This window comes from Carassius carassius, chromosome 8 (genome assembly GCF_963082965.1).
Source record: "Carassius carassius chromosome 8, fCarCar2.1, whole genome shotgun sequence".
NCBI classification, from domain to species: Eukaryota; Metazoa; Chordata; class Actinopteri; order Cypriniformes; family Cyprinidae; genus Carassius; species Carassius carassius.
The window spans coordinates 14,678,771-14,786,158 of NC_081762.1; the positions used below are offsets into that span (position 1 = coordinate 14,678,771).

General features: G+C 37.7%; 1 protein-coding gene across 7 annotated transcripts; it reads left to right on the forward strand.

The window, feature by feature from the left end:
- The first annotated feature begins 204 nt into the window (after window positions 1-204).
- Window positions 205-104,715, forward strand: LOC132145391 (triple functional domain protein). Of its 7 annotated transcripts, none has more exons than XM_059556393.1 (59): window positions 212-481; window positions 23,844-23,897; window positions 47,166-47,240; window positions 50,377-50,491; window positions 51,954-52,146; window positions 58,211-58,753; window positions 59,590-59,712; window positions 61,024-61,215; window positions 62,575-62,706; window positions 62,955-63,185; window positions 67,406-67,528; window positions 68,833-69,024; window positions 69,708-69,877; window positions 74,248-74,422; window positions 75,021-75,216; window positions 76,853-77,019; window positions 77,113-77,232; window positions 78,655-78,846; window positions 79,032-79,181; window positions 80,687-80,801; window positions 82,588-82,703; window positions 83,143-83,265; window positions 83,356-83,550; window positions 84,748-84,863; window positions 84,973-85,039; window positions 85,185-85,294; window positions 85,444-85,513; window positions 85,604-85,693; window positions 85,799-85,891; window positions 85,975-86,086; window positions 86,165-86,355; window positions 86,441-86,542; window positions 87,431-87,460; window positions 87,581-87,732; window positions 87,889-87,988; window positions 88,921-89,164; window positions 89,249-89,544; window positions 89,651-89,821; window positions 92,632-92,727; window positions 92,853-93,001; window positions 93,088-93,154; window positions 93,245-93,348; window positions 93,438-93,507; window positions 93,597-93,686; window positions 93,882-93,974; window positions 94,070-94,120; window positions 94,795-94,872; window positions 94,964-95,155; window positions 95,262-95,442; window positions 95,898-96,667; window positions 98,837-99,084; window positions 99,216-99,357; window positions 99,464-99,491; window positions 99,572-99,734; window positions 100,029-100,150; window positions 100,227-100,305; window positions 100,387-100,587; window positions 100,679-100,817; window positions 102,192-104,715. In XM_059556393.1, the coding sequence occupies exons 1-59, from the start codon at window positions 412-414 to the stop codon at window positions 102,735-102,737; spliced, it is 9,315 nt and encodes a 3,104-aa protein (XP_059412376.1). In that variant the 5' UTR covers window positions 212-411; the 3' UTR covers window positions 102,738-104,715. The 7 variants fall into 7 exon arrangements, with proteins under 7 accessions (XP_059412381.1, XP_059412376.1, XP_059412377.1 ...); XM_059556394.1 differs by having other exon boundaries at window positions 95,916-96,667; XM_059556396.1 differs by having other exon boundaries at window positions 95,934-96,667.
- Window positions 104,716-107,388: the final 2,673 nt, after the last annotated feature.

Genomic DNA, 107,388 nt, shown 5'->3' on the forward strand with positions numbered 1-107,388 from the left:
AAAGAGGCTCTGAAGTGTCAAGGGAAATTGGATGTTTCAAAATCCAATCATATTCTACCTAGAAAATCATTATGGGGCCCATGAGGACCCAGTTAAGGTCACTGGAAAGGGAAAAGGCTGAAAAGAGGCATTTTCGGAAGCAATTCTCCCGCCCCCTGCCGTCTTTCCTGACTCTAGTCTCCGCTAGGCTCGGGAGAGCCGCCGGCCGGCGCTATTCATTTCTCTTGTTCAAGATGGAGGAGGTTTTGTGATGTTCCCAGCCCTCAGAAGTGATCCCTTTTCCGTCCGTGTCAGATCAATCCTCAGACACAGGGGCGGACCTATTTTCTAAATCCTTTTGCCTGTGGGGGAAATAAAGAACAACATTAGGATTTGGATATTAGTTTTTTTTTCGTGTTTTTCGCCACAGCCATGAGCTCGGGGGAAGGGGCCGAGGAGGCGACGAAGGACGCGGCCGATATAGCGACGTTCTTCAAATCTGGTAAGCGACGCTCGCGAGGCTCCGCGCGGCTGCTGTGGGACATTGTTTGGTGCACTGGCTCCTGTAGGGTGGGTGGGGAAGCTGGATCGCCCTGGACATTTGCAGTCGGTTTTGTACTATATAATGCATTAAGTGCAAAAATCACTACTATGCTGGTCTGACAACTTGCATTAGGTTGAAAATATGGTTTATAACAGCCTCGGTGGAGAAATCTCACTTGGTTGTCGTTAGCTCGTGCGAGCCATTGGTGCTCGTTGGTTAAAGGTTTCAGATAGATATTTACAGAAATTACTCTCATTTCTTATAGATTTTATCAGCTTAGTCAGTAAGGGATAATAGAGATCATTATGCTAAGTAACTATATTTGGGTCGTGCAACTTATTGATAAAGAGCTTGTAGCTAGAAATAAGGTTAGCTGGAGTGTTGTGCAGGCCACCCTATGCAGAAAAAATTATACTCACAGATAAACCGTTTTTATTCACAAATCCTCTTATGAATATAGTCTTTTATCTTCTTTAGTATTATTTTCAATATCTTGATTTAGAGGCAGACATTAAAATGAAGTAAATTCAGAGTGCCAGTCCCATTTATGCCACTTTTAAATGAACTGTTACCCATCGAATATGAATGAAATGCTGCTATTTTCAAACACATAGCCTTGTGTTAAACAGACAGTAAATATTATGTGAAATATCAGACGGATCTGAGAATCAAAGGTAGTCAGCAATGTAAACAATGACCTGGCGTGGCTTTCTCGAACTCCCTGCTAGCTAGCTAGCACGGTGTGATGGATTTATGTGCTGAAAGACTGTTTCATACCACATCGCTTAACGTTATTAGGCTGTTATTCACCTAAAAGATATCCGCAGATACGATTGTCGTTATTTCGGTTAGATTTAGCTACGAAACAGGGTTGCTCTGTAGCCTGATTGACTCGTGTAGCATTTGGTTGCTAAGTTAGCAAAGCTATTCCAGAAAGATTGATGACATAATCACCTTGTCTTGAAGTAGCATATGGAATATTTTATTCATTTTAATCAAAGAGATTGCTATTAGATTGCTTTTATGTCTTTGAAGATGTAATGAGGTACATACAGGAAAATAATCGAGAGCTGTCTGATAATGAATCTGTATACAGGATGGTATAATAAATATATAAAGATACATATCTTACTGTTTTTCTGATAGCAAGATCTACAAGCCCTGGTTAATCATTCACAAAACACATTTAAATGCTTCTGCAGACTGCATTAAGGAAATATTTAGTACAAGACTAGGTCACAAAGTCCTACCCTGAAGAAAACAACATCTTAAACCAGCCTAAGCTGGATTGTTGGTGTTCCAGCCTGGTCAGGCTGGTTTCACATGGATTCTGGGACTATCAGTTTGTCATTCTGGGGACCATCTTGTTGACCAGCTGAACACCAGCTTGGCCAGACTGGGAGACCACCTTAAATAGCAAATCAGGTTATAACAGCTTGCTTTTGTTGGGTAAACTTTCCTAAAGTAGACAAACATTGTTTTGTAAAGTATTTCTCTAAGTTGTGTTAGTTACATCAAATTTGCCATAAATTGCAGTACCCTCTTGAGATGCAAGCAAAGTGGTTTTTTTTTGGTTTAGGTGGTGAAACCACAGTTGGAAGTACTACCTCTTTCTGTTTTCACACCAGAAATCTCTGGTTGTTCCAGAACCCTCAAGAGTTCAAACATCTTGTTTCTTTTTAGCATAGCTGTTAAGTTACTGTTTAATATTATTACTCATTTTACAGAACTTTATGTTTGTGTTATTTGTCCCGTCTGCCTGTATGAGTAAGTTCTGTCTTATTCAGTTTTTGCACATATTGATGTACCGTCATGTTTGAACACGCAGCAGCTCACAGACCACGTCTCTTCTCTGTAACCCCACCTCCTCACCCCTGTACTCACTGAACACCTTGACCCCGTGTTTATCATCCGTCTACATGCCATAGAAATGAATCTTCTTGTCTGCTGTCTAATACATTAAGGATGATATACACTACTTTTCAAATGTTTGGGTGGGTTTGATATTTGTTTTTGTTTAGTTTTTTGGAAAGAATTTCATAATTGTGTTCAGCAATGGCACATTAAGTTGATCAGATGGGACAGTTTCCAAAAAAATATTATACGGCACAAGAAATGTTTCTTGAGCACAAAATCATAATGATTGATTTCTGTAGGATCATGTGACACAGACTGAAGTAATGGCTGCTGAAACGTCGTCTTTCCGCGAGTCTGGGCAAATCTTCACAATTTTTGCTAAGTTCTTTCGTTTACAGCTGTAGTTATTTCTAACAATTTGAAATTGTTCTGCCATTCTTTTGATTGGCTTCATCAGTAACTTTTTGCTGTTAATGTCTTGCTCTTGGGAGTTTATGTGTAGGGACTAATCTGTGACTTGTTTATTGATTACTTAAAGAACAATCTAGACTAGTTTATTTAAGTCATGAAGAAATATTTTTTGCACCACCAAATGGAAATGGGGAAAAAAAAGACTTTTTCCAAACACTTTCCAGCTGCCATTGGCCAGAACAGATCGCCCCACCCCCAAACATGTGCCATTGGTTGAGCCACACCCTAAATAATTGTGTTCACAGCGCGTATTGTTGCACATGAATTTGCTTTAAATCTCATTCTAATGTTTATGAGTATTCTAAATGAGAATGAGACAATGGATCTTTCGTTAGTCAGCTATATAATCTGTGTTGTTTTTAGGGCTGGTCCGAATACCATTTTACTGAGCTTCGAAGCTTCGGTAGTAATCAACACAGAATATTTCGAAGCTTCGGAGGGAGGGGCTGAACATATTTTTCTCTCTAATAAAGGCAGGAATCTCTGTGTCTGTCTGTCTGCCTGTTTGCATTTATATTATGTTGAGAACCGTTCATCCAGTCGACTTCACATGTGGCTGGTGTGTTACTGCAGACCCAAGGGAGTGCAGTGTCGCATTTTGGTGCAATATGGACATGCGACACGTTCAGAATTAATAAACTTTTAATAAACTACAGAACAGTGCGAGCCAGAAATGACGCGCCTCACGTGGACAGTGCTTATATGCTCCGAGAACGGACACTGCACTAGTTATACAAAACACACATCTGTTAAGAACAATACTTATACAAATTTTTATTAGGCTGGGCTACTGTACTGTAAAAAAAAAAAAAAAGTATATATATATATATATTTTTATGGCTGCTGTATTCGCTAGTTTTTTCCAAGCAAATTAAGTGCACGTTTTTATCATGTGTAAAATTACTGATTAACATGGAGGATAAAAGCAGCTCGATTTATACACCAACAATATACTACAGGCGTACTACTTTTTTGGATTTTTCAGCCTTGACGGGCTGTTCGCATATCTGGCACAATGCCTTTGTCTTGTCCTCACTCAATTTAAAGTGCTCCCACACAGCTGAGGTCTTCAGCATGTTTGTCTTCTCTTCCAGATGAACTGAATCATGACGTTCATGTTCCTAATGAATCCGCTTTTCCACTATCGGGTCGAACGGTTCTCTTTGCTTAACCGTCCCATTCCGTGCCGATCCGGTCCAGTCAGCATGGATACGGTTTCATTTTCCACTGTGGTGCTTATAACGAAGCACTTTGGAATGCAATACAAATGCGTCAGTCTTTGCCTTGGTGGTGTAATATAAACGGCGATATGGACGATGATCACAAATGAGTTTTTCAGACTAATTTTGTAAAAATCTGATATTTAATGTTACTTCGTTCAGTAATGGAAAAAAAAACTCTTGACGTGAAAAATGAAATAAACAGATGGCAACGACTGGTATAATATCAATAAGCGCAAATGTTTCCTCCACAGACCAAACTGTCTCAGAATTTATTTTATTATATATTGAACATAGCGTAGCGGTTTACTTGGCTGTTTGATCAAATAGCGCGCTTCTGCTTAGCCAGCTATGGAGAAACTGGTAGCCAGGCAACAGAGTGGTGACGTCAAGCACTCTAACAGCACGCTGGCCGAGAACAGTTGTTTGTAATCGTGCTGCACCGTACCATGCTCACGTGGAAATACAACTATAACCGTACCTGACAGTCCTTAGAACCGTTCGTCCTGATAGTAAAAGAAAACGGCTATATTCAAGCGTGAATGAAGACCATTTCGCGGGGGATGCCAGGTGTTCAATAAAAAGAAGAGGGAAAAAAAAGAAGAAAAGATTTTTAGATTCTGAAAATCGAATGCCAACCCACCCAACGAATATTGGAATAATCAAATATTCTGGTCCAGCCCTAGTTTTTTTTTAGAGAGAAACCTTGCAGCTCAATAATGCTTTAATGCAGCTTTCAAAGCTACACAGATTTCACACACACTTTGTGAATGAAACCCAGTGATTTATATAGTGGTATCAACATATTAAACTAGGACTGAAGAAGGTTTTTTAACTTAATCACTATAAATGTCCTTGGATATATCAGAATTTTTTTTGAATTTATTTTTGAGTACTTACTCTTATTATTACAAGTCTATTATTAGTTGTATGTTCATTCTCGTTCCTGTATAACTCTTTTTGATCTTTGCATTGTGTGCTAAATTGTTCTTCTGTTGATTTTGATGGTGCCTTTGTCCTTGGCTAATAGGCCCCCTGGTAGTTTTTGGAGGCCTGGCAGTGGCTCCGTTTTTCTCTGTGTAGCGTTAGATGAATTTTTCTGCCACTCAGACGTCATGTGGTTAGCATTGAAGAGTTACATTTTCTGTCGTTGACTGTTACCACCCCAGCTGGGTTGTCCCTGCATTCAGCCCATTCACCCCAGGCTCTTTCTCTCTTTCTCCTTTTCTCCTTCTATGTCTCTGTTGTGTCACGGCCTCTTGATTTATCCGGCTTCTCTATCTTTCCTTCTCCCTGTCATTTTTCTCTCTGGTTCGGCTCTTCTCTCTGTCTCCATGTGTGGTAAGGAAAGGTCTTATTGACCTAGATACACTGGGTTAGGAATGGTGCTCTTGCTGCCCCCTCTGTCTCCTGGCACAGCACAAGAAGATCCTACTTATTCAACTGCAGAGAGAGACATGCCAAGACAGCTTCCGACAGTAAATCACAGAGGCCAATGCGGGATCATCCTGAGAGAAAATGAGGGACATAGTTAGAGGAAGAGGGCAGATGAGAATCAGAAGAGACAGAATAAGGCCTGAAATGAGGTTGAGAGGTAAAACATCTCTCATAGAGAAACTGTGTGTGCAGGAACATGTGTTATTGATTACAGAGTATTGGAAATAAATCTGTTTGATGGAAGCTTGTCAGTATAATGAGAACCAAGGCTCGAAACTGCGACCATTTTGGTTGCATATGTTCCCATAATTTAATCTGTGTGACCTCAAAATATACTTGGGAGTATTTGTGAGAGTGCATATAATTGTTGTAGTGCGACCTGTTTTAATTTCTCTAAAATGTTCACAGTTATGTTTTTTTATGATGCTGCATCAGTTGTTCATTTATGTTCTAATTCTAGAGTTCATTTAATGAAGAAGCTCATCAAATAAGCATAAACTCTGAAATTATAGCCAGAGGTAGCTGGTGGTACACAGCTCTATCCATGTCCATTTATACTTTAAAAGTATTTTACGTCTGAGTCTTGATCACTCTGTTATGTTTTATTTTGCTTTTATGATCTGCTTATTGTATATTATCCCTGACTTGATAATTTTAACTTAAAAATACACCTCTGCTTCAACCTATTAGCCACATGCGCAATGCGACTTGGTTATATGAGGTGATATTAAGCTCTTGATTGCATCTCTTTGGCCATTGACAAAGCTACAACAGTATCATTCCTGGTAATCATCAGGAATCATTCACAAAAGGAAAGCATTGTTGTTTGAATACAATAGCGCAGAAGTCCAACTTCCCTTTTTGAAAACAACTGTGGTAAAGAAATGTTTGTGTAAGGGTCCCTTAAAATGCACACCTGATTCCTATTTCTGTTAAAAAAGCCCCCTGACACGTGGCCCAGTTCTTTCATTACAATACGTATGGGCATTGCCTGAACCATCAAAGACATCAAATGTTTGGAGGGCGATGCCATCCATCCTCAAATAGATTTTTACAGAACATGCATTCATATCCAATCCTTGTTTTGCAAACTGCCTCTAATTCTTTTAATCCAGGGCAGCCTAAATGTTAATTGTCGTAGGTTTGTTGTAAATTTTGGTGTTTCTTCAAAACTTGGAGGACTTGAGAAGGCACAGCTGCATCACTTTGAGTCCTGTGTAAGACTGCTATGAGCTTTTGCTTTCATCACGTTGGCCTAGTTCCTCAGTCAGCCATCGGCTCCAGCACAAGATACTGAGGATTCAGGGGTCAGTTGTTCTCTCATCCCATCTCTGCCCATGCTCTGTTTTCAGTTTTCAGAGCCTCTCTCATTTTCTTCTTGGGGATGCACCGATATGAAAATTTTGGCCAATACCGATAAGTCTTTATCGGTTATTTTTTTCTCTTTATTGGGTACTATCTTCTTTATGGGTATTATTTTCAGGCCAAAAATTTTAAATGGCCAAAAATGACCCAAAGTTTGGATAATTCAATTTTTTTTATTATTATTATTGAAAGAATTGTTTTATGCTCACTAAAGTAATAATATAATAGTAATATAAGTAATTTATTTTAAAAATGAATTTTACTCATGTAATGGCAAAGCTGAGTTTTCAGCATCCATCACGCTAGTCTTCAATATCACGTGATCCTTAAAAAAAATCATTATAAATGGCTGATTTGTTCCTAAAAAACAGTTCCTGAAAAATCTTTTCAAAGACTGTTTTAAGGACCTTTTTCAACCATAAAGAACCTTTTCTGCATTTGAAAGGTTCCATGGATGTTCAAGGTCCCTCATAGAACTATTGATGCCAATAAAGAACCTTTATTTTTAAGAGTGTATACATGTTGAGAAGCTGTGAGTATGTAAAAAAAATAGATAAATAAATAAAAATAAAACATGAAGATAGACCTTTCTTCATTCAGCTAAACATGGTAATAAATTGTAATCTAAAAAAGGAAAGTTTGTTGGGACTGACTGCGTGTTGACCTGCATAATAATGTTAGTGAGTTTTCCTTTTTTTTCGGCGCTGTACTCCTGGGGCTTGTTTTAAAATGATGCTATAATGAGCTCTAATATAACAGCAGATACTTGATCTCAAAGCTCAACTCTCATTTGGGGGACGTTTGCGAGTGCTTGATTGGAGGCATGAATGAATCATGTGGAAGGCCTTCCTAAAATCCATAGACTTGAGTATGTGCTCATCATTTAAACATGAGGTGGGTTCCTGTCTTTGAGAGCATGAAGTCTAATGCCATTAAATGCAGTGCGCTTTCCTATGTTCAGTTACACTCATGTTTAAACTAGGGAAGTGCAAAGCTACGCATTGTCATAAATGGCTTGTCTCAATTATTAAAGGGGTCATATGATGCTTTTGTAGGATCATTATTTTGTGTATTTGGTGTAACAGAATAGGTTGACATGCTTGAATGTTAAAAAAAACACATTATTTTTAAAATACTGTACATTATTGTAGGTCCTCTATGCCCCGCCTCTCTCAAATGCGTTGTTTTCTACAAAGTCCCTCCTTCTAACAAGCACAGTCTGCTCTGATTGGCCAGCTGACCCAGTGCATTGTGATTGACCGAACTCCACAATCACTCATCAGAAATGTAACACCCCTTTACATAATCGTGAGCTGCTTCTTTCAAAATAAATTTAAAGACAGTTAGTAATGTCCTTAGTTTTACCAAAAGTTCAAGCCCGAAAGGGGAACAGAGTGGAGTGACAGACACAGTGATGAGCTCGTATGTGTTTGCAGTAGGCTTGTTGCGATAGTCGGTGTTACCGGTGATACACGGTGTTTAACCCACCTACCGGTCATAGCACTTGACCACCGGCACCGTCCCCATCGTGTTGAAGTTTTAGCCTATAGCGATAAAGCACTTAATTCAGTTAGTGACTACGTGCCTTCGTAATTTAGCGTAAGCGGAACGAGCGCCGCAGTAAAGCAGCAGGTGTCCGATTTCATTTATAATTTGAGGAGAGTGAGGCGAGCTAACTGGCAAAGGATGGCAGAAGATCTGGTTTCAAAGCGAACTGTTGCAATTTAAAATGAAGGTTTTTCGTTTATTGTTTCTCATTTAGCCTATTTATAATTTTTTTTGTACGGTGTATGCAGTTAATAGGCCTAGCTCTTTTTTTAACAGCTTCACGTGAGTTTAATTTTTATATTAGTTTTTTTTTGCACTTAAGTGTCCAGTCATTATTCGGGTAGGCTACCTTATTTAACGAAGTTTTTGATGTTCGTTCGTTTCATATTCGATGGTTGTGCGGTGTTTTTTTTTTTTTTTTTTTTTGCTGAAAAAGGCAGGCACTTTATTTAACGAATATTTATAATTATTTAACGAGTCTTGTTTGATACTTTCACGATGTGTGCAGTGGTTCGTTTTGTTAATAAATGCACTTTAAAGGTGTTTCATAAGTGCTTTCGTTTAGTTTTTGCATGGTGTGTTAAGTTATTATTCATTTTGCAATAAAGATGTGTGTAATACAAGCGAGTGTCTTATTGTTTTGTGTATTTTTTATTAAGAATAAAATAAATTAACCCATGATTAATTCAAACAAATGCTACTGAATTGCCGCTAATTAAAGTGAAAGTAAATTGAGACGTGTGCACGTCTGCACGACCGCATTTTCAGCCTCCCGAAATCCCCGACACGCAACCCCGGTGACACCGGGATTTTAAATTTTACACGTCGATTAACCGGTGGAAAAAATCCGTCACCGCAACATCCCTAGCTGCAGTACACAAGCCACGGACGGTTAAGACAGCTGACTACACTGTGATATTGACCCTGTGTCTTTCCCTCTCTCACACATACAAGCGTGCGCACACACACACATACATATACACACACACACGAGACGTGCAAAACTCTGCATTTGAACAGTCAATAGCAAATACTTAAACTAGTGTTGTCGAAAGACCCGGTACTTCGATACCAAGTCGGTACTAAAAAAAAATAAAATGTCATGGTACCAGGTTTCTTTAAGTACCGGTGGTACTGAGTACCCGGTCAACCCGGTTCTTGACGCATACAGGGTTATGATTTCCACGAAGCAGAAAACGCAGACGGAATCTCAAAATCCAGACATGAAAATGAAACTTACATTTTAATATGGACAGTGACGGAATTTGTCAAAGTTTGCATAAATTAATCAAATCAAATCTCCATATGGACCAGTATCTGTAAATGTTAAGCCGCAAAAGTTGGTTGAAATATGAATCCTGAATGTTCTGCGCGTCTCAGTGTGAATGAATGAATGGCAGAGACGTGCGGGTTTGGTTACTACATAGACTGAAGCGCGTGACGCTTGCAATAATGAGTACATAAATACATAAACAGCATCACCAGAACTGTTCTGAGTCACTTCACAAGCATTTTACCGTTTCATCTAAGTAAAACCAGTGTCAATTTAAAGGTATTCACGGCAACCGGTCAAAGTAAAACTTCATTTTTAAATAAAAGCACTGTGCTAGAAATATTACTATTATTTAGTAGAATGTGTGTGATACTGCTACTACTATTGAAATTTTTTATTAAAAGGTTATTTTTTTAAAGAAATAAAATCACACAATATTTCTTCCATGTTTTAATTTTAATAGCAAATCCCCTTTATTTACTAAAAATAAAATGTGTTTAAATTTCATTAATTAAATTACATTTGGGGGAAAATTGTTTACTTTTTTGCATTGGTTTTATTTTTAATTAGCATATTTTTGAAATTGGTACCGAGAACCGTGGATTTTCACTGGTATCGGTACCAAATACTGACATTTTGGTACCATGGCAACACTGACTTAAACTTATAACAAAACACTTCCAGTAGTTGATTCAGAAGTGCCAGATTGTCATAGTAAAGTCAGGATTACCTCCTCTCCTAGGTTCATGAAACGGTCGTGTTTCTGTTCTTTTGTAAGTAATCTTAAATATTTCTAAATGCACTTCAGAAGACCAAATAAAGTGCTTTTGCTTTTGCCTAGATACACACAGCATCTTCATGACATGGCTGCTTCAACACTAACTTTCGTTACTGAAACCACAGCTTCTTTCTTAAACATTTGGGTGACATAATGCAAATATTTCCACATAGTGACATAGACATGTGGGGTGTGTTTGAATGAACCATTTTAGACTTTGGATTTGAGACTTTAGTCTTTGTAGCTTCACAGATCTTCTTTATGCATCAAGAGCTTGTAAAACACTCCAAAGAAAAAGGAAGAATAGAAATCACATCGGATGACCCCTTTAATAGGCGCACTGGCCAGTATAAGTATGTGCATTTTTTATTTCTGGGTTGTTCATAACACCTTTGAAGTATTTGTATTATCGTAGGTACTTATCTGTTTCTGATCTGGGTTTTTGTGAAGTCTTCTGAGCCAATCTTTATAGGGGTTTGTTTTTCGGATGTCATGAAGCATCACCTTCTTCATCACTGTTAAGGTCAAGGAATAGGTATGAAACGAGGATGAAAAATAAGAATGAGAGAGAAGGGAAGAAATGGAGACTGTCAAAATAGATCAGGGAATGAGAGCAGGGGAATGGGGAGATCTCTCTCTCTCTGTGTCCTGGTTTTGTTTGATTGATTCCTATGTGTTTTTGGTCTTTAAACAGCTCGGCCTTTGCCTTTTATTTGTTGTCTCTTTTTTTCTTCTCACATAAGCATACCTCACCACATCAGCTAACAATTGTCCAACAATTTTCAATCGGTTTCGTTTTAGCTTGTTAATTTTCATATAAAAATTAGGCATGCAGATTCTTCAAACAAAGTTGTTAACATCATTAATTTAATCATAATTAATAAATCACAATTACAATTTCATAGGATTAATCGACAATTATGATTTTTGTCATAATCGTGCAGCCCTTATATACACACACAAACACACACACACACACATTTTCTTTCTATCTTAGTTGCTTAAAACTGATGTGATCTATTCTTTCTCAAGATTAAAGTATTTCTTGTCAGGTTAATGTACAGAAACAACTACAAGTAAGTCATTGGTTGATTTCCTGAGAAGTGTAAACACTCCTTTCAACATGAAAGCTCTTTTTGTTTGAGCAGATTTGCACTGCAACATTGGCTAAACCAATGGGTGTGTGTTTGGGGTGGGACTATCTGTAAGGCTGAACAGTGAAAAACGGGTGGAGAAACCTGTTTGGTAATTAGTTTATCAATATTTTTGCAGTCCCATTTGGTTCCGGTAGTGGTACAGAAAAGTCATACTGCAGCTTTAAGCAGTTTAACTCTTCGTGGCCTTCGTAATTTCACTAGCACACAATTAAGGTGAACGTCAGCATGCGTCATGCCGTCTGTCTCCTAGCAGAGCATATTTACTGCAGCTCTCCAGACTTCTGGGTGCTGCTCCATGGAGACCTCCAGAATTAGGCCTGTGACGAGCATCTTTGCATCTTTGTTGATTGATTATTTTGTGAATGAATTTTATTTTTTTGATAGTCCAGACATAACATTTCACATCTATTTCATGGTCAACATAGTTAAATACAGTACATAATATTTCAACCAAACAGTTGAATGTGTGATTTTGTTTGCCATATTAACCTGACTGAACTAAAGCAGCCTGTTTATAAAACTCTGAGTTGAACTCTAGTGACAGGTCAAATTCCTTCTTGTTTGTTTATTAACTTGCTTTTTGAATCCATCTTGGTTAGTTAGTTGTTGTTATTGTTAAATAAAATTAAGTTTTTAAGTTGATATGTTAAGCATTACAAAAAGCAAAAACGCAATTTGAATCAGTCAAATTTTCACACACACAAAAAAAAATCAATACCTTTTTTCCGCAATATCGCCCAGTCCTTTGGAGCACCAACATAGGCTTAGCTGCCTAACCTTCAAAATATCAGACATCAACACATGAAAGAGCCTCAGATTTGGTGGTTGAGCTTAATCTAATTGCGCCATGAGGGAATACGTCTTTTGGTGTGTGATGGGGATCAGAACGCTCTCTCTTGTGTTGGCATTGGTTCTGAACGGCTTCAAGGACAGTTCAGAGTAGTAAAAGCTCTGAAACAGAGTCATGCTTAGGACTTCTGCCGCAGCTTTGTAATTTGTTTGTTGCGGCGACCCGATTAGGCCTGGATGAGCCAAATAGCAAGCCTGTGGCAATTAGAGGCCCCTTTACCTCAAACACATGATTCATGTATGAGTCTGATCGATGACTACCCGCCTGCTGTTCTACAAAAACAGGGTCCGATCACAATCACTGGGCTTGTGTGGTAAGAAAGTGGCAGGGCTGTAGACACGTGGGCTTGAATCACAGCAGCCCTCTGCTTTTGTTCTTGTTTTGGCTTTGAGTAGAGGGGCTTTTGGGTCTGGCTAAAGTTGTAGACATGTAACAAACACGCATCTGACCTTGTGTGTGCGTATCTTTGTACTGTGAGCCTCTTTACGTCACTAGCTCATTTCCTGCCTGGTCACACCAAAAGGAAAGAAGGGACTTCACAACAACCCTGTTGTGTTTATTATTTTTTTGCCGGCATATGTTTTGCAGTCATTTGCAATTCAAGTCTTAAAATCACTCTCAGCAACATGCAATGGCTCTTTTGTCTTCTGTGAGATACTGAAAAGTTTGTGGTTGCTTCCTGCGAGCAAACTGCTCTTTCCTGGGGATTTGGAATGAAAGCGGAAAAGTTATTTTTCTCCCCAGGAGTGGATTTGAACCAGGCCTTTTCCACTGTGCGCTTAGCTTGTTTTTCCTTATTTGGACTGGAATAGTATGCTTGATCTTGTAATCGGTTGCTTTCAACAGTTTGGTTTTGAGCACTGGGCTGTGCATGTTTGTATGATTTTTTTTGGCAAGTTTTTGTGTTTTTCGAATGTGAGTGGATTAATGAAACGAACGTTTCATCTTTACCACCTCATGATAAATCACCCATTCATCTAGTCGGCTTTATGTTAAATGTCTGGGGTGTAAACAGTCTTGACTGACATTTTTGAGAAGCGTTTTTGATTTATTGGAGGCTATGTTGTGGGGTCTGAGTACATGTGTTAGCGCCGTGCAAGTTAAGTGTCCTAGCAGTGAGTAACCGTGTCAGGCATGCGTTTGGCATTGCAAGTATGTCCTACGTGTTTATATTTGGTCTCCAGTCTCTATTCAACCTGACTTTGATGTTCCACCCTACAGAAGGAAAACATAGCAGATGGAATGTGTAGAAAATTGAGTTATGATTTCTACCAGCTTTTGCTAACAAAAGCACCAGAAAGTACTTTAATTGACTAGTGTTTTCTGTAAAGTCTTTTTTTGCACCTACACTGAAGACTGAAATAATGGCCGCTGAAAATTTAGCTTTGTCTTCACAGGAATAAATTACATCTTAAAATATATTCAAATAGAAAACCGTTATTTCAAGTTATTAATATTTTACAGATTATTATTTTACTGCTTTTTTTTATTGGTTGTCCTCGAGCCCTCTTGATGAGGGAAGCGTGAATCCTTTTAAGGGAAAAAAACCTAACAATTCCTAACACAGTGTCTACACCGGATGTGAGCGGCAAGGCGCAACAAAATACTATAGAAACAATGATCTATAATAGAGATTCATTATATATAGATCAGTCAATAGAACTCATTATAATCAGTGATGCTGTCTGGATGCAGTGCGGCATGACACCACAAATCCTTAACAGTAAACTACTGTCAATTTTATTTATGATGTGCTGACACAAATTTCAAATGATTTTCAATGGTCCCATTGTCGCGTCCACTGTAGACAGTCTTTAGCTGATGTCTGATTGATAGAAGATGGCATCATCTATCAGCCCAAACCTAACTGTTCATAGAGCGCGGGAGTATTGAACGGAGTTATTTTTGCCACTTGAATAGGTGTTGAAAGGTTAAATACACACACTTTTATCAAAATGCTTTTCTTTGTACGTTTCCTCATAAGCACAGTAATTTAGGTCTTAAGTGAAGGCAAACAGCTGAGAAAGAAAACACGAGTGTAACAGTATATTGGATCCAGGCAGCTCTTGAAGTGACAGCAGTCTAATATTCCTACTGTCTGTCATCCATGTTTATCAAACAACAAAAGAGAGAAAATCTCCCACTGCTCCTGACTTAATCACTTTTGTAATTTTAATAAATTTAAATATTTAATTTATACAGTGAAGAAAATTCTAGGTTTTTATACATTTTATTACCGTATTTTTCGGACTATAAGTCGCACTGGACTATAAGTCGTATTTATTTAGAACCAAGAGAAAACATTACCATCTGCCTCTCGTGGCTGTAGACGGGAATGTTTTCTCTTGATTCGTTTCTCTCGGTTCATGTCAAATTAATTTTGATAAATAAGTCACACCTGACTGTAAGTCACAGGACCAGCCAAACTATGAAAAGAAGTGCGACTTATAGTACTGAAAATACAGTAATTCATACAATTTATGTAGCATGTCTTATTTGTTTGTTCTACTGTATTTTTTCCCATCCTATTGTAATTAGAGGTCGACCGATATATCGGTCGGCCGATATTTGTCATTTTTTGTATATATCGGTATCCGTGTTTAGTAGCGCCGATTTAAAGTCAGGTACGTCGGTGGGCAGCCCTGTGTTATTGTTGCAGTGGAAATATTTGCAAAATGCCAAATATCGGCCAATATACCGGCCTAGGCGATTATATATCAGTTGACCACTTATCACTTATCACTTCATTGTCTCACAGCACCACTCTCTGTGACATCAGATTCAGATGGGATGTTGTGGTGGTGTGTGTCAGATGGAAAGAGGATCTGAGAGGGAGAGAGAGGGGGTGTACTGCGCCTCAGATCCTGTGTCTAATTAAAGAGACCCTTTTCTGTCAGCAAGTCTCATGCTTTTCCCTCCCCCACCTGGCAGCCAGCCACACCACACCTACAGCACAGACCAACTCTTCGACTCTTCCAGGAAGAGCATTGTTAACATACCTGTTGAGAAATGTAGTGGGAAGTCATATGTCCTCTGTCTAACGTTGCATGTAATTGCAGCCAGCGTTAAATTATGGTATGTTGTTCTTGTCACGCGACATGGCCTGACTGCAGTCGTGTGATTGATTTCCTCTCTTTGAGTGTGGTGTTGAATTTGAACCACAAAGAAATTTATTTTTCAGATATCTAACGGCAGTATCAAATATTAAAATGATGCAGGTATTGGGGGTATGGGGTCTTACAAGGGTAAATGAACTGGTTGTTTCAATAAATTTATGCATTTAGCAGATGCTTTTATCCAAAGCGACTTACAGTGCATTCAGGCTATAAATTTTTACCTATCATGTGTTGAGGAATCGAACCCCATACCCTGCGCTTGATAGCGCAATACTCTAATTGATAGCCTCCAATTGAGCTACAGGAACACTAAGTTTCGTATAGTATTTTCTTTACTTTTTAATTCAAAATCTATGTCTAAAAGTATTTTATTAAAAGTAATATTTGATGTATTTGAGGTCTGAGATGTGGGAACGGTGAAGAAAGAGAGGGCAAACATTTTGCATTTTAAGTCAGCATTGCCATCTTATCAGCCAATATAATCTTAAAAATAACTTGCATAGCACTTCATCTTTTAAAACATTAGAGTTTGACCAAATATATTCAATCAATCAAGATTTTAAAAAGTTTTTGTTTTTGTGAAAAAGTTTTTTACAAGGTAATAAACTATTAAAAAGTATTTTTTTAAAAACAAAATTTTAAAGTAACTATAAATTAGCATGTAAAGCAAATGTCTTTAGAAGAAATTCTGTGTGGAGCATGCCCCCAATCTGCACAATGTTCTCACCTTTTTTTTTACCCCTTACCTGTTTGCATCTCTTAAAGGGGTCATGTGATGCCGCTAAAAGAACATTATTTTGTGTATTTGGTGTAATAAAGTGTTTATGTGGTTCAAGGTTCAAAAAACACATTATTTTTGTTTCTCCTCTATGCCACGCATTCTGAAATGCATTGATTTTTACAAAGCTCAACGGTCTGAAAAGTGAGGTGTGCTCTGATAGGCCAGCTATCCAGTGCATTGTGATTGGCCAAATACCTCAAGCGTGTGACGGAAATGTTACACCCCTGTCCGGCTGGAGCAACGAGACATAAACATTAAAACCCATTATAAATGTGATATAAACATAATTTCTAGTCGTATCCTCTTTTGGAAGGCCAAACAAAGTAGTTTTGCTTTCTTAATGAAACAGCATCACACACCGCGGCCTTGTGTGAGTGGAGGCCGGCTTGAGTGAGCAGAGGCAGGTGGGTTTGAGAATGTCGTGGCCGGGCATATTCTATGATGGCACATCCGGCGGGTTTGCGGCAACCGCATGTGATGATCCCGGGCTGGACTTCGCTTTGTCCACAGTGAAAGCTGATCCAGTGATCCACAGTGCAAAGTTGATTTATTTCCTCGGCGACCAGCACTGATCAGCTCCAGGCATGACAAAGCAGATATTGTCCTCTTTTGGAAAGCCAAACAAATTAGTTTCGCTTTCACAACCAAACACACAGCGTCTATACGACATTGCGGCAGCGGCAACAACAATACTGCAACAAAATTAAAAGTAATGCCTTATTTCTTTGCGTGAACTTCTGGGCATCGTTATGCAAATCTTCCCACATAGTGACGTAGAGATGTGGGTGTGTGTTAGAATGAGACATTATGGGGGGTGTGGTTGACTCTTAACTTTTATAAAGAATATCTCTTTTCAACTTCACAGATCTTCTTTATGCACCAAGAGCTCGTAACACTCCAAAGAGTGTCTATCCGCTGCCGAGCTCTCGCTGGATCTGGATTTCCCGTTTTGCTGATCGGTGCCAGCCCGAGTCATTTTCTGTTCGTTGCCAGTTCAGTCTAAGGCTGTGCGATTAATAGAAATCGTCATAAAATCATGATTTGAGCGTGCTCGAGCATGAGCGTTTCTGCGGCCCTGACCTCCCGTAGTATGCTATCCTATCCAATCAGAATGCAATGCACCTAGCGCGAGAACAGAACAGACTGAGCATATGCCTACTCCAGGTTCACACACTGTCTGTGATGTGCCTTTTTTTCCGAGCCCATGTTAACGGATCAGAGCGTTCACACTGCACGCGGTAAAAGGCTAGAAATAGAAACGTGCGAAAATAATTAATATCTAGCACATGAGCATAGAGAGAGTTGAGTGCACAGGATGCAGTTTAAGTGAGAGAAGACACATTTTAAGTGCGCACACTCTCTCCGGAAGAGAGCAGCGTGTATCTGAGCAAGCACGCTTGGTTTTGTGACGGAGCAAAGGAAATCTGCATGCGAACAGAGAGATTTGTGCTCGTGCATTATTTTCGCTGCTGCTTCTGCACCGCTTACACATACTGTATACGCACTGCCAACGGAGTACATGTGAACCTGTATATTGTATAACAAATCTATTTCAACACCTGAGGCACGGCTACGATTAATGAGCTCTATGACCAATGTATGGCAAAAATGAAAAAAAAAAAGTCCCTGGACATGGGATTTATATATTTTTACCATAAGTCTAAAAATTGTGTTTACCTTTACTATAGTGATAATTTTGACTTATGTCTGTTCTAGAGATTTTACAACTTTTTGATAAAGCTCTAATTAGTTTTCTTTTGGAAATATGTTTCAAATTCATCTTGAATGCATTTATGACTGTAAAGCATATCTGTGTGTGTCAAAATTATGATTAAAATCGAAATAGCAAAATTTATCAAATAAATCGCGATAGTTTTTTTTTCATATCGCCCAGCCCTAGTTCATTCAATAAATACAGTTAACAATCTAGAGTACTAAGTTATTAACCCAACAATAGCGGGGTCAGTTAATTTTTTTGCAGTGGGCCGCGCAAACATATGTGTTTGGTTGTGTGGGCCGCGAGTTGAAAAAGGTTGGGAAGCACTGATCTATATAATCAAAATAGAGTTTTGTTATCATTTGTAGCAGTGGTAGTTAAGCTAGCAGGCAAATCAGCTAGTTAGCTAATCAGTTAGCTTGTGAACTAACTACAAAACCATTTAATTTGACCAGTTATAGCTTTGGTTTATAGAATATGAAATTGATATTCATTCAGTATTGTTTCTAAAAACATCTTAATTATCATATTGTGAATGATTTATCAATAATAAATTCATTTATTTTTTATTTATTTACTTTTTTGAGTTGGTAATGTTCTATTACAATGCCATTGATCTTCTGAATGCAGTAAATGGCTGGTCTTGCTAAGAAAACTGGCATGAAGAAAGTACAATCTTTACAAACTTTTTGCACACACTCCTCTTTCATCCTGCCCTCACATGCTCCATATTTTGCCCGTAAGCATGTGACTACATGCAACATGTGCCAGTAACACAGCTTTTTTGCGTTCTTATAGACCAGAAGCTCCCATGATTCTCCTCTGTCAGGCAGTTTATGCCTGATACAGAGGTCAGAAGATCTGCTGGATTAGTCCACTAACTGGTGCCCAGATTTAAAGCTTAACCTCCATGCCAACATGAACACGTTTTAGGGTCACTGGAGCAGGTCAACATGACAGTTTTCATGTTTCCAGAGCTTGGGTGTGGTGTTAATTCGCCAGTAACTGAACTGAAGCACATAGAGTTAAAACTGATGTTAGTCAAATGTTCTTCTTATCTGTTATCTGTTTGTGAAAAAAAAACAAAAAAACATCCCAAGGCACCACAAGCTCTGAAGATCTTAAAAGGCTTTAGTCAGCATTCAAGGCTTCAGACAAAAAAAAAAAATAGTGTAAGGTAGTGTTGTCAAAAATATCGATATTTCGATAAATATCGATACTGAAATATCTGAACGGTACCAATACTAATTTCCCAAAGTATCGATACTAGCCGCGCTTTCACTTTCACTTCTCTCCAAAGGCGCGTTGACAACCACCACACGCGCACCCGCACTCGTCTCATTCTGGTTAGCAAAAGCGAAGTGAATGGAAAGATGGCGAGTGCAGCCCCCGCGCGACCGGCTTTGGTTGATAAGGAACACAGCAGGATTGCGATTAACGCGGATACGCGTTTTGAGTCATTTTCTCCCGATAACCCCGAAAAGAACTTAAATTACACTTTCAGTTTTAATCGTACAGATAAGAGCAATACATCAATCGAATCTGTAAAGGGTCTACTTTTTTTTTGGATACAGACATAATAACAACAAAACTTTGTGCAATTATAAAATAAAGATAACAAACAAGGTGTGCTGTCTGCAGCCTTTGTCTGCGCTGATCTTTATTTACAAACACGTAATTAAAATGACCTATAACTCCGTGAATACTCAACGAAGAGACATGAGAGAGATATCTATAGAAAGCTTGACATGTCTACTTTTAAACTAAACAAGTGCCGCCGAAAACAGATATTCTGTGAGAAAGTAATCCATATGAAAACAACGCGATGTCTGTTTTTCATGTCTCCCCATCTCTGTCTCCCTTCATTACATCTAATGTGACCACGCCCCCTGCGCTGAACGCGCTATTCAGATTCAAACTGAAGCGCGCGGCTTGAATACACCCATAACAGAAGAAAAAGCAGCCAGACTGTTCTTCAAGTTTTTATTTTACTGTTTGCTTCGCAATGAGAGGAATAAGACATAATTCACCCAAAAAAGATGTGATGTGGTTGAGGATTTGAGAAATGGATTTCCTCAGAAAAAAAAAAGAATGAATCACTTTATTCAGCAGAGATCATAAACATGAGTAAGTCTCTTTTTATTTATTTATATACTTGTACTAGTTTTCACATAACGTGTAAACATTTTACTAGTTAGACTTTTTCCAAAGACTTTTTCCAAACTATAATTCCTGACTAAATGTATAATCAAGTGAAACATTATTAAGTTTCAATAACAATATAAATCCTAAAAAACCTAAAAAATATTCTCAGTTCTTTTCAACATTAATAATAATAATAATAATAACAACAATAAATGTTTTTTTTGTAGAAAATAAGATTTCTGAAGGATTGTGTGACTGGAGTAATGATGCAACAATTTGTTTGAAAGTCAGCTTTGATTGTTCCTAATAAACTGTTTAACTGCTCCCCAAAGTGGATATTAAAGTATGTTGTGGGATAATTAAATATATATTCTAAATAAACTACAAACATAAAATTATATAGATTTATTTTGTTCTCACATTCTTTCTTGTAACTCCTTCCTCTCAGTGGCACAGATGACTGAGAGGCTCATTATGCAGCTCATTATGCAGGCCTTTGTCTTCTCAGGTGTAAATCACAATGATATTCATGATATTTGACGTCTACTCGCATATGACTTTTACCAACAAAAAGTGTCTTAGAAAATTTTAATCAATATATTGTTTTCTGTGAGTGAGTAAACGAGATGATTTTCACATCATTTAGACAAGCTCCAGTTCTCAAAGATCCCGGGAACCATTGTTCTTTATGTGTTTTTTTTTGCCTTATTCAAGTGATTTAACATTTTTAGTTTTTCACTAACCACGCATAACATTTTTTTTCTCAAAAATACAATCATGTACATGCATGCATTTCACATATTATTATAGCCCAGTTTGTGCTGATTACAGTGAGATTAGACTTTTAGATATTTATAAAAACTGAAAAAAGCACAAATGTCAGGGCATGACAAAACTTCTCCAGGCCCCAAAAATACCCTTAGACTCCAGCTTTTATGACCGATGAGCAATGCTCAAAACTAAATCAGATCTGAAGAGTCTGTTTGCAAACATACAGGGGGGAAAAAAGAGTGAACATGGAGAGGGTTCATCATCCAGAGAAGATGAGGGTGCAGAAACAGAACTCAAAAATGAGTTTTCAGTATATGAAAAGATGCCTGAAATCAGTGCAGGAGAGGACCCACTCACATGGTGGAGGACACATGAGACAACTTTACCTCACCTTGCCCAGTTTGCTAAGAAGTATCTGTGTATCTCTGCTTCAAGTTCAGCTTCAGAGCATGTATTTAGTACATCAGGGCTCATTTGCAGTGCAAGAAGGGCACGACTTACAGAGGAGCACATTGACATGCTGGTGTTCCTAGCTCAAAACAACTGTAGGATACAGTAATGGGTGTCAATCTCACTCAGCTATGTAGAGAAAATCTGCATAAAACTGCAGCAACAGATTCCATTTAATTATTTTGTTTACTAATTTGATACTTGATGCATAAGATTGCACTGATTTTGTTTTTGCTTGAAGTTTAAGTATCTTTTGTTGACATTGTGATTTGATTTTACTTGGAAATACAAAAGATTGCACTTTTTTTTTTACTTGCACTTTATTGGTTTTTGAATGTAATGCAATCTGAGAGGCTTTTGAACAAGTGCACTACCTCAGGACATTTTTGTTAATGTAAAATATATGTTCTAGACTTTTTATATTTAGCTTTAAATAAAAAAATAACCCCTTAATATTGTGACAGTTTTTTCTCCGTGGTATCGAAAATGGTATCGAATATCGATATTTTTCAAGGAATCGTATCGAAGTTAGAAATTCTAGTATCGTGACAACACTAGTGTAAGGAGCAATTGGCTCCTATCCACCTTTTTCCTGATGTAAAAATGGTTGCCGCCATTTGTAAATTCTAGGGCTCTAGCTTCCGGTCCCATTTATGTCCAGCTTTTTTTAGATGTACAAAACAGTTCATTTTGCTGCTTGATATTGACAATTCATGTGTCTTATCATATTATTTTAATTAAGAATACAATGTTTTGTACTGCAAACAGTTTTACCGTTTACTGCACATTGTTCTTCTTCTTGTTATTTACCTATAGCGGCTAATGAAACGGAAGTCTCACCAATAAGCGTACTTTCGCATTGATCATTACACAGAATCTGTACCAATATCATGGACCATAAACATCACTTGGCAACTGAGTGTAGTTTGGGCTCCTCCTCAAAGCATCCTATAAATGTTGTCTTATGTCTTTCACACATTCAGTGTGTTTTTCTTCAGTACTAAAATAAAATTTTATAGGAGGAGTTCAATCATGTTGACAACAGGTTAAGTAAAAAAAAATTATATGCAATAGCGCATAAATATAGCAAAATGCTTCTCTTTGTAGTTATTTTTCTGGTTATTCTTTTTATTGTTATTCTAAGGTAAATGTATTATTACGTTGCAATGCTTACAAGTTTTACACGTTTTCCGCAATTTGAAACACTGAATGAGCTTTTATTCATTTGACTCAAAGAAATTGAAGCTGTTTTACTCAGTAACTTACAGAGGGAGCTGACTTGTTTCATTGTAATGGCTTTATATATATATATATATATATATATATATATATACACATTTCCCTGAACTAAGTATATTTCTGTGGCTTTTATTATGTTTAAATGAAAACAAAAGGAGTGAGTGGTATTTGATATCCTATTTTGTTTTATTGTAAATATACAGAGAGGAAAATTGCAGTAGCCAAGGCGAGCTGACTGATGTTATCAAGTATGATGCTGTTTGCAGAATTACTGGACTTGCATCTTCGCGGACATCACACTACCGAGTCGAATGCGCAAAGTCTGAACTATCGAGGATGCAAGTCCGAAATTTACATACTTTTACTGAGAAACGCGTGCAGACCTACGTCAGCAGACTATTTGCCTAATCGTCACTGTACTTTAGACCACGGTGGAAACGCAGAAAGCAACGGGGGAATAGTTCCTGGGCAAAAAAGTTCCTGGTACAATTGTTCCAGGTAATTTCGGTGGAAATGCAGCATATGTTTTTGTTTGTTTTTGTTGTTATTTTCAGTAACACTGCACAGCAGAGTCAAGAACTTAGGCGTTGTGTTTGATTCTGATGTATTATTCGACAAGCAGATAAATTGATCACTGCAATTAAATATGGGTAAATATGAGTTTATCTCATTCCTCTATACATTGTTTGCAGTTGGTCTAAAACGCGGCACCTAGACTTTTGACGAGCACTAGGAAGAGAGAGCACATTATTCCTGTTCTCACTTCCTTGCATTGGTTACCAGTTAAATACAGAGTTGATTTTAAGGTTGTGTTGCTTGTTTATAAAGCTCTGAATGCATTAAATGTGCATAAATTGTACAGCACGCTTGTTTTTTTATGTGCTCTATAAATAAATGTAAACTGATTTATAAAAATTAAATCATAATATTGAAACTTATGAGAATCTACGAATCTTCTATTTTGCAGACTCGGTTTAATTTTACTTAATAAAATAATTTATTTTATTTCTTTTTTAATTATTAATAAAAATGTTCTCAAAATAATACACACAAAAAAACATAACTAACAATTATAATGAAGCGGGTATTTTATATACTATTTGTAGTTGGTCTAACTCATCTTTTTTTTGTTTTTTTCTTCATAGATTGTTCGCTTTCAAAATGTGAGCCCAAAGCTGATGTCTCCAATCAAATAACAGGTAAAGAACTTCAATACTGTTGATTTGAGTTTATGTATGCTGTGTTCTTGAGTCTGATTGGCCAGTAAACCTCAAGCTTCATCACAACCTAAACAAACATCTGAATTTGCTATTTACTTTCACCTGTGTTTTTCTGCTTGGCAGGTTTTGGCTTTATTTGTTTTGTCTGTATATTATCATGAAAAGAAAGACGTGTTTGAGAATTCTTGTCTCTGTTTGATGTTTTGACTGGATGTCTCTTTCTGCAAAGGAAGCACAGCAAATAATCATGTCTGCTGGATAAACATCAAACAACAGAAAGTATGTGACGTTGTGTATACACAAACAACAAATGAATTGTTTCATCCACGACTTGAACCCTGACTCTGATCAGCCATTCGTCAATTAGTATACCCTTTTTTTCTTTGTCCATAGCGTGGACATGGCTCGCTTGCCATGATGGGGAGCATATGTTGTGTATGATACACATTCTTAACATCTCTGACATGACTTTGAGTCAGGAAATTACTGCTCCCAGAGCTGCAGAAATGTTGACAGTTCACAGTTGTGGGGTTAAAATGAACCACATGTGCGCAATAGGGAGGAATCTGCCAGTGTTTTCAGAGCAAGACATCCAGCAGTTCTGTCATGAACACTTTTATGGCATGTGCTTGCTGTAAGGAAGGTTTTACTACCCTAAAGTACGCTTCTCCAAATAACCAGTCCATACTACTATAAAACTAATAGTATCCAGTGTTGGGGAAGTGAAACTGTAGCTTACCAAGCTTTTTCAAGTAGCTTAGATGGTCAAGCTACTCATTTGATAAAGTAGTTTTTTTATCTTTTTAAATTATGAAGATCAGATGTAACAAGGGCTCAAATACAGTAAATAGTGAATTGTTTTTGAACTGTTTCTTTTATATTGACTTTTAAAGTGACATCTTGGTAGTGCTGTAACAACAAAGCTGAGAGTCTGATGTGAATTTGCTCTGTATAGTGTAATCTGATGCATAATTCATCCACCATCTGTTGCATTATTTCCTGCAAACGTTTATTTTATTTTTTGTATTCATAATAGTGTATGTTTTTTTGTTTGAATGTGTGTATAGTTTCTCAGCTCAAACATGCAAATAGCTCCTGAAAAACAGCTGTGTTTGTGCCTTTGGCTATGTTTGGAATTGAATACTAGGTTATGTGAAGCAGTATGCAATGGCAAATATGTCAGTATGCTATATTGTTGTCACATGACACTCCATGTTTCATTCTGGAAGTGATATTCCAGTTGTTGTCTCAAAGGTATGGTTATTTGCACTTGCATGCAGAAAGGTGGCATACTGCACTTACTGCAGAAATGTTAATATTATAGTTTGGTTTTTATTGTGTGTTTTGTTGTGCAAGTCATTTGTAGTCAAAGATATCTGCTGTTTTGATGAGACCGAGAAACCATCTAATTGCTTACAAACTGTAGACCATCAATACCCTTGTTTTAATTAATCTGAAGGTTCCATGTTTGATTATTGGCTGCTGTTGATCTTTGCTTGCTGCTGATTGGCTAATGGAGCACCTGTCTGTTTGATTATTGGGTTAAGCAGCACGACTCAGCTGCTACAATCTCTCACATCCTCACCTCTCTCTGTCAACCAGTTTACGAACATGAGCCCCCTGGAGGACTTATTCATGACTCTGTGTCAAAGAATAACTGCTGTCCGTAAATATTTGATCCAAAATGACTTCCATTGAGAGACTGAACCACTTGCAGCTCTTTTAGGCCATCCTTAAAAATATTTTGGTTTGCAGTAACAGTAATTTTTTTAAGAAAAAGGGTCGGTAGGTCGGTCTATATATTTTTTTTCAAGTTTCAATGTAAAAAAAATAAATAAATTTTTGTGATGGTGATGACGTCGGTATGAATTTAAACAAATTCGCATATCGTGACGTCACTGACTGGGTCTTCAACCCGTGCCTTCGGGCGCATCATTGCAAACCTCATTTTGATGCAGGCTATATAGACCACAAACAAATTTAAATCTTTGTCAAAAACATGTTTATTGCAGGAATTTCAGGTGAGAAAAAAATGAGGTACTGTTTTACTTGCATCCACCGCTACGTATCAATGCAACCTACAAATGAGAGAACGTTTACTTTGCTTTCTTGGGTTGTCACTTTTGTGAAAAAAATCCTGTTTGATTTGAGTGACGAGTGTTCATTGAATCGATTGTAAAATCGATTTTGCATGTCTAAAGTTTTATACGGCAAATAACACCAAATATAGGTAAATCCACGGACAACAGGCAGGAGGAATGTAAAGATTCAATATATTGGTAAAGACCAATATTTCTGATGATTTATTGGCGTGAAGTTACGTGCAAAATGACAAACAGGAGTGCAACATTTTCGAAAAACAATAAGCAGAGTGGACTTCCATAATGCAAAACAGTTACTGCAGGCTTCAAACATGGCTGTGTTTACGATTAAATTTCAACAACAACAAAAAAAACGCATAGGCGATTTTCTTAGGCCATGAAAAAAAAATATTTTTTCGAATATTCGTCGAATTTAAAATAAAAATCCACATTCGATTGCGCATATGAATTTTAGGTGTGCATTAAGGAAGCTGCCTTATGAGCCCCGGTACGTGTTCCATTCCATCTCGCCGCGCGCACAGCCGTGTCTACACAACTTTCAAAGGCGGACGAGCTCGACACGCAGTATCTGCTTTCTCATCTTTCACCTCGTGTACGCGCACGAGATGCGATGACAATATATGTGTCATTGCATTATAAGGTTATGTTAGCCTATCCAGTTGAAGCCACTTAAAAAAAAAAAAAATCAATGTGGAGAAGATCTTGTTTACATCAAAACTGAAACCAAGCCGTTCACACAGAACGCATATTTCGCGCATCTCATGTTTTTAAATGAAAAAATGTATCCTGTGTGACTGGTTTTCCGCCCTTTTTATTTATTTAACAATGCATGCATACATGATGCTGTTTTGTTTATAGTTCTTTAAGCAACTTAATTAATAATAATTGGTTCATAAACATTATTTTAAATATTATGTTTTTTTCACAGTCATGTATTCTAATGCTTTGAATAAACATGCAGTAATATTTTGCTCGATGCGCTATCTTGAGCCTCAGAAGAGAAGCAAAAAGCTTTTCTTCACCCTAACTGAAATTATGCATTTAAAATTCGAATACAATTCGAATTTAGTTTTTTCAGCTATTTTGACAGCCCTAGGCGATTCAAGCCCGAAACTGTATGAGACTGAATACCAGCTGAATTCACATTTCTGTTGTAAAAAGAGAAACATTGTGGAGGAGTATTATTCGTGTTTGTCCGAAGCTGCAGTTGCTGTGTCACGCCGGTTTAAAAAAAAAAAAAAAAAAAACCTGGACTCGCTCCGAGAAAAGGTTGTTAAAATCATTTTCTTATTTTCGTTTTCGAATCTTGTGTTGGTTGATTCATGCTTGATTCGTGCAATAGATTTTCGAACATAAAGTGACAGTCGACACGGTCACGGTTTTAGACTAGAGAGGAGAAGGGATGGGAAAAGATCTGGGCACAGTTTTTCCAGAACTTTGTGCCAAGTTAAAGCGGTGTCGAGCTGTTTTAATGAATTTTTTTAGATGTATTATGGTGCCCGAACCCATATGACTTTGAACAGTGACCGCGAACATTTAGTTTACTGCAGCCGCAGCCATCATTACCAAGCGCGAACCGTTGACTCTGACAGTGAGTGAGAGTCTGAGACGAAGCGAACGCACAGGCCACAGTGTGACATCCGTGTAAACACAGATGACGTCAAGGTTTTTTTTTTATTAAAGAAGATAGCCTTCATTTGTATGTAGGCCAAGGCAATTTATATATTTACAATACTTACTTAAATATAATTAATAGTATTTTATTGCGTTTGTATTAGTTGTTTGAAGAGTAAAAAAATAATTGGTCGGTCTTAATGCAAATTTACAATCGGCAAGTCGGTCGGACTAAAAGCAAAAAAAATAAAAAATTGAGTCGGTGCTAAATTGACAGGGTCGGTCGGGTTAAGGCAAACAAGAATATTTTTAAGGATGGCCTTACCATAGTACAGAATACGGCTTTAGACAAACTCATATAAGACTAGGCATTGTAACGTTATAAATGGAGTATTTATCGCACAAGATAGGCTACACATTCTCTCACAAACATCCTGGCACAGAAAAGTTGCTTGCGTCCTGCAGCTGTGCTTTCTATAAATAGACGCCATGACCCACCCCATCAAAGACTCTTTGCCCCTCTCAGTACCCACAGAGCACATGACCAACGGATACACAAACATGTGCTCATAGGCTGTTCTGACGACAGAGTCACAGGAGATCACTGTCCAAACAAGATAGGCCTGGATCGAAGCGTTACAGTGCTATAGTGAGTCGGAATATAGACATAAATTTCCACAGCATTCAACAAATTAAGCTAGTTTTTAGCATTTTAACACCATTTTAAATCTAGTTAGTGATTTATCCAGATTCGTGACATGCAAGGCACCAAAGAGGCTGATCACTTTTTAAGATTTTTATTAAAATGATTTCATTTTATTATTGTTTGTATTTTTTAAGTGGACATCCTGTAAACATCTCCTGCAATGCAATGAAATAGAATATATTTGAATGTTGCCTGCACAAAAAAAACGATTTATTTATAACATTTTTTTTTTTTTTTGCAACATCTACCAGTAGAAGATCACGCTAACCAGCCAAACCATGGTTGCATGGGTATTATAGCTTTCAAGTGCATTCCTAACTGTCCTAAATCATTATGACATTCTGAACCCTAAATTTGGCTTGTATCCCTCTTTTTTCTTTTTTCTTTATTTGATATCTTATACTGTGTTTTATTTTTGATTTTTTTTTCTTTATTTTTATTTGATCTGTTTTATTGTATTTTATTAAGACTAAAAAACCGCCAGACAAAAAACTAAATCCTAATGTTCAGAAAAGTAATAGTGCACCTGTCACAATTATTTGAGGTAAAATTGATGTCCACAACCTTTACTTAACTTTTATAACATTTGGGTGAAGACTGTTTGTTCAAATGAAAATAACCCATTGGAAAATAAAGCACACTTAAATTGAAAGGTTTTGTTTGTTAATAAGATTTGAAGTTGTGTTGTGTGCTGTTGTGGATTAGGATTTAGTGTAGGCACTCATGTTGGACTTTTCAAACTGTGTTTAGTCTCCTCCTCTTTTTTGGAGTTGTAACGGTCATAACGTAGATTCAGGAATTTCAATAATGGAAAACTCAGTCAGTCTGAGTCTGATGATAAGTCACTCATTTTTATGATTCGTTTGGAAAATGTTTGCCAAGCTCCAGCCATTTTAGCTCATTATGCTCCCTTTCTACATTCTTATTTCAAACCAAAGGCGTTTGGGTTCTTATTGCCTTCTCATAGGCCTATATGGACCTCAAATTGTCTCAGAGACATTATGATATGTGAGGCTTAAACAGTTACTCCACCCCAAAATAAAAATGTTGTCATTAATCACTTACCCCCATGTTGTTCCAAACACGTAAAAGCTTTGTTTGTCTTTGGAACACAATTTAAGATAATTTGGATGAAACCGGGAGGCTTGTGACAATTTTTAGAGAAGTAGAGCTGCCCTGGTCCGCTTGTGTTGTAGGTCAGGACCCCAAATTGCTCAGGTGGGGAAATGGTTGATTGAGATTGATGAGCTTCTGAAATAAAAAGTGCTGCTCTGACGGCCAGAAAAAGGACTAAAATTGTGGCTATGGTGGGTAAAGAAAGTTTAGAAATTAAAGAATCCCCTTTTCAGTAAATATAACTGATATTTATATTAATATAATTGATAATTGATTTTTCCCCCTGTTCCGGTGGTTAGAGATGTGCAAAATAAAAGGGCACAGTTTTAAAAAGCAATAAGTCTGTGGATTGCCTGAAGGTATGATCAATCAAATCCATCTTAAATTGATAGTTTACCCAAAAATGAAAATTCTGTCATCACTTGCTCACCCTTTCTTTCTTCTGTTTGAATGCAGAAGATTATATTTTGGAAAACGTTGTTACCCAACAGTTGATAATAGCCATTGACTTTATGTAGAAAAAAAACTGAAAGTCAATGGATACTGTCAACTTGAGGGTGAGTAAATCGTGACAGACTTTTACTTTTTGGTTGAACTATCACTTTAAAGAACCAATATAGTCAGGGGTACACTTATCCGGTCCACATGTAAGCATTTGCGACCAAAATTAAAAAGGTGCTGTGTAAATAAGGTTATGCATGACATGGTTCACAGCTGTTAATGCACAATTACCATTTTTAATAGACAAACGGTACTGTACAATATTTCTTTTCAAATTGAAAGCATAAATCTACTCTATCCTTTTATTTTAAAAGCACAATGCAAAACTGTGCCATTTTCATTCATTGAAGCTCTTCAGTCATCAGCACTAAACCCAGAAACGCATATACTTACTTGCCGGCAACCCGCCAAAATAAAAGCTTGTGTATTTTAAGTTTGAAAATGAATTAATTCATTGAATTATGAAAGTAATTAATTTTTACTATAAACTAATATAAAATAATTGTATTTGTATTTAATACTCACTTTTTATTTTAAGATAAAATATTATCACACTTTATAGTTTATTATTTTATATAAAAAACTTACTACAATATTATCAGTATTATAATTTTTTTTTATAGTTATATTTGATGGTTCACACTCTGTGAAGTGTGAGGACCAAACCAAATCTCTAGGTTCTCATATGAGAACCAGGCTGAAAAATGTATGGGCACACCTGAATATAGTCATCCATTACATAACCTCCAGATACATGTCTGTCAGTCAGTCAGGGACGTCTGCTGGCTATCATAAGATGTTGAGGAAGAGATGTCTAATATTATCCCCCCCCCCCCACTTACATGCAGTGTCATTATTAAATACATTTGGTTTTAATTATGACTGTATATTTCCAGTCTGTTTTTGTGCTTTTTCAGTCTCCCTCTTTCAGAAGATCTTCTGTGTGTTGCGTGAGCTTCTGGTTTTCTCGACCCTGTTATTAGGGGGCCTGATCTCAGAAAAGCTGGCAGGGAGCAGCCAGATGAGAGAGCAACACATCAAATGCTTTCTGGCAGTGTGAATGCACATGGAAAAAAAGATAAATATGAAATGTAAAGATGTTTGCCCTATGAAATGCACAGATATTATCATGCACATCTTTGCTCTTGTATGTCTCAAGCAGAGGTTGTCCTACAAATGCACATTCCTGCTCTAATTTTATCCATCAGTGAAATTTCTTTATCTTTTATTCTGTTCTCGCAGTGTGAAAAAGGCAATGTAGATGGTTAGTAATCTGGTGACTCAATTTAATGAACATTATCCAAAGAATTATTCCGGTGGACTGATTGGAATCTCTCATTTCTCTCCTCAAATCCTCAGTCACGTGTCTCTTTCTGTTTTTGCGGGGGTGCTTTAAAACGTAATTTTCTCCTCTTTTTTTTGGCTTCTAATCCAAATGATCTTCTTTTAAAAGTAGAAATGTTTCTGAAGTTGCAGAGAGAAATAGACAAAATAGTTTTTCCCGTCAAAATGTTGAAGGGATAGTTCACCCAGAAATTAAAATTGCCATTTAATTACTGAACCTCATGTCTTTCCAAACCTGTAAGACCTTCGTCTTTAAGGGTGCTTTCACACTAGAACCTTTGGTGCGGACCCGGGTTTGATTGACGTCAGAGTTCAGTTCATTAGGATGGTGTGTGAACGCTGTCGTCCGAACTCTGGTGTGCACCTGCAAACCGTACCAGAGTCCGCTTAAAAACGGTGGTCTGGGGTACGGTTCATGTGAACTCTAGTACGGTTCGCTGCTGATGTAAACACAGTCATACCAAATTGCGGAAGTGAACCGCTATTAATGACATATTATTTGCTGAAAATGTGTTTGTGTGTGTTTCACTCATTTTCCTGATTAGCGTGACCTACGCGCTGCAAGCAGAGAACTGTATATTCTTTTTTGAGAATTTGCAGTACATTCATAAGACAAACGTAAGTGCCGTAAGTGCCGTTATGTACCGAAGCTTTGTAAACAAAATAATATGAACGTAGTTGTAGTTTGTTGACAAGCTATTCATAACCGAATGCGATTCATCTGCGATTATGACACGATATTGCGTAGCTTGTTAGCAAACTACGAATCTGTATATTAAGTGCCGCTCCATTTGAAAGCAGGTGATGGACATTTACTGCTAATCACAGAACCGGCTTTACTGACGAGACACGCATGACAATCACATGCGATTAATCGTGCAGCCCTAAACGCAGTCCAGCAGGAGGAGGGGGAGGGGGGTAGGCTGTCAACGAATATTCTAAATTCGAATATGTATTTGAATAGTTTAAAAAAAACGAATTTCGAAGGTGAAAATTAATATTCTAATAAAAAAAATGTGGAAAAAGAGCCCGCGATAGTAGAGGCGTGGTTGTCTGCTTTGCAAGTGGGCGCGCTAGCGCGCCTGAGGGTTCCGGGACAGGTCACAGCCTCACAGGAGTCGCACTGTCTGGCACAGCATCACTGCTGAAAGTTGACGCGTCTTCATGGAAGATGCCAGCAAGTGCAGAGCCCAACTCGACCGCAGCAGAGAAAATGAGGTAAAATTGTTGACCCGCGAGATTGTTGTATGCAAGCTATTTAAGATACAGTTTAGCATACCATTCGACAACTAGCAACATGAGGTCACATCTCAAAAATGTGCACCCAAATGAGCATGGCATAATGTGTGGAACTCCAGCTAAACAGTCACGTCTTGACACTTAACGTTACATTGCATCGCCCGCCGCAAGCACTTTGTCTGCAACACGACAAGAGGCCATAACGGATAAAATGTTTTCGTACATCGATCGGACATGAGACCGATCAGTATCGCGGATGGGGCACGCTTCGGAGAGTTCTATCAAGCAATGGATCCGAGGTTTGATTATTTATCGTTTCATGTCAAGGAAAAGTTCCATGTTTACCACAGCACAGCTCGCTCGGAGCATTCAATGTCAGTTCTATATGCTGTAAAACTTCAATTAATATTAATAATATTTGTTTCAATCACTGAATGAAGCCTGCTATATTTGGGACAACAGTCGCGACCTTAAATTGCTTGCACAAAAATGAGTTTGTTCATTTAAACCATTATGCGCAGAGAACGTGAGGGTGAGAGAGTGTGAGGTCTGCAGTCTTGGCCATTAGTTGATTTCCTTGTTTTTGTGTAGGTAATACGTTGTCATATATGTTTAAACTTAAATAGACAATCTATACAAGTAGTTATGTCTCTTTGTATTATTTTTGCCTGTTATTGACGTAATGCGCGTCATTGACAACATGCGCCACCAGATGTTCGAATAGTTCGAATATTCGTGTATTTTTTATAGGGAATATTCGAACGTCATTTTTGAGCAATTTTGACAGCCCTAGAGGGGGGAGCAATCGATCTCTGGTTCGGATCAGGCAAGTGAACCAAGTGTGAAAGTACCCTAAGATATTTTTGATGAAATCCACAAGCTTTCTGACCCTGCATAGACACCAACGCAACTACATGTCTTTCCAAACCCGTAAAAGCTCAGTTCGTCTTCGGAACACAATTTAAGATATTTTGGATGAAAACCTGGAGGCTTGAGACTGTCCCATAGACTGCCAAGTAAATAACAGTGTCAAGGTCCATAAAAGGTATGAAAAGTTTTCATCAGAATACGTCATCTGCCATCAGACGTTCAATCTGGGTTATATGAAGTGACGGGAACACTTTTTGTAAGCAAATTTTTGTAATTCAATAATTCCTTTGTCAACGATCTCCTCTGTGACACTCCTTATCACCGTGCTGCGTGTGCTCTTCTGTGTCCTCCACGCCACAAGGCTGCGCTGTTTTATTTCAAATCAAAGCTAAATACACATAGAAACCATGCACCCTTGTTTTCTTTGCTTACAAAAAGTGTTTCAATTGCTTCATATAACCCAGATTTCACTTCTGATGGCAGATGGAGTATTCTGACGACGGCTTTTAATAACTTTTAATGGACCTTGTTATTTACTTGGCAGTCTATGGGACAGTCTCTTTTACATCTAGAATATCGATCTAAATTGTGTTCTGAAGACGAACTGAGGTTTTCCAGGTTTGGAGCGACATGGGGGTAAGTGATTTAATGACACAATTTTAATTTAGGTGTGAAGTAACCCTTTTAAAAGAGGATCTTTAGCATGAGAAAATGAGAGAACAACAACAAACATATCGAGTGAGGGAACTTGAGAAAAGCAAGATATACGAGACATGTGGGGAAGTGCTCATCATTTGAAGAAGCAGGTATGACAAGCAAGCAGTAAACAGAGCACTGAAGTGAGAAAGAACAGACACATTTGAGTGAGAGAGAAGGATTTCAGGTAGTTTAGGAGGCCTAAAGGTCTGTCAGTGTCATTAAAGTGACGGGCAGCAGTGACAACTGCATTCATCACTGTCAACTCACTGTCATCAGATCTACACGTCCATATGTATGTTTACGCACTGGCCGATGTTTCTTTCTTGCTATTCCTGTCCATTCTACAGTGCCATTCAATTTCATTTGAACCTTAATTGTCTTTTGAAACAAGATCTTTTCATAGTTTTGCAAGAACCACATCCAATTTTTCTTTCATTATCTGATGTATTTATGAGTCGAACAATATTAAATCACAAAAAATGTAAGATGGGACTTGAAAAGTGGCAGTTATAAACCAGCAAGTTATTACATTATAGAATTCTACCATTCAGAGACTCCTAAAAAGTATCAGTTTCCACCAAAAATATTAAGAAGTACAACTGTTTTAAACATTGATGATAAGATATGTTTCTTGAGCAGCAAATCAGCATATAAGAATGATTTCTGAAGGATCATGTGACACTGAAGACTGAAGTAATGACTGCTGAAAATGTGGCTTTACCATCACAGGAATAAATCACTTTTTAAAAATATTAAAAACAAACAGTTGTTTTAAGATGTAATATTATTAAAATTATAAATTAACAATAAAATAAATCAAAATTGCATTTTTATTTTATAAGAGGTCCCATATTACTAACTGAGACTTGTTATAGAACTTATATATCATTGCTCTTTTTGTTGTTTTTGATAGCTTCCATTGTCCTCATTTGTAAGTCGCTTTGGATAAAAGCGTCTGCTAAATGACTAAATGTAAATGTAATGATGGGATTGCTGTTATTTCAGTCTAAAAATAAGGTTACAATAGATTTCGTAACCTTTAACTTAAGCTTGAGTGTATTTTGTAGGCCCAGTGAATGGATGAACGCCTTCCTTGAGCAAGTGATTCATCACAGAAAATCTGAAGAATTCTCACACTTCCTTTTCCTGAAATATCCCAGGAATGTAGAGTACAGGCCTGTAACCATGGCACCAGAAGTGATTGGAGTGTGTGTGGTCAGGATGGCTGGCAATACAGCATGTGAGCGTATGGGGGGGACTGTGATTTTTATCTGCTAGCATTAAACACAGGAGGAGAATACGGCTGAAGGTGTTTTACGAGGTGATGATATGCATTTACAGATGCGGTTTCCAACAAATACATCACTTTTTTTTTTTTTGCGTGTGGTTTTGTGGCATTTTGTGGAATGTAAACACAGTGCTTTTGTTTTATCTGGACCTTTCTTGAATACTGTATTCATTTAATACTAAGTATCTTAATTGTTTTGAAAACCAATCCTGTCTGATTATTGCTTTGACATACATTCCATCCCAAACAGATTCCCTTATCCCTCATCTTTTTTCATCCAAGTTATTTTTTTCTCTCAGGCAGGACAGGGATATAGGTCACTGTGCAAACACGATGCATTTGGCAGATATAAGCAGCTCATGTTGTTGTGACTCTGAAACGTTCAGCTGGTGTTGGGTCTGGATGAGTGATTTCACAGAGATCAAACACAGCCACACACCAGGCAACGTTTGACCTCTTAATTTAGTTTCAACATCCAGCACGTGTGCGAGCTCTGAACGGCTCCAGGCCATCTCGTGAAGCAGAAGAGGACTTAGTCTTTTAAAGCTAGCAGTGTGCTGCTCTCAAATTCACTGCTAATGTCAGGATATGAAGCATGTTCTAAAGCAGTGACCAGGGCACACACCCTTCTGGAGGTCCAACTAAACTCATCTCAGCTCTTTAAATTCACGTCTGAAAGATTTAATTGTGTTGCAAGAGCCTGTTGGGTGTTTTAATTAAATAGAAGTAGACATGGAAAACCTGATGTGTTTGTTCAACAAGAAGAAACATGAATGAAATCCAAGTCCTATATTGTTCCTCTGTTTTGTTTCTTCATACTGATGATTCTGTTCAGGTGTCTTATTATGCTCAGCAGCGGGGCTCAATGAGCTTCCTAATAGAAGCCCTGTAAAATGCCATGCAAACATGCATTGCATTTCTTTCTTTGTTTCTTTTTTGCTTTCTTTATTTAAATGGCTTTTAAGAACTTCGACTCTTTTTGTCACCTTGTCACTCAGGTGTGTGTGTGTGTGTGTGTGTGTGTGTTTTTTCTGCATTTTATACTGAAAGAGGAACGGGCTGTTCTTGAATTCACACTCGCTTTCTCTACTTCCTCTATTTAATTTCATAGCTAGACAACACCCTTTACATCTCAGTATCAACACGATGATTCATTCATCATGCCTTTTTTTAACAGTATATTGTGATGCCTGAATTCTCTTGTCCCATTTAAAACATATTTTTGTTTTAATTTATTAAGACAACATTTTTTTAATAAATATTATGAAATATTTATAATATAATTGTAATATTTCCATATTGTCCATATCAGGCTTATCGTTATTGGCAAGAATAATAGTTTTGCTGTTTAACCCTGAATCCTGTAACTTTTTTTTTTTGTGCAACTAATGGGTTGTTATACTTCCAGTTTAATTAGCCAAATGTCACACATGAAGACCGTTTTCACTGTCCAGTAGTGTGGGTCTCTTTATTTCTAATGGCCTTCTGTTGTCCATTGTGGGCAGGCTTTAGGGAGGAGGCCTGAGGCGAGACTCAAGCTAAACACTTTCTAAGCAGCTTCTGCGTAATCCTCCAGTGCGGCCAGTCATTTCTGCTCCATCGACAGATTCTGCGATTTCTTTATTCATTTCACAATACATTGCAGATTTGTTTTGACCTTACTTTGTTTCCTCTTCTTGTTTTTATTTTTTTTATTCTAAACCATGAATAGTTTGTGAATCAGAAAGCAATGCTTCAAATGCGTATCCATTGGAGTAACTTGAGCGCTTATTGATTTTTGTGTTTTTAGGCTGGAGGAAAGCCAGCTGTGGTTGAAAAATGCTAAATTATCTTGTTGGGATGCGACGGCCCCTTGGAGTTCAAACTCACTTTGTTGAGTATTAAGAATAGCAACAATCCTGGACAAAGCCTATTCTCCTCTAAATCCGAGAGAGAAGACAGACGAGAGAGTTAGAAGGGGCTTACATATGCTAGCTCTTCACGCAGAGCAAAACTATCACTAACTACACCATGAGGAATATCGAGGTGAACGTTTCATGCTTGTCATGCTCTACACGACCCGTTCAGGAATCCCAGTGAGTTTTTAGTTGGAAGTGGCAGACGTTGTAGTCATGTACCTGCACTGTGGTGGTGTTGAGGATACGGATTCGCTGTCCAGCTGGTGGAATGGGAATGTGGCGTCACTTTTGGACAACCACAGGTGGCAGTACGCACAGACGGGCAACACGCTGATTCAGCTGCCAGGTAAAGCTTTGAAGCTCATGGGCACATCTGATACCAACCCACCATCTGTGGATAACACCCTCCATTGGTGAAATAAGGGCTGTGACTTGGTTAAAACTGCTCATGTTATTAGCCTAGCAGAATGACTAGCTGTTTTTGTTGAGTTGTAGAATGGTTGTGAGTTGTTTTGCAGGGTGTAGGGAAACAAAAAATGTTAAACTCTTTGCTTGTAATTATATAAACTATATAGGGACCATTTATGGACAAATGATTGTGATTGATGAAGAATAATGGCAGCTTTACTCCTCCGCATTGAGGTTGCTCTCCTGATGTGTGTGTACAGTATAATTGTCTGTAGACCTGCTGTGATTTTAACTGCTGGGATCTTTATTTTTATCCTCATTTCTCTCTCTCTCTCTCTCTCTCTCTCTCTCTCTCTCATCTAAATATCCCCTTTGGTTGTTCTAACCTCACTATGGAGGGAGAGAAGCTGTCATCTCCTTTTTCAACTAGTCATCCAGCAACCAACTACTTTGTTGGTTCCCATCCTGTTCCTGGCCACATTTTGGTTGTGTCCCTAATCAAACACATCTTATCTGGATCAGTGAAGTGTTGTCTGATGTTTTGTTCCTAAATGTGCACATATGTGTCAGTGTTTGTGGCTGTGCTCCTAAGAGGAGGAAGCTGGATTGGATGTTCCTACACTTGCATTTCCAATGACCTTTGCATGGGGTTTTAGTGGTCAGATAACAAAACTAAAATCTTTTTTTTGGTTTTGCTGAGAAAAGTAATCATCAAGCTCTATGATTTGAGGTATTATTTATGTCCATAGCACACACAGTGCAGGAATAACACAATGCTTGCCTTTTATTCTCAGCTTGCTGTATATAGAGAATAGAAACTTCATACATCACAAGTAGAAAAAATTGAGATTGGAAAGGTGTGTGATGTGCAGACTGTCTATGGAAAAGGAGAGGAGAGAAAAAAGGACAGACAGACTGATGGAGAGGGAGGACAGAAATAGAAAGGCTGTGTCTTGAGGGTGCAACTCCCCTCTGTTTCTGTTGCTCTGTTGAAGTGGAGAGAACAGGGCACCACATTGGACCTCTATGGTGGTCCTAACTAAATTTAGGCAGACCAAAAACAGACAACATAGAAACAATCAAGTATAATGCTAAAGTGGTCAAAGGTTTGAAATAAATAAATATATGTATAAATATCTGCTTTCAATTGAATAAAAAACTTTAACTAATTAATCGCACAATTTTCTGAAATTAATCACGATTAATCCCACCTAACATTAAAGTTTTTAAATATACTTTTATATTAAAATAATTTCACATTTGATCTTCAAATTAATGTATAAACAATTTTTTTGTTTGTTTAATGGCATCTTTTTTTATGACTGAAGGCCAGTATCAGTGATTCCAATACGGATTTCTCAATAAACCCCCCTCCCCCCACCCAATATTTAAACATTGACTATAGCCATTCAACATTACAGTATAATTGACAACTATCAATTTTAACATTTATTAGACTTTAAAAAATAACTTCTAATTTAACTTAACTTAAAATAATCTTCACATAAACCCATTATAATAAATGTAATATTTTTCTGTGCCCTTCAGAAGAAATATACAAACATTTTAATTGAAGTTATCAAACACTAAATTCTAAATTAAATATAGATGAATCCTAAAAGCTGTAAAAGTTATTGTTTCCTCTTTTTTTCCCCCCCTTTGTCCTTTGATTAAAAGACATCACAGCAGCTGGTAATTAGGTTGTTTTGGCTGCTATTTCTTTAAGAGCTAACTGCTGAACATAACGTGGATCTGACGTGCATCATATTTTCTCTCAACTCTTTACCTTTTCTGACCCACTTCAGGTCTTAAATTCTCTATTAATGATCTGACAAGTTGAATCGGGTGTTTTAGATGAGTGAGAGAATGCTGGGATGCTCCAGGACAGTTTTGAAAACTATTTCAGAAACATGTTCTTAAAAGGGGCACATATAAAACTTATTACATGCATGCACAGTTTAAGGCATAGGTTGGCTGGTCCTGCAACTTACAGTCAGGTGCGACTTATTTATCAAAATTAATTTGACATGAACCAAGAGAAATTAACCAAAAGAAAACAGCGAGAGGGCGCTCTATGCTGCTCAGTGCTCCTGTAACTGTTAATGTGTTATGTCAACATACCGGGCACCTATTGAGCCTGTTGTTCTGTTGTTCTGTGCACTATTGTGTACCGTTAGCTTGGTCTTGGATTTTTTTATATAAATGAAGTTAATATTTCAGTTAACAGTTTTCAGTTGTTTTCAGTGGTAGGCTACAGGAGCATTGTGCAGCATAGAGCGCCCTCTCGCGGCTGTAGACTGTAATGTTTTCTATTGGTTCTTGGTTCTAATTAAACGCGACTTATAGTCCAGTGCGACTTGTATATGTTTTTTCCCTCGTCATGACGTATTTTTGGACTGATGCTACTTATAGTCCGAAAAATATGCTAGTTCATTTCGTGCTTTGATATGAAAGTATACAGGATACAGGCTACAGAGCGCAATGGCACCTTGAATTGTGCGTGCAATTGAAGAGCACACGCTGCGAACACTGTACCATTTCCGCACTCGTTTGACTTTCGACTGGCACTGAAGTGAAGTGGAGCATGTCTGAAACGTCTCCCATTCTCAGTTGTTCTGTGACTGAATAAACGCACTTCTTGTCAAGAGAAAAAACGTCAAAAGCAGCAGTTGTGAGTGGGGTGGCCAAAAAAAATTATTCGCCCTCATTAACACTCTAATTTCGACACCTCAGGCATATATATATTATATATATGCCTGAGGTGTCGAAATTAGAGCATATACTCTTGTATATATTCTTAAGATTAGTATTTGTAGTACGTGACTTTTTAAGTGCAGGTGACAGATGCACTTTCAATTTGTTAGGGTACAAAAATGAAGTATACTATGGCCTTAAGTATGTATTTATGTGATACAGTAAAAACTATTTTACAATTTTAAAAGAACTTTTGTATCTTTTTTGTACTCAAGTGCTATTATACTCTACTGTTCAGTCTGAGTGAATGTGTGTGTCTCAGTCAGTGTCGTGAACTTTGAGCTGGTCCTGCGCTCCACATACTGTGATGTGGGATTTTCTCTTTTCCCAGTCTTCTGTGCTTCACTGTCCTGGAAGAACTCCTCACCCTTGATCGCATTACAGTATAGGAAAAACAGGCTTTGTGTTCACGCTAACAGACTCTACCTTCACGCTTCATGCACAGCATTGACTGTAATGCAGCAAGCTGATGTGACCTTTTCATTCAGTTTGTCAACTGTAAGTACACTTCACTCCTGTGCAGTTAATTTTAACCTGTTTGGTAACATGGTACCTTCATGAGGTTAACAGTGTCAACATGACTGGGCCAATGAGAAGAGCTTGAGCTCTGTGAACTCAAGTGTTAACCCGGTTCTGCAGCTGTTCACAGGGTGATGGGTCAGGTCACATGGGTAGTCTCCTTGATATCTCAATCCTCTGGAGCATCTCAGGTTAATAGGCTAATTGCTGAGATTCAGACTCAAGCTACACCCCAATAAGAAGCCAGGTGTACTGCGCTGAAGTGATTTGATCTGACCCCACTGTTGTGAGGTTACAAGCTACAGGGTGGAAATATAAAACATGCTCGGGTGCCTATAACCGTCTGCTTTATACATGAATACAGGTCATATAGTTTGTGGTTTAAGGTTAGCATCAAGCAAAACTATTTAATGATTTAAAAGCAATCTCATTTTAATCCAGTATTGATTCTTAAAATTTGTTCAGTGATGGATGTTATGCACTGCAACAGGCCCAAATGTATTATTCCCAAATGAATAGATGCAAAATAGGAATTGAATCTGTAGCAGGCCGTTTAATATCAACTCAGTACATTATAGCCGCTGTATTGTTCAGGATTCATTTGTCTTCTGTTCATTCAGCAGCAGGACCAGTCGGAAATGAGCGAATGAGTGGACGTGTGAGGCTGATGTGGAACGGGGGTTTATTAATGTGCTCCGTAATGTGGCCGCTGGAATGAGTGATGCGATTAGCGGCTGCTACACACACAGGCACATACTCGTTTAACCTTTGACCCTTGTTTGCTTCAGTCTAGCTGCCCATAGTGAGAAAGTGTGATGGGGGAGGGGAAATTTGAGAGTAATCTGCAGCCTCGTATGATTGTTCTATGAATACATTTAGTAAATTTCCTACTGTAAATGTATCAAAACTCAATTTTTGATTAGTAATAAGCATTCATAAGAATTCATTTGGACAACTTTAAAGGTGATTTTCTCAGTATTTAGATTTTTTTTCACCCTAGATTACAGATTTTCAAATAGATGTATCTCAGCCAAATACTGTCAGATCCTAATAAACCATACATCAATGGAAATTGTATTTATTCAGCTTTCAGATGATGTATAAATCTAAATTTCGAAAATTTTACATGTAACACTGTTTTTTTTTTGGTCCATGGTCACATATCTAACTGATGTTTGTGTGAATTTCACAAACATGTCCACATTTCACTCCAGATCTAAAATAAGAAATTGTAAGAGTTGTAAGAAATTGCGTTTTAAAATAAAGCTATTATTTGGGTAATTTAGCTTTTTGACATTTTCATGCAGTCAGGCATATTTGACACAAATTCTCATTGTCGTAATAAACATTAGAAGATAATTATCATTATTTTATAATTATTGTATATAAATTCATGCTTTACTTTTTGGGGTCAATTTTTTGTTTTTGACAAAAAAATCCAATAAAAACTGTAATGCTGTGAAATATTACTAAGATTTAACAAAAAGTTTCTGTTTAAATATATATTTTTTAAATGTAATTTATTCCTGTGATGGCAAAGCTGAAATTTCAGCAGTCTTTACTGTCACATGATCTTTCAGAAATTATTATAATATGCTGTTTGGTGTGCAAGAAACATTTATTATTATTGTTATTATTATTATTATTATTATTAATATTATAACAAAGTAATAATTTCCAACCTTTCTGAATGAAGCCTAATTTGAACAAAGAATCTTTACTGACCCCTGATTTTAAATTATACTGTAAAACGGTAAGAGAAAACGAATAAAAAATAAGTTAGTTATATATAGTTATATAAGTTAATATATATAAATAAGGCCTTCAGACACATTCTTCCCACTGGTCGCTGTTTTGCGACTTACTTTCTCAGCTGGTCGCATGAGCACATATTTTTATTAGTATTTATTTTTATTTTTTTTCTACAAAGGATTATTCAATGCATGCTGATGAACTTTTAGCATAGTTAATAGTTGTATGGAAACAAAAGTGGTTAACATTCATCCCGTTCTTTGTCACCAGTAGTAGTATTAGTAATTTGAATTTTGTGAAGGGGAGTTTCTCTTTTGCTATGTTATAAGCCGGCTTCAGATGCTTTCACTTTTTTATTTGCTATCTTGATGTCACTGATTTGCTTACATCTACACACCCTTTCCTTTTCAAGACTAAAACAAAAGATGGATTCATAGTTATTCTTAATTAAAAAGCACAACAACAATAAAACAGTAATATAAAATGACAAAATATTTATATAAGGGGTTATATGATGCAATTTACATTTTTTCTTTTCTCTTTGGGGTCTTACAAGCTCTTGGTGCATAAAGAAGATCTGTAAAGATACAAAGACTTAAACCAAAAGCAGAAGTGGTTCAGTCAAAACGCTGCATTTATAACTGCGTGAGAGGATAATATGAGCTGTAAGTTTGACATTTTGCAAGCTTTATTTAACATCACAGCTGACAAACATATGGAATACTCTAAGTCAGATACACAAATTATTACATTTTGATGTCACTAAAGGGAAATAACCTGATTTATTAGTACCGTAGTCCTGTTACACAGCATACTTGCATTGTCAGGTTACTGATGTGTATGTGAACGGGGAAACCTGGTTATTTTAATAAGCTAATGTTTGTCAGTTATGTAAATGTGCTCATTGTCTCTCTTGTTCACCCGTCACTGTAGTTCAGCTCAGTGTGGCCACTCTGCTGCCATCTGTTGCCGGTGTACGTGAAGCGATGCCAGTTTCATATTGTCTGAAGTTACTGTTATCATCTCGGGTCATTACTACTACAATATCGGGAAGTTCAGGAACCTATTACCTGGAAATAGCGAGTTCTTTTAGTTGTCTGTTCCTTTCTGATACCTAATAAGCCATGATAAGCCCTAATCATCTGTGAGAGAGAGAAAAGTTAGGCTTGGAGGAACCTACTGATGCGCTGATACAGATAGATTCAGTGGCTGTATGCAGTCTTTCTCCTTTTTAGTCATTTGTTTTGAGTGACCTTAAAACTCTTCCACAATTCACCTTCCTGTCACTAAAGAACAGATTGTTGGTACCACAGTGCCCTTTTGAAGTTTCTCCTCTGAAAAACTGCTCATGTTATTTTTTCCCCAGATTCCTTAGTTCTTTTTCCACAGACTGTGAATTCCCAACCACATTTAGAGCTCTTCCAGCTCTGGGAAAAGAATAGCTGTCTGATTTTCTCCAAGCGTAATGTCTCTATTTGCTGAAGTGGTTTGTTATATTTCGGTGGTTTGGATGCTGAAATTATGGATTTAAAATGTTAGTGAAATATCCAGTTACCCTGCATGTATAGCTCGAAGGACAGCGGCACGGCTGTGTAATTGGATTCATTGTAGTGAGATGATATGTCGGGAACGGTCATCTCCTGCATGAGGCACTTCAGATGTGAGATGGCGGTCATTTCTTTGTCTTCTGTCATTGGTGAGGAAGTTAGTAATTTCAAATCTTTACGATAAATGAAATTTTAGCCCTACGGAAACCCCAATTTTAACATAGAATGATTAGTTTTACACAGGTTGTAACCTTGTGTGTGTGTTAGCTGTAGTTTAATCTAGACGCTGTTTAAATCTGACAGACATCCAGGAGTGTTCTCATTAAAAAAACAAAAAACAAACTGTAATAACTTTATTCACTAAAATAATGAGCTTAGTATAATAACAAAATATAACAAATAAAATAATAATAATAGTTTATTATTATAAATTAGTATTGATATTATAGTAAAAAATATTTTTATTCTAAAAATTATGTATGTATAGGATTTTAGAATTTGTATAAATGTATTATTTTTATTACTATTATTAAATTAAATTTCAATTTTATTCTTTGTTGAAAAATATTTTAGGATTTTAGAATGTGGGTTCTATATGATATAAGTATAAGTATAAAATGGTTTCATTTAGTGTGTGTGTGTGCGTGCGTGCGCGTGCGTGCGTGTGTGTGTGTGTGTGTGTGTGTGTGTGTGTGTGTTTGTTTCTATAGACTACAAGAGAAGCGCATCTGTGTTCAGATGACTGTCACGTCAGTCATTGGAGTCATATTGTGAGCCTTTATTAAATGTGCTTCTCCCTCTCCTGTTCAACTGCTGTGGAGCTCACTTACACACACACACACACACACACACACACACACACACACACACACACACACACACACACACACACACACACACACACCCCATTACATCATCCAGCTGTAGAAGTGAGAACCTCATTTGCCCTACTGTGCCACGAACTGTCTCTCTCAGACTCTGAGGGAATAATGTGGGTTCTCTCACACACTCATGCATGCAAACAGATATCAAGACACAGAAGAGAACCTAAACCCTGGTCTTCTCTGGTGCTCAGTGGGGTTTAGAGAAAACCAAACGGTTACAGAAACCTCAGCCCTTCTGTCAGGCAACACTGTGTGTAATTCTCCCAGCCTCCACATTTAACTATAACTGAAAATTCTGTCCAGTTTATCTTTACTGTTCAGTCCTGGAGAACGCTGCTTAAAATGACCTTTTCCTAGCAAATTTTCCAATTCCAGTTGTTTTATTCCTAAAGTATTTAATAATAATAATAATAATATGTATTATGATTTTTAAAATTTGAATACAATTAAATATATAATTATTTACTTTTTTTTTACATTACATTATTCATTTCACACCTTTTTTTACATTGTTTTATTTAAACATTATTCCAACAATTGTTATATTTTCTGTTGTGACTTGATACGTTAACTTGTACAGTATGTATATTATAAATAATAAATTACCTAATGTTTATGTATAAAAATATCATGAATAATATTAATGTTAATTGTTATATATAACATTACAACTTGAAGTTCAGCTATAACTATATATAATCCTGTATGAGATTTTTAGCAGAATGTCTGAGCTGCTGTATTCCATACAATGAATGTTTATTGGGACTAGGGACTTTAAATGCATCATTAAAGTGGTCCACGCAACTCATGCTTTGTGTTCTGTTACTTTTGTAGCCATATGATAGATTAAGGGTTAGGGGTGTGCTCAAAGCAGGAAACAACGTGTTCTACAGAGCCACTAAAAGGTTAGTCGCTTGCTAGCAGTAACATGTTGCATTACAATACATGAAAGCTCACTTACCACATACACAGAGTATGGAGAAATGTCTGATAGGACGATGGCGAATGATTTGCCGATCCTGAGCACCAATGACAAACATCTAATCTTGTCAAATGTTTGGGAAGTATTACCGCTTCATAGTATAAAGTCCTTGTGATCGCGACTCTCGAAAGTGAAAGTAAAATGAGAGCACCCAATCGAAACCGGTTTTAAAAAGCGGCTTCCTGATGTCTGCAATTTATATACAGTCGCCTAAATTCACCCAACGATATAATTGCGAAAAAAAGTATTTTATTTTTTTTTATCCTCCCATCCCGTAGGCTATTTATTCCCTTTAAGATTTCTGTAGTACACTTCGTTTCCTTTCTGAACATGGAACTGGGATGCGGCGGGTGTCAGCCATAGGCAGTGGACGATGGCATCGTCTATTGGCCTAACCCTAACGTCCGTAATGCTTTACTATCAAGTATTGTGCCAAACCCGATTCTTCCAGCATTTGTCCTGCTCTGAAATCATGAACTAATACCATATTATTTCTTAAATTATTTAAATGATTTCTTTCAGATAATCCAGGAAAGAAATGAGAGGAAAAAGGTAAATTATGTAATCCAAGCAAGGTTATGTTTTCATGATTGTGAGTCTAGGTGCTCCGAGAGACCAAAGTCAGTCTGCTGGCTATGCATGACTAACTCAGCTTTGGCACAGACTCATAAAAACTTAGTCAACTCAAACCTGTGAATCATAAAAACAAATGAACAGAAGTGATGATGCTTCATCCAGGTTGCTGCTGATCTCATGCAAAGAGCTTGAACGAGGTCCAGTGCTCGAGGTGGTATCTGCTCATGCCAAGAACAGAAGAACAAACGATGATGTTTCTGGATTGAGAATGTGAAATTGATATTCATGGGCCTTAAATGCACCAGATGCAAACTCAAATTTCCCATTTGAGCACTATAGCTAACTCAAGAAAACAGAGCATGCACAGAATGCTAACCGCTAGACCAAGGCTCTGATGATGATCTGCTTGCATGGATTCTAAATTCTGTTCTGTCATTTTGTTTTTCAGGATTACGTAGGAATGAAGAGATGAAGGCAGTGGAAGTTTTGCCCATTCTAAAGGAAAAAGTGGCCTTCTTGTCAGGTGTGTTGTTGATTTTTAGTGCTATTGTTGCTATAACTATGTGTCTTTTATATGTCTAGTGGTCATAACATACTTTCTCAGAAGGAAGTGCTCTACATATGGTCAACAAGAGCGTGTATCTTCAGTATTTCCAGAACAGAAAAGCATTGTTTTAGTTTGAAAAATGAAAGAAAATGTCATACCTGTACACAAGAATAATCCAACAGGATGGTATGGAAGCCAGATTCCATCTTAAACTAAAGATAAAAAAAGAGAGGAAAAAAAATGGTCAGTCACATTGTATAAAGGTGTATAAGTGTATAAAGCTGCAATTCCCAAGAAATAAAGTCACTTTATTTTTTTTAACTTTTATTTTATTTGTTTTTAAAAAGGCTTCCATAGGATCAGGAAATTACCTGAACTGGAAATTTAAAATCGCATTATAGAGTTATTTTAATATTACTGACTTATTATTGTAGTATTTATTAATATTTTGAATTGGCTTTGATTTTGTTAAAAATCAAAATTCAAAATTGATGAATTCATAAATTGATTTTTAGTTTTAATTTTAAGTTTATCATTTTGTAAAAGCTTGTAATTTTGTTATGTGCTCTTGTCATTTGTATTAGTTTTTGTTTTAAATATTTCTATTCTTCAATTTATAACTATTTTAGTTTAAGCAGTTCTAGTCTTTAAATTTAAATACTTATTTTATTTGAGTTAAGTTTTTAGTTGTTGCAGGTTTATGTCAATTATAACCACCCTTGATCACAATAACAAGACAACGTGTTTTTGACCCAAAATAACTTTTACTGAATATTACTGTAACTTCTCAAAATATTTTTAGTTTGTGTGTCATTGTGGCCTGACACAGGCCATAATTTGATTTAGACTGTAAAATGCTCTCCTTCTCTCTTGGTCTCTGAGCTTCTGTTTGGCTCTTTTAGTCATACGACTAACAGACCAGCACTAAAATGACTCTGAAACAAAGGCTACGTCTCCATAGGGATGAGTAACCGTCACAAACATGTCCCATGATACAACAACAAGCACAATCAACAGGCATGAAAGTGTGCTTAAATAAAGGACTAAGCATAGGAACTGAATCTGTAGAGCCCCAAGTGTGAACACACAGCGATTTCTGCATAAGCATGCAATTACATGCTTTTTATTTATTTATTTATTTAGAAATTGTTATTGGTTAAAGTTGATTTATGCAGGTCTACATTATCTTTACTATTGATGTTATATTTTTAAAGGCATATTTCACCTAAAACTGAACATTTTGTGTAAAATAATAATTTAAATGGGATTGAAAGTACGGTGTTGTTTTGGAACTCATTGACTTATTGACATTATATGGTCAAAAACTATTTAAAAAAATCTTCTCTTGTTTTCCACAGAAGAAAAAAAAAAGGTTTGAAATGATGCGAGCATGAGTTAAATGATGACAGTATTTATTAGAAATTACATTTATTAGCCTAGTGGTTAGAGAGTTTGACTCCTAACCCTAGGGTTGTGGGTTCGAATCTCGGGTCGGCAATACCACAACTGAGGTGCCCTTGAGCAAGGCATCGAACCCCCAACTGCCCCCCCGGGCACCACAGCATAAATGGCTGCTCACTGCTCCGGGTGTGTGTTCACAGTGTGTGTGTGTGTGTGTGTTCACTGCTCGGTGTGTGTGCACTTTGGATAGGTTAAATGCAGAGAAGGAATTCTGAGTATGGGTCACCATACTTGCCTGAATGTCACGTCCCTTTTTCAAAAACAAATCTAGGTAAGCTAGTCAGCCTCACTAGTTGTTGGAAGTTGGGTAGTCTTGCATAGCCAGACCTTCAGGTAGACAGCTGAAGGTCTGGAATCCATGGCAGTTTTCATTGGCCAAGGCCCGCCCATGAGGCTGTTTGACCGACATGTCAAATAAACCAATCACAGTTCGTTTCGTTCAGCGTCACGTTTCGGGGTGTGGAAATGTGTGTAAAACTCTTGGACAATATTTTAAAGATTCTATGCAGCGAACATTAAATATTTGACATACTTTTGAATATACAGCATTTAGCTGATCCTGAAAAGCGCTCGTCGTCACAGTTGTAAACTCAACAGCTTTCTTCTTTCATGAGGGGGTTTGGCGCCACAGCATTTTTGTTTCCAGGTGGAACATTAAAGAACGCGACACAAATGTCTCACCGAAATCCTGTATAATTCAACCAATCCAGTGACGACTTTGACACTCCAGAAGTGTTTCCACTTTTGTGTTCCATATGCATCAGACGTATAGCCAATGTTCCGTGGGCGTGACGTCTGAGGCTGAGACTAGATGTTGGGTGACTACTTGACCACCCTGGCCCACTGATCTTGACTCGTTTGGATAAAATTAAATAGTACATAAATGTACAGATTTCTGAACTTAAATTTAGACTTATTCAGTCCATTTTACTTATAAACTGAACATTTTACACTTATAAACTGAACATTTTTCCCAGACACTAAAAAGTTCTTTCAGAGAGACTCATTTCAAGTATCTAAACACTTGAAAAGTGAACAGCAGCCGAGTCATTCAGAGAGATTTACAGTCATGATATCAAATCATGTAACAGGGTCTCATCTTAAATTATCTCACAGTTACCCCGAAAAACAGTCTATGCTGTCATTCAGTATTACCTAAAGAAAGACACTGCGCTGAAAAACATTGACTTGATTTAATGGTAACGAGATTATTTCAATAATGAGTGACTGCCTGATACTGTCAACAACAGCTCCAGTCCAGCAATGTGCTGCTTTTTACAGCTCTAGTGTTTTTCATCCATGGTCCTTTTTTTTTTTTTTTAAGATTATAGGCTTCAGTCAGAGTAGAATTAATTTGGCATGAAAACAAGTCTCTACAACATATTGAATGAACTGTAGTTCCTGCCCTTTTAGATTAGTTTGTGCCATATGCTGTTTTGTATGCCGTCTACTCTGAGTATAGCCTGATAAAGACATTAAATACCAAATTACCCAAGTGACAGGTAAATGTGCACCAAATACAGAGTATTTGATGTTGGGATTATGGGATATAAGAGGCATTTTAAAGTCTATTTCAGTTTTTATCAGCTGATTTAATGTCTTTCCCTTTCTGTTGACCCTCTTTATCACTCCTGCATTGTTATTTCTCCAGGGGGCAGGGACAAACGTGGCGGTCCAGTTTTAACATTCCCATCACGAACCAACCATGACCGAATACGACACGAGGATCTCCGCAGACTCATCGCCTACCTCGCCGGCATCCCTAGGTATTGACACACTCACTCGCTTCTCAGCTAAAACGAGCTCTGCCCACCAGGAGCACATGAACTCCTTCAGGATGTTTTAAAAAAAACATCCCAGGATGCACCTGCTGGGCATTGTTGACTGCTTTTCTTTCACTATCCGTTCAGACTCATTAGTTCCTCTAAATCTCTCTGCAGAGCAGTCGTGCTCTATAAACATGGTTTTTTATGGAGCCTTCAGTGCCTTTAGAATAAAATGCTAGCTATGAAATTATACATGACAAGATATAGGAATCCAAAAATGTTCAAAATGTCATCTCCACCACAGAACGAATGATGAATGTGATATAACAATGAACAAAAATGACAATCATGTGATGTTAGCAGGCAGATACTAAAGTTGTTGAGGAAACGCCCATATAGCGTTTTGCTTCTGTTTTACTCCTTTCTCTACTCAGAATGGATTTAATGTCTGAGAGCAGCATGACTGGATGGTTTATCATCATATTCGTCATATTTAATAAAACATATTCCTCAGCCAGTAATCGCTCTATACTTTAACAGAAGGGAGGGGAATAGAAAGCGAGAGATTTATAGATATGAGAGAAACGCAAGAGGGGACGCGATGGGAAGAGTGGTTGGTGGGAAAGGCAGCGTGGGCACGATCAAGAACCTGCCACAGTTCAGCCACTGCCAACAGATCTTCCTCCTCCTCATCATCCTCGCTCACAAACTCTGTCCCCTGCACCCACACAGTCACACCAGAGAGAGAGATCTACTGTTACAAAGCAAATCCCCTAGAGAGAAAAAAGAGAAACACACAGAAAGATGGGAAGAGATGTATCATGGTAAAGAGAGAGAGAGCAGGAGCAGTCATCTTTAGAGATGGAGAGCAAGCGAGTGTGCAGGAAAAAAATGGGAGGGCGAGTGAACCAGTGAGCAAGACAGGGAGAGAGAGAGAGAGAGAGAGAAAGAAACCGTGTCGCATTCGCACAAGGCTGTGTGTTCATCTACAGCTCGTCATTACTGAGAGCTCTTCGATCAGACACTTTCTGAGGTGAAATCGGAAAGGCAGATGTTTGACTGACAGCTGTGTGAGAGACACTCTGGATTTCAGAGTAACGGACTGATGCAGTCGGTCAGCTGCGCAGCTTATGTCTTTTAAGACAGGTAGAATGCTGACAGATTGGATACTGAAGGCCATCAGCTCTCTGAAAGCAGCTCATTTAATAGAAATTTGCAGCTGTGCTTAATGGGTAAGCTCTGCCATGCATCCCTCCATCTGCTCTTTTATATGTGCATTGATTTTTTTTTTTTTTGATCAGGAAAATCATTTTTTCCCTTTATTTTTAGTTCCTCCAGTTGCAGTTGCAGTTGCGGTTGCTTTCGTTTCTTAGCTAGGAGGATGCCCCATATATTATGTAATGCAAAAAGGGTTAAAACTCATATTTTGTTCTCTATCTCTTTTTTTTTTCCTGTCATCCAGCGAGGACGTGTGCAAACATGGCTTCACGGTCATCGTGGACATGCGTGGCTCCAAATGGGATTCCATCAAGCCTCTGCTGAAGATCCTGCAGGAATCGTTTCCCTGCTGCATCCACGTTGCCCTCATCATCAAACCAGACAACTTCTGGCAAAAACAGAGGACCAACTTCGGCAGCTCCAAGTTTGAGTTTGAGGTACGGTCACCTTTCAATCTCTTACTTGTAGGGTTGTGTTGCTGGGGGTAGATGTTGACGTCGTTAGAGCTTTGCTGTCCATCTCTGCATATTCATTTTTTTCTATTTTTTGATTATTGCATGCTATAATTAGATAGTTCTGTTAACCGTGATGATGTGTGTTAGCAGTGTTAAAATCTGTGCTTTTGGTTGTCATCATGATATTTAGAAAGAATTAAAGGCATTTCAGTGGTTGTTGATTACTAATATTTTAGATTATTTCTGCAATCCTCAGAAATGTCATGTGAAATGCCTTTCTGTGCTGCATTTTTTCGTCTTATTAATTAATAATCTGCAGATTTGTCTGTGACATCTGATCTGTGTTGGTGTGAGCATGTAAAGGCGGCTCTGGTTGTGTGGGAGTGTGTGGGTGTTGATGTTCTGTGTGTGTGTGTGTGTGTGTGTGTGTGTGTGTGTGGGTTAACTAGATGAATGTCAATGTGGATGCAGCAGAAATGCTTTTTCTGCATATTTTCTGCATTTGTTATATATTGAGCTGTCTCGATTGCAAGGTGTTGATATTTTTTATTTATTTATTTTTTGCTCACAGAGTGAGTGGAAAGCTTTTTTTTATGCTTGTTTTTATTTGAGTGCAGCGGTGTTTGTTTTTATTGGACGAGAGGCTTTTGTGTGTGCATGCATTCAGTTTGACAGTGAAAGGGCACATGTGGAAAAAAAAGAGCGCTCATGTCACAGCTGCAGAAATTTCCAGTGCAGGAGAATAATGTTTTAGATCAAATTATAATTAGTTTCTCAAGCCACCATGAATAAAACATGATTACGCAAATATGTGATAAAGACCAATCGGGACCTGGTACGTTACAGTGACATCACTGACAGTTACACGTCATGTCGGAATCACCGTAATTAAAAAAATCAAAAAACATCTGAGATTCTGCTCTGAGCTTCGCATCACATCCTTGGACTTGTTTCTATGGCAATGTTCATAACTCCAAAAAGATCAATGTCCTGCTGTGATGTGAATGACAGGAAATTCTTCACTTCATCAGTTCTGCTCTATTTTCTCATGTGAAATATTGAAGAAAAAATAAAGGGAACCAGATAAAAGTGTTTGTAACAGTATATAAAACAGAAATATAAAGAGATATATGAAGAGAAATATGAAGCTACCTTTAACTAATGAGGCTGCTGCCATTTAGAACTCTAGAAATCTAAGCTTTCCAGTACAAGGAATTATAATTTTATTTTTATGTAATATGATTTCAAAAGCCTTATTCACACTGTGAGAGTGATTCATTCCAGTGCTTTATGCTAGATGGCCTATTAGTATTAATTGGTACATATATGATCACAAATGGGATCTATTGCTGTTAAATCTGAGATGTCGAACAGTTTTGGACAGTAATTCCATTTTCTTTCTGCTAAATACTGAACATTCTGTTTGCATGGGGTGGGCGATATCTCGATATTTAAAATATATCTCAATATTTTTTAAACACAATATGGATTTTGACATATCCTATATATTGACATATTGTTTATATTTAATTCTGATTCCGCCACTTTGCTTGTTTGCGTTCTCTGTGCTGTGCTCGCCCCCGCTCGCTCACTCCCCGCCTCCTTGATTTTGTTCCCCCTCCCCTCGCGTGTGGTCTCATTGAACATGGCGGTGTCCACAACCAGCCTGGAGGCTACAGAACTAGTCTCAAAAAAAGGACAACTGGCTCAATTATATGGAGATACTTCGGTTTTAAGGCGTCAGACGAACAGCAGGCAGATGTCTACTGTAGGGCCCTTTGATTTCCGCTATGCAGAAAACGCAGACGGAATCGCGGAATCCAGTCATAAAAACGGAATTTACAGTTTAACGTGGAATGTCACGGAATTTGTCAAATTTTTAATGAATTAATCAAAAGTAGATCATTACACTCTTATCAAATCGTGATATGGACTAATATCTGTAAATATTAAGCCGGAAAAGTCTATTTAAATATGAATCCTGCATGTTCTGCATGTCTCTGTTAATGAATTGAGCAGAAGCACGTCTTTGTTCATTACACATACGGAAGCGCGCGTGATGCTCGCGGTGATTTCTGCTTCTGTCGCCTCACTAAATGAGGACGTGAACACATGAACAACTTCTCCAGAACTGCACTGAGAGTCACTTCATGAGCATTTGACCGTTTAATTTGAGTAAAACTAGGGTCATCACATACACAGAACTGTAAAGGTATTCTAGTCAACCCGTCAAAATAAAAGTCCTGTTTGGTTTAAAGACAAGTATTTGCCAGAAATCTATTACTATTGTTCAGCAGAATGTACATAGCCTACTACTACTACTACAATTAAAATGAAACTAACATAATTTTTAAAGGAATAATCACACAACATTTCTTCCATGTTTTATTTTTAATAGTAAATCCCCTTTGTTTACCGAAAAATAAAGTTTGCTTAATTTTCAATAATTAAAAGATAAATTAAATGAATGTTTTATGCCTTCATTTGATAACCAGAAAAATGTAAATACACAGAATTTCAGAGGGGAAAAACATTTCATAAGGCTATTTTAAGAATTTTTTTTTATCAAATTAAGTTGTTTTTATGCATTTTAAATAATTACACATGCTAAAACACAGAATTAGGTAACAATAAAACATATGGTGAAAAGAAAATAATACATTTCATAGGGCCTTAAACATGTAATATTTGGCATATTTGTTTTTGCAGTAGTTTTTGGCGGGTTATTTTTCCTGTAAAGATATCGAGATATATTTCGTATATCGAGATATAGCAAACTATATCGAGATATATTTTTTGCTCCATATCGCCCAGCCCTATGTTTGCATGTTAACTGCATCACTTAATGAACAAGCTACGCTATCTTTACTCCCATTGGTATTGGCCGTATTACTTTGCTGCTCATTTGCATAAAGGTCAACTTTTCTCAGCTTTGTTGAGTTGTTGACCAAGTGATTCACCAGCATCAATAGCTATTGTTGTCCATAAAAATCATTAACTCTCATTGAAAATGAATAATTTTCAGGTACTTTATCACTGCCTGTGTGAACTCCTCGTAAAGTCAGTGGAAATGCCTTAAATGCCTTAAATAATAAAAGTTTAGTAAAGTGATGTTGTAATTAACTAAAGCTAAAACTATTAAAATAATTTAGTTAAATGTATAAATTGAGATGCAAAATATCATGTTACTAACTTACCGAAATAAAATAAGCTTAAGATTAATTGATAAGACCACATAATTTAACAAAATGGAAGTATTAAAAATATTAATAAAAACTATAGTATAAATGTACTAAATGTATATAATTGAATAATTATAATAATATAATTAAATAATAGATCATATTAAATAACGTTGTATCAGAAAGGCTCGGAGGAAGTGAGATTTACTTTGGCCAATCACAGGTCAGCATGCTCTTGTCAGTCGCATATATTCCTCAGTTTGCCATATTTGGCCGCTTTTCTACCCTCACAATACTGTGATATTGTGCATGAATTGCAGTGGGAGGATCAGAAGCGCTCCCTAACATCTGATGGTCCATGTAAGTCCAAACAAGTGTTAAGCACAACACATGATGAAATGTTTCTGGTGGGCAGGGTCAAGGAATTTGTCATAGGAATGGCTGCAAGCTCTCATCTCACCCACTGCTCATGACATGCCACATTTCTCATAATTACCGAACAACAAAATATGAGCAGAAGGCAAAAAAAGCAAATGCATTCCATAACTAACATTCTTATCATTGCAGTTAATGGACTAATAGGCAGCGTGCTCATGTTGATGTATATCTGACAAGGGCTGCAGATGGCTGTAAGACAGCAGGACTTGAATTGATGAATAGGTTTAGACGGCATTTACCTTGAATTCACAAAAGAGATGCACACCTCCGCTCTCTCCTCTTTCACGGCTTTGATGAAGCCCACTCGTGCACATTTGTTTTATTTTTTCTGTCCTCCCATCTATTCATTCGTAGAAAGGAGAACACTATTTTTAGTTCTCTTGGAGCACACAAACTAAATGTGATCAAGAAATAAATGAATGGAAGAGTGGAAGCACACTTATTAATATTGTTAAAGGTCCCATGACATGGATTATTTTCTTTTTTTAACAGCGTCATTCATTGTAAACGCAGTTTAGGCAAGAGTACAGATATACTCGCGATGTGTGACAGCTCCGAAAAAAATAACGGGAGCATTCTTTGATCGCTCTCTGTAGTTAAATCACAATTTAAATAACAGATTTGTTTCATGCTACTAAGAGAAACAACGTAAAGTTGATATTTTAGTCACTGACTTGATTCACTGATGCATAAAACGTATTAAACGATTTACAAAGAAAGTCTGTGTGAACTTGAATAATTCTACACATCAGAAATCACTGATCACAGATCAGGCATTAATGAACACTGTTACTCACTGTTTGTGGCGATTCTGTCGAATCCATATCATAAAAGTCTGTTTGTAACACCTGTGCTGACATAGCGACTGAATTGTATGTAAATATTTGGGCGGGCAAAGCAGAGAAAGGGGAGGTAACATTTCTCCTTACAACGTCACAAAGAGGAGATTCAAGATCAGACCGTTTGAGCTTCCATTTTCTCAAAGGCAGAGAAAGATAGCAAAATCTCGATTTACACCGATTAGAATTTCTAGAAACTTGGGGACCATATACAGGCTAGGGGAACTCATATTAATGTTAAAAAACCTCAGAAAGTGAAAATTTCTTGTCATGGGACCTTTAACTAAATCTAAAATCGAATCTAATCTGAAAATATTGAATGAAAATAGAAAATAGAATGCTTAAATTGAAGTACTAATATTACTAAAATAAAGAAAAAATGACAAAAGCATATGAAAGATTACTCAAGCTTAAACTAAAATTAAAACTGTAAAAGCTAATTCAAAATATTAATAAATATTAGCTATACATAATATGAAAATAACATTCACTCAATTTCTCAAGCCTATTTCTGTGCCAGTTTTCCCAACCAGGTATGAAGTGAAAAAGTGACATGCCATAAAAGCTACCTCTTCCATGTTTATTCCAGTTTTTTTCCTACCAGTCTTGAGACACGAATGAACATCATGGGAGTAAATGTTTAAGTTTAACTCGTTCATTGTAATTTTCTCAGCTTTTGTAATTAATATCTATCATAGAGCTAAATGTAGTAATGAAACTGTCATTTATAGACTTGAGGCACTTGATTAACTGCTGTTTTAAAAGAAACAAAGGTACTACAATGTGTAATATTTGTTTAAATATGTAAAAATGTAAACAGGGCAGTCATTTTTTATAAAACAATTTTTGTTAATCAATGCTAATACTGAAAAACAGGCTGCTGATAGAACACTTTATAGATTTCTGCTGCATTAAGGCCCATTCACACAAATGATGGAATGGATAAATCATAGTATTCACTTACAGTGACCATTTTATCCAGCTGATGAACAATAAAAACATTGGCAGCCAATCAGAATCCACTCGACTTGAGCATTAACGAGGCAGATGGTGTAACTGCAGCTTGTGCTTATAATAAAGATAACATTATTGTGCGATGATGTGGACCAGCGTGGAATCTTATTGGTTGAAAACAACATAGTTATTGAACATCAGGTTGATTTTAATGATTTTACCAATTTGGTATGCATGCATATACAGTTGTACACAGCTTACCAGAGGCTCTTTCCTGCTTCAGGTAGTTCAGAGCTGGTTTGTGTTACTGTGGTACTGATAATATCACCCTTTCTGACGCCCTCAGGCTTCATGCTGGGAGTCTGTCTGTCTCTAGGTAGTTTGGACCTCAGGCGGTCCCTGAGTGCCTGTATTAAATTAGATTTATGCCCCCAGTTAAAAATAGCAGTCCCACCTTGCTGGTCATTAACGGAGCCTGGAATGGCTGCATCAATTGACATAGGTTTTAGGGCATTAGAAGTCATATTGTGCATTCTAGTACTGTGCATATTGATTAATTTTCATATTCCACCCACATCCTTTCTCTCTGTCCTGTTCTGGTTCCTTCCATTCATCCATCACACCTGCCTTCAGACCACCATGGTTTCCCTGGAGGGCTTATCTAAGGTGGTGGACCCATCCCAGTTGACGCCCGACTTCGAGGGCAGCCTGGACTACAACCACGAAGAGTGGATTGAGATCCGTGTGGCATTTGAAGACTTCACGGGCAACACTCGTCACCTGCTCGCCCGTCTGGAGGAGATGCAAGAAACGGTCACACGGAAAGACTTCCCGCAGGACTTAGAGGGAGCCCGGCGCATGATAGAGGAGCATGCAGCACTGAAGAAGAGGGTGATGAAGGCTCCTGTGGAGGAGGTGGACAGTGAGGGCCAGAGGCTGCTGCAAAGGATTCAAAGCAGCGAGAGCTATGCTAACCGAACTCTGCCAGTCCCGCCAGGGCAGAGAGAAGGGCAGGGACAGCCCAACGCAGACACCCAGGGCCTGGTGCCCCGTATTTCAGCCCTACTGGACAAATTGCACAGCACCAGGCAGAACCTGCATCAGTCTTGGCACGTCCGCAAGCTGCAGTTGGACCAGTGCTTCCAACTCAGGCTTTTCGAGCAGGATGCTGAAAAGGTGAGAACCACACATGCATACCTGTATAGACACAAAACTTTTAAAACCTAGAGGTAAATCCAATTTATTTATTTATTTATTTATTTTGGGATTTGGTCCAGTAGAAATTTGATGTTATGCAAGTTGATGCAGCTAACTTGTGTAGAGTGCAGAATATGCTTTAAATCAGTGGTTCTTAACCTTAAAGTTTCCCTTTTGTTAAACACAGTTTTCCAACCTCCTCACCATTTAGGATGATATTTATGTATTTATGACAAAGCTGCTTGTTTTATTAAACTTGCATTATTAACAGAAACGGGAAGTATTGATATATTAATTGAATGAACCATAATTCATTTTGTGATCCAGATGTTTTAAAAAAGGACATTATTTCATATTAAATCTTGACTTATCTATTTTATCGTTTTAATTTATATTATGATTAGATTATTTTAATATATTAATAATTTATTCATTGAAGTACTTTTAAGTCATCAGAAGGACCCTTTAGTTTGTTGAGGCCCCGGTCCCCTGGTTGAGAACCTTTGCTCTAAATTGAATCAAACCCTGTGTTTTCATTCTGTCTTGATCTACGCACATATTTACAAGTTCTCACTAATTCGTCTCAATGTTTCTCAAAGTGGGTGGAAGATTTGCATGTTGCTAGGAAACCAGCAGCTATTCTTTGCTCCTGAGAAACGGGTCATTTTTATGATTTTCTATTTTTACTCATTTTAGCTGTATGAACACAACGATGCACGTGCTAATACATAGATACACTTAACCTGCTTCCAGTCAAATGTGTGCCTGACCTGTGTGTGTATGTGTGTTTGTGTGTGATTGCTGTGTCTCTGCAGATGTTTGACTGGATCATGCACAACAAAGGACTGTTTCTTGCTGGATACACTGAGATTGGCAACAACCACCCCCATGCCATGGAGCTGCAGACCCAGCACAACCACTTTGCCATGAACTGCATGGTAAGGTTTCAACTAGGACAGTTGCATCACTACATGCATCCTGTAATGCCTTCACAATGTTTCTTTTACTAACTGACCAAACCAGGATTTTTTCTTTCATTTAATCAGAATAATAATGGAGTATAATGGAATAATGGTTGTAGTTTTTACAATGCAAGCATCGATTCTTTATTCAGTAATGGTGACTCATCGTATAATCAGAGATGGAGCATAAAGCATGATCCACCTAAGTGCTTCCTGTTTGGGTGGCTGCCCACCAGCTGTGGACCCTGTTAGGGGCATCCTTTAAAAAAAACCATTACTGTAGAGAGAAGTATTGATCACTTCCTGTTTAAAGAGGCAGGAGGAGGATGTAGGCATATTGAGCTCTGGCAAGTCTTCAAATGTTGATCTAAAAGTTTAATGACAGCATTAATTTACTTTTTATGTTATAAGCCACTACAGGGTATTTTCCAGAACCTTGTTGTTAATGTTTCATCACTGATTTTTTTCCTCCTCATAGGATATTTTTTTCTTTAAAAGGAGCCTCTAATGCTCTCCAAGGTTACATTTATTTTATTAAAACGACATTTAAACGATAATATTGCGAAATATTTAAAACAACCGTTTTTAAAATGCAATTTGTTCCTGTAATAATAAGTTCAATCTTCAGTTTCACATGATCCTTCAGAAATCATTCTAATATGCTGATTTGGTGCTCAAGAAACATTTCTTATTATTATCGATGTTGAAAACAGTTATGCTGCTTAATTTTTGAGTGGAAACCATGATATTTCTGCCACTTTTGCCTTTACGGTTTTTGCCTTTGGCTGAAATGAAGTATTAAAAAATCCAACTTTTAACTGGTAAAATATCTTCTAGAATAAAGTCCCAGTGTCACTTTATTAATAATAAGGGTTACTTGAGAGAAAACAGAGACAAAGAAAACAAAGGCATGTTCATTTTCAGTGAGCACTTTTAAAATTTTGTTATTCATGTTCAGATTATGTTGTAATGCTTTGTTATTGATCAGAAAGTAATCAGACTTGCACACTACTGATCTTCTCCTGATGTATGACTTGCATATTAAACAGACAAGAATCTGCTGGGATGTATAGTGTTGTGTTTTGTGAACAATCCATTCTGAAGCAGTTTTCAAAATGTGATCTTGTGAAATGGTGAACCAGATGAAACTGGTTGATACTATGAAGTTTTATGCTATAGCCAGTAAACAATAAATGGCTAATATTAAAATTCTATACTAAAAACTTTAATCATTAATCATTTTGTATTGGCATTGTGTTGGTTAGTAATATTTTCCATCTCCCACAGAATGTTTACGTAAACATAAACCGCATCATGTCGGTGGGGAACCGTCTGCTGGAGGCGGGCCACTACGCGTCTCAGCAGATCAAACAGATCTCAGGTCAGCTGGAGCAGGAGTGGAAAGCCTTTGCTGCTGCGCTGGACGAGAGGAGCGCCCTGCTGGAGATGTCTGCTACTTTCCACCAGAAATGCGACCAGGTTAGAGAGAACGCTTGCAACGTCTTTTCTTAATGAAGACTGATACCAGTGAGGACTCAGCACAAAGATCAGTGTGTGTGTGAGAGTGAATTTCAATGGATTTCAAATGCTGTTAAAAGTGAGTGATAATCAGACTTAGGCTTTGATTCATTTGGAATAACAAATGAATCAACAGCAAGAAATCCAAAGACAAAATAATTTCAGAAAAGAGAATGCAAGATCTGTCTTAAGACCTTGTGAACTGCCTACCGCCTACATAGACAACTGCCTTCTAGATAAAGGTCTTCAAACCTCTCATAAGTCTTTAAATAGATGACAGCTTATAATACAAACTGATTTTAAAGGTGTTTGATGGTTGCTAAGCTATTGAGTGAAAACAATTATTTTAAGCAGTTTTATAGGTGTTTTTAATAATCAAATATATTTCTTTACTAAGCCCTTTATTTGGATTTGTCAATAATTCCTAATCCTTCCTGAAAGTGAAATACCACTTATTTCAAAATGTGGGAAAAGCATATTTGAGAGACTGCAGTAGAGAGCACATAATAATTTTTCCTTAAAAAATATTCCTCTCACACATGGAGTGTTTTTTTTTTGTTTTGTTTTTTTAGAGGAGCTACATCAACAACATATCTCCCTTCCAGAGATTTCTTTTCCTTTAAGCATCACCACAGCTGCCAGTCAAAAGGCTGTCTGGTTTTGGCTGTCCTCATGCATGAGATTCTGTTTGAGCTGAACCAGACTCTGAGCCCCGTTCTGCTCTTCATCTCTGAAGAAGAGTGAGATAAGATGAAAGACAATTTGATTTGAATTGATATTCAGAGTGCGGCATATGAACCATGTCTCCTGCGTTTGCCCTTTTTAGTTTTAATTCATTCCATTTCCTTTGATGTCAGAGGACTGTATGGACATAATTTACTGGAATATACAATCAGATGTGCACAAAATGTACAACATTGTGATGAGAGTTATGAGATGTTCAATTTAGAACTTGCCTTTATTTTAAAGTGAATTTTTAACGTACATGCTGTTTTAAGGTCTTTGAATGAATTTTTATGAAGATATCGGCTAAAATCACGTTCTGAGGAGAAAATTATGTTAAGAAATAACTTTGTATGTCTAAGTGCACTTTAGATGGAAAAACAAACTGTACAGATTTTCTTCAAAGCTAGTGTAGAATAGTAATATAGCAACGCTTTGAAGATTAAACCAAATAAGTTGATCTGATCTAGTTTTTGGCACTAACAGATCTAGTCCATTACCTTATGGCTGTTCATTACTGTTTCTTTTATTATAAGGGGCTTGATATTATTGTTATTTTGTCATTGTAAGTGTATGTGTGTTTGTGTCTCTCTGCAGTACATGAGCAATGTGGACTCATGGTGTAAAGCATGCGGGGAGGTGGATCTGCCCTCTGAGCTACAGGACCTAGAAGACGCCATCCACCATCACCAAGGCCTGTATGAGCAGATCACCGCTGCCTACTCTGAGGTACCATGTCTCGAAATCACTTAATTGCCAGGCACCTTTGAAAAACCATACAAATGTACTGATCCCAAAGTAAATGGTACTTGCACATTATAGCAATTACAGGCACGTCTAAAGTGGCAATTTTAGCTAATTATATTTATTATAAAGTGCAGTGCTATAAAGAGTTACAATGCATGTGACAATACAACTTCATTTAGTCTATTAGGGTTGTGCAATTGTTTTCTCATCATTGTCCCGCTCTTTCCCAGGTGAGCCAAGATGGGAAAACCTTATTGGACAAACTTCAGCGCCCCTTGACCCCTGGCAGCACTGATTCGCTGACGGCTTCCGCCAATTACTCCAAAGCTGTGCACCATGTTTTGGACATTATCCATGAGGTTCTGCATCACCAGAGGCAGCTGGAGAACATCTGGCAGCACCGCAAGGTCCGGCTGCATCAGCGTCTGCAGCTGTGTGTATTCCAGCAAGATGTTCAGCAGGTAAAACACACATATTCATTCACCTGAAAATACCACACTAGATCCGTGTGGGTCCAAGTGTGGTACTGAGAACTACATGTGGCATTTCATAATACCCTTGGGGAATGATTTAAAAAGCATCAAGATGATACAATAGGATGGAAGGATGTGAGAGGACATACAAAGGAAAGGAAGTAGAGTCTGCACGAATAGCTGAAAGGACTCCATAGACAGCTGAGCTGTGTTGCCAAAGTTATGTTGTAATTTTTGTTGTCCCTAACATAAAATTTTAGCAGTCAGTATCAGTTAGATCCCCCTATTTTTTTGATAGTAATTTTTATATACACACAACTATTTTTATTATAATTTTTGGTAATTGTTTTTTTTTTCTTAATAAATGAAATACAAATGTATATAGCTTTCAAATAAAAAAATTTAGATTTTCCATGTTCCATAATTTAATGAATTTGAATAATAATTAAAATCTTAATTAAAAAAATGAAGCAATATAAAATAATATATAAAGTTTATATAAAAAATTATTGACTAATATAATAAAATAAAATAAATATAATTGATTTAAAAATGCAAAATATTAATATTTTCATTTATGATGTAATATGGCACATAATTTGACAAGTTGTGTCCTTTGTAAACACTTGCTGCCTTTTTTGTTTTTATTTTTTTATTTTTTTACTACCGATAGTACCGCGACGAGAGCTTCGCCACTCGATAGCATGTCAGCTGATCGAGCTGAATAATGCTGTTGTGATCTGCAAACACTGCTCACCCCTGGTGGAGTTTATGATTATTAAGAGCCGGCCGTTCTATCTGCCGAGGGAATATACTGCCATACTGCTCATCTTGGTTTACGTTCCCTCGAACAACAGCAACAGGAACGATGCACTAAATGAACTGTAACAGCACATTAGTGAGCAGCAGACAGCACACCCTGATGCTTTTCTCATCATAGCTGGGGATTTCAACCATGCTGACTTAAAGAGTGTGTTTCCAAAAATACACCAACACATACACTTTCCAACACGAGGTAAAAACATTTTAGACTTTGTTTACACCACAAAGAGAGGAGCTTACAAACCCCTCCCCCTTCCCCACCTCGGTGCCTCAGACCACATCACTGTCATGCTAATGCCTGCATACAGACCACTCATTTAAGTCACCAAACCAGTTCAAAAACAGATTCAAGTGTGGCCGGAAGGATCGTCAGAGGCTCTTCAAGACTGCTTTGACACAACTGACTGGAATATGTTTAAGCAGGTTGCCACATGCAATAACACTACTGACCTCCAGGAGTACTCAGAGACTGTCACTGCCTACATCAACAAGTGTATTGATGATGTAACAGTCACAAAAACCATCACTGTCCGGGCCAACCAGAAGCCATGGATGACAGGGGAGGTCTACAGACTCCTGAAGACTCGGAACACTGCATTCAGAGCTGGAGATGAGGTGGGCCTGAGAACAGCCAGGGCCAACCTGTCCCGCGGCATCAGAGAGGCTAAGAGACCGCACTCTGGGAGGATAGCTCATCAATTCAGCGACAGCAGAGACACTAGGAACCTGTGGCAGGGGATACAGACCATTACGGACTACAAGCCCCCACCATGGACCTGTGACAGCAACATCTCTCTACTGAACGAGCTGAACACCTTCTTCGCTCGCTTTGAGAAACAAAACAGCTCCCCAATGCACAGAAGACTCCACCTTCTCTCGGCGACCAGGTGATGACGCTGACCCCGGACAGCGTGAGGAGATCCTTCAGCAAAGCTCCGGGTCCCGACAACATTCCTGGGCATGTACTGAGAGACTGTGCAGCAGAACTCACTGATGTCTTCACAGACATTTTCAACATCTCACTTAGGCTGTTGTTCCCACATGTTTCAAAACTACCACCATCATTCCAGTTCCGAAGAAGCCACCTCCATCCTGCTTCAATGACTACCGTTCTGTTGCACTTATTCCCATCCTCATGAAGTGCTTTGAACGGCTAGTCATGTACCACATCAAGTCTTCCCTCCCCCACTCCCTGCACCCCTTCCAGTTTGCATATCGGTCCAACCAGTCGACCGATGATGCCATCGCCACTGCCGTCCACTCAGCACTCAAATATATAGACAAAAAGGACTCGTACGTCAGAATGCTGTTCATAGACTTCAGTTCAACATTCAGCACAATCATCCCTCAACAGCTCATTCACAAACTGGTCAAGCTGGGGCTCAACACTTCGCTGTGCAACTGGCTGTTGGACTTTCTGACTGGAAGACCTCAGGAAGTACGGGTCGGCAGCAACACATCCAGAACCATCACACTGAACACTGGGGCCCCCCAAGGATGTGTGCTGAGCCCCTTTTCTTCACTCTGCTGACCCACGACTGCACACTGTCACACAACTCCAACCTCTTGATTAAGTTTGAGGATGACACGACTGTGGTGGGTCTCATTAGCAACAAGGATGAGACAAACTACATGCGCCTGGCCGGGTGGTGCAGTGACAACAATCTCTCTCTGATTGTGGAGAAGATGAAGGAAATTGTTGTAGACTTCAGGAGAGCGCACAATCAGCATGCTCCTCTGACCATCAATGGTGCGACTGTGGAGAGAGTGAGCAGCACGAAGTTCCTGGGTGTGCACATCACAGAGGACCTCTCATGGACCAACAACACTGCAGCACTGGCCAAGAAATCACAACAGCGTCTCTGCTTCCTCCGCATCATGTACACCTCCCATCATGTACACCTTCTACAGAGGCATCATCGAGAACATCCTGTCGAGCTGCATCACTGTGGTATGGCCCCTGCAACGCGTCCTGCCGAAAGACTCTGCAACGCATAGTGAGAGCAGCTGAGAAGATCATTGGTGTCTCTCTCCCCTCTCTCCAGGACATTTATTGAACCCGTCTCACCCGCAAAGGTCTCTGCATTGCAGGTGATCCCACCCACCCGTCACACAGCTGAAGGACAGCTTCATTCATCAGAACTTGCCCCCCTGTCCTTCTTCTGCCCCAGGCACCACTGAACTATGAACCCCCCCCCCCCAGATCCCACATCCCCAGGACCTTCCACCCCCCCCACTAACTTACGATGACATGCACCAGTCACTTTGTGCAGCATTGGACTGCTCACTACCTCATTCACCATGGAACTGATGTCATTCTACCACCTCATCAGTCAGTTTAAATAAAATAACTGCTCTTGAGCCCTTTGTCACTTTAATCAGACTGAATAAGGTTTTTTTTTTTTTTGGCACTAAAAATCTTTTTATCTGCTCTGTTTGTTCACTTCACTGGTTTGCACTCTATCTGCCATGTGCCTTGTGCTGCTTTATTTAACTTTATTTTTATTTTTATTGTGTTTTTTACATTCCCTTATTGTATAGTTGTATCTTATATTTTATATTCGATCTAGATTTTTAGGCTCTACTGTTAGTGTTGTCTGTATGCACTGGGGGTCTGAGAGTAACGCAATTTCGATTCTCTGTATGTATGTACTGTACATGTGGAAGAATTGACAATAAAGCAGACTTGACTTGATTGAGGAAAAAAAAAAAAAAGTTATTTTTTATCAAGTGTCGACTTGATACTAAGTTTCAGTACTTTTTATACCCCTCAGTGTACTGAAAAGTGCGGACATTTTTTTGTTTTGTTTTTGGAGATTTCCACATTCATACTTCTGGGCAGACTTTAGTTTAGCATGTAATTAATGTTACCACTGCCTCTTTAATACAGGAGAGAAAACGCCACCACAACATCTTGGCTCAACTTCCCTGAGATTGTATTTGTTTACACACAAACCGAAATAGTCACGCATAATTTAAAGTAAAGGACAAGCCACTGCCGTAGCTTTATACTAGACATCTCTCTATTGTACACTGTATTCAGAGGTTCAAGGCTAGTTTATTGGTGCAGAGATTGTGGTTTTCTGCAGCGAGGTGTTTGGCCGAGAGAATGCAGAATGGCTAATTCTGTGGCTGAGGGAAAGTGTTGCCATGGAAACCACTATTCAGGTGCTGGGGATGCGATGAACTGCAGAGAGGGAGAGCTAGACTGTGAACGACACCTTTATGCTTAAATTTTTCTGTCTTGGACCCTGCAGTATCGCCTGTCATGGTACCTTGGTACCCATTATCTGACAGGACACATTCTCACCTAGAAAAGAACTGGAAAGCTCTGCTGCATATTCATTTCATTTTTTCCCTCTTGTGTGCACTGTGTGTGTGAGTAGGTTCTTGATTGGATTGAGAACCACGGTGAGGCGTTTCTCAGCAAACACACAGGAGTGGGGAAATCTCTACATCGCGCTCGAGCCCTGCAGAAACGTCATGAAGACTTTGAGGAAGTTGCTCAGGTTTGCCACCCTAAAGTCTCCCCTTCCCTTCAAGATTCTCTGTATTCTTCCAATTAAGTCAAAAGCACAGCTAATAAGGAGTCATTAAACATAATATAACACACAAGGTCTTTCCCAACTATACATTTTTAACAGTGCTGGGTAGATTACTTACAAATTATAGCGTGAAATTGATTACAAATTACATGATGGAAATTGTAGTTAGTAATGTAATCTATTAGATTACAAATTTTAGGTAATGCATTCTGACTACTTTTTTGATAACTCTTAGATTACTTTTACAAAACTTGTTTATCACAGTTTTGAATAGGAATATTTTATTGATTACAATAATACAAAGAGAAGGAAAATATGTTATATCCTTTGTGAGAGTGGAGTGCAACATAGAGTGCATTCAGCATGGGGTTTGTGAAGGAACTGCAGGGTTTTGTGAATTGTTGAAAGTGGTTAAATTAAATTATAAAAGTGCATCATTAAAACAATAAGTCCTTTCAGTATAACAATATTTGAACACTAAAAGTATAAAGATTTTGTTTGTGTACCTGCATGTCAATCTGACCATTAACCAACATCAGAGAACTCTGAAAGTAAATGATTGAAATATTAAAGAGGGAATTCAAGTAAATATTTTAGGTCAAAATAATGTATGAATATGTTATCACGTAATCCCAAAAAAAGTTATTTTAATATTACTGTGAGCATTTTAAAAAGGAATATAATTAATTAAAATGACTTAATTTTTGGAATCCGAATAAAGGGAAAGCTCACCCAAACATTTTTGTCATTTACTCACCCTCAAGTCATTCCAAACCTGTATAAGTTTCTTTCTTGTTTTGAACACAAAAGAAGATATTTTTGAAGTTTTGAAGAACCAAACAGTTATTGGCCCCCCCACTGACTTCCATAGTTAGGGAAAGAAATACCGTAGAAGTCAAAGGGGACCATCAACTGTATGATTACCAACATTCTTCAAAATATACTCTTTTATGTTCATCAGAAGACAGAAACTCATACAGTGAATGACATGAGGGTGAGTAAATGATGGCAAAATGTTCATTTTCGGGTGAACTATGCCTTTAAGTAATCCATTTAACATGAAATGAGTTATACCTGAACACTGCTAGTAGACTAGTAAATGTGTTATTTTTAGCTTTATGTAAATTATTTTATTTTTTCTACACCGTCATGTTGACTAGTGACAGAACTACTGGACTAGTCACTACTAAAATCCATTGAAGCAAAATATTCTTACTGGTTGGCATGAGGATCATAATCATAGTCCACATATGTCTCCTCTTTATCAGAATACATACACCAATGCTGATAAGCTGCTTGAAGCTGCAGAGCAGCTGGCCCAGACAGGTGAGTGTGACCCGGAGGAGATCTATCAGGCCGCCCATCAGCTGGAGGACCGGATCCAGGACTTTGTAAGGCGTGTGGAGCAGCGAAAAGTCTTGCTAGACATGTCAGTGGCTTTCCACACCCATGTTAAGGAGGTAAGAACTAGGGATGGTTGAGTAGTTCCATCTAAATTTACAGAATAGTAATTTTAAGTTTTTTTGCAGTCGTGCAAAAAAGGATTGAACCAAAAAATGCAACCTCTCAGTTTCAGCACATGTTAAACTGTCTGTTTGTTAAAATCCTCTCAGGAAAGTTAAACTCTTTGTCTTCAAATTCATGTTTTTAAAGCACCTCTGGGGAGCATATCCCCAACAACCATCAAAGCGCTGCTTTTGTATCAAATTCACCACCTTCAACAATAAACTTCAAAACAGTTCGCCTGAGGCCTCAGATCGCCTGCTCTGAGCAATGTTCTCGGTTTTATGCATAATGTGGAGGGTTTTTTTTAACTACTGTGATTTTTGTGCCTTAAACTGATGCAGATATTTAGCTAGCTTATTTATTATTTATTTATTATCTTTTGTGTGCACCATGAGAATGTCAAGTAAAAAATATTTTAGATGGACATTCAACCCAGTTATGAAAGCGTGTACACGCTTTTACACATTTGCACCCGAACCACATACATTAACACTCAATATCAGATAAGAAATTAGAAACTAAATTAAATATGGGATGAATGTGCAAAATATGCTAAATTAATGTGCAATTTAAATAATAATGTAGAGCTCTCTAAACAAAGTAAAAAGTGATTAATGCATGTGTCTTTTGTGCATAGCTGTGGACGTGGCTGGAGGAGTTGCAGAAGGAATTGTTGGACGATGTGTATGCCGAGTCAGTGGAGGCTGTTCAGGACCTGATCAAGCGTTTCGGGCAGCAGCAGCAGACCACACTGCAATTCACTGTAAATGTCATCAAAGAGGGAGAAGATCTCATTCAACAACTCAGGTGTCCTTTCCTTTCATGTCTCCTCCTGCAACAAATCCTTTAATGTTGTGTACCTCAAGTTTGATTCCATTGAAGTATGGTCTGTAGCATTAGTGTGAAAGCCATCTTTTGAAATCTTACACACACCAAGGAGCCAACTAAGGGGTTTTAAGTTTGCAGTCTGAAGCCTAGAGTGAGAGACTGTGTTCCACCAAATAATACACAGACTTATCTTCAGCGGTTCCTCACAAACAACAGAACCAGTTAACAAATATATATATACATATATATATATATATATATATATATCTCTAGCACCACTTACTCTTCAAGTAATAGAAGAATCGTTAAAGGGGACATAAGATGCCCATTTTCCACAAGTTGATATGATTCTTTAGGGTCTTAATGAAAAGTCTGAAACATAATTTGGTTAAAATTTCTCAGCAGTAGTGTAAAATAACACCCTTTTTACTTTGTCTAAAACAGCTCTGTTCACAGCGACTCGTTTCGGTGCTTGTCCCTTTAAATGCTAATGAGCCCTACTCACCCCACCCCTCTCTTCCATGGGGTGACGAGCTATTAATTAACGGAACTTGCTAACTAGCACACTATTATGAAAGTTGATTTGCAAAGATTAATAAAAAATAAAAAAAAACATATACTCACTTCCTCTGTAGGTGAAGCTCGATCACAAATTATTTGCACAAACATAAACACATTTAGGTAGATTGGGGCGCATTCCCTTTAAAAACAAAAGTTATTTACTGCGTCTTCAGCCGCTCAGATCTCGGAAGTAAATTACATTCAACAACAGAACACCTCGATCGCTCCGGAGACATTCTTGTCTACTCCTGCTCCAGCACTGAAACAATGGCGGACTGTTGACAGCTCACTTAGGGCAGGTCTATACTGAAATGCTAGTGTCTGTCTACAGTCTTGGGACTGGTCTGGGCCTGTGTGACATCACTCGGACAAGAATCTGTGAACGGCTTGATGAGGATTTTTAAAAAAGCACTTGGTGGATTTTTATCATTATATGGTGGTTGTGTACACACAGTGCCAACAAATTTTTTTAAACACCATGTAAAAGTGAATTACATCTGATGTCCCCTTTAATTTAGTTCTCAAGTGTAATCGAAATTCTATTCAGAATTGTGTTTGTACTTGAGCAAACCATTAGTCATCCTCGCTTGATCAAACCTTTGGATGGTTCAAGCACTCATTTGGCCCCATCTGCCATCATCCACTTTGCATTTGGTATACTGTGCTCTCTTTACTTTACTGTAACTTGGTGAGAGACTTGATGCCCAGTGCTAGAGCTGGCGGTCGGTCACATGTATAGTCTGCATGTGGGAAGGGCTGCAGCAGCAGAAGAATGTGAAGACTGAGATTCAGTAAAGCTGGATGCTTCAACAGAAAGTTAAGAAGGCGAAGGAGAAGAAGAGAGCACCAGAGGCTGTTTGGAGTGGAGTCTCTCAGCCCCCTCAGGGCAAAGTCACTGCTCTGCTTCCAGCCGCTCTCAAGTGTTCAGCTTTGCCACATTTCATCAGTACAACTCTGAATCCCTGACTACCAGCACTACTGCAGTGGGCTGCACAGCACTGCAAAATAACAAGATATTCAGGGCTTGAGCAATGGTTTGATGCATCTCAAATGACTTATTTTCATTACATAATGTCATTTTATAATAATGGGTTTAGAGTTTTGAGGAAACATATTGGAGTTTGACTGAGATGAGCCAGAAAAGAGATGTTTAACCACAAACCACAGAAGAGGAAAGATATTACTGTCAAAAAGAAAAAAAAGATAAATGTACAATAATAGATGCATTTGATTTGTTAAATAAAAAATATATTTTATTGAATATTCTATGTTATATATGAAATTATATGAAATAATAAATTTTATTTTCATATAGTAACTGGTGCAATTAATCATTAAGGAATTAAATATGATTAAGTCATATGCTGATAAATTAACAGTTTTAGATATTTGCATATTTGATTAATTGAAATTAATTCAACGTATAAGCATATCGTTTAAATTAGATTTAGCTTCATTAGTTGATCCACATGCACCAGTTATTAATTTATAATTGTAAAAATATATTTTAAACATAATTTATATTCATTATTTATTTATTAATTATTAATTATACTTAATTAAATTAATACTTAATAAAGTAGTATGTATTTTTTTAATATGTTATATAATTTGCAGTAATAATAGTAGTTTATACAAATTATACATTTTATTTTATATAGAAAATAATGTAGGAATATATATAAAATTTATATAAACCTGTAAATGTTGATAACTGGCTAATTGAAATTAATTATATATATATATATATATATATATATATATATATATATATTGTGTTTTATGTATGAAATTATATTTTAACATTTATATATTCAACTTTTCAACTTTTTGTATAATAACTAATGCAGTTTGACCTGTCAGTTTAACAGGCACTCTGCATTTCTCTTAGTTTAAGCTTTTCTTTTTTGACATGTGGCTTAATTCTCCTCCTCCTCCGCTTGCAAATTGCTCTCTACACATGTGATTTTGAGGATGGCTATTCCTCCATGTGCACTGTCTCTCTCTCGCTCTGCTGTTCTCTCTTCCTCTAGTGTCTTACATAATCCTGCTTTCATAAGCGCCCAGTTAAGTATGCAGAGGTAATACTTAAAGCCCAAGAGCCCAGAGGTACAAACAGAAAGGTCCCCACCACACACTAAAACACAGAATGCCTGCACCGCAGAGATATTACGCACTTACACAAGCTCTCCAACTCACACACAAGAGGTATCCGGATCTCAGCATCGCACTCAGTTACTCACATTACAGACAAAGTATTTATGTCTAATCTAATCTCAAACCCCAGCCTGTGTTGTGGTTATGAATCGGTGATGAAAGTGTTAATTATTCTTTTATTCTGTATGAAGTCCACTCAGTCACGCAAGCCTTGCAGTATGATAAAAGCACATCACCATGGGAACAGACTTTCTGCAACGATCCATCAGCATCTATTAAAGCGAAGGCCTTTATTCCCCCGAAAACTGTGATGTTACTTTATTACGCCATTTGTTTTTAATCCGCTTGTGTCCTTTCAGACGGGATGAAAGAACTCTTCCGTCTTTTTCTATCCCTTACAGACTAATTTGAAACTGTTGCTTCCTTGTACCCCCCCCCTCCCCCCAATCACCCTCTTACAATTATTACTAGCTAAAGCTGTCCCTGATAATTAACCTTTTTAATGAAAAGAGGATAATGTTGCATATTTTACATATTATCTTTCCAATGGGCTTGTAATCCTCTCTCCCATAACGCTTTTAGGACCGTATAATTTCAATTTTTTTTAATGAATTTTTAATCTCATTAGTGCTGGCTTTTTGTTTTATTACATTTAAATTTCAAGCCTGAAGTCACATCCTCTTTCGCACCCTAATATTTGTCTGTTTTCGTTAGTTTTAGGTTCAGTATTCTGCTGATCATTTACTTATATCCCACGGAGATTAGAGCTGCACAATGAAACTAAAGTTTTTTTCTTTCAAACCCCTTTTCCACCAGCAATGCTGAAGTGTTGTGCTGCACTTTATTTTTTCTCTCGGTCTAAAATAAAACTATTTTGATATTATCTAAATTAATAGCTGTGAATATTGTTACGTGTTTACATCAAATGCATATTCTGATGGGAAAAAGATGTTGAATCAAATTACTTTAGATGATAAAATAGAATCTCAAATAGCAAATTGATTGTGAATGTGACAAAAACATTTTTTATTTACAATCCTATTTGCCATTTGAAAACTTATTTTTAGTAAATAAGCAAAACAGATTCACAAAACTGTATTAAATGCAAGATAACAGTTTGAAGTCCAATGACTGTCTTCCTCAAAAAACCAATTCATTTTCGATCAGAGCTCATAGTGAGTTTCTCTGTTCATCTAAAATGTTTTTAAATTACAAATATTATCTGAAGTGGTAGATACAAATTTTGGAAGCTACTGAACCAAATGAGTTGAACATTTGCAGAAGTATTAAAAACAATAATAATGGATCAGTCCAACAGATTCATGAATCAGTATCAACACTCAGGACTCATGAGGTATAACAACTTGAAGTCATTTTTTATCCTTACTGATTCCTTGTTTTGACCCCACTCAATCCATAAATTGTGCCTGTTTAAACAAAGTACAAACGGAGAAAAAAGCAAAAATTGATAAGATTCCATGAAACTTGGGCTTGAAAATTCCTAACATTCCTAACATTTATTACAGTTTTGACTTTCCCAAAGGACATTATTGTAAGAAGTAGATGTTTCTTCCTGTATCCCTTGCATACACCAAACAAATGTAGATTTGTTGTAATGGCTCTTCCTGCAGAGACTCGGCCATCTCCAGCAATAAGACCCCTCACAACAGCTCCATCAACCACATCGAGAGCGTCCTGCAGCAGCTGGATGAGGCTCAGGCTCAGATGGAGGAGCTCTTCCAGGAGAGGAAGATCAAACTGGAGCTTTTCCTTCGGCTCAGGATCTTTGAGAGGGATGCCATTGATGTGAGTTCACTGTATACTTGATCAAGTGTCTGTGGGGGGACAGTGTGGTTTAAAGAAATAATTCACTGATGTCAATCATTTACTCACCCTCATGTCATTACAAACCCATATGATTTTTTTGTTGTTGAGGATACTCAAATCCACTCAAATTAGTTTTCGTTGTATGGGAAATAGCAGCCAGTATTTTTCTGTTCTACAGAAGTCGTCATCTTAACGGGTTTGGAATTAATGAGAGTAAATAATGACAGAATCTTCATTTTGAGTGGGCTGTTCCTTAAACTAGGGCAATGTTCCCTTCAGCACACAGTTTGCTTCCCCCTGATGTCTAATATGATTTGCAAGCAATTAATAAGCAGCAGTCTTCAAGGATGATCTGCACCCAAAAGTAATTACTCTCTTTCTTTGGTTTGCATGCTTTGCAGAAACACACACTCAGAGAGAGTTTATAAAGTGATGGAGGACGTTACACACACTTTGCCCTAAACATATAAGAGCAAGTCAGGACAGGTCATTTTGTTTCTTGTCTGGGGTGACGTCGCATTAGTAATGGCATCTGTGACTCTCAGATTGCGCTCATTTATTCTGTCTTATTTTTCAGATTATCTCCGATCTGGACTCGTGGAATGAGGAGCTGTCACAGCAGATGAATGACTTCGACACAGAGGACCTGACGCTGGCCGAACAGAGACTGCAGCACCACGCTGATAAAGCCCTGACCATGAACAACCTTGCCTTTCACGTCATTCACCAGGGCCAGGAACTGCTGCAGTACGTCAACGAGGTGCAGGCGTCTGGTGAGTCAAATGTGCCAATATTGGCTTTTGATTATATATACATAATAGCTACTTTCACTTTGAGTTTGGGGTTAGTATTTTTTATTTTTTTTTGTATGAAATTAATACATTTATTCAGCAAGGATGGATAACTTTTACTGAAAGTGACATTTGTAATGTTTTCATATAAATGCTGTTCTTTTAAACTTTATATTCAATAAGGAATCCTGAAAAAAATTATAATAATAAAAAAAAAAAAAAGAATATTAGGCAGCTCAGCTGTTTTTAACATTCATATTAATAAGAAATGTTATTGTGCACCAAATCAGCATATTACAATGATTTCTGAAGGATTATGTGACACTGAAGACTGGAGTAATTACTGCAACAACAAAAAAACAGCTTTACCATCACATGAATAAATTACATTTTAAAATATTTTAACATTAAAAACCTTGTTTTACTTCTATTTTGTAATAGTATTTTGCAATATTACTGTTTTGATCTTTTGAAATTGAGCTTTATACATCATCTGAAAGCTGAATAAATAAGCTTTCCATTGATGTATGGTTTGCTAGGACTGTATGGGGGCGAGATACTAATACAACTATTTAAAAAATCCCGAGTAAGATATTGTACATAAAAGATGTTAACATTTAGTCCACAAGACAAAAAAATTGCTGAAATTATTAAAATAACCCCCTCAAAAGTTTGGGAACCCTTGATTCTTAATACTGTGTGTGGTTACCTGGATGATCCATGACTGTCTTTCTGTTTTGTGATGGCTGTGCATGAGTCCCTTGTTTGTTCTGAACAGTTAAACTGAGCAGCGTTCTTCAGAAAAATCTTTAAGGTCGTGCAGATTCTTCAGTTTTCCAGCATCTTTGCATATTTGAACCATTTCCAGCAGTGACTTTATGATTTTGAGATCCATCTTTTCACACTGAGGACAATGGAGGCACTCAAACACAACTATTTAAAAAGATTCAAACATTCATTGATGCTCCAGAAGGAAACAAGATGCATAAAGAGCTGGGGGTGAAAACTTTTGGAATTTGAAGATCAAGGTAAATTGTACTTAATCGGGAAACATACAAGTATCTTCTGTTGCTTACGAAGGGCAGAACTAAATGGAAAGAAATCATATTTCAACAAAATAAGACAAATTTGGACATCTTCATCGTGTTCAAAAGTTTTCACCCCCTGGTGGCCACTGTATATTTATATAGAAGTCCTACAGTTTAGACCAGTACACATCAACTTTAAAACATTGTCCTCAGCTAGTGCTCAGATCGTTGAGCTCAGACTGGCATAAAGGAGACATCTCGCATAAATGATGCTATAGGTCATTCAGTGGTCAGTGGCCACAGAGCTGTGGGGCAGCATGCATATGTGTTAGGTTATGTTAGGTTATATTTCCGACTGAGCTAGTTCAGTGAACTTGGTCTCTGCACAGACATGAAGTCTGAGTGGGTGTTTGGATCGGTCTCTGGGGCAGATTGGAGATGTAGATATTGGATTGTAATGTCATAGGAAATGACGATGTCATCTGTAGCACTTCAGTCCTAAAACAAGAGTTTGCAGTCCAGCAGTTTCATGATTGCTGTTTGTTAATAACATGAGAGCTGAGAATGTGGCATTTCTTCATGTTTTCCAGGTGTCGAGTTGCTGTGTGACCGTGATGTGGACATGGCCACCCGTGTACAGGATCTGCTGGAGTTTCTTCATGAGAAACAACAAGAGCTGGACTTGGCCGCAGAGCAGCACCGCAGACACCTGGAGCAGTGTGTGCAACTGCGCCACCTACAGGCTGAGGTCAAACAGGTAATGCACAGGCTATGTTACTACATACTGCTCAGTATATACTGTATTCACAGTATATAACAATTTGTTTGTTAATCCTTTCACTTGTTGCAGGTTCTGGGTTGGATCCGTAATGGCGAGTCAATGCTGAATGCAGGTCTGATTACGGCCAGTTCACTTCAAGAAGCTGAGCAGCTGCAGAGAGAGCATGAGCAGTTCCAGCATGCTATCGAGGTCAGTGCTCCTCATATTTTGGTTCCAATGTTTTCAACATTTCCTTGCCCTTTTCTCGGAATAGACTCATTATTGTAATTATAATAGCTCAAACCATAATTATGTTCAATATGTATTAGCGCTAGCGTGCCCCAGCATATGCACATAGATGTTTTTTCAACTAAGGGCAATTATACCTGTGGGCTACAAACATAAACTCAGTTTTCACTCTAATTACTTTATAATTTGCCCACTAATAATGAAGTCTTTTTGCCTTTTTTTTTCTCGAACCAACAAATGTCATTTCCACCACGTCAATTTATGTACCAACATTAATAATAATATTTTACACATTTCTGAAATAACACATAAGGAAATTCTGTTATATTTAAAGTAACCCCTTTTCTTTGTTTTTGTTTTTTAATCCCATATTTCATATTTCTCAAGCTCGCTTACACTGTTGTTCTGGAACAAGTAATAATAGTAAATTAAAACCTGTACTGTTCAAAAGTGCACATTAAAATCATCTCAAGTGACTGTAAAGACCTTTATAATATTAAAAAGGATTTCTATTTCAAATAAAATCTATTTCGAATAAAAACTTTCCATTTATCAAAGAATCCTGAAATAAATAAATATAACACGGGTTCTATATTAAGCAGCATAACAATGGTAGTAATAAGAAATGTTTCTGTAAGCATCAAATCAGCATATTAGGATGATTTCTGAATGACCGTGTGACACTGAAGACTGGAAAAGTCACTTTTGCCATCACAGATTAAAATGACCTTAAATTACTGTATTTTTGATCAAATAAGTGCCACCTTGGTGAGACCCCATACTTTTATATGCAGTGAAAGGTATTTGAAAAATACAAAAAATAACTGAAGGCATGGTGTAAGTTTTACTGTGACCTTAATACAAAATTTAAAATCTTATTTAATAGAAAAATCATCCACTTGGACCTAAACATGTCGTTGAAGAAACACATGCACACCGCAATATGAAACCTTATAATGTCTAAACATATTGATTGATGCTTTAGTTGGCCATTTATCTGCAGCTGTAGCTCATATACGATAATCTGTTTGCTCTCCTCTTCCCTTCCTTTAATGAAGAACCAGGATAACATCAGATCCACTGTCACTGTATCGCTATTAGGCACCTAAAGGCACACAGACAGCCTTCTCATTTCCTCCTACATTCCGACTCCTGTTCTTACCGTTTCTGTACTGAATACTGAGGGATGCTCTGATTTTCAAGATAGAATCTGTAAACCACACTTTGTGGATGAATAATGAACTATCAGTCGTGTCTCACCATCTGTTGTCTTAATCTGACTCCTGCCCCTCTATCTTTTTTAATCTTTGTCCATTCAGGCCTACTATTTTATTCCTTGTCTTTGTGTGTCTTATCTAACTCGTTTTCTCTTCCTATCAATAGAAAACCCATCAAAGTGCCCTACAGGTCCAGCAGAAAGCAGAGGTCCTGCTGCAGGCTAATCACTACGACATGGACATGATCCGAGACTGTGCTGAGAACGTGGCCTCCCACTGGCAGCAGCTCATGCTGAAGATGGAAGACCGGCTCAAGCTGGTCAACGCATCCGTGGCCTTCTATAAGACCTCTGAACAGGTCTGTAGAAGGGTTTGTGTGACTGATGTTGTGTCACGAGTTGTTGTCACATCATAGCTGTGTATTTAAGCATCGCTTGAACAGTATTCATTGACCAGTCACATCCAGGTCTTTTTATTTCATATTGTAATGAGTTTAAAAGGCCAACAGGAAGTTGAAGGCTCATCTTCCCGTCTATGCTGTAGGTGTGCAGTGTGTTGGAGAGTCTAGAGCAGGAGTACAAGCGGGAGGAGGACTGGTGTGGAGGGGCGGATAAACTCGGGCCCAACTGCGAGACAGACCACGTCAGCCCAATGATCAGCAAGCATCTGGAGCAGAAAGAGGCCTTCCTTAAGGTAACGTATCCAAAACCAGAGGGAACATCATTCTTTGAGTCAGATGTTTCTGAACCGTCTGAATCGATCTCTTACTGAATCATCTGAAGTCAGGCAGGCAGTAAAACAAACAGGTGATATCTAGATGCTTAACACAGAGTACAAACAGCATCAGCTGAAGTAAATAGTCACCTGCAAACAGAAATTTCGGCTACAGCTGTGTCATGTGAAGAAGCAGCCATACCAACAAAAATATTTCTTTTCATGTGTTTTTCTGTGGTAACTGCATAGAATAGCAGTTATATAGCCTTTCCTTGGTTACCACTGTAAACAAAGCAGTGCTGCGCTTATGAACAGTACTTTAAGATGCATTATACAGAGACGAGATGAACATGCGGAAGATAGGAATGTAATTATTCACTTAACTCACGATGTGATGTGATTCACTATATTGATTTCACAATACGATTTTCTCTTTTTTGTTTTTTGTTTTTGCAAAATAACATTTAAGACAAATTATAAATGAAAAGGTGTCATTGTATAATAAATAATAATAGCAATGGCTTGGACAAAATTCTGCATGGTTCTTTGTGAAACTAAATATGTGACTATGGACCACAAAACCAGTCAGAATTTTTTTTTTATTGAGTTTTATACATAATCTGAAAGCTGAATAAATAAGATATGGTTTGTTAGGATAGGACAATATTTGGCTGAGATACAATTATTTAAAAAAATCTGGAATTTGAGGGAGCAAAAAAGTCTAAATATTAAGAAAATCGCCTTTGAAGTTGTTAAAATGAAGTTCTTAGCAATGCATATTACAAAAAAAAAAAGGTTTTGATATAATTACGGTAAGACATTTACAAAATATCTTAATGGAACATCATCTTTACTTAATATCGTAATTATTTTTGGCATAAAAGAAAAAATTATCATTTTGACCCATACAGTGAATGGCTATTGCTACAAATAAACCTGTGCTACTTAAGACCAGGGTCACATATGTCAAATAACAAAATTAAATTGACATTTTAAAACAAACCCAAATCAAATAAATAATACAAATAAAAGAAAATCTCTTCATATAGACAAAGGTTTTGTCTGTGCTCTTTCCATTTACAGTAAAAGGCAAGTGTATTTTAATCACGATCAAAACAAAGATGCTGCATGCAGCATGAGCAGTTTTTTAATATAAATTAGTATAATTTCAAAATTTGAAGCAAACGCATAATGGTCTGACTTGTGCTTTGTGAAACTATATGTAAAACATACCTGCACAAAATAAAAACAGCAGATGGTCTGAAGGTAAACACAAATTCACTCTCTGCCAGCAGGTGGCGCTTATGGAACAGCTAAAGACTCTCAAGTCTTACATAAGTGTGTAATAGTTACACGAATAGCAGACACACTATACCAGAAAACTTGAATTTTTAACATTAGCATTTACTGAATTTTTAGTGTTGTTTTGCAACAACCGTTTTGACAGTGTTTGTGTAATTTCTTTGTTGCTATCTCTGTTGCAGGCATGTACGTTGGCCAGACGGAATGCTGACGTGTTTCTGAAATACATGCACAGAAACAGTGTCAGCATGCCAGGGATGCTGAGTCACGTCAAAGCACCAGAGCAGCAGGTCAAAAGTGAGTTCTGGCCACAGCTTGACGTCAAAACGGTCCCGATTATTACTTAAAAATATTGCATAAAGGATGATATACAGACTGTGTATTATCCTACTAATGAAACAGCTATGTATGAAATATATTAATAAATGGACAGGAAATATCAATTTTAGTGTTAATGAGCTGGTTTTGTGTGAAGCAGAAGGCTTCAGACATGACTGGGTTAGCATTCAGTCATGCATTTAAGCAGACTTTATGAAAAAATATTTAAACTTTAGAGTACCACAACTGACCAATCAAACATTCCAGAGAGACGTATAATAAACACATGGAGCCCCTCTTATGTCCCTGTTGTATGTCAAATCCTGTTCCACTTTTCAAACCACAAGGCTACAAATGCTGCCTCTCTGCATGTTTTCCTCTTATTTACCAGTCTTCCCTCTGCTGGCTCTCTGGAGATATGACAAAACACAGTCTGTCATAGGGGTTTAGATCCAGTGCTTGCATGTTGATTTTACATTCTGCAAGCCATCTAAAATAGCTGTGGTGCCATCTAGTGGCCGAGCAGTGCGTTGCAGTCACACTTGAGTTTTTAGCAGCTGGCCCACTTTGTCGCGCTTTAACCCAGTTTAGAATGTGTGCATTGTGAATGCAGCCCTGTTCTGTTCAGAGTGTGCTTACAATGACTCAGATAAGGAAACCGTAAATGGGTCATTCCTCCGCTGCACAGATAAGGGCAGCTTACTGCAGAATGGTGACAGCATTACTCCACTGGGGATCGTCACTTTATCTTTATGCTTCACACACACACACACACACACACACACACACACAACATTGTAAAGTGCATCTGCTTGTTTAGCAATTTTATCTTTAGTGCTCTCAATTTAACATTTATTTAGTCAAATAAATTATGTAAACATAATTTTATCAAATATGAAAAAGTTGTTAAATGATAATAATGCTAATAATAACAATAATGGATTTTCCTATATTAAAGAAATTAAATCATCACCCCTTTAATTTAACATTTTTAAATAAACAATAGATAATTAATCAAATGAATTAATCTTAAAATGTTTTAGTTATGCATTAATTCTATCAAACAATTATAATAATAAGATACATTTATTATTATTGTTGTTATTTTCCTACCATCAGTTAAAGCAATAACTATTCAAGATTTAATTACTCGTTTAACTTTAAATTTTATAACTAAATATATTAAGTTTTATGTAAAAAATATTTGAATAGCTCAAATTTTATTTAATATAATATAATATAATATAATATAATAATTTCTTTTATTTTATGATAATAGAAGTCAGTATGTTAATTTTTTTTATTGTTTATTTCTTTGAAATGCACTGATGGTTGGCTAACCATAACAACAACAACAACATACGTAATAAAAAAAAAAACATTAGTTTTATTATTATTTTCCTACCATCAGTGCATTTCAAGCAATAAACAACAGAATTCAAGAAATAAACAAAATGTTTACTTCTTAAGCAACTCTTTGTAGTGTCCGTTCAGTGATTTACACGTCTGCCCACAATATTGTTCGATCTTTTATCTTCATTTGTGGGCGTTCTCAGAAACATTTGATTAAATAATCTGTACATCTTGCATCTACTACTTTCTATTGATTGAGAGCACTAGTTAAAATAGATGTATTAAATGTAATGATTAGCATGATTTCAGTGGCTTGCCCTTGCAGTTAAAGATCTGCGCTGGTGTTCAAAGTGTTGTGCTTCAGAACTGCGTTGTAAATCGTGTTTAAGAGTGATTATGTGTGATTTTGTAGATATCCTGAATGAGTTACTGCAAAGGGAGAATCGGGTCCTGCACTTCTGGACCATGAGGAAGAGACGGCTGGATCAGTGTCAGCAGTATGTGGTGTTTGAACGCAGTGCCAAACAGGTCTGATGTCTCCTTCTTCCTCCATCTGTTCCTTTGATGTCTGATCAGTCTGATTATTCACTTTTTCTTGGCCCAAGGCTGAAACTGACAGACTCATGACTCACTGCCATGGCTCTAATTAATCTGCACAGAGACATTATAATTTAGACATTTACCTTTATCATCCTCTGTTTGTATGTGTGTGTATTGAGATGTGCATGTCTGCATATGCCATAGCATATCTTCTCAGTTCATTGTAGGTTTAGTTATGAAAATGTTGTTTTAAAACCAGATTAGGGCCATAGCATTTTCTTAGAGAATGACATTTAATAATAAATATATGGAAAAGACCTATTTGTAACCATGCACATTTATGTTGATTGGTGATTGTTTTTGCATTTAGCATTGAACACACTTGCCGTGAATCACTATTTTAAAGTGTTTCTTACTCTCTGTCCAGGCTCTGGAGTGGATCCATGACACCGGTGAGTTCTATCTGTCCACACACACCTCCACAGGCTCCAGCATCCACCACACGCAGGAGCTTCTGAAGGAGCACGAAGACTTCCACATCACGGCCAGAGTACGACTGCACCACAGCGATGACAAACACCTGGGCTGCACCTTTTAACTCTACAGTAACCTAAAGCTCATTCTCTTCCTGTGTCCACAGCAAACCAAAGAGCGTGTGAAGCTGCTGATACAGTTAGCGGATGGTTTCTGTGATAAGGGTCACTCCCACGCCGCTGAGATTAAGAAATGGGTCACGGCCGTGGACAAACGCTATCGAGACTTCTCCCTCCGCATGGACAAGTATCGCACGTCTCTAGAGAAAGCCCTCGGCATATCATCAGACTCAAACAAAGCAGTATGTGTTCTGTTTCTCAGAATTGTGTGATATCTTATCATTTTGAGTGAGTTTGCATGGTTTTGGGCCATAATCTGGTTTGTGTTTTTACCGTCAGGCTGTATTTTCATCAATCATTTTACATACTTTTTACATATTTACATAATTTTTCATGTACGTCATTATCCTAAAGGTACAATTTGTAAGATATTTGCAGTAAAATATCCCAAAACCACAAGGCTAGTGTTATATATTTTGTCCAGCTGATTACTAACAATATTTCTAATGTTTTCAACTACTTGTAAATCACGAGAAAATTCCCATTCTAAACAGTGACACGGGGCAGTGCAATCGCTTGTTAATGACGTTAGTTACCCTTTGTTACTGACTTTACTGACGTAGAAACCACATGACAACAGTGTCGTGGACAAATGCACAAGTAGCTTCGCGACAAACTTCAACTAGAAAGAGATGCCGATCTCACTTTTGTTTTACTCGACAGCTGAGTTGTTTTGATTCGTATCTTTACGGAAAAACGTATGCTATTATAACGATCAATAAGATTAGTATTATGGGGCATACACGCCAAACGCGGTGCATCAGTCTTTGCATTGACTTTGTATGTAATCTACTCGCGCAAATTGTTGAACTCGTGTTAAATCCATGATTTATCTTTCCGTCTGATTGATGGCGGTCAGTGGTTGGGTAGAAGACAACAAATCCCATCATTCACCGCTCCTCCTTAGCATCATCAAACCACACGATTGTTATTCTTTTGGTAGTGCGCCCTCTAGTGGCAGGTCCTACAACCTGTACCTTTAAGATCAAGTCTTTTCAAATAATTTTTCATACAAGATTTACATTACTAAACATTCAGAATACATTAAATCTTATATTTCCTAATATTCTTTTCTAGAAACACTTGTTTTAATTGTATCTGTACATAATAAATTAATAAACAATTCACATTCATGTCCATAAAAATGCAATTAATTGCATACTGTTAAAGTATTTATTTTTGTTTTGTTTATTTGTTTAAGTATGAGTCATTTTATGTGCTAGTTTTAGATTTTGTCATTTTAGTACTTCAACTTCTTTAATTTCAGTTTAAGGTTCACATCTAATATTTATCAGAATATTTTTTGTGCATGTAAACATAATCACTGGGAATAGTCCTGAAAAATATGTAAAGTCAAACTAGTTGTTTTTCATTTCCAGAGTAAAGACTTGCAGTTGGACATCATTCCAGCCAGTGCTCCAGGGTCAGAGGTCAAACTCCGAGATGCTGCCCATGAGCTTAATGAAGAGAAGCGCAAGTCTGCCCGCAGGAAGGAGTATGTCTTATTTACTGTTAATCATTGACCGAAAGCTCACAGAAATATTCAAATAAATTCTTGTAATTTTTTGATGCAATGATTTTGTTTCTTTTTTCCATTTGAATAGCTTCATCATGGCTGAGCTGATTCAGACAGAAAAGGCTTATGTGCGAGACTTAAGAGAGTGCATGGATGTGAGTATTTTATTGAATATTTTGAAAGTTTTTATTTGGATCTTTTGTCCTGAATGATGGAAAATCGAAGCAAATTGATACCTTTCCTTATTTCTGACTATGATGTAAATAGATCTGTCAATTTGCACCTTTTCCTCTCATCCAGACATATCTGTGGGAGATGACCAGTGGCGTGGAGGAGATCCCACCTGGGATCGTTAATAAAGAGCATATCATTTTTGGTAACATGCAGGACCTCTATGAGTTCCATCATAAGTGAGTTCATTTATAATGCAAATGCTTTAAGCATTTTTTTGAAAATAACATTCATTCTCCCGTCCAAAATCCAATGAATTAGTTTCCCGTCCTCTGTAAGTAGCTCATATATATCGCTCTTTATTTTTTCTTCTTCTTTCTGTCACCAGTATATTCCTCAAAGAGCTGGAGAAGTATGAGCAGCTTCCTGAAGATGTGGGCCACTGTTTTGTGACTTGGGTGAGTAGAGTTAATTGTGTTTGAATGCTAATATTGTATCTGCTTCTTTCAGATTAAGGTCATTAAAATGCCTCTTTCATCTTTCATCAGGCCGATAAGTTCCAAATGTACGTGAACTACTGCAAGAACAAACCAGACTCCACTCAACTTATTCTCGAGCATGCTGGAGGATATTTCGATGTGAGTTGAATGCTTCTGTTATGATTTTATTCATTTTGACCATTCATCGTTTCTTCCTGTCAGTGGCCAATTGTGAAAGTCGGTGAATTAAAATTCTTGTTACAGGAAATCCAACTGAGGCATCGCCTGGCCAACTCCATCTCATCATACCTCATCAAACCTGTTCAGAGAATAACCAAGTACCAGCTGCTCCTCAAGGTGAAAACATCTTGAATTCATCCCCAAACTTAGGGAATGGTTTGCTTGTAACCACTTAGAGGTAATTGGGTTTGCATTTGTAGGAGCTCCTGACGTGTTGCGAGGAAGGCAAAGGTGAAATCAAAGATGGGCTGGAGGTTATGCTCAGTGTTCCCAAGAGAGCCAACGATGCCATGCACTTGAGCATGCTGGAAGGTGAGCGGACGCACACAGACACACAAAGACACATCTGGGGCGGATGAAACGGTTTCTGATGGCAGTGAATGTTTTCAGGGTTTGATGAGAACATTGAGTCCCAGGGAGAACTCATCCTTCAGGAGGCGTTCCAGGTGTGGGATCCCAAGACCCTGATCCGTAAGGGACGGGAACGTCACCTGTTCCTCTTCGAAATGTCACTGATTTTCAGCAAGGAGGTTAAAGACTCCAATGGCAGGAGCAAGTACATCTACAAAAGCAAGCTTTTTGTAAGTTTCACATCAAGATGAATGCACTGAACCATGTTTTTATGCAGAAGATCTGATTGTTTGGAATGCTTTGTTTTGCCTGCAGACCTCTGAACTGGGTGTCACTGAGCATGTGGAAGGAGATCCGTGTAAATTTGCCCTCTGGGTCGGACGGACCCCAACTTCAGACAACAAGATTGTCCTCAAGGTAACCCTTTTTTTTGACGTTCTCTTTCTCTTGCTTTGTTGACAAGCATGGCACTGTTTTGGTCCAGCTTCTCTGTGTAGCTTGTCTCTTTTGCACTTTAACAAGTAAAAGGTTGAATATTTGTAAAATCCTAATATTCAGCATGAAGACTTGGTTTTCTGTAGTAATTGACAGCATGCCTCAGGTTCTCTTGATATGATTTGACATTAGATATTACTAAAAAATAGAACACCTAAAGAGAATTTGTATCAAACTATGACAGTGGTTGTGTTCGAAGATCATAGCCCTTTTCTCTTTGGTTGTGACTGCATGTTAATAAAGTGCAAGGAAACAAAAACCAAGAATAGTCTCCACTGGCGGTGGCTTTTGTGCATTGCAAGTGGCTTCTGTCTCACAGTAACTGTTAACTAAACGCATGCTGCTTTAAAACTGTTAAGACTTCTATGTTCAGAACTTTCTTTATTGAAATGTGACAAAATTGCATAGTTATTTACTGTCCATATATACGTGGTTTACAAGCTGAAGAAAAAAAAATTCATATTAAAAATACAAACACATATCTTATCGCTTATATATATTATACCTTTTTTCACAAAAAGAAAATATGTTGAACTATATAATATGTATGTATATAAAAGCAGTAGCTTCTTTTTGTTTGAAAAATAGTTTTAAATTCTACTTCTTAATCACTATTTACATCTTCAAATGGCAGTGACTAATGTATAAATCATGTATCACAACACTTTTGCAAAATTGGCTCTAAATGATCACTAAATATGTTTATTAATGTTGTCCCTATGTCTTACCAACCACAGTGTCATGCAGTATGATATATGGCATTTTATAAAGCAGTAAAATCTTGTATATTTCTATATATTTCGAATGAAGCTAAGTCAGGGATGCAAACATGGATCCATGGTGAGTACAGCCCCACAGATAACTCACCCTTAGTTCACCATAGAACAGGAAATCAGTGTGTACTCTTGTTCAACATTTTGTATTTCTCTGTGTTTTCTTTCTCCACACACATAAACACAGGCGTCCAGCATTGAGAACAAACAGGATTGGATCAAACACATCCGTGAAGTGATCCAGGAGCGCACTGTGCATCTGAAGGGGGCGCTGAAGGAGCCCATCCACATCCCCAAACCTTCCACAGCCAAACACAAGGGTCGCAGGTACACCCCCAGGCGAGTGAAACTTCTCTTTTCTTACTTAAATATAAGAAAGAATTATAAGAATATTCATTTTGTCATTTTTACCATTTTAGTTTTCTTAATATGTGGAAATATACTAGGACTAGGTGTGTGTTAACTTCCTGTGTGTGTGTGTCTGTGTGTGTGCAGGGATGGAGAGGATCTGGACAGTCAGGGTGATGGCAGCAGTCAGCCAGACACCATCTCACTGGCCTCCAGGACCTCACAGAACACACTCGACAGCGACAAGGTGAGGACACATCTCCTGTCTGAGAGAATGACACTTAAACCTTTCAGAGCTCCTAATGTTGATCTCAATAAAATTACTAATGAAAAGGTTTGCAGCGTTATTTTACCATTATGTATATACTGATACAGTATTTGTATTATTTTGAAATGGTTTGTTTTAAGTTTTCGTTTTCATTTTAGTTTAGTTTTAAGTTTAATTGTATGTGCTTTGTCATTTTATTAGTTTTTATTTAATATATGTATTTTTAATAATTGTAGTTACAACCATAAATCACCCAAAAAATGTATTTCTGTCATCATTAATTCAGCCTCATGAAATGAAATGTTAAAATGTTGCCTTGGCAACTTGATGAAATAAAATAAATAAATAAAAGTTTTATATATATTTTTAATAGTAAATTTAGATTAATAGTAAAAATTTGTCATTTTACTTAACAGTAACAACACTGAATATTGGCCAACATTTTTTATACAATATCAAGGACAAGGCAAAGACTTATCAAAAAAAAAATAACAGTACAAAATATTAACAAAACAGCTTACATATTCAAAGAATAATACACAAAGCACACTGTTGCAATAATACACTATAAATAATGTACCAGTAATTTATATTATCAAAAATGAATTCATTTCTAAACAGCTAATGCCTTCTTATTCTATTATTTCTGTTCTGGGCTGGTTAATACATTTAAATGAATGTTTATACACTTTTCAAAATGGTTTGATCTGGAGCATTTTGAAACTTTTTTTTTTATAACTTTTCATATTACAATTTTTTTTTACTGACCTTTGTTACATTTCAGGCAAAGTAAAATCGACAAAAATTTATGAATATAACATGGCAAAAACTTCACAACATTTAAAGGACATTTAAGAAAATCACTATATCTTAAAACATGGCTCTTTTCTTGAATCTTTTTTTCTCTTCAGTTGTCAGGTGGTTGTGAGCTCACAGTGGTCATCCATGACTTCATGGCCGGTAACAGTAATGAACTAACAGTGCGAAGGGGACAGACGGTGGAGGTACTAGAGAGGCTCCACGATAAGCCGGACTGGTGCTTGGTGCGGACCACTGACCGTTCCCCTGCCCTGGAGGGCCTGGTTCCCTGTGCCATGCTCTGTATCGCCCACTCCCGCAGCAGCATAGAGATGGAAGGCATCTTTAACCACAAAGGTGGGCAAACGTCCGAAATGCTTCCTAATAATCCACACAAACCTGTGTCAGATAATAATCACAAGCTTTTCTGTATTTCTCCAGACGCGCTTTCTGTGTGCAGCAACGATGCCATCCTGCCAGGCTCCTCTGCCACCCTGCAGCCAGGTCATGTGATGGGCTCCCAGAGTTCCCCTGGGCCCAAACGCACTGGCAACACATTACGGAAATGGCTAACCAGCCCTGTAAGGAGACTCAGCAGTGGTAAAGCTGACGGCCATGTGAAGAAGTTGGCACACAAACACAAGAAGAGCCGTGACGTCAGAAAGAGCGCAGACGCAGGCTCGCAGAAAGACTCTGACGACAGCGCAGCCACACCACAGGATGAGACTCTGGAAGAGGTTTGAATATTGTTCTTATACTATTATTCATACTTTTTCAAAGCCGGTCTAACTGGCTTTCTGAATATATAGTCTAATATATGGTTTTGTCCCTAATCCTCCACAGAGGGTGCGGAACGAGGGTCTGAGCAGTGGGACTCTCTCCAAATCATCGTCGTCAGGAATGCAGAGCTGTGGAGAGGAAGAGGGAGAAGAAGGAGCTGATACTGTGCCACTTCCTCCACCCATGGCCATCCAGCAGCACAGCCTCCTCCAGCCGGACGCACAGGATGACAAGGTGAGCCGGCACATGACAGAGGAGTGGGGTTGGTACGAGTGAGAGTCACTAGTTTAGATTTCTTTCTTTCTTCTTTTTTTTCTTCTTCTTTTTTTTTTTTAACGCCAACCGTTAAACCTCAATCCTGTTAGATATCCTCAAATCAGTTCTGTGTGCCCCCGCTTTAAATAATATCTCCTTCTGGGTTATTCAGTTTCGCAGTTCTAGCTCAGTTCCGATTTACTACAATGCAAGCATTGTTTTTCTAATCATTTTAAAACTGGAATGGGAATCTTGTGTCATATTGACTCCCATCACACCTGGGAATAACATGCGTCTTTTAAGACTGGATCATTTTGGAGATGGTCTTAAATGGATTCTGATCACATTTATTGAGCTGGAAATGTGTCACAGATCAGATTTTTTTTTTTGGATAAGCTAGAGAAAAATATTTAAAGCTCAATGACAATGGCGTGTACATATGTGTACATATACGCAGCTCGTAACACTTCTTTATATGCTTGTGCGCGCTTTTATTGTGTGCGAGAACGGCGTGTGGGTATCGAATTGAGCTCTCTTTCATTTCTAATTCTTGTGGTTTAAAACTGTTTGAACATGTAAATTGGCAAATTAATCAGCGAATCATGTGCGTGCCAGAGCAATCAGAGCAATCTTTCATTTACATATTTAACATGAAATCGTCAAATTGCTACTGCTTATCAATCGCATACAATAAATAAGAACTATCATTAACACATAATAAATAACAAAGTGTGATATCTATACACATTTTTCCAAGAACGTTCTTGCGAGCCGGTAGCAATTCGTCCACGGCCCGGTAGTCGGTCGCGACCCTTTGGTTTGGGACTTAAGTATTTAAATTAATAAATTATTATTAATATATTAAAATAATCACACTAAATTGAAATAAAGATCAACAAAAGAAAATGAATTCTGGTTCGCTAGTGTAATATGTCAACACTACTAGTTTTATATATATATATATATATATATATATATATAAGAAATTGAAAACAAGCAGTATTGTCAGAATTACTATAGAAATACTTCTCCTACATTGGGGGAAGGAGGATCCTTCAAATATTGTGTTGGGCAGCGGGAGGCTTTCGAGTCAACAAGGTTTAAAACCACTGTTCTTCATACAATCTGAACATGAAATGCATGTTAATGCCAGCCTAAGAGATAGAGAGAGAGTCTCTTTTTAAAAGGCTACAGTAGGATGAAATGCAGGAGTTAAAGCTGGTCTCAGCGCTGCCCAAGAACAGCTTGTGACACTAATTTGTTTTTCTCTTTTGTTTTGTTTGGGCTGTATTGTTTGCCATAGCATTACGTTGATTTGTGTCCTGTCTTTGTTTTATCTCAGTTCCCATACCTCTCCATCTGACTCCTCCCTTTCTGGTCTCCCTCCTTTCATATCACTTTTCATTGCTTTCTTTTCCCATAACCCCCGGCTTATCAAAGGATCCAAGAACTCCCTTCTTTCTACTTTTAGTTGCTGTGTTTTTTGGTTCTTGTTTTCTTTTCTTTTTTTGCTAGAGTTTTAGAAACAGACCACTTTGAAGTAGTAGTGTTCTTTTAGAAGCGAATTCCTCGTTTTGGTTTGATTCCGTTATTGCACTTTCATCTAGACAAGACTCTTTCTGTTGTTTAAATCTTTCTGATTTAAACTTGGAACTTCAAAATGCCCTTAATCATCCTTTTCATTTTTTTCTATCTTCTAATCTTTTTTTTTTTTTTTTACTTGTTTTATGTTGTTGTATATATTTAGTCCCACCTTTAATAGATTTTTCTTCTAACGAGCTGGTTTATGACTGGGTTCCTCAAAGACTTTCAAATGCAGAGTATAAAGGCACATGTGGTGTTAGAAGTACTTGTGCAGGTCTATGCAAATGTGAACTTCAGGGGGCTGCGATTCTGTAGAAAGAGGGTCATGTGCCTTACAATGTCTCTGAAACTCAGAGACCACCCTCACTCTTTACACCTCTAACCAACCCTCCAAACACCGCCCATTCACAACCCTCCCCCCTCCCTTCTGTGCTTATCCCCTCATTATCCACTCTGCTGTCTGATTGGCCTGTAAAAGCTAAGCAGACCTGAGGCCACACCCAGACACAAATTGGAAAGTCTGGAAGGCACAGCAAGGGTGAGAATTTCTGCTGGATTTCCCTCTATTTCTATTTGATGAATGTTTCTGATTGCCAGTTTACGAACCTAAAGTAAAGAAAGCCACCGCCTATCTCAGGTGCCGAGCATCAAGCTTTTGTGAACCAAAAGTCTGTCATTAAATTTTTTTATCATCCATATTAATTTAAGACCCCATGAAATGCAGCAGATTTCTTTGTTTTTTTGATATATTTCCTATTTTGGTCCGTTTGGTTGCAAGATAAAGACTGCCCATTTGATGTGTGCTAAAGAGTATGTTAATATATTGATATCACATGAAATTGTTTTGGCCGTTTTAAAGCCATTTTGATTTCATGGGGCCTTTTTTATGAATAATTGGTTGAAATACAAATATCTCCTGTTTGCAAATGCAGATTTTGTATGTTCACAATGGTGTGAAGCCAGACTCCTCATCATAATATTAGCGTTAGTTACAGATGCATTTAACATAAGGCTGAGAAGCTATTGTAACTTCTGTAATAAAAACAAAAAATTGCATAAATGTCCTTAAGGTCAAAGAGAATCAACTAGATCCTAAATCCATGCCTGAATGAATCACGATTACAGTTTAGCTCCACATGGTTCATATTTCCTCTGTGTCATTCAGTCTGGCTTTCTTCCCTCTTTCACTGTCTTTATTTGTGCAGACCTCTTCCCGTCACTCCGTCCGACCCTCCAGTTCTGAAACCCCCAGCGCTGCAGAGCTAGTCAGTGCCATTGAGGAGCTGGTCAAAAGCAAAATGGTAAGTGCACAGATATATAGATATATATATATATATATATACATATATATATATATATATATATGTCATATAATGCTACAATATACCCATCATATTATTTGGTCTGATTTCTCATGTCCACATAGGGTCTGGAGGACAGACCTAGCTCTTTGTCTGTGGAGCAAGGGGACAGCAGCAGCCCCTCTTTCAACCCATCTGATAACTCCCTCCTCTCTTCCTCCTCTCCGATCGATGAGATAGAGGAACGCAAGACTGGCTTCCACAAGAGACGGCAGTATGTCATCACACTCTTCTCTCTCTCTGTTATTTTCCTCATTTATTGTCAGAGTCTATAAAAAGTGTCCCCTTTCCTCTTCTTAGTTTCGTACTGCTGGAACTCATCGAGACCGAGAGGGACTATGTGAGAGATCTCAGTTTGATCGTGGAGGTAAATGAATAGTGTTCACGGGATGCTGAGATACAGGGTGTGATCATGTGACTAGATCTGAAGCACACACTTGTGTTGTGTGTCTGGTAGGGCTACATGACCAGGATGAGGGAGGATGGAGTTCCAGATGATATGAAAGGAAAAGACAAAATAGTTTTTGGAAACATTCAGCAGATATACGACTGGCACAAAGAGTAAGTATCTAGTCTGTAAAGTATTATATTTTCAGTTTCATCTTCAGTCTTCATCTTGAAGAGATTTTTTTTAATCCTTAATGTTTCAGTTTCTTCCTGGGAGAGCTTGAGAAGTGCCTTGAGGATCCTGACCGACTGGGCCCTCTCTTCGTCAAACATGTACAATTTTAAGCTTTTTTTAGGCACATAAACTTACTTTTTCTGTTATATGATATTGTACATACTCATGAACTCATCATGCCTTTCAGGAGCGGAGACTGCACATGTACATTGTTTACTGCCAGAACAAACCTAAGTCTGAGCACATTGTCTCAGAATATATCGACACCTATTTTGAGGTGTGTAACTGAAGTCTTGGAACATAATTTCTGCCCATTATAGAGATTGCATTTCCTTATGAAATATATTTTGGATTTTTGTCAGTATACCACCAGATAGAAATCACATAGAACATAATGAAAGATTTATTATGTGATATTGAATAAATGCATTATATAGAAGCATCAAGATCTGTTTTTGACCCTCTCTTGCAGGATCTGAAGCAGCGTCTGGGTCACAGGCTTCAGATCACTGATCTGCTCATTAAACCGGTGCAGAGAATCATGAAGTACCAGCTGCTGCTCAAGGTTTGTCCATCTGGTCCAGTGCATCTCATTGTTTTGGCCCTATTGACAGAGTAATCATGATTTTGATGTCTCTGCTTTGGTTTATTCCTTTCCAGGATTTCCTTAAATTTTCCAAAAAAGTTGGAATTGATTCAGTAGATTTGGAGGTTAGTTTTTTTCTATACTATATACTACAATTCAAAAGATTGGGATTAAAAAGGCATTTTAGATGTTTTTTTTTTCCTATTGTAATTTGCTTAAAAAAGGCATTGAAACAACAATATTGTAAAATATTATTGCAATTTAAAATATAATTTATTCCTGTGAATGCAAAGCTGAATTTTCAGGGCCATTACTCCAGTCTTCAGTCACATGTTCCTTCAGAAATCATTCTAATATGCAGATTTGCAGCTCAAGAAATATTTCTTAATATTGTCAACTTTGAAAACAGCATTAATAACAGCTTTATATTTTTTTCTTTGATGAATAGAAAGTTTAAAAGTAGAAATTTTTCTTTTGTAACAATAAGAAATATCTTTACAGTCACTTTAAATCAAGTTAATGTGTCTTTGTCAAATAAATAAAATGCATTGACCCAAACTTGTGTGTGTTTATGTATATGTATATGTATATATATATATATATATATATATATATATATATATATATATATATATATATATATATATATATATATATATATAATGTATATGTGTTCATTTATATATTGATTATATATATATATATATATATATATATATAATGTATATGTGTTCATTTATATATTGATTATTGATTGGTTGTCTTATGTATTTATACTGAAGTTATTGATATGTTGTAGAGAGCCCTTGAGGTCATGTGCATTGTACCAAAAAGATGCAATGACATGATGAATGTTGGTCGACTCCAGGGATTTGATGTAAGCCTGCCGTGACCTTTTTCATCAGTAGATTATTATCAAGAATAATTGTCGAGTTTTACATGTGAATCGGTCTCTCTGTCCTTCACAGGGAAAGATCATTGCTCAGGGGCGTCTCCTCCTGCAGGACACCTTCACTGTGGCTGAACCGGATGGTGGCCTGCTGAACAGAACGAAGGAGAGAAGAGTCTTCCTTTTTGAGCAGATTGTTATCTTCAGTGAACCTTTAGATAAAAAGAGGGGCTTCTTGATGCCTGGTTACCTGTACAAATATAGCATCAAGGTACAGGCATCCTCGTCTGACAGTTTCTAATTTTATCGTGACAGATTCTGTGATAAATATAAAATTGTATAAAGAAGATCAAAACATTCTGTTTGTATGTGTGTAGGTGAGCTGTCTGGGGCTTGAGGATAGTGTGGATGGAGACCCATGTAAATTCATACTGACCTCCAGAATGTCCAATGGCAGCAAAGAGGCCTTTATTCTGCAATCAAGCCACCCTGGAGTCCGACAAGTCTGGATGCTGCAGATCAGCCAAATCCTGGAGAGCCAACGCAATTTCCTCAATGGTACAGCCACCAGCAATTCTTTTAAGTGTATATAAGTCTTTAAATCATCTAGAAATCATCTTCAAATTGAAATAATAAAGTGTTGTGTACATAAAGTTCATGAAGTCCAATGCATTAGCTAATGCTAATGAGTTGTGACCATGGACCACAAAACCAGTCAGACAATATTTGACCAACTATTTTAAAATTTAGAATCTGAGGGTGCAAAAAAATCGAAATACTGAGTAAATCGCCTCCGAAGTTGTCCAAATGAATTCTTAGCAATGCATATATTTTATCACAAATTAAGTTTTGATATATTAACGGTAGGGAATTTACAAAATATCTTCATGGAACATGATCTTTACTTAATATCCTATTATATCCTAATTATTCTTGGCATAAAAGAAAATTCGATAATTTTGACCCATACTATGTACTGTTATGCTCATGTGCCAATTTTTTGCCCTCACTAGATGTCTTACCTCCTGTAGCGCTTACATCTCCTATAGACTACCAGAGGAACCATGTCGAGGGGCCTGGTGTCTCAGGCAGCATACAGGCTGGAGGTAGCGGGGGTCAGGTCATGGTCTCCGGAGGAGGCGGAGGGGCCCCGGCTGGGTCGGGTTCCCGCTCCCGCCCCTCCCGTATCCCCCAGCCCTCACGCTTGCCTCAGCCACTCCGTCATCACTCTCCCGCCATGGGGCCCGGACCCCACGAGCCTGACGGCCCCGACAAAATATCAGGTATGTCCCCGAGACCTCTCTCCAGGGGTCCCTCACCCTCTTGCACCACAGAGCCTGATCCAAAGGTGAAGGTTCCTGCAAGCCCTCACCCTAAACAGACGGACTCTACAGAAAACGCTTCCAAAGAGAGCAGGGATGGAGTCAGCACAGTCCAGATCCCTCGGGCCACCGTGGCCCCGCTAGCACTGGTCAAGCCCAGACCTGGAACGGTCTCGCCCATGGCCTCCCCATTAGCAACACATGCTTTCAAAGACTCCATCCCACCCTGCAGTCCTGGGCCAAAGACAGGTGGAAGCTCCAACTCATTCTGGAGCTCTGTTCCCGCGTCCCCTGCCAGCAGGCCTGGTTCCTTTACTTTCCCCGGGGAAGCATGTGACACACTGGGACGGCAAAACCAGAACCAAAGTCACCGGCATTCCACCCACAGTAAGGATGCAGACCGAATGAGTACCTGCTCTTCTGCCAGTGAGCAATCTGTCCAGTCCACTCAGAGCAACGGGGTAAGAGAGACACTCCTGCACCGGTCAACCGCAGCGCTTCAGCTCAACTCTGCTCCTGTCTTCTCTCATGAATGACTCTCTAACTCACCTGGATTCTGTCTGATTTCTGCCTCTCCTAACCTGGTTTCTACTCTGGACTTCCAACAGATCCTTAACTCTGCATCTCAGAATTCTAACATAGTTCTGCTTCTGGCCAGATACTAACTGTTTATGGTTATTTATGTTTATACAAGAACCAGGTTTTCCCTTCCTAAAAAAGAAGCTCTTAACTTCAAGCTTTCTTTGTGGAGTGTACAAAACAATCAGCTTTTCCTAAAGACTAAAAGTATGGTCACGTTTACTGTTGTTTTCTGAATATTCGTGGGTGAAATATAGTAATTTCAATAGGAATCACCACGAGCGGAAATCTTGCATCAGGGTGAAAGATTTCTGGACACCGATTTCTTAAAGGGGTAGTACTCACCCTCATGGCATTCCAAACCCTTAAAACCTTTGTTCATCTTCGGAACACAAATTAAGATATTTTTGATGAAATCCGAGTTTTCTGACCTTCCATGGACAGCAATGCACTTGCCACATTCAATGCTCTGAAAGGTAGTAAGGACATTGTTAAAATAGTCTGTGAAATCAATGCTTCAACCGTAATGTTATGAAGCTACGAGAATACTTCTGTGCGTAAAGTAAAGAAAAATAATGATTTTATTCAACAATTCTTCTCTTCCATGCCAGTTTTTGATGCACATTCATGAGAATACGACGACACATGCGCAGCACTTCCAGGGTTCTACGTCAGAACGCACGTCGAAGACTGACTTGGAAGAGAAGAATTAGTTGAATGAAGTCGCTATTTTTTGTTTTCTGTTGTGCACAAAAAGTATTTTCTTAGCTTCATAATATTAAGGTTAATAGTCCATTGATGCCACATGGACTATTTTAACAATGTCCTTTCTACCTTTTTGTGCCTTGAACAGTGAGGGTCAGAAAGCTCTCGGATTTCATCAAAAATATCTTAAATTGGGTTATGAAGATGAACAAGGGTCTTACGGGTTTGGAAAGACATGAGGGAGAGTAATTAATTATAGAATTTTAGGGTGAACTATCCCTTTAATGGTTCAAATTAGTCACTTGGATTTGCTACATTGCCCACAGAAAGCTGCTTGATTTGAAAGTGACTTCTGTGTGAGCTTTGCTTCATAAATTCATTTACTACACTATTGACAATGGACACTGGGTTTTTTTTTGCTAATGTGACTGCATCTTAACACTGTTAATTTTACAAACCTAATGCAGGAAACATCTGGATGTTTTGATTCTGTCTATCATGTGACCTGCTTCCGAATTTTAGATCTTTTTAACAGGCTACTGTGACTAACATTGGTTCTTGTCTCACTTTCTTTTCTGTTTCTTATCTTTTCTTTGACTATTCTTGTTAATAATGCATGTTTTCAATGCAGTGCACTTGCAGGGTTAATCAAAAGCTGTCAATCAAAAGTAGTAAATATTATTGTGCATGGGAGTTATTATGGAATGTTTTGCCGTCTAATAACCAAAAATGAAATCCAAAACATACATTTATTATGACTATACTAGCCCTCATGTTCTGTTTGGGGTCTGAGAGACCTCAAGGCTCTAGTTTGTTACAACTGAAGCATCAAGCTCAACTGTTTCCAAATATAATGAAGACTGATTTCGCCTTGATAAAACACTTCAAATGTCCTCCATAACAAATATTGCAATGTTTCTATGGGAGAGACCCGAAAACATGTAATCGATTATTAAACGGTTAATTAAATTAAAGATAAAAATAAGAATTTCCACATTATCATTTTCTGAGTGTTTACTTTTACAATAAATTATTGTTTTTCTTTATGGTCAAATTAACCAGAAACAGAATGTTACTAAAAATAATGACCTTTATTTAAAATAAATAAATAATAATAATATTTACTTAACACTGCAATATACTGGGTTTTGGGTAGGTCAACCGGACATATTACAATAATTTTTTAAGAGGACAAAAGAAGCTATTTTCTAACTTTTTTAAAACACAGAACATGAGGGTTAATAAGTAAACCCCAGGAAAACCTACAGTGTTGTACACTACAGGTATTTGTGTTAAAGGTATAAGGTGTCTGTAAGACCTGTATGTGTCTGTCTGTTTGTCCACAGAGTGAAAGCAGCAGCAGCAGTAATATCTCCACCATGTTGGTGACTCAGGACTATGTGGCTCTGAAAGAGGATGAGATAAATGTAGGTCAAGGGGAGGTGGTGCAGATCTTGGCCTCCAATCAGCAGAACATGTTCTTGGTGTTTCGCGCCGCTACTGACCAATGCCCAGCCGCCGAGGGCTGGATCCCTGGATACGTGCTGGGCCACACCTCCGCCATTATCCCTGATGTACCAGAGGGGACCATTAAGTAAGAGCTCGCCTCTAACCATTTACATAACACATTCTGTTATAAAATCAAGTGGTTATTTAGTGTTTATCATCTGTCGGATATTTAACATGTTGTAATCATTATTTTTAACATAATGGGTTACTTTCCAGCAGGAAATCATCATCATGGCATACAACCCTCCGTATCCGTAAGAAGTCAGAGAAAAGAGAGAAGGAAAATAAAAAGGAGACCAAGCTTGAAAATGGATACAGGAAATCCAGAGAGGGACTAACCAACAAGGTCTCTGTAAAGGTAACACTAATGAAAACACAAACAAAGCTGTCTCTAATGTTATTTTCTAGAAAAATCCCTCAGAAAAGAAATGTATTCTCAAAACTTTTTTTTTTCCATTTTGCAGCTTCTAAATCCCAGTTATATCTATGATGGTAAGTTTAAAATATTGATTAAGTGCATCACTCTGTTTAGAATTATAAATAAGGGGTTGACATAGATCTTTTTCCTCCAGTTCCCCCGGAGATCCTCGTCCCGCTGAGCGATGTGACCTGTGATAAAGGGGAGTGTGTCACTCTGAGGTGGAAAGTGTGTGGCCGCCCCAAAGCCACAGTCACATGGAAGGGACCCGATCAGAAAACACTCACCAACAACGGCCACTTTAGCATAGCCTACAGGTGTGAACAAATAGACAAGCTTATTTCACTCTTTCAGTTTTGGTGATATCAGCACAGTATATGTTATTATTTTGTCAATATACATTAATTTATTACTTTCTTTTAAGGGCCTCAGTACATTTTTGTTAATTTATGTAATAAGATAACTAGTACTTTGTCTAAATATTAGATTTCTGCACGCACAAACAAAATATTAATTAAGATTTATGTTTTTGTAGTTCTTAAACACTTTTTTTTCTAATTGAATGGTTTTGTTTTCTGCATAAATCATTATTTCTTTCCGCTGCATCGCAGTGAGACTGGCGAGGCCACTCTGCGTATCGTAGGTGTGACCTCGGAGGATGATGGCATGTACACCTGCATTGCAACGAATGACATAGGCAGTGTGACATCATCAGCCAGTCTCAGAGTGTTGGGTAAGAATGTGTCCACCTGGTGTTTTAAAGATTTATTTGTGCAAGGCTATGAACTTAACTGGACTGTCTTTCACAGGAACTACTAGCGATGGAACCCGGGTCATGTGGAAAGACAACTTTGAGTCCTTCTACACTGAGGTAGCAGAGCTGGGCAGGTGAGACACATGGGAATTTATACACTCATATGGATTCCCCTATACAATTGCAATTCTGTTAATGTTGTTTCTCTCTCTTAGGGGAAGGTTCTCTGTAGTAAAACGCTGTGACCAGAGGGGATCAAAGCGCACCGTCGCGGTCAAGTTTGTGAATAAGAAGCTCATGAAGCGAGACCAGGTCACCCATGAGTTCAGCGTCCTACAGAGACTCCAGCATCCTCACCTAGTCAGACTACTGGACACCTTTGAGACCTCCAGCAGCTATGCATTAGTCCTCGAGATGTGAGAGCTCACAAACACACACTATAATATGAGAATGGACTGTGTCACACTCAGATATGTTTGTGACCATGTGTACTGTGTGATTGCTCAGGTCTGATCAGGGCCGTCTACTGGACTACATTGTGAGCTGGGGGAACCTCACTGAGGAAAAAGTGGCCTTTTACCTCCGGGATATTTTAGAAGCTTTGCAATACCTGCACAACTGCAGAATAGTTCATCTGGATTTAAAGGTCAGTGTTACATACCTAATATATAACTAATATTATATGTCACTTTATAATAAATACTTATAAAATAAATAATAAATTAAATACATAATAAATATAATTAAACGATAAATATAAGCTAATACATTTTTTATAATAAATTATGAAAAAAGTATGTGGTTTAATAAAATTTTTCCTTCTGAACGCTTGCATGATTACTTTTTTTTGGGAAGCACATTGAATTATCATTGTCTACTGAATCTGCTATATAAAAAAGTATGCCTCAAATAATTAATTTTTTTTATATATTTTAATCAACATGCTTTCTTAAAAGGTTTTATGTCTTTAAATGAATGTTTAAAGCACTGCTGCAGCAATACACCTTTAGATGGATGTTTCTGAAATAAAAGGATGTTGTTCTATTTGGGAAATTCTTAAAGGGATAGTTCACCCCAAAATACACATTCTGTCATTAAATACTTACCTTCATGTTGTTTCAAACCCTTATGACCATTGTTCATCTTCGGAACACAAATTAAGATATTTTTAATATCTGAGAGCTCTCTGACCCTGCATAGACAGCAACACAACTGCAATGTTCCCAGTCCCAGAAACGTAGCAAGGACATCAGTAAAACAGCCCATGTGGCATCAGTAGCTCAACTTGAGTTTTGTGAGGCTACCAGAATAATTTTTGCGTGGTAAGAAAATTAAAATAATATAATTTATTCAACAATTCTTCTCCCTAAGTTACCATCTTCCAGCATCTTGGAAAGTACCACAATGCACATGCACAACGTAATAAGAGCTGTTTATGTTAAGGAGTAAATGCATAAATGCTGAATGTACACAAGTTGATATTCTGGGGAAAGTGCGCAAATGCATTGTGGTACTCTCCAAAATGGCGGAATACAGTAACTCAGGGAGAAGAATGGTTGAATAAATTATTTTTGTTTTCTTTGCGCACAAAAAGTATTCTCGTAGCTTTGCAAAATTGAAGTTGAGCGACTGATGTCACGCAGACTGTTTTATCGATATCCTTGCTACGTTTCTGGTACTGGGAACATTGCAGTTGTGTTGCTGTCTTTGCAGGGTCAGAGAGCTCAAATTTGATAAAAAATATCTTAATTTGGGTTTCGAAGATGAGCGAAGGTGTTCGGGGTTTGGAAACGATGTGAGAATGAGAAATTAATGATGAAATTTTCATTTTTGGGTGAACTGTAACTTTAACAAAATGTGCGAGAGCTGGTGTAACGAAAATCATCTTTTTTCTACAAGGCTTCCCTGAAAGAGTTACAGAACTGGTCATTTAGACAACCAGCAGATGAGTTTATTTTAAAAATCTTTCTTTGCACAATCCTACTTACAAAGTGATGCTAATTTCCCACTTTCTGATCAGCCTGAAAACCTTGTGGTGGAGCAGAGCCCCTCCCAGCCGATGGTGAAACTGACGGACTTCGGCGATGCAGTGCAGCTGAACTCGACTCCCTACGTTCACCCTCTGCTGGGCAGCCCAGAGTTTGCGTCCCCCGAGCTGGTTCTCGGGGATCCTGTCTCTCTCTCCTCTGACTTGTGGAGTCTGGGCGTGGTGACGTACGTGATGCTGAGCGGGGCGTCTCCGTTCTTGGATGAGAGCGTGGAGGAGACGTGCCTCAACATCTGCCGCCTAGACTTCAGTTTCCCCGACGACTACTTCCAGGGTGTGAGCCAGGCGGCACAGGATTTCGTGTGCCTCCTTCTCAGGACCGAACCTTCCAAGCGGCCCCCGGCTGCCACCTGCATGCAGGATCCCTGGCTGAGACCCAGAGGTGGCCGTCGCTCGGCCGAATGCATCGATACCTCCAGACTCATCTCTTTCATCGATCGGCGCAAACACCAGAACGACCTGCGGCCTCTCGGAGGCATGAGAGCCTTCCTGCAAAGCAGGCTACAGCCCAGGATCTGACCTGAGAAACATAATCTCATCCTCTTTCTGATGCCAATTAACAAGACTTCAGTCCTGAGCCTATCAAAATGTGTGCTGACAACCATATCTGCCAATTAGAGCCTTCGTCGGCAGACGAGATTTTAGATCGTTAGTCCTTTCCCAGTTTGCTGCTGCCTTGTTTCCAATTTCATGAAGACTTTTACGCAGAGATTAAAACAATGGAATATAAATATAAATATATATATATACTATTTCTCTGATTTGCTGAATGATCAACAAATCTACATAAATGGACGAATATTTTGTGTAGAATAAATGTACCTGCACAAACGTGGCAGAGGTTTTTGAAGAGAGCGATGCAAATGCAATTTAGTGAGGAGAACAACCTTTTTTCCCTTTCTGTTTTGCCTGAGCCAGAGAGCAAGCGGCTGTTTTTGTGCTTTCACAGCATTTCTTAATGAACCTTTAGACAAAAATGAACAGCGCATAATAACGATGACATTTTCAGGTACATCTTTCAATAAAATCAGTTACATCAACTCAAGTCTGAATGAACGCAACACAAATCGTGAGCAAATGAGTAGTTGAAGCGTTTTAAGTGGAAGCTTGTTTTGGTCTCCTAGTGTAATTAGTTGCTGATTACGGCACATTTAGCTGCAAAAATGTATTGGCTGCAAGTGTTTTTTTTTTTTATTTACTACGACTAGAACAAATTGTGTTGTGCAATCTACAGATGTATACGCCTTATTCTATACTATGTGTCTGCCCTGTTTCTTTCTTTTTAAATGCAATGTCACAAGGGTGGAGAGCAGCACTCCAGTGGGAGACCAGTCAGCTTTTGGAGAATGACTGAATACTTTAAATGCACTCACGTTGTTTCCAGTTCTTATCACGTGCAATGTTGCAGCTTCAATGGTTTATGCAACTATTTATGAAGACATCCGTTAAACCTTTAATAAAAGCGTAGTTGTTTATTTAATCCGGTCTTTATCATTAAGTATTAAAGCCCTGTCATACTATAGGGTTGTTGTCTACATGGCACTTAATGCTAGTCACTTTTCTGTTGATATACATATTGGTATGCCAAAGCTCTCCATGCTTTACGAGAATTAGTTTTTCTTTTTGTTTCCCGACAAACATTTTACACCTTAGGTAGCTATGACTGGTTGTTTACATGAGTTATTCATAGCTTTACATTTGGGAAGAATTGTTTCTCTTTGTTTATTTTTTTTTCTCGGTGCCCATGTTATAGACATTGCACAGATTTCACTTTTTATTTTATTTTTTTGCATTATTGGAGTATTTCTGAAATGCACCTCCTGTTTAGACTAGGCAGTCCATGACATGAGAATAATTTCGTCATAGCAAGATATCATGGACAAAAAAAATGTGAAGCCTTTAAATTATGATATTTATCTTCTCATATAGATAGTTTTAATGCAAATGTAGGTCCTTTTAGTTTTAAGGCCTCTGCTAGTTTTTGGTGACAGGTTAGTCATAAGAAGCTCTCGACAGTTTAAATTGTCACTGGAACGAATGGTTTGCAGTCTGTAACCGTCGGCCTGTTGCTCTCAATACATTGATTTCCAGTGATCCTCGCGTCATACATCAGTCAACTGTTATATTTGAAATTCTGAAGCATGGTGGACAGTGACTCTTTCCCGGTCGGAAGGAACATTGTTAATTCATCTGTATAGACCCATATCATGTCCTCTAATTTATTTGTCATTGTAAAGTTGTACAGAAGCCTTTACAGCGTGGGAACTTGGACTGGATACATTTTTTTAAGTGTTTCATTGAATGTCTAAACTTAGTTCTGATCTCATTGTATTTTAATGTATGTATTATCATTATAGACTTGTTTTATTTGGATTATTTGATACTTTTTGCATGTGCATATTTCTTTGTACAGAAGCCATAAGTGTTTACGCGATGTGTGCTGTAAATATTTTCAGTTTTGTCATCAGTTATTTTGAAATTAAACATAATGGAACATTATTATGGCTCCTGTGCTTTATTCAGTTTCGGTTTTAATTTTAAAGATGTGAGGGACTTGCTGATTGAAAACAATGCAGATTTGTAACCACTATTTGAAGATTTGGGTTGGGTCCCAAGAACCGTTTTCATTTATTATTGCTTAAAGTTCCATTATTTATTTATTTTTTTAAATGAATGGAGGGCCAAACTGTTCCCTGAACTCCTATTCACAACAACAGCGATGCTGAATTTACAGCATGAACCATACAGGGGTGTCTGATTCCCAAAAGAATGGCTCTTATTCTTCATAGTGTGTCAACTAACGCATTAATGACTTATTAGCTGGGTGTTTTAGTGAATCCCTGAAGTATGGCTATCATTTAATACCTATACTAAGAACACACAAGTTACAAGTCATGTGTAATTATTTTGTGTGAAACTGAAAAAATCAAGCATAATAAGATTTAACTTAATGTGTAGTGTATAAGCTAAGCTATCTGGCTATTTTGGCTAAGTGCTGTGCTAGTACTTAAACTAAAATATTAAAGGAGTAGTTCACTTCCAGAATGAAAATGTTCTCACCCCCATGTCATCCAAGATGTTCATGCCTTTCTTTTTTCAGTTGAAAAGAAATGAAGGTTTTTGAGGAAAACATTCCAGGATTTTCTTCCAAATAGTGGACTTCAGTGGTGGCCAATGGGTTAAAAGTCCAAATTGCGGCTTCAAAAGGCTCTACAAGATCCCATCTGAGAAATAAGGGCCTAATCTAACGAAACAATCTGTAATTTTCAGAGGAAAATACACATTCATATACTTCTTAACCATTATATGGAGAAAATTCCTGGAATGTTTTCTTCAAAAACCTTTTTTGTGTTTGAAGAAGAACATTTTGGATGACATACTTTAATAGTAAAAGTCACAAATGGTCATTATAACAGTTCAAATGACTATCAGGCCATGAAGAGTGTGAGGTATTTGAGCCAGTGAGGTCTGATTTCTCATCTGATTCTCGAACGAATGACTCTTCCAGTTATTTTTAGGGAGTATTAAATATTAGAAATCAATCAAAACAACCTGTATAAACATATTTTGTAAAAAAGAAAAAAATGTATGTATGATCATTTGTAATCTTGCTGAGCGCAGTGAAAGTGTAATTTCCCCCAAATAACTCAAATATATCCACAAAAGTCAGATGACAGACGGAGCACCCGATCTCTCCTTGCAGTGTCGTGGCACTGTTTCCAGCACAGCATCAAAGGCGTGGGACAGATGATGTCTCAGACCCCCGCTCCTATTCAAAGAGGGACGCTCCACCTTTACATGAATTGCTTACTCCTCTTTCAAACCACCTCTCTTCTCTATCCAGTATTCTCACCTCATGGTCGTGAAATTTTTTGTTGTTGTTGTTGATGCAAGAAGACTGCCGAATCCTGCTCTGAAGAATTTACACACCTATGTTAAGTCAGCGTCGATAAAGTGGCTGTTTTGTTTCTCCTATGTAGAAATCCTCACACTGCTCACTACACTTTACAACATATACAACATTACTTTGCACTGTACAGATTGCACTGTATTTTGCGTATTCAGTGTTGTGTCAGATCATTTTATATTTTTAAATGTTTTAAATTAATTTTAAATAAGTTTTTTTTTTATCATTTTCAAAGTTTTTAAATTGCTTGTTTTATATTTGTGATTATTTTTCTTCATTAATATTTTACTTTCTTTTATGTAAAGCACTCTGAATTAGCATTGTGTACGATATGTGCTATATAAATAAACTTGCCTTGTCTTGCCTTGCCTTACTTTGATGTTTAGGAATCCGGTCCTTAGGATGGACTAAATGTTCTCAAAGTAGTCATTGGTTTGAAATACACAGGATTCTTATGCTTGGAGAAAACCCTTCTAAAACTTCTCAGATACTCCGGCCACATAAGGGATAACAACGTTTTTTCTCGGAAATGATGTATCCTTTGTTCTAACTGTTTCACCTCCCTTTTTCGTTTTGTATGAGTTTTGATAAATGTTCAATTTGGGTAACCACATTTCTTTAATGCTTGTTTGATGTGATTTTTCTCTTGTTCTCTGGCCTCTGGAAATGTGGTTATACTCTCCGCTCAACCTGCAAGGTGAAATCACACCCAGTTTTTGTTCTAATGGGTGGTGTGAATCAAACAGAAGATACTGGTCTGTATGAGTGGGTTAACGATACACTTCCACTTGTAAACTCCTATCTTCACCCACTCTTATAGCACAATCCAAGAAAGGAAATTTGTTGTTATACATGTCCAAAGCTTTTCTTTCCACTTCCTCAATGTACAGATCAGCCACTATAGGTGACACTGGGAACCCATCGCACATCCATGCTTCTGTTGATAAAACTCATTGAAATATGTGGCATTCAAACACAATTCCAGCACTGAACCAATCTCTTCCAGACTTAGTGTTCTCTCACCCAGTGTGTGGTCCCTGACTCAACCTCTCCTTTATGATTTCAATCACCTGGGCTGTCGGCACACAAGTAAACAATGATGTAACATCATACAACATCACAGTCTCATCTGATTCCAAGGTGAGTCCTTTGATCTTATCAACAAAATCCTTAGAGTTCTGTTTATGCCGTTCCGTCTTTCAAAACCATGGCCAAATATTTAGCCACATTATAAGTAACCAAATTAATAATACTCACCACTTT

Coding starts and splice junctions, on each gene's coding strand:
- LOC132145391 (XM_059556393.1), top strand. CDS start 412: ATGAGCTCGGGGGAAGGGGCCGAGGAGGCGACGAAGGACGCGGCCGAT. Junction 96,668..98,836: donor AGTCCACTCAGAGCAACGGG/GTAAGAGAGACA, acceptor GTTTGTCCACAG/AGTGAAAGCAGCAGCAGCAG. Junction 100,151..100,226: donor AGCCAGTCTCAGAGTGTTGG/GTAAGAATGTGT, acceptor TGTCTTTCACAG/GAACTACTAGCGATGGAACC.